The sequence below is a fragment of the Lonchura striata genome, chromosome 4 (assembly GCF_046129695.1).
Source record: "Lonchura striata isolate bLonStr1 chromosome 4, bLonStr1.mat, whole genome shotgun sequence".
Taxonomy (NCBI): domain Eukaryota; kingdom Metazoa; phylum Chordata; class Aves; order Passeriformes; family Estrildidae; genus Lonchura; species Lonchura striata.
Genome location: NC_134606.1, coordinates 7,435,315 through 7,564,412, shown reverse-complemented (window position 1 = coordinate 7,564,412; position 129,098 = coordinate 7,435,315). Strand labels below are relative to the sequence as shown.

General features: G+C 42.5%; 2 long non-coding RNA genes across 5 annotated transcripts; both read left to right on the top strand.

The window, feature by feature from the left end:
- The first annotated feature begins 24,632 nt into the window (after positions 1 to 24,632).
- On the top strand, positions 24,633 to 71,432 carry LOC110473294 (uncharacterized). 4 transcript variants are annotated; one of them, XR_013339794.1, is made up of 6 exons: positions 24,633 to 24,772; positions 25,538 to 25,603; positions 31,149 to 31,209; positions 37,671 to 37,797; positions 69,304 to 69,406; positions 71,295 to 71,432. It is a non-coding gene; the product is annotated as an uncharacterized LOC110473294 (long non-coding RNA). The 4 variants fall into 4 exon arrangements; XR_002465860.2 differs by having other exon boundaries at positions 69,301 to 69,406; XR_002465859.2 differs by having other exon boundaries at positions 69,259 to 69,406.
- Positions 71,433 to 85,249: 13,817 nt separating this feature from the next.
- Positions 85,250 to 98,001, top strand: LOC144246114 (uncharacterized). Its single transcript, XR_013339795.1, has 3 exons — positions 85,250 to 85,543; positions 97,101 to 97,218; positions 97,965 to 98,001. It is a non-coding gene; the product is annotated as an uncharacterized LOC144246114 (long non-coding RNA).
- Positions 98,002 to 129,098: the final 31,097 nt, after the last annotated feature.

The following is a 129,098-nucleotide window of genomic DNA, read 5'->3' as shown; positions in this document are numbered from 1 at the left end:
TCTCCTGCTAAGCCAGCTGTTAAAACTCTAAATAGCCCTTTCATGGAAGCAAGCAGAAAGGAGTGGATTTGGATACTGAAGAATGAATTTCATGACAGTAGGAAGTAGTAATTATCTAGTTTAGGCTTGTGTTAGTCGGTGACAGGAAAATAAGCAGTTGAACAGCTGTGCAGTGACACTGGCAAATGAAGAAATCTGTTGGAAGGAATCTGTGCACTTTGTCTGCACATTCCAGTGTAATCCCCCATGAGAACCAACAGCAAAAGGAATTGTTGGTTGAAACTTCCTTCAGATGGGGCAGGCTTGGACTTTCACCCACCCCATGAGATCAGAAGTCCTGCTCTAAAACAAAATCACAGGTGATGAACATGGCACCTTTGCACTTGTTTATAGGATGGTGTAGGGGCTGTTGGGCAAACAGAGGATGGTTTGCAAGAAGGAAAAGTGGTTTCAGAGACTGAATTGTGCTTGGAAGCAGCTGAGTGGGCTGTAAGCAGCTCTGCTCTGGGAGTGGTTTCCTTCCATCTTGCACCCAGTGTCAGAACGGAAGGCCGTGTTGCGTGGGGCTGAGGGAGTTGCTCTAGGTCACTTATCTTACATTTTTATTACAACCTGGATAACAAAGTAATATGCACGTTAAATCTGCAGTCAACAGGAAACTGGACAGATGTGAAAGATAAGATAGCATTAGAATTCAAAATAATCTTGTAGAAATGGTTGCAGCAGGGAGGAGATGGTGGGGAAAGACAAGATCCTTTTTAGCAAGGCACTAAATTTAGGTAGGGTAAAACAACTGCACAAATTCAGAGTTGTGACAGCTTGTATGCACTGTTTCAGATAAAGCTGGTCCTACTGGTGGTAGAAAAGCTTCAGGGTGGAGTTCACAAATGGTAGTGCATTTGGTGAGATTCAAGATAATCCTGTACTTTAGAGGTGCAACTTGAGACACTGCACGTAGGGCAGGAAATGGCAGTGGAGAGTGGTGTGACTGATACCTTGGAAATGTGGGAAAAGGCACTTGTGAGGATGCAGTGGGAGGATTGAACTTGGAATCATATGGTAGATGGGCTTAAATTGTAGCTAGGATGAGTGATAGTTTTTTCTAAGGCTAAATAAAAAAAAAAAAAGGGTAGGGAGTCACTGAACAGATGTGTGGGGAGCCAGTAGAAGCTGTTCCATAAATGGAGATCTGTTAAGAGCAAGCATCTGTCAGCAGCAATAGCTGTGTTACAGCTTGCTTTGGGGCAGGGGACATGGCTGGCTGACTTTCCACAGTGCTTTTCCTCTGGATCCTGTCCTGTTTTCCTCTGGATCTGTGCAGCATGCATCTCCAAGCAAGCCTTTATATTTCAAGGTAAATAAGTGCTGGAGGAAGAGCAGCTGAAACTAAGGTGGCAAGGAGAGCACTCTGGAGCAGAAAGGAAGGAGCTCCCATGCGGATCCTGCTCAGTGATGGCATTGTTAGAATATAAGCCCCTGTGGTGTAATGTTGGGCTAAATCATCTCTCAGAAAACCATAAATATGTATTTTTGTGTATGCAGGTCCATTCTGAGGGGTGGTACCTAGTGAATTTACCTTTGCTTTCAAATCATGGGTGAAGTTGCTGCTTACCTGTTGGTGTAAAGATGGCCTCTGCCATTCCTCTGGAAACCCACAGGTTTGTTGGAAAGCCCTCAATGGAGGTTGCCACATGCCAGAATATTTTTTCTCAATCTGTTCACTTGTGTTTATTTTGCAAACGACACATTGTTTGTTTTCAAAAGTACCTGACTCTAGATCTGTGTGCTTGCAGTTGGGCTCTCACAGCAGGGCTCACCCTTTCATTGGGAGTCACCCAATGCTGCTCAGCAGATCACCTGGGATGTTTCCTTCAAGGTCTTGTCATTAGAAGAGGTGACACAGCTGCACTGGTGGCATGTGTACACATGCTCACCCTACCTGGACCTGGTCCAGGAGCTGCAGGCTGACACTTCCAAAACATCTCTGGACCTTTTCATCACCATTATAAAGGAACAAGCATCAAATAGTTGGGATCTGGGGCCCTGCTTGCTGTGGCTGCTCATCCTTGGGCCCCTTGGTGGAGCTTGTTAGTGGTTTAAAGGACACAAAATGCAGTTTCAGTGAAGCATTGCTGCCATATGCTGAGGAGCCAAATCAGGTGTGTTTTCAAAATGAGTTTGGACATCAGTTGTTTTGGAGTTTGTGCGTAGTTAACGTCATCCAACTTACGGCTCCTACCACCATCTGGTCATCACAATAGTCACTGGCATCCTGAAATGCTGGGTATTTACTAGGAGAAAATGAGGCTGCTTTCACTATCTGCAGCTTCTTGGACCCATCAGCAGTACTGCTTCTACAGATTTTTGCTGTTGTAAAATGCCTTTGAGATCTACACTTGGAGTGCTTTGAGCCAGGGAAGCATGGCATAAACACCATGGAAACAAATCTAAAACTTCCTTTAGAGTAGCATTTCATTTCTTAAACTCTTTAAAACCCAAACCACAAGTTTAAATGTTTCATGATGGCTCAGCTTGGATGACAAGCTGTGATCTCCTCATTCAGGTAATCTTGTGTGATGTGAGCGGTGATGTGAATTGGAAGTGAGGACTATTCTGTAGAGTACTCAAAACTTGTGTCCCACTTTCCCAAATAGACTTGGCTGAACTCAGTGTGGAGTGAGGATGTACTCCCAGAGCACTCAGGTATGGGCTGGGATGGTATCCACTTTATTTGTTTTTTTTTTTTTTTTTTTAAACTCTCTTCATCTCACAGCTACTCTGCATCAGGTGAGGGTTTGGGATACTGTCTGAACAGGTTTCTGGAAGTGTCAGAGCTCATGATGAGGTGGCTACAGCAAGGGAAAGGTCACTGCTGTAGCCCTTGCTTGTGATTTTGCTGCATGACTCTGCTTCATTCTCCCAAAGCTCTTTCCATGCACTGAGATGTGTTCCCATGGAAAATGGACCGTGTTGTTACATGAATGGACAATCTTGCATAATGCAGAAAGGTGCACAAGAGCAAACTGTGAGTCTGTAGGCAGCCTTGACTCTGCTGTTTTCTAATTCTGAGGGACCATTCAGTGTTTACCTGTCTCTAGCACAGTTTTGAAAACATTATGTGATACAAATCTTCCACTGAAACAAGATACGAAAACATGCTAATTGTGCAGATTTGGCCATCAGTATTGTCATGACCTTTATAAGTCCTGTGAGGAGCAGCTGAGGGAGCTGGAGAGAAAAAGCCTGGAGAAAAAGAGGCTGAAGACAGACCTTGTCACTCCACAACTCATGTAAGGAGGTCAGAGCCAGGTGGGGACCACACTTTCTCCCAGACAGCCAGTGAGAGGATGGGAGGACAGAGCCTCAAGCTGCTCCAGGGGAGGTTCAGTTTAGACATCAGGAAAAATTTCTTCATAAAAAGAGTTGTTAAGCCTTGGAACAGACTGCCCAGGGAGGTGGTGGAGTCACTGTCCCTGGAGGTGTCCAAGAAGTGACTGACCACAGCAGTCAGTGCTGTGGTCCATTTGACAAGGGGGAGGTTGGTCAGAAGGTTGGACTCAGTGACATTGGAGGTTTTCTCCAACCCAAATGTCTCTGTGTCATTCTGTGTGGCCACATCAGAGTCGGTCTCTATGCAAGCATACAGCCTAAGATTACTGCATTTATTGTCTGATAGAATGGATCCACCAGAGAGGAAATAAGATACATGTTTTGCAGATGTCTTCATAGCTTTTTACTTGCCAAGAAAGCAATGTCCATGCCTAGGGAGCAAAGGATTTACTCTGGAATTTAGTCTGGCTATTACAAGATGATCTAGTTCTGGTTTTCCCCTCTGACTCATAAGAGTCCCTAATGTCTCCCCATCCCCATCATTCTGTTCTGTCCTCTGTACTGCTCAGTTACATCCATTATCCTCTCTCCATTCGGAAAATTATGTCCAGAGCTGGTTTGTTGGATGGATGTGGGTGGTGTGTGGGCTACCTGGGCAGTGAGAGAGAGCTGGGACAGCAGGTGTGTGCCCATCCCATGTGAAAGGTTTAGAGAGCTGAGATGCTGAAATTTCCAATCTCAAATAAGAGTTTACAAATTGCTGTGTTTCTACACCTTGAAGGAAAGGTCAAAATTGGATGAAACTTTATAGGAATCAAAAATGCTGATTTTTGACATGAGTGTTGTGAGTTCCTATAGATTCTAAGGCTTCTTACCTAGATGGTTGGTGGTTTGTTTTGGTTTTGGTGTTGAACCAGTTTAGCTTTTTTTCAACAAATGGAGGGAATTAATCCAAAGCAAATATCTACCACGGAAGAACTTCAGCCTGAACACCTTTAGGTCATTGGAAACAACTCTAAAATCAGGATCTTGTAAAAAAATGTTGTTGGTCTGGGACCTCCTCTCCATAATGTAGGGCAGGATGAGTGTCTGACTTGCCTGTCTGATGTGGATGTTCTGCTTCAAATGTCATACTATTGGAATCTGTATAGGCAGATGGGAAAATGGTGACAGAAACAAAGAGGGAAAACACACAAAATTCAACAGAAATAGCAAAATTTGAATAGGAAAAAAAGTCCAATATATGCAATCATAATTTAAACCAAAAGGGTTGTGGCACAATGTTTGAACTGTAGCAAATGCAAGTTGTTCTACCCAGCATATTTTTGGTCTAAAACACACATTCATTCTAAAGGAAGGAATTTCTTTAAGTCAGCCTTACTCAGGGCTAGTGGGAATGGCTGGGATAGTCTTTAGGCACCAATTTCTTTGAGTTCTTGCCAAGAGAAATTTCCTAAACCTATTGCCCTTGAAAAAAAAGAATGTGAATTTAGCCCACAGGCAGGAAAGCACTGGGACTGTTCATTTTATTTGTGCATACACAAAGCTGTTGAGACCTTGAACCCCTGAAGACACCTGTATCTTGCACAGCAAGAGCTGTTCAGAACGGTAGCGGTGACTCTCAGACAGGAAAAGAGCAACTTCAAGATGTGCCTTTTTATGCTAATTTGTGTAGTGCTGCGTTTTCACAGATTCCAATATTCAGAGTTACACCTGTTCCTAAATCTACCTGCAAAGGGCAGCACCCAGCCTCATTCCCCTGGCAGCGAGGGCTGTGTCCCAGTGGATGTGTTTCACTGGGATATTTGTATACCCAAACAAACCCAACGGCTGGCGAGGGGCACTTCCAGCTCCCGGCACAGGAGATGCTTGGGTGGGGGAAAAAGCTTGAATATGCAAACGGGGTGAGCCAGACATGGGGACAAAAGGGTGATATAATCCATTTTGCCAATGGCCAGCTGTTCAGCTGCCCCACTCTTCCCGTGGATAGTCATGCAAATTGAGGGGGCACAGGGAGGCAGCTGGACCACGGCTGGGGCTGGGAGATGAGAGCTGAGCCTGCTCCTCAGCCAGGCCTTCTGTGTGCCCCCAGTGCCTTGGGATGAGCTTTGCTATTTGCCTGCTGAGAGTTTGCCTTCAGCATGCCCCAAAAATCCATTTGTTAGGGGAGGAATGCTGGATTCCCTGCTTTGGTAAAGCAGGCTGGGTGACTGCCCTGCCTGTGGCCCTGCTCCTCCCTCCCACCCTCATCTCTTCCATGAAAAAAGTTTTTTCATGAGAAAAGTTTTGTTTGAAGCTAGGCACAGGGGTGTGAGAAATTGTGATGCAAACATCCAGGCTCTGCTACAGCGAGTTGGCTTGTCCCATGTTGTTCTTATCCCTGTTTTAATCCCTCTGACCATGTGCTGAGGCTCCTGGGGTGGAGTTCCCACCTCTCCTCATTGCCCTGGTGTCAGATTTGCTCTGCAGTGAGGTGGAAAGCTCCAGGTCTGGGAGACATCTGGGTGGGTCATGCCACCTGAGCTCAGCTCCCACGGGGTGTGTGGGGTTCCAGCATGGGGGCAGCTGTATCCCCCTGCCAGGCTGTGAAATGGGGTCTCAGGCTTGGATATCAATGCTGGGGAGCAAGGGCTGGCTGACCCCAGCCAGGGAGGAGGGCAGTCCAGGCATGGGACAGGACATCAGCCTGCATGACTGTCCTGGCTCCAGTGTCCCTGGTGAGGAGCTGTGGTCTGGCACCCTACAGCATCATTGGGACAGGGACTGGTGGCCTTGGGCTGGGCTGAAACAGGGTCAGAATGCCTCATAGGCCTTTTACAAAGGGCTGAGCCCCTTCCCTCCTCCCTACCTTGTGGATCCCTGTCAGTCATTGTGTTTCTCATCCCTTGGCAAACACACAGCAGTGCCTGGGATCTCTCCCCACTGAAGCCATAGCACAAAATCTCTCCAGAGCTGCCCACTGGGAGTGGATGAGCTGCAGCAGCACCTCTCCCTTTGTCATTGCACGTGAGTGGTTGCACAACTCCTGTAGAATTGTTCCTGGAAAGCCCTTCATGTGTCCAACACTGACACCAAAACCCCATCACGATTCAATGGATGACAAGGGCAGGGATGCTCTGCCCTCAGTGCAGCCAGGGCACTGAGCTCATGGATGCAGGGAATCCAGCACCCTCCTTTTGGGCAGAGGTGGGAGAAAGGCTGGGAAAATAGCATCAACAATTCATCTGGCTGAAGGCCAAGCACAGTTTCAGGTATTGAAATCCACTCCTGCAAACTTTGAACTGCAATTTGGCATGTAAATTGTTGGGCTCTTGAATGAGAAATTGCATTGCTTGGAGAGGGGGAATCAGGAGGGACAGACAGGCAGGGGGGGCTCATGGGGGTCTGGGGCAAAGCTGCTCATCGTGGTGAGATGTCTGTGGGGAAAGAAGGTTGTCTTGGATGGGCAGGTCAGTATATGGGTTTCCAAAGCCAAAGGAAAAGACTGAATCATAGACAGAAAGACATTGAGCCAAGTTTGAGCACTGCAAGCCACAGAGAAATTTACTGGACTTGGCAGAAATATCAGCTGCATGTATCAACACTTCCAGATGTGTAGTGAACCTTGTTCTCCCACAGTCTTCCTATCCTAAATATTAACTGGATGCAACTTTCAGATCCTGCTATGCCCTGCTAGGGAGAAATCCAATGAGGTGGTGGTAAAGAATGAAGAAAAATCTTACCATCATCTGTAAAGAGTAGGTGCTTTACCCAGAAACACCCTTTTTGACTTATCAAGACCTTGTTTGAAACCTGACTCATTCTCCATGTCTCACTCTCTCACCTGAACGTTGGTACTTCTACCAATGATAATCATTGAAAATAGCTTTTACAGTCTAATTTTAATGCATTTTATGAGTAGTCCATCTGAAAACACAACACATTACTATGGAGATAGTCCAGACTACTGGGAAAATTATGTCTCTTTACTGCCTGGTAGATTGTTGAAAGTTTTCAGTAAAAGGTCTTTCAGAATCACAATTAGTTCCCTTTTTTAGTCTTTCCTTTGTAAGCGAAATGTAAGGTCTGATTAGTGGAGAAATCTGTCATTTCCCTAATGAGGTTAAGTGATTAGATGAAGGAAATTCATGACCACAGTATGTACTGGCCTACAAGCTCCATGCAGCAGTCTGTGCTTTCCAGACAGGGAGCAATTCAGCCTCCTGGCCATCATTTGGTTTTTTTGCATCAGGGATAGAAATATGCTTGTTTTACTGACCACAGGACTGTCAGGATGATTCTTGGCTGTGGACACCAAGGGAAGATCTCCTCCAAGAGGCTGTGCTTTCCTGGTTGCACCTGCTTAGACACTGCAATCCCAGTGCACACTTTTCCAATATTTTCTTGTGCACTTTGGGGACTGCACACTGCTGACAGAGCCTGCAGCAGAGCTGGGGGCAGACTCAAGGGTGCTTTGGTCTCCCCTGTGCTGCTGAATGGTGCTGGAGAACTGGTCCTCAGGACTTTTCACATTTAACATTTTCTCTCCCCTGGTTCTCCCAGCAGGACCCATGTGCCACAGCACCCTTGGCATCCTGGCTGCAGCTACTTTCTCTAACACAAGGCTTCCCTAGTGGATTTTATGCATAGTTTTGTAGCCTGACTGTTTTATTTTTTAATTTTCCCGCTCTGGCTGGAGGCTGACAAGGTCTGTCTCCTTTCTGCCTGCTGAGCCTCTGCGGGTTTCAGTTGGAGCAGTTTAACGAACGTCAGCCGTGGCCTCATTGTGCTGCCTTGTTTTTGTGGGTGTCTGCACCTTTCAAACCAGCCCCAATTAGAAGAGCGGGGGAGAGAAGAGGGGGGGAAAGAAAGGAAGTAAATAGAGGCAAAATGATTCAGTTTTCAGCAAATGTGCAGCCTGTTTGTCAGACAGATGGAGCCACGTAGCGGATGGCTGTGCTGCAGCCTGGCCCCCGAGCAGGTGGGTATTTTGGAAACGAGGAGCGGTTTGTCCCGCTAATTCGCGGCCGCGTGGCTCACACAGGACATATGTTGATTACAACTTGCCTCAGCTCCTGCTGTTGCAGGCATCAGAACGTGTCCACCCCTCCCCACCGAGTTTAAAGAGGAATTGCTGGAATAAAAACAAAGAGGAAAAAGTTACAGACACTTGTTGCATTGGAGTGGGAAGGACAAATGAGGGTTCGGAGCCACCCAGGCACGATTTCACTGAAGTACTAATTGCCAAGTGCTTTTCATTAAGAGACCATCGTGGTTGTCCCAGCAGCATTTTGAGCATATATGCAGATGGGCAGATGGCCTTTTGCTGTAGTAGAGGCAGACGCATCTAGTGTTACAGATGGATTATTATGTTGATTCACCACAAAAAAGAAAAACTTATCTCACAACAGGGCACTAGTTGGAGCACAGTTCCTTCTTGAGCTTATGTTTCTTCTCAGTATTGCCAGCTTTGAGCTGCTTGAAACACAGTTTTCAATCAGCAAGGCTAGTGTTTTCCTTTCTGTGCAGCATAAAAGAACAAGAAAAAAGTTTAAGGGCTTGTCTAAGAGTAAAATGGTCCTTTGGTGTTGTATAACTTTAACTGCTGCTGGGCAGGGAAGGCAGCTTTCCTAAGTGGTACTAACTCTTCATATTTCTAACTTGTTCTGAACTCTGGTCATTTCTAGGTCATTGTCATCAGGAACAGAAACATCGTGTTGCCCTTATGGGAGAAAAATCAATTAAAGCTGAAGTTAACTTGCCCAGAAGATGATGGTTTAGCCCCAAGCACTGTTACAGCAATTGGGTTGGTAGATATGAATCCAAATGTGCGATCAACCACTATGGTGGGATGAAAATGGAGCTGTATGGTGTCTTGCCTGGTTATTTTGAAGGATTACATTTTGTGCAGTGCAGGGGCAGAGGAAATGTGAGGTCTGCTTGTCCAAGGGGAGCAAGAGGTGGATGGGTGAATTATGTCAGACCATGGCTTTCCTTGATAAATCAGTCTTCTTCCTGCTCCCATAGTGATCATCCTGGGCTGCATATTTTGTCATAGTCTTCTCCAAGGTAGTTCTTTTCCTGTGGACATCCTCCATGGGACACTGGAGAGTCATGTACAGCCTCTAATGTCTCTTGTCACCAGCTACATTGCAGTTGTGACAAGAATATCACTCTTGTTTCACTCTGTTTAAAAAAAAATGGAGGGGGAAAATCTCATTTTCTGCTTGACCTTGATATCTGAATGCTCAATTTTGCATCCATTAGAGAAACTCATTTCCTGCTCCTTATCTGTCCAGATTTTGTAACTAGGTGCTGTCACCCTGAGCAGAGCTCTACCAGAAGTTTGGCCAACAAGAGAAAAGCAAACAAAAAGATGAACTTGGAGATATGAAATCTGGAGCTGCACCTGTTGCAAACAAGGCTATTCTGAAGCTGTCTGTCATTTCATACTTCAATAATTAAGCAGCAGCAGAAGGTCCCACTAATACGAGCAGAAATTGCCCCACAACTGAGATGTGCATCCCTATGCTTGTGTCACTCTGCAGTAGCTGTCTGTCCTAAGATCACAACTTTTACCTTTATGAGATGTGGTTTAACACACCCACCACCCTAGGGAGGTCTGGGGAGTTGAAAATCCTCTGATCACACTGGCATTTCTCCAAATAAAGGGGGAATTTGTGTGTCAAAACCTGAAAATTAGCCCCCAGAGGCAGCTTAAATTTGCCATTGTTACTTGGGCATATGTGCCTCCCACCCAGGCTTGATGCAGGATTTCAGATTTCCAGATGTGTCTAGACAGTCATTAGATAGATGAGCATCTGTTTCACAGGCTGCCTCAATGATATGTGTCAAGCTTTGGGTCCAAACAGTCCCCCTGAGTACCTGCACATGGGGCTTGGTGATGCTCAGTGGGGCTGGGAGCTGCTGGGGACTCCAACATGTGATGAAAGCCTGCAGATAAGGGATATCTTCAATAAATAGGCAGGACATTTATCTATGGTTACAGAACAGACAATCATGGAAGGCAGCAGAACTTAGAATAGACACAGATGTAAAATACCAGGAAAAAGGGGTTATATAACATGAAGAAATATTGCACAATGCAGGGAAAGGGATATAGTCCTTAAACCAGAAAATGACCTTTTGGTTTTAGTTTCTGAATTACATCAGCTGAGATTATGCAATGGTCAACCTGACTGTAAAACAAGGCAGCTGAAATTTACCTGCACCCCCACCACATGAGTCGACAATTAATGTTTGCAAGGCAGTTGGAGGACTTTGGATGAGTGATTCTGCACTACAGAGACACCTTTGGAGCCTCCTTGCTGAGGAGCAGCAGCCAGTGCCTTCACGTATCTGTGCACAACCACACATGCCCATAACAGCTTTCCCAAAGGAATGTTGTGGTTTCCAGCATGCACAAGACATAGTCCACTGTTAATTAATTAACTTCACCCTCCAATGCCTAGTGCCTGGAGACTCTGTGGCCACCCTACAGATGTGTTGTCATAATCAAAAAAGGAAATGTTTTTTGTACTGGGAATACAAATCCAGGCCAGACACCTGCTGTGGGTCTTCCTGCCCTTGATTTCATCCTATCAGAGCATGGAAATATATCTGCTTAAATGTGCCACCTGTACCTAACAGCATTAACTTCAGCAGTCCCTACCCCCTACAGCTGTCTGATGCTGCCAGCGTGACATTACTTCCCAAGGTCCATGGGAGGCACAAAAGTGAAGTGACTGCCAGCACAGGAAGCTGTTTAGGGCAAGGTTTGGTAGAAGGTCTCTGCCTTCAGCTGCTCCCACTCTCATTTTTATGACCTGATTTTTCAAAGAGCCTCTTGGATCTAGGGAAAAATCCAGACTGTTTATTTGCCGTGCCTACCTGGGATTTGAAATACATTGTGAAAATCTGGCCCAAGTATTTCTTCTAGAACTAAAAAGAGGAAAATTGTATTTCTTAGAGCTATAATTGTCAAGAAAATGCTGGTGTCTTTGTTATTTGAGGCAGAGCCTTGAGACTTCTCACGTCTATATTTTGCTGGGAGGCACTATCCTCCCATATGGCTCTGGAAAACAAGGCAGTCAAAGCAAAGACTGAGGGAATCATAGGATAGCAGTGTTAACATCTTCTGTGGAGATTACAGTGACCTCATTGCTTTGCACTGTGATTTGGTTGTCTGTTTTGGAAAAGAAAGTGAATAAACCAGGGGGAAACAAGCAGCCCATCATTTTGAGGAAAAAGACAAGAAAACAAACTCTTGCTAGGAGCTTGTTTCTACAGGAAAGAGAACTCTTTAGCTGTCTGCAAAAGATGGGCTTGAGTTGGCAACAAGCTTTGAAGGTGGAAGACAGCATGAGCGTTGGGGTTCTGCTGCCTTTGAAGCCATCTTTGTGCCAGCAAGGACTAGAGCTTCTCTGAAAAAAAAAAAAAAAAAAAAGAAAAAAAAAAAAAAAGCAAGCTGGTGTTTCACAGAGAGAGCTGATAAGAGCAAGTGGTTTGCAGCTAAACCAGGAGATAAACAGGTGTCTTAAAACGCCTTCTATGTATCCAGGCCAGGATGAGAAAAGGGCAGCTCTTTTCTCTGCTGACTGTAAAATCAGGAAGCAACATCTGCAAAGTAGAAGTTGTGTTAATGTTTGGTAGGGTCCCATCCACTCTGGCTGAGGTCTCCTGTTTTCTAGGTGATTCACATCATCCACAGTCTCCATCCTCTCCTCCTTGCAGAATTCCAGTTTCCAAGCTGTCAGACCCACTGGATAAAGGAAGACGCTGGCTCAGTTTGTAAAGACCATGCCGAACATTTATAGTATAGAATGAAAAAGTAAAGGTGAAATGTGCAGCCCAGGGCTCCCAGTTCTTTCTTGTGTGCTCCTGGGAATGGAATTTTTGTCCATTGGACTTGAGCTGCTCTAAAAAGCACAGAACAAAAGCTGATCTTAAAAGTGATCCGCAAAGGAATAAATGGCAGGCTCACTCTTTGTTATTCATGTATGGTGCTCAAAGAGCACTTGAAATGGTTGGGATTTTCTGTTGAACATTTTCTTTTTTAAAATTCTGCTTGGGTTTTGTGGGGTTTGGGTATTTGTTTTAGCAGTGGCTCAAGCATATGTCCCTTCTGAAAAACATTATGGCTGGCTGGGAAACCCATACATTAATAACATGAGGGGACACATGAGAGTGAAATGGGCAGAAATGGGAAAAGCTGGGTGGTTGGAGGGGTGATATTCTCCAAGAGGCAGCCTGGCTTTTGTCTCTTACTTAATTTTATTCCTGCCTGCCCTGCGCTCTGTGCCACACGATTTACTCACTGAATCATGCTCAGCAGCTGTATTCACAAGCTGGCATAAATTTATTTTCGTCTGCTGGCCAATTACACCAACTGCCTCAACTGTTGTTTTATTTTCTTCTGTTGCATCCTCTTGAGTTACTGTTAACAGTGTCCCTTTTGAGTAGAGATGGGCTTTTTGGCATGGGGGTCTGTCGGCCTGCCAAACTAATGGACCATATCTGTTATTTAACTAGTTGTAAAGGCTCCAGTTTCAGGACAGCTTGCAGTTGCTGTGGCCACCTGTAGCACATTGGCAGGGCCAGAGGCCACTACCCATGTGGGACGTATCACCCCACTCAAGAGCGTCCCTGGGCACTGACCTGCCCTCAGGGGACACCTTTGTGGGGAACAACTGTCCTTCTGTGGCTGAGTGTCACCTCCTGAGGATGGGTGGCACAAGTTGGGCCTCACTGCCCACGAGGTCCCAGCTCACAGATGCTCTGGAGGCTGCTCAGCCACGGAGAGGCTGTGGGAGGGAAGAGCCCCACAAGGAAACAGCCCCTGAATGCCCAGGGGAAGAGGTTCAATGAAAGGAGGATTTAGTCAGCCTGAAAAGCTGCTTAGGGTGAGGACATCTTTCATGCAGTGCAGCTGTAACTCTGTCCTTTTTTGAGAGGCATCTCTGTGTACCGGAGAGACCAGCAAGGATGAGCTCCTACCTTGGCAGGATGCTTTGGGCACAGAGCATGGGCACCCTGCAGGGTCTCCTCTGATTCCTTCTCTTATCTTTGTAGCATTTGCACTAGGATAAGCTAGGCCCCACAACTGCATTTGCCTATTTCAAGGGAAAAGTGTCTCTTGTGTTTGCAAACTGAGGTTTGGCTGCTATTTTTAAAAAATCATCTTAAACCAGAGCCCTACAAGCATCACTGCAGGAACAAGGGCTCTGCAAGTGCCACAGCAAATGCTGCCTCCTTGCCAATGCAATCTGGACAGGGCAATGTCTTTCCATAACTCTTTGGCCACATGCCTGAGGTGTGTAGGCTAAAAGTGTTCACAGATGAGCGTGACAAGCAAACTCAGCAGCCTCGAGGGGTGAGATCTTCATTCCCTTTGAGCCACTTTCATGAGAAACCCTGTGTGATCCCGTGGCAGAAGGGCCTCATTTCTAGATGTGCTGTTGGCTCCTTGTCAGCTGCAACTCTGCTGTGTGGTAAGCACATTGCTCTCTTTTTCAGGATTTTTCATAGAGGTACACAGAGAGTAAGAAAGAGAAAACAATTTCTATTTCTGCTCCTTGTTTTTCCTATGTGGAATGCGTTTAAAGAATTGTTTACCTGGGGTAATTACTTGATTGAATTCTAGTGAGAATTGTTTGAGCCTGATGGCCAATCCAATCCACCTGTGTCTAGTCTCTTGAGAGAAAGTCACAAGTTGTGAGTTAGATATGGTAAGTAGAAAAAGCAAGTATGTAGTTTTAGTATCTCCTTTAAATAGTATATTAATGTAATGTAGTATAATTATAATAAATAAATCATTCAACCTTCTAAACCAGAGTCAAACATCATTATTTCTTCCCACCAAGTTCACCTACATTTATAATACTGCTGGACACAGGAGTTGCCTGCATGCTTTTAAGAGCCACAGTTTCAGTGGGTGTTTGCCTTTGTTTGGAGGCAAAAAGCTGTGCTCTGAAAGCAACCTCTGAGGCGTGTGGCTTTCTGTGCCCCAGAGAGTGGCAGGACACTCCAGCAAAGTTGGACCTCGCACTGCCAAGTTTGGAGTGGTTTTCTTCTCCCAAGTGCTCGGGGCTCTCTGGAGCAGAGGTTGCCCTGGAGGCTCACCCATAGCCCTCAGAAAACTTTCCAATAAACAGCAAAGACCCACGGGGAGGCTGACAAGATGGAAATCAGTCCCGCTCTGACCTTTTGTTCTTCCCCTCCTCTTTTGTCTCAAAACTAACAAGGTGTCGCTTGATTTGTTGCTCCAAGAGCTGCCAGATGGAAGTGGAACTCCTTCCTTTGGAGCTCGTGGTGGGGCTCAGCAAGGCCTGAGAGGAGCAGGGAGGCTTGAGGGGCTCAGCTCCCTGCATGGCTGTGGCTGGACCCCATTTCCAGCTGGGGACACGCCACCTGCAATGCACACTTAGAAGAGGACATCAGTACCCCCACAGCCACTGTCTGCAGTGGGATTTTGGGGTACAAGGGTCCAGGGCATTATCTCAGCCCGCTGTCACTTTTTGTTTGTTTCCTTCCATAATGTTGGTGATGTGAATGGGGAGGAAGCCTTTTGTTTATGAAATGTTCTCTCCAGCCTTTCACTGCAATCTCCCAGAGCACCAGAAGGTGGTCAGGAAATCTCTTTGTTAATGAGGCTTGTCCTGCTCTGAGGGGACAAAAAGCCATGGCAAGAAGCAGCTCTCTCAAAGAAGATCTCTTCAAAATTGAGCAAAAAGGTCTGGTCCTCTTCTGTGTTATCTATTCCATCGCTTTCAGATTTAACTGGCCTCTGAAAATATGAATGGATGAGAAAATTCTGTGATACAGAATTTGTCCTGGAGACTGGAAGCATGGTGTAGTGATAAGGATACACAGCTCAAGTTGTGTATCCTTAGGTTGTGAACAAGAAGTGGGAGTGAGGGCTCTGCTGCATGCCTGAGTTACCAGGTCCCATTTCTCTTCACCTGGCCCCCCTCTATCGTCATGACTGATCCTGTGTCTGAGACATCTTCCAAGAACCACTGGGCTTTGAGTCTTTTCCAGGTGGAAGAAGAGCTGTTTTCTCATGCCCTAGGTAAGCTCCTGCCAGCAAGCAGTGTCACACAATGCAGCTTCCAGCAGCTGTTCTCAGGTTCTGCAATGCTTCAGAAGCTCTCACCTCCAGCACTTGGCTCTGCACCCACAGCGACTCCTGACTCCTCTTTGGCAGCTGGAGCCCCAGTGAAACCATGAAGGGAGCTTCCTTCCAAGACCCCTTCTTTTCCTCCTGCCCAAGACTCCAAAAGAGTGTGTGAGGATTTGGATCCATTACACATCTGCAAAACACAAGGCTGTTATACTTGTGTGGCTCAGTGGGGCTGAGGTGGTTAATGACTAACATGTAGATCTGCTCGCTTCATGGGTGAACCTGAGTAGGTGTTTTCAGAAACAGCTGAGCCAGTTTCCCCTGTCAGGATGGGCTTGGGTGCCAGCCAGCTTTCCTGTCACACTCTCTGCTTGCAAAACTTTGTGGGGTTGAGTTTTGTTTTCTGAAACCTGTCAGGCACAACTAAAACGCAGAAGTGGCATTGCTTGGTTTTGCAGGGCTCCATAACAACATTCTGTAAGAAGCAGAACAACATTCTGTAAGAAGTAGAAGTCAAAATATAACTGCCAAAAATACTATTGCATCCATGACTTACACATTGGTTATACTAGGAGCAGAAGCCCTAATCCAACTGGATGATGGTTATCATACCAAGAGCTCAAGGGTCTGTACATAAGTGTCTGGAAATCTGGGTCTGAGAATGGGTGGGAGCTCTATTCCTGACCATTTTAACATCCTAGCTCTTGATAACACACAGTGTAAATATTCCAGTGTATTTTAGCACTTTGTATGAAAATCTTTCTAGAAAGGATTGTCCATCAGACACAAATTTGTTCAGCTGTCAGAAAAACACTTGGCAGTTCAGGTCTCTGCCTCTTATGGCAACATGTGGCCCAGAGGTGGAGAAAGTTCTTCATGATCCAAGAGGCAGACAGCTTTTTTTTCACTGGACTCATTACTTGGGAACAGTTACAGGCAAGTCAAATTTTGTGCACCAGGCCTGATTTGGCCCATGGTATGTAGTGTGCCCAGGCCTTGTGCTCCAGGCTGTTGAACCTGCCACAGCCCCTGACACTAATTTTTGTGCAGAGAGCAGAGATTTCTAGAGCAATTACTTCTCTTACAAAACTGGAAATAGGAGTTTCCACCCACTAATAAGTAAATAAGTGAACAGCAGTGGCCTTGAACTGGAATCCCTGCTGTTCCTGATGTCACTTGAAGACTACACGGTTGCTACAATCCCATCATGGAGCCTGTGGGTGTGAAAGATGCATCTTATGTTGAACCATTTCTCTTTTTTTCTTATCACACTTGAGCACTTGTGAGTCAGAGATCTCTCTCTTGCTTTCTTCCCTTCTCTCACTCTCCCTCTGCAGGCTGTAATGGGGGGTTTCTGGTAGACCTTGTCACATATGAAATTTGGCCACGCAGAATGAAATATTTAAGTGGTGTCAGGCTGCTAATTGTCCTGTCTTCTGCACACGTTATGGGTGGCACCTGGGTGTGAATTGTGCATAGTTATGCTTTTTGCAAGGAGCCTATGCCAGGGTCAGAGGAAAGCCAGTCTGCAGATGGAGCAGCCAGTTTCTGGTGTCACTGCATGTGGGGACACACCCCACCATCAGCTCTTTGCAAACTGCAGAGCTCACACAGGCACTTGGCAAACAAATGCTACTCCAGGTCTCTGATCAGCATTTCCCTCCCCAAAATTTGAGGGTGTGCAATGGACTTTTAATTTTGTACTCTGCCCTCTTCTGATAAACGTTACCACTATCTTTTTCAAAACCTCTGGCCTGGAATTTTCAGACAATTATTCTCAATGATATCAGCTCTTTTTCTGTGCATGGCTAGGATGATTTCTCCCACATAAATTAATCTGTATTTATTGATACTGAATTTTAACTGTGGCTTCATTGCTTGGCTACTCATTGTCATCTTTCCACCATAACTCACACTCAGGCTTAGTTCAGAAAATCTTGAAGAACTTTTAATGCTTGATCATTGGTCATTTCACCACTCATTCTCTTTCCAGATGACTATGATTTCAATAATCACCTGAAATTCCAGCACAAGTTACAAGGTGTGGATGACTTTCCAGAAACTCTTCTTCTGTTACATATGTCAGAATGGACAAATATATGCAAAAATATGGACCCATATGTTTATGTGTGCATTCATACCATCCTCTATTTTTCTTTTAACTTCCTATGTTTTTATCTGGTATGAGTTTATAAATTATTTGGTGACTTTACAATTTATCAGTGTTTTTCAAAACCCAAGTGCAGTGAATCAACTCAGCTGCTCTGTCCCTCATGGTTGGCAATCCTTCCAAAATGTCTGACAGAATTTTGAGGTACAACTTTGCAAAAAACATGTTTACTTCCATTGATTGATTGATCCATTGAACAATCTGTTGACAGAATCACAGAGACACTGGTTGGGAGGGACCTCTGGTGATCTCTAACCCAACCTCTAGTCAAAGCAGGCCATAAGAGGTGAGGCCTTTGTGTCACCTGCTCTGGAAAACCTCCCAGCGTGGAGTTTACACCCCATCTCCAGTTACAGGTCCCAAAGTTGCCAGTCTGAGCCTTCTGAGCTGCAGCTGGGAACCTCCTCTGCTCCCCTCTATTACTGCCTCCTGCTCTACCCTCTACCACTGGCAGCAATAGTTTGTTCCAGTTACTTCTGGCTCTTCTTTCAGTTGTTTCAGTTTTGGGATTCTCCATCCTTGAAGATGGAGAAAAGTGGAGCACACAGCTCTGAAGGTGACCCTATTTCAAGCAAGGGTTGGTGTAGGGGTCTCCAGAGGTGCTTTGCATCCTAAATTATTTCATGATTTTGCAATTAGACTGAACTCTAATAGGTTCCTCCACAAGAGACATCAGTCCAAGGTGACACAGTAGGAGATGTCATCTACTAAAGCACAATTCTGGCATCCCAGGTACTGTTGGAAATTTTCCTGGCATGTAGACTTGAGAATCCTTGGCATGTTGGAGCAATGTGAACAAGTAGTTCGTCCATGTGTTCTGTTAGTGTTTCTGGGATGTGCCTGTCTTGAGCAAGAGGCTGTAAATTGATATATTGCCACTCCCTTATCTTGGATTGTCAGTCCATTTCTGGATCTGGTACTTTTTATACTAACATGGTGTCTGGAAGATGAAGCTCATGTCAGCCCTTACCAGCAGGGCATTCTCCTGAAGATAAAGAGCTGGAAAGCATCATGTAGGAGCACAGAACCCTATCAGAGCCAGCAGCAAAACACTTAAATGCTAAAATAATTCAACATCTGCTTGGAGCAAAAATATCCACATGAAAGACACTGATCTGTAATAGACTTTCAGGCTGGAAGGGACTGTGATGTCCTTTCAGTCTGGCCTTCCCCATGGTACAACCATACAACATCATTTTTTATCAAGCTCAGAGTTCCCAAATGAGCTTTTGTTAAAACTCTTAAATGAAGGACTTGAAGGACCCAATTTTTGGGAGATCATGGTAAGGTATCCTCACAGCTGGGAAAGATACTCTCTATTTCAGTGCTTTAATTTGGCATCCACCTTCTGGGATTTGTGTTGGTGGTTTCTTTTTGTTTGCTGATTTTTGTTTTGTTTTATTTTTTTCTGGATTAAGCATTCTTCTACTGCCAGGGTAAGTTTGGTTTCCAAGAAATATTTTGACCAACTTTCTTACCTTTTTAATACCCTCCATAGAACCCAGAAGAACTGATTGTGGCTGAGCTGTACACATTGCAGATAACCTTGACCTTTGCTTGTTTCTGCTAATAGTGATCCTCTGTAAAACAGAGATAATATCACTTCCCTCCCTCTCACAGGTGTTGGCTGTTCAAAAGAAGAGGCCATTAACATTTCTCAAATGCTACAGTGGAAAGCCAATATTAAAGCAGTCAAAGATCAGAGGCTGGATATTTCATTCCCAAACATGGTTTAGTGCAGCAATCTTATCTACTAGAAACTAAATTTTCTGATAGCACTAGAAGATCTGAGTTGTATTTGCATATATGGATATTGTTGTTCTGAATGAAAAGGTATAATCTAAAAATGGTTGTGTGAATCAATAACTGGATACACTTGAAAAAGAGAAGGTATTTGGGGGGAGTAGGGGTTAATTGTTTCACTTGTAAGGGACCTTGAGATAAGGCATTGCAGACCTTGTTAAGAGTACTTCTCATAGGAAAAGGCTTTTAAAAATGTAAAAACAGAAGTTGGTAAACTTGAGTCAGTTCATCTGTTTACTCTAAATGGGTCTTTTACGTGTAATGGAGCCAGTCATCTCAGCTATCAGCCACACCATTTACAGTCAAAGGCTAGACCAAAAATAGCTCCTAGGTCCTTCTGATTTTCTATTTTTGTCCATGATCTACTTAAATGCTGACTATATCCCACTTAGGACTCTCAGATCAATCTAATTGGCTAAGCATCACTGAGTTGCATGGTGGCAAGGGCGTGGATCACCTCTATATTTAAAATAAATGTACATGAGGTGTCCTTGTGGGCAGGCCTGGCACTGCAGGGCCATGGCTGGGCACTGGGGGAGATGCTCCACTTCAGAACAGGGCTGGTGTCTCCCACGATGTTGCTCTGTGATGCAAAGTGCTACGCAGGGATGAGTCAAGGAAGTGGATGCTCTCCCTCTGCTGCCTCCCATGCTGGAGTCACCTCCTCCTGACAAGTCACCAGGGATGGATTCTGCTTTCCTGATGATGGGGAATGACCCAGTGGTGTGGGAGTGCTCTCAGCCACGTGTCAGGGAGCAGCCTCTGCTCTCGGCTCAGCTATGGCCATTTCCTGAAGGCCTGAGGAGGTGCTCCCTGTTGTCCACCATTTTTGGTTATTCATAAGTGATGTAGGTGGCTTTATTTATCTGGTGCTCCAAACACAGTGCAGAGCTGGTATTTGGACTTGAGCAGCAGCCCAGAAATCCATCCACATTTCCATACACAGGGACTGAAAGGCTAATGCCTTTGCCTTTCTGCTACCCTGTTGACAAGTTATCATCAGCAGAGCTGTCTCCAAGTCTGTATTGCAGAAATAATTTATCCTCTGTGGCAATACCAGATATTGAATCAGAAATATGAGCCTTCTTCCAGATTATTTCAAGGGTGAAGGCTTTGGTCATGTGTCTTGTGTAGCTTCTGTAGATCATTTGTAGGTTGACACAGACTGGTTCAGCATTAACCAGCATTAATCAGTAATTATTTAGCTGATTAGTTTCAGCTAAGCAGAAATGCAGAAGAAGTTTGGTCCACATTTGCCTGTGTAGTGCCAAAGAGTCTCACTTCTGACTTTCAAAGAAGGAAGAGATTTCTTAAAATCCTTCCAGAGCCCACCATTGTTGTTTATGACACTACGTAGACTCCAAAGGAAAGTTATGGAAAAGCAAATATCCTCTTTATTTTTAAATGTAACCAGCTAAAACAGATGAGTCCTTATGTTGTCTTTGGGGAAGGGATTGGGCCAAGTCTGTGTTTGGGAGCTGTTGGGCACGTCCAGGGGATTGTGCTCAGCAGCACTGAGTGCTCACAGCCTTGGTTTTGTTTGGAGAGCATGTGCAGGCTGTGCATAGTTACTTAATAAAAAAACAAATCCCAGCACCATGGAACCAGACACAAGAAAGTCCTGGCAGTTTGGCCACAGGTCCCATGTAAGGTCATAACTGACCGTGGCAAAACAAACAAGTTCTTTGATGTTCTTCTGTATTACTTTAATTAATTACACACTGAGAAACCCAACTCATAACCTAGGTCTCTCCTGGGTTAGTAATTACAAAAACTGCTTTGGCAGGATCATAAGTAGCAAGGATTTTTTGTTGTTCCCTTTCCTTTCCTTTCCTTTCCTTTCCTTTCCTTTCCTTTCCTTTCCTTTCCTTTCCTTTCCTTTCCTTTCCTTTCCTTTCCTTTCCTTTCCTTTCCTTTCCTTTCCTTTCCTTTCCTTTCCTTTCCTTTCCTTTCCTTTCCTTTCCTTTCCTTTCCTTTCCTTTCCTTTCCTTCTTTCCTTTCCTTTCCTTTTTTTTGAAGAAAAAATAGAAGTGTCTGGCATTTTCCCACCCACCCATCTTGGATTTAATTCAAAAGTGCTCTGTTCAGGATAATATTTTGTCTTTGCCAAATGGGAAAATTTTGGATACCATTGTGGAATATGGGTGTGTTTTGTCTCTTCCTTCTGCTGAGGACATGTCCAGTGTTTTTGTTAATGGTGTTCTTCCTGTTTTGGGCTTTTCTAGTATCCTATTAACAATATACCACACAATATATTACTTAACAGTGTTAGTTATAGGCAGTATGTAAACAGATTTTTTCTCATAACTTCTGCCTCTACTACATGACAAAAGAAATTTATTAAATGGGTCATAACCCCAAACCTATACAGTGTGCAAACTAAACACTTATTTACTTTGCAGCAGCAACTTTCTTGCTGTTATCCTACACGGCATTCCAGTGGCATTAGTGCAAGATGGAAAAGGAATGGAAATTTCAGTTTTATTTGATTATATGATACAGGGAACACTTGTGTGGCATTGCTGGTTTGAATTTAATAGCATGAGCTCAGCTGATGGGCTGTTTCATTGCTCTTCACTGACCTGTCCTGCAGCTGAGGACACAGGAGGTCTGAGCAGACATTTCCTCTGTCTCTCTCAGAAAAAGGAAAAGCATTTGCCAAGGACATCTGGACTCAGGAAAAAAATAACATTTGTGAAGTTATCCTCTCTTTGGGAACAGCTTAGGTTTAAGTTGTTTGGATTTTGCAAGCCTTACTTTTAGTGAGAAGGTACCCCATGGTTGGCCAAGGTACCTGAGAGCTGGACAACCTGCAGGTCCTTAACAATTTCTGGAGACTGTGAGTGTGCCTCATCAGCAAATTGTTTGCATTTTTCTGTCCTTTCCCATGCAGTGGTGGTTGGGTGCTCCTGGAATACTGTCTGCTCCAAAGGTCATGGGGGTGTTCTGGAGGGATGGGTGGTCACCAGGTGAACAGGTTGAAAATAAATAAATAAGTGCCTGGGGGGTGTATCAAATTCAGGTCACTGTGTGTGTGACAGGGAAGAGCACGGCAGGCAGAATGGACAGGAACAGATTTTGTTTAAATTTAGCTGCAGTGTTGTGGTTGGAAAAGGCTGATGAGAACTTGGCACTTAACTCCTCACCTCATACTGCTCCCCCCAGTAGAGTTGTCAGCCTCCAAACACAGCATTGCTGGTGCAGAGCCTGGGCAAACACCCTTTAAATAACCTCTTCCCTCCTACAGACTGTTTTGCTGAGCTGTTCTGTTTCTTAGCATCCACAATAGTGGCCAACATTTAGCATGTGGAGGGGTGCAAGTCCCGCACCAGAAGCAGGTGGATGATGAACTGCTGTGAACCTCCCTGTCATGCAACCACCATCCACAATTTTGGGTATGTTCCATGATTCCCCTCCCACCCTGTGGTCCAGGTAGGAGATCCACCAGGTAAGACAGACTCATCTCCCATCTCTTGAAGCCAACTGCATCATGAGGCCACTCTGGAATGCATGGGAGCTGATCCCAGCTTCCTGTTCTCCTTGCTCTCTCCCAGCCCTCTCACTGCACAGGGCAGGTGGGATCTGGGCTCGTTGTTGACAGCTGTTTATCTCCTCAGCTCCACTTCCCATGCCAAGCCCTTCTGTTTGTCCTCTGGGAAATGATGCCTCCAAGCATCCCCAGTGCAACCTTAGGTCAGGAAAAGCTGGCATGAGATTTTGGCATCTGATGACTCCAGGTCCCCCATGACCACCCCCTCTGTGCAGGTCTGTGAACTTTCTTAGCTCAGAGCAAGTAAGGGGGGGAATTTGAAACTATGCTGCCATCAGCTTCCTGTCTGCAGGGAAATTGTGGATTCCCCCAAACTGGTATTTTGTCAGAAAGTTACAGGGGAAACATTACCTTCCCAAAAACTAGGAGAATGCCATGTTCATCTGCATCCCAGGTAGAAGGGAAGCAAGCAAAGAGAAAAACCTTATTCCCTATCCATCCTTCCCATCCCAAAGGAAATAGTCCTCTGACTTTTCCTGTGCTGACACATCCTAAGCACCAGTAAGGTAATTTTTTTTTCTAGCTACATCCTGAGTCTCTGACTTTCCACAACAAAAATGCCAGTGCTGTCCCTGTCACCATCTGCAAACCTTCTAAACATGGCTGTTGTCCCCACTCATGGGATGGGGACAGGGATATCCATTTTGTGTAGTCCTACAGAAAGCACATCAGCTCCAGTGGAAACGAGCAATGGATTTCACTGGAGAGGAGAGTGACAGACTGTCATCTCATCATGGCTGTTTTCCATGCTGCTATATTTGTTTTATTTTTGGTGACAGAATTAATGCCCCTCAAATGAGTATTTAAAGCTTCCTTTCTTTTTCAGTTTAATTGGAAAAATAAAGGTATTTTCAGAAAGATGTGTGCCCCTGTTTTCTGAAGTAACAACCTGGTTTTCATCCTTTGTCCTTCCAGGCTACATCCACCATGCCCAGTGTTTGTTTTCTGCCCCCAGTGTTCAATTGCAGAGTGTGTTAAGCACCCTGAAGAAAGAATCCTCACTTGTGTCTGTGCTGCTCAGTTCAGGTCAGCAGGGCTTGCAATAGAGATGGACCTTGAAATGGACCTTGGATGTGTTGCTGGTATCTTTAGACCTTCTTCCAGGAAAGGAAGGAGAACACTTGGTCTCGCCTTTCTGTGCCAAGATGAAGTCAAAACGTGTGTGGGGGGGAGAAAATGAATAATTGATTCTGGTCTGAAGTTTTTGGAAGTCTAATGCTGAAAATATGAAGATTTAGGATAGTGTTTTTGTTCACACTGTAATGGCCAGGAATTGTGTCCTCACTGAGGCTGCAGAACTGAATGCCAATGAACTGTGCACTGTAGGAGCTGGGGGAGCTGGGGCTGTTACTGCACTCCCAGTTTTTAAGTCCCTTTTCCTCTCTTCCTCCCTGCACAAGAGACGAGCCCAGCTGCCTGCCTGGGGAGAAGACCTCTGTCAAAGCACGTTCCCTGACAAATGAAAGCCCCCTGTGCTGAGATTATGAGGAGCTCTCTGGTCGTGGGAACCTTTAGACAAGGATATATGAGCCTCCCCCTCCTGCCCTGGCAGTGACCCCGGCTCCAATCCCAGTCCTGCAGCGTGACCACAACTGGGGCAGCTCGTGACTGCTCTTGGCCACGGACCCCAGGGCCCCAAAAGGTGAAAAGTGAGGACAGAGCTCTAGACATGACCACACCTGATGGACATAAGGTGGGAAAAGCTGCTGGAGCATCCTCGTACAGTGACTTTTGAGGAGCAGCATCACAGAGAAATGCCATGGCATGGTGGGGAATGGCACTGAGAGCTGCTGGCCATCAGGAAGGAGTCTAAGGAAAGGTGAGCACCTTTCCAAAACAGAGCATGTTGCAGCTGCCTGTGGCACTGCCTTGAAAAAGTGATAGGTTATATGTGTGGGGAGAAAAAAAACATTGAAAATAATAGCATAATTGGCTGTCTGGCAGGCTCAAACTTCAGCAGAAGCTGTTATTATACTTGTCACTATCTGTTAACCTTCAAAACAGGTGCTGTGCATCTGAGGTGCCAAGTCGGTGCTCAGGCTGCAATCTGTGTGTGTGACAGGAGCATGGGCTGGAGGAAGGGCTGGGGGCCCTGCCAGATGGGCACAGGGGCAGAAAGGGGATGGTCCTGGGCAGGCAGAGGGTGTGACACAAATGGATTTGGCTGGCTTTGAAAGGGGAGCACATCCCAGCAGTGCTGGGACCCAGCAGGACGTGTCCATAGCCGATGGCAGACGTGCTTTAGTGGGGACCCTGGCAAAGGACTTCTCTTTTCCATTTTGATTTAGTAGCTGAAGGGCTTGGGCTAGGGTCATTAAAGTTCCCAGATTACTGAAATCTGTAATAGTCAGCTGGAGGAACCTTGACTCCTGCCACAGTTTTGAATTTTTACATGGTTTTAGGAATTAGAACTATAATGCTTTGTTGCACTCTTGGTCCTGCTCAGTGTCTCACTTTAATGTTTATTCTTGTAAAAGCCATAAAAACTGTTAATATTTTGTGCTTAATATTTTTAGTAAACAAATTGTTTCAATGAAACAAAAGAAAAAAAAAAGAAAGATAAGCAGGTTTCTTTTTCTTCCAGGGAATATTTTCATTATAAACCTCGTTATGACAAGTGTGTTGGGGTCTTGCAAGGCTGCATTGCTAAGTAAGTCAACAAGCATTGTAATGCTTGGCATGTGTGGAAGGTGAGTGAACAACATTATATGGGAAGATTAGGTAGGGCTCTGTAGAATACCTAAAGAATTTGAAATACAAGACTTTGAAGAAAAATGTTGGGAATGAAGATCAGGGGATTGTAAGGTGCTAGTCACTGGCATTTGGCATGGCTTGCAAAGCAAGAAGACTGTCAGCACACTTAAAAATCACCTAATCTTGTCTAACTTAATGTAATTAGGTCTAAAATTCAAACTCAATCAGATGAAAATATGCTGATACAACATGTATGAGCAAGATAACTTTGTGTCTCAGTTCCACTATGAGAGTCTTTTCAAAGCAATCCATGTCAGGTTATCTGAGTGCTTTAAAAATTACACCTGTATCATGCCCTTGTCCCAAATAAGAACAACTCAGAAATATTCTCATGTGAATGTGTGTGACAGTCATCAAGCAGAAATAGCTGATTGTTGATATAACAACAAGTTTACTCTAATTGTTGATGAAACTCCAGAGCTGGTATTTTTTATTCCTGCTACTGTTTATTAAACAGCTGTCGGTTTGGGTGTGAAGTCAGCAGGTGTGGAAAATCTGTTTTTACCATCAGAGCTGGTGCTGTGGGGCATTGTCTCAGTTTGGGGTTTTCTTTTATTCTGTATTTTGGAATATTGCAAATCATAATGCAATAACCGAGTACCCATAAACAGTCTACTGGCAGCTTATCTTGATGATCAGAGATGTGGTGCAAATGTGCCTCCTTCCCTCAGGTGTTCTCATGCACCTCCCACCCTACTCCTGAAAGTGGGAGAATTCACAGTGAAGGTTATGAGAGCTCAGGTTATGGCCTGAGCAAAAGCTGCTGTCATTTCCAAGCTCTCTGCTGCAGGACAGGGGTGGCTGTGCTTCATTTCTCCCAGGAGCACAGTCTTGGTGCAAGGGATTTGCAACCCCTGCAAGCCTGGCTCCCATGCTGTTATTTCCCAGCTGGAGGTGGAATGGCACACGCAGCATTTGGGAGAAGGATGTACTTTTCCTTCCTTCAAGAGAGTCAACAGGCACATCTAGAATTAAGGAGGAATGAATTCTCATAGAGAGCCAAAAGCAGACTAGTATCAATGCAAAATTTTGTTTTTACTAATTCTTGTGCTTGCGAAAATCTTGGTGTAGCTGCACCTCTGAGACATCAAGATTTGAGAGGACAGAGCTGTGAAGCAGAGGAGTTTATAAAAGCTGAGGAACTATGGGGTCCTTAAAAGAAAGTGGAGATCAATGCCTTCTCTATGACCCTAGGGAGAAATTTTATTAAAGAGAAACATAGATTGAAGTGTTGCCTTGGAAAAGAGAGCTCTGTTGTCCTGCTGCAAAACATTGGATCAATTTCTCTGAAAAAAAATTAGATGTTAAAGGGACTAGTGTGGAATTTAACCTGCTGATGAGAGTGAGCACTTTCTACAGGAAAATAGCTCCCAGACTGCGTTGATTCCATTTCCACTGACCACAATGGAAATTTGGGCACTTTGCTGCGGTCCCGTGTCCTAATCTTGGATCTCAATCCCACCCCTCAAGTCACAGACAGTTTTAAAGCAGGTGTGATGTTTCAGCGCTTGAAAGTGAATTTCATCTCCACATGGCAAAGGGGCTGTTGGGAGAGGCAGAGACCGCGGCACGAAGTGATCAGAACTCCCTGAACTCCGTGAGCTGCCATTGCCCGCTCCATCTGCGACTGGGCATTATTTCAGAAAGTTCAGGACAAAAAGGGAGTTTATCTCTTCACCTCCAGGAATTGATATGCCTTATTTCAGCAAAGAAATGACAGATTTGAAAGAAGAAAAAAAAAAAAAACAAAACAGAGGAAGCATTTTAGTTATTTTTGGAGACCATGCTTCATGCTTATTTCTGACTTGGGTGGAAATTAAATGGAATTGACTGTTTCTCTTCCACTTCTTTCACAATTTTTTTATTTCTTTATATCAGAAGTTAATTACTGAAGCCTATGTAACAATAGAGAGAAGAGTATTTGTATCAGCTATGGATGTCTACAGGTGTTTTGGATTGCACTGCCTTAAACTATTCTTAAAACAGGATACTGACAAAAAACTATTACTTCATCACTACAACTAAATAAAAATTTTACAGATTACAGCTGGTAATTTTAAATTTAAAATTAGGTCAAATTGTACAAGCACTAATTAGGACCTCCTTCATCCTTCTGAGATTGATAACAAATATTTTTCAAAGAAAGTAAGTCTGTATTTTGTGTCACATTTTTTTAAACCCCAAATATTTCTGATGTGGTGAATACGTGGAATATTTCCCATCTTTTCTGGAGATGAGAACAAGTGAAATCAACAGGTCTTATCTGTCTGTGTCTTTGGCAGTGATTATAACAGCAACTTTTAGAAGCTCTGTTTTCCATAAATTGCAAAATATTTAGAATACCTCCTTGAAATCTTTAGTAGTTAAGTCTTGTAAAAATGTTCTGTTATTGCAACCCCTGGTGAGTGCCAGGATGACAGATTTATACTTATTTGATCATTTCCTTCACCCTGTCCAAACATTGCAATAGTATTTGCTTTCTCTCATGTTTCTGCCACTGCTGGGCCTAAGTTACTAAAAGCAGCATCCAGAGGAACTTGCTAACCTGCACTTTTAGTAGTCCTGGTGCCATGTATCTGGTTATTAAGAAGTTACTTTAGTAGTGACTCTTTTCCTTCCATTTTGGTTATGGCCTGAGTAGGAAATATTTATTCTTTTCTTATGATATGAACATGTCCTAATTTATTCCTGGGAAGAGAAACAATACATTTCTTAAACACTTCTGATTTTCTGCATTATTACTGACTACTCTGGTGCTCTTACTACTCATGGGCTTTCAGTATTAGTAGGGTTACTCTTGGACCCAATGGATTCAAACATCTGCTCCTTACTGTCTTTTTTTGGTTTTTTGTCCATATATTTCCTTGCATCGCTTTTCTTCCTTATTAATTTTGTATAACTCCAGGATGTATTTTCAGTGTTTACAACATCTCTCTTATAAACATCCATCCATTATTATTGCTTATTTTGCATACTTTTCTATTCTAGATTTTTGGAAATATGCTTGCTTCCTTACCTGCAGTTTTAGTCTCATTTTGTTGTTGTTATTTTGTTATTTTTACATCTAGCTAAATAATTTTAAACCATTCATTGCATGCATCACATTTAGTCTCCAGTTCTTCCTTACAACTGGCTTGTACTTATTTGAGCTTTGTGAACCTGGTTGTGTTGAATACCATGTGTTTTTAACTGACTCAGACAGGGATCCAACGTAATCATTTCCACCTTAGTTACTGTTAGCTTTTATTTCTTGGTTAGAAAATTGTCATCCATGATTTGTAGAAATTCCAGAGGAGTTACTACTGCCAGCAGGAGATTTTGATATATACCATCCTGAGTCAATTTTCCCATGACAGTCCTGCACCCATGGTAGATAAATGACTTTGGAGTTGCCCCACCTAATTTTGAGGGTGGTTTAGCACTGAGGCAGGCAGCCATTATAACCTCATTTTGTGCTTTACCCATCTGGACGTGATCAACAAGCAGTCAAAATCATTTGCTCCTGAGCTATCACTGCTACAGAAGAAATTAATGCCAGCCTTGGTCTCTTTTGCACACCTCATGCTGCTCTGGAAGGTTACAGTCACTGCCTCTACCTCACTCAAAAAAGTAGATAATTTCACTGGGTGTCATTAGCAGGAATTAAAAATAACAGTTTGACAAAGAATTTTGAGAAATAATTCACAAATGTTGATGAGCATTTTAAATTGTTCTTCCAAGGTTATACTTTTGCATATGAAACCTGTGTTTCCCCACCTTCTCACTAACTTTAGTTATAACACCTATAAAATGCTTTATCTTTTAATGAATGTTTTGTTTGAAAAGTTGTGAATGAAGGAGATATAAGTCAACTGCTTTCACAAGGCTTCTTTCTGAACCGGGTTCTTAAAGCATGGATAGGACGGAAGCAGTGATAACTTCAGAGGTGAGTTCTAGGTGCTGTCATGATTGTTCTCATCAGCAAAGGCAAGAAGAAACTCTGAAATCAGAAAAAACGGAAGAAATTAAAGTGATCCAGAATAGGATCCTTTTGCATTCTGCTTTTGCTTATTGGTAAGCCCAGGCTCTCACCACCTCTTTGGGTTCAGCAGACCACACATGGAAGAATTCACATTAATGTCATTTTTCACATCTGAAATGCTGGTCCAGAGGGGGGACACAGGAGAGGGGTGACATCTCTGGGAGCAGGAGGCCCCATGGAGACACTGCTGTCCTCGAGGTGGTAACTTTTAAGCCCCATGCTCAGGGGCTAAATGTTACTGAAAAATAAATATTGACTACTGACAGAGTTTGGAGAAATTCATGTGGGTATTTCCAAGAGTTTATGAATTAACCAGAAATGGAGATAAGTCCTATGCTATCTATTTCATCAGCTAAGAAACTGTTGACTGAAGTCTAGTGTGAGCCAAGTATCTACACGAACTGTGTTTCAAAGAATTAATCATATCTTCAGATATGGAGCTTGCTAGTTAGTTTAATTACTGTCCTTTTTTTTTTTTTTTCTTTCAGTAGTTAAATGGACCCGATGACAATTTATTTTTTTTAAATAGATGAAAGAGAAGCAAGCTTCAAAACAGATAATGAATTTCTTCTAACTCGTCTGGAGACTGAAGAGCCATAATTCTGATTGATCAGATATGGTCTGCTTCAGAGAGGCACCAGATGTGGTCCAGATTTTAAATAGATGCTGCTACTGTCAAAATGCATTCGCTCCCTCCTGGTGTAACAAAGTGAAGTCCATCTGTCTGGAGTTGTGCACTTATTTTAGTGGTAATAACAGTTAACATCAACAATAAGCTTTGTCTCATTAGTATCACATAATCGCTACTACCAAGTCCTCAGATTCTGGTCTCCATATTATCTGCCATGGAAAAAATAAAGACCACAGCAGGAGCTAAGAAGGTCAGTGCATTCTCAGGGTAATCAGCTGTAGTAAATTCAATTCTGACAAGACAAGGCTTGCAAATGTCTGGGGAATTAAGGGATCATCTATAATTTCATATGTTGAGTGGGAAAGTGTCCTTCCAAGCATTTATTAATTACAGATGAGGATGTGTATGGTGAGCATCCTTGGAGAAATTTCTGCTGAAGCAAAGCAAGAAAAACAGATTTAACTTTTTGCTGATATATCTAAAGAAAAACTACTGATCTTCTCACTTGGCCTTGCAATGGTTTCAGTCAGTATTATTTCTCTCCCAGGGTTTATATCTCTGTCTTAGCAACAGATGTCTGTCACCCCTTATGAAAGCTTTTGCATAAAGGGCTCCTACTGCAACCAAAGGAGGAACTTGCCTTGGCTTTAGTCTGGCTCAGTGCCCTCACTCCGGGGTTTGCACTGCTTAAGAAGTAACAAGTAAAGAACAGCAGACTAAAGAGCTTCTGCAGTTTGGAAAACTTAATTACTCCCCTTTGAGGTCTGTGTTGTTCTTTCTGTTTTGCAGATGAGGAAATTAAAGCACAGGGAGGTCAGAAGCTAACATTTTCCAACTTGGGCAACTGAAGGTAAGTGCTTACATCCACACCTTCCTTCCTCAAGAGGAAGTCCTCAACACTTTTACACTCTTTCTGCATCTGTTTTTTGAAAGTGTTGGCTATATCTTAGCCAAGAGCTCTCCAAATGTCACCAGAATTGCTGAAAAGGCCATTAAACTGTATTAAAAATAAGAAATGTAAAGTGTGTAGCTCATTTCCCTTAGTGCAATCAAGACTGAGGAGGAGCAATGTAAACAAAATGCATCAAGGACTAAATATCCAGGGAGGAAAAGAACTTTTTAAGTAAAGAAATAAACTTGCCATGAGAACAGATTGATCTTGGTTAAACACAAAACATGTGTTTAAGCATGGATTGAAAATGAGAAGATTTGTAATAATCAGAGGAGTGAAGACAAATGGGGAGGATAATGTCACTCGGGTTGAGATGAAGTTGAATCAGAATCTAAGAGAGAAGAAGGGATTCTGCACCAGCATTTCAAAGGGACTGGACTTGATAGTTCAGCATGTGTTTCCATGTTGTGCTCACAGTATTGCAAACCAGGTTCTTAACCCACACATAAACTCCAGGACAAAACAGTCTTCCTCCTTGCAGGGGCCCCTGGGTGCTTCTACTTTAGGATTTAGGTCATTTGGGTAGGAAAATGCTATTGGTGCCACAGGAAAAAAATGAGTACCTGGTGACATCAGATACCCCTCTCCCTTCAGACCTGCAGAGCCTCGTATGCCAGATTGCAGCTATTGTATGAAGAATTTTCAGTTCCTTTTTGTGCCTGGAGGCTGATTGAAAGTTCATATTATTTATGGCAGAAAACAGCAGTGTACTTTTGAGCCTGAGGAAGCTGGGAAAGTGCAGTGGGTGTCAATCAATTAAGCTATTCAACTTATTTATGAAACAGGACAAAACAATGTCTAGGATATGAATTCCCATCTCAATGGGATCCCCCCTGATATAAAATGTCAGAGCTGAAAAAGGGTCAGCTCGTGACCCTTGAATATTCTTTTAAACTATTTGCAAATCAATACCTCTTCTCTGGGTTTGTGCAGGGACCATCATTCCCTTTTATTATAAGTCACAGGGCATAGACTGCTTATCAGGGAGTGTGGAGACAGATCACTGCACTAAAGCAGCAGCTGGCTTTGGAGACTGGGCCTGACTCATTTCTGGGGGGGGCTCACTTCACTCTACTCTGGAAGAGCAAAAGACTTTAAAGTGAGCATAATTATGGGTTTTGCTGACTCTCAGGCTCCTTAATATCTGCTGGAAAAGCAAAGAAGTCCTTTGCCATGCATGCAATTGGGCTTGTCTCCCTCTTACTAGTGCCTATATCAGCCAGGAACATCATCTGCCATTTCCTCTTCCAATTTTTTTGTGTCAGGAGTCTGCTGTGTCCCTGGGTTTTGGAGCTGCAGTCCCAAATTGTCACCCTTTCTTAGCAATAACCTGCTGTACAGGTAGGGCTTGAATGGACAGATGGCCTGATCCTCAGCTGAGCATCTGGCCTATTAAGCTCTCTAAAAAGGCATCATCTTTACAAATCCCAGTCTTAATCTCATTGCCCACTGTGTGACCCATGGGGTTTCAGATCAGTGCCAAAGATGGGAAGAGGAGGAGAAGGAGGGCAGCTGGAGGATCCACAGAGTCAGGGGAAGGGAGGTGCCTGCAGGGCAGGTCTCTGACCATTTCTCACCATGAGGAGCTGGAGAAAGTCAACAGACCTGGCTACCTTGAACTCTCCTGCAAGGAGGATGTGCACAAAATGAATCCTTGAAATAGTGGTCCTGGCTTTTGGATAGGTTTGTCTAAGGGACCTCCCACTGAATCTTCTCATGGCATCTTCTTTATCCATGCAAAACCACGGCATCATCCCAGTGCCTTTCAGCAGCACTTGGGCCAGCTCAAGCTGAGACAGGTGAACTGAGGATAGAACAACAGAGGGAATGCCCACTTGCCTGCTGAGGTTTATCAATGAGAGATGAAGAAGAGAGCAATTTGCAAGGAAGGGGGTTGTTCATGCCAATGCTCCCATCTCCTAACAGCGTGCCATTCCTCATGGGTTGTCAGTGTACTCAGCTTTTGTCTAGAAGGCCAGCAGTGGGGTATATCCTGTGAAAAAGGGGCTCTTCCCTTCACTTTCCCTGTTAAAGAGCAAACCTTGAGGTAAAAATTTGATAGTGTTAATAGCATGTGAAAAAGGGAAAAATTTCCAAGTTGAACTTGCATAGCACTGAGTGACCTGAAAATGGTCAGCTATGGACTGGTTTTGAGGTAGATCAGGTCCAAATAGAAAATAATTTAGAGCAGATTTGAATCTCATTCTATTAAAGACATTACATTTACCATTTGAGTTCACTGAGATTTTCTCCTCAAAAAATTCAGAATGAATTCCTTAAAAAAGGAGTAGCCACAGATACATTCAGTGCTTTATGGTAACCAAGCATAGAGGTGGTACCCTTCTGTTTTTCAAATCTAAAATATTTTAATGTATTTTTGAAAGATCAACATAGCAATCTCTTTTTAAAATTCAACCCATTTTAACACCTGAAAAAGTGAGTAATTTTGATATTTTGAGTTTGTGCTGCTGGAAAAAATATATCAGTGAAAGTCTCCCCTACATCTGTAAAAGAAAATTTGGACATTACTTCATGTGCAGCTTTGCAGTAATTCTTGTGCAGGCTTGTAATGATGGATGGTAGGAAATGTGAAACAAAAGCCCCCAAAGAATCTGAATCTCTTGTTGTTTGGATTTTTTTAAACAGGATTTTCCTTTACTTAGTGAATCTTGGAGAAATCCATATTCACTTGGGTCTAAAACATGCAGTAAAATCAACCCAAAAGGGCCAAAAGGAAAATGAACCTCTAAACATGAGCAGGCATGTAATACAAGTTTTTTCCCATTTATTACAGACAGCCACTCTTCAAATTTAAGTCAATCATTCTAAATCTTTGTTTCAGACTGTCATCTAGACACATTTTTTTTAACATTCTTAACTTTAAATGCATACAGAGTTCTCTAAAATATTATTCAAAAGGGCAATTCACAGATACAGCTTAACTCTGATATGCCTAGGAAGGTGATACAAGCATATTTTCCCCAAATAATCAATGAAAATTGTTCATGATCAAAATAAGAAACAAGCAGTTCATTAGCTATCAATTCACAATTAAGATAAAGAAAGCAAGTCCAAGAATAAGAAAGAAATATCTATGTTCTATTTATAGGCATGTAAGCAATATCTTCAATATTACATTCACTGGAAAATTTTCTGGAGAGTTCTTTCATTGAAAAGTGAAACAAGATTGGGTGAAAGCATCTCAAAAGCTGGAATATGAATACAGAAAAGGAAATTTCCAGTCAGCCCAAGGTTTGTTATTAATAGACTCTTGCCACACAATACTTCTTAGAAATAGATTAGGAGTTGAAAGTTCACCATGATGTAGCTATAATAAAAAAAAAAAAAAAAAAGAAAAAGAAAAAGCTGATGAATCGCAGTTGTTTCCATCTAAATAAAGAGTAACTAACCAAGGAACCATCTGTCGGTGTATGATTACCAACTTTCTTTTTGTCTTTCAAAGCAGCCTGAGAAATCAAGGGCACTGGGAGTAGAAGGGAGAGCACACACACGCTGCAGGCTTGCCAGCAGCCAGCCCAGAGGGTCTGATGTGATCCTGCCCTTTTTCTCTGGGTGCACTGATTTCACACTGCTGGTTTTCATCTGGCGTGCCTCTGTATTTCAAATACATGCTACACACTGACAGCACTTTTCTGCAGTAAATGTGGGTAATTTTGGTGTAGTTGAGAGCTGAAAAGTAAAACTTTTCTAAGAGAGGAAAACCTCAAAGTCCCCTCTCTCAGTTGTTAAACTAACAGAATAATATTAATTCATTTCCCCCCTGTTATTGAACAGCAAAAATCCTCGGTTACCCTGAAAAAGCATATCCTTAATGGTTTTCTTAAGCCTGAATGCCCTACTAGCAGTAAGAAAGACAAAGCAATAAGATCTAAGGCCTTTTAGTCTCTAAAAACTATGTAGGTTTTCATGCTGGAAAAATGAGGGATTTATTCCTTTTTTTTCCGGTCACATGAATTCAGGGTCAATGTACAATTTCTCATTTTGTTTCTATTCCAATGACCACCTCTTTCGGGGTGCTTTATTCCCCCACACCCCATCTGACTCTGATCAAACTCGCCGCATCTGGCTCTTTGTTGCTTTGCAGACATTGCAACCACAGACCCACAGCCCACACAAAACCCAGCACCCACAAGACACCCTTCCTTTGTGAAGGAAGAGAGATGGACACCAAGAGATTTGCCAGTGAAAACCTGCTTCCATCCCACCCCAAATAAATTTTTTATGTTATATTTTTACAAATCCCCTGCCCATGACTCCATGCCTTGCCCTCCCTCAACTCCTCCAGCCGTTCTCACGCCCCAGGTACCCTTGCCTCAGGCTCAGCCCACTCAGCTTCTCTCCCTGCTGCATTTCCCCTTGTCCCCAGCCCTTAATCCATGCCTCCCACCTCTGACCCAGTGGCTGGGAGCAGGTGGAAAGGCAGGTGATAATACAAATATTTATGTCAGGAAGTCTGCGCTTGGACATGTTTCCTGGTGGAGTTGTTGCACTTAGAATAAAATGATAACAAAAATAAATCCAATCCCAAAATACCTGTACAAATGCACAGAGAGGCATATTTCCTTTGCATGGCCACCAAAATAAAGAGTGCCTCTGAGTAATCATTAATAAACCTCAGGAGCATGAAATTCAACAGACCTAAAATTGCCAGGATCAGCTACTCAGTGAATTTCTAGAATAGGAAGTCAGACAGCAATGACTATCCTACAACTACAGAAGCAAAACAACCATTTAAATGTACATCTTGTTGGTTCAATATGTTGGTTTCTGATTGTTGTCAAGTGTAAATGGGAACCGTCCTACCAAATTTTCTATTTGTTTACATAATATACTGAGTTACATGTTAGTATTGCACCAACCAGTCCAGCATCTAGGTGCCAGTGAATAGCCTATGGCCACAGATTTAAGCAAGTAAAACAATTTGCAAGTAGCTCTAAGAAGCACCATCCCACTGCCTGCCTGCAAAATCTTTCAGACTCATTAAGCAGTCAGCAAATAAGACACATTTGTCTCCCATTAAAGAGTAAATTGGAAATACTGAAAGGAAACCTATGCATGGCTGTGATTTGTTAGAGAGTATATTAGCAGGAGCAGCCACAGTGTGTTTAGCAGTTGGGTATGAGTTAAAGCAGGAATTGGAGTGAGAGGAACTATTTTAAATTGTCTCTATTAATAATCTGAAAGTACATTTAAAGCCATCAGCAGTCACAGCCATCTTTGACTCTTCCAAGAGGAAGTTGCCATTTGTTGCAGAGCCGCTGTTGCTTTTATTTGACACTCAATATGTGTTTTCCCCACAGTATTAGATATCTTGGGCTCTATCCAGGATACATTTGGAAAGGAACTGATCCCTGTAGTTCCTACGCAACGATGAGATTTACTACTGAGGTCGATATGTATCTTTAGTGAGTCAAATAAACATAAGGAACATTAATTAGGGCTGCTTGCTGAATTTAGATTGCATTCACACAGCCTGATAGGGCAGCTGGTGGGGCCAGGCTGGTTCAGCCAAGGTCTCACTGGGTGAGACAGGCAGCAACCAGGACCTGGATCAGCTGTGGGCTGAAAAATAACCAGCCCTGCTGATCTCCCCCCAGGCTGAAGGCTGACTTTGAGAAACTCCTCGGAGTTTATCTGAATTTAAGGAATTAAGGCATAAAACCCCAACCTTTTCTGGATAAAGAGAGGTTTGAGATCATTTAGGGACATATCAGCAGTAGTGTGGTGTTGTGATGTTAAAACTGGTGCTTCAACACACCACGGTACTCAGCCATATATGTGATGAGTGAGTGTTATAAAAACTCACCTTTAAAATATTTTTGAATTAGATTTTCATCTAGGAAGGCTGGAAGAGGGGTCCATAAGTGTTGTTGATTTCTGTTCTCAGCCCTGCATTAACTGTGGTCTCTAATGACAGACACAGGGCTCTCTGGAGTTATTTGCCTCCAGGTGCCCTGAAATAGAACACCCTGTTTCAGAAATCACAACAGCTTTCCCTTCCCTCAGCTTCTGAGTCCTGAGTCCTTGCAATCTCAGAGAGGAAAAGTTTTGAGAAGGCACTTCCCAAAGAACATGCGTGGCCAGTACAGCCAGCATGCAACAAGGCAATCACAAGCACTTTTTAAATTATTGGGCACCTTGTATTGGGGAGGAAAGCTACCTAGAGAGTCTTAGCAGAGTCACTGTAGTTTACACCAAATTCAGCCTGGACAGAGGAATTCTTTGGTGTCCTTCCTAGAGGGCTGTAATCAGGTTTTTTTAGTGTCTTGCTTGTACTAGGGCTGTTATAAGTTCTGTATCTGCTTGTTTTTAATTTTTTTTAATTATTCCCTTTCCAGTGTTTCCAAGGGCCACCCCCACTGAGGTTGCATGAAAGGGCCCTAAGGCATTTCAGCTGCTGCTGGGTAACACAGAACACTGCAGGGACTTCAGCGTGGGAGCTGCTGAACACTGAGGAGGGAACAGGTAAGGCTACAACCCCCTCATGTCTTCAGCAAGTCAAATATGGGTGAGACTCTCTTGCTCCAACATCCCCCTTCTCCAGCACACACTGACTGAACACATACAAAGCTCCCAGTACTGTTTATCTGTACCATGGGGCTTTCTATGTCAGATTATTTTGCCAGAGGAGATATCTATTTTAACGTTTTAAACATTATTTTTTACAGCCTCACTTCTGCCAGTGCTGTGTTAACTCCCTGCAGACTTTACAGAGGTGGCTCTGGGAAGTGTTGGTTCCTGTGTGAGTGGGGAGGAGGAGTGGAGCAAGGCAGATCTGCATCCTTTTAACTTTGCTGCAGAGGATCTGCACAAGCAAATGCTCATCTCTGCTGCAGAAGAGAGCCAAGTATCTTGCTGACATTAAGGCATCCATCAGACATGAAAACTGGAGGGCAAATGTGGCTTTTCATCTCTGAATGGGGGCAGAGACTTTTTTGTAATACCTTGATCACCTCTCTCTGGATGCTCCCTTGTCCTTTGCTGGTGGGATTGAGGTCCACCCTTTCCCACCCTTGGCTGTCATAACATGTCAGCAACATACAGAGGATCTCCTTTGGCATATCCCTGATACATGGAATCATAGAAACATGAAGGTTGGAAAAGACCATAAGTTCATCAAGTCCAGCTGTTAACCCAACACCACCATGTTCACACTAAACCATGTCCTCAGCTGCCACATCCCCACATTTGAGCACTTCCAGGGATGGTGATTTCACAGCTGCCCAAGGCAGCCTATTCCAGGACCTGACCACCCTTGCAGTGAAGAATTTTTTCCTAATATTCAATCTAATTTTTCCCTGGTGTAACCTGAGGATATTTGCTTTTGTCCTGTCACTTGTTATGTGGGAGAAGAGCCTGAGCCCCACCTCACTACAGCCTCCTTTCAGGGAGTTGTAGAGAGTGATAAGTTCCTGAGCCTCCTTTTCTCCAGGCTAAACACCTCCAGTCCACTCAGCCCCTCCTTGTAAAATTTTGCTTCAGACCATTCCCCAGCTCCACTTCCCTTCTCTGGACTTACTCCAACACCTCAATAACTCTTTGTTGTTAGGGGCTTAAACTGAGTCCAGGATTCAAGGTGTGATTCACCAGCACTGAGTGTAGGGGACAATCACTGCCCTCATCCTCTATATGGGGCACATCCCCTTCCTGTGGGTGCTGGAAGGATTTGGAACAACTTAAGTGCTGTGTGCTGGATGAAGCCTTGCTGTTTGAGTGAGATCCCACATCTTGACAAGGTTTTCTCAGCAGGGCCAGGGGCGAGGAGCTGCCCTTATGGGCAGCAGGCATCTGAGCCAGGGGACATTGCTCACAAATCCACCTCTACCCACTGTGGATAGCCGGAGGGTAGGGTAAGGATAGGACAGTACAAGAAGAATAATTTTAAAAAGAAGAATGAGGTCACATTACTGAGGATGAGATCAAGGAATAAAATAAGCATGTAGGGCACAAAGGTTTCCGTGCTAAATGAATTACAACCAGTGTGGAGTGTTAGGATACAAGGAGAAAGGTGCTATAAATACAGTAAAGTAAGAGAAAGACAGCAGCAGGCATAAGCCCATTACCTAATGAGGAACAGGAGTGGTACAGATGACCTAGAGAAAGCAGACATATTTAATGCGGTTTGCCTCACTTTTCTCCAGCAAAAAACCCCCAAATGCTTCACAGTGATATAAAGCTGGCAAGACACAAGACAGAAGAGAAAAAGAGCAGACAAGGGACATTGGGATTAAACGGAATATATTCACCAGAGGGTACAAAGGAAAAATACCAGATCAGGGAGGGAATTCTGCTCCTCTTCTGAAACCCCAGCTGGAGAGCTGCACCCAGCTCTGGGATCCCCAGCATAAGAAGGACATGGACCTGCTGGAGTCCAGAAGAAGCCATGAGAATGCTCAGGGGGCTGTAGCACCTCTCCAGTGAAAACAGGCTGAAGGAGTTGGAGAAGAGAAGAGAGAAAGAAGAGAGAAGAGGAGGCTTCAGGGAGACCTTAGAGCAGCCTGCCAGTACCTAAAGGGCTACAGAGAACTGAAGAGGGACTTCACGAGGGTTTGTGTTGATATGACAAGGGGGAATGGCTTTCAATTGAAAAATGGTAGACACAGATCTAGTTTAGCTGCTAGGAAGAAATTCTTTACTGTGAATATGGTGAGGCACAGGCTGCCCTGAGATGTTGTGGATGCTTCATCCCTGGAGATGTTCAGGGCCAGGCTGGGTGGGGCTTTTAAAAACCTGGTGCAGTGAAAGGTGCTCCTGCCCATGTCAGGGAGGCTGGAATAATATTTAATGTCCCTTCCATCCCCAAAAATGTAGAGTAATTTGCATCCCGTATTATATGGGCAAACAATGAGATTTTTGTCTTCTCTGGCCATAAACTGTTTGGATTTGCAAACAGGATCACCACTGGATATTTAAATGCCCCCAAGTGCAATTAATAGGGATGGGAGTCCCACACAGGAGCTGCTGGATGCACTCATGTGGAGGATATTATGGGATGCCTCCAGTCTTCCATGTGAGCTGTACAAGGAAGGAGAGGAGGATAAACCAATTAGATTTACCTTGCTTTTATGTGTGGTAGGTGTTTCAAAATACCAAAAAAGTAAACGAAGGCTGGAAGTCATTGATGACTTAGTGGGAAGGATTTTGCTAGTGGGTTTCGGTGAGATAAAAGCAGGGAGAGGTTGAGGGTGAGATAAAAGCAGGTTTATCAAGGTTGTTGAAGACAAAGGAAAAGGAGATGAGTTTCAGAATTCCAAATTTCTAGTACTTCTTCCTACTTAGTACCTACTAATCCTACCAGAAGCCCTCAATTTGCAGGTTAAAAAAGTTCAAAACCTTCTCAGATAACTTCCAAGGGCAGAGTGATTTTTGGGGATTATGCAATGGGAGATACACACCACAGAAAGACAAGAACCTGCCCATTCAATCCTGTGTAGCATTAACGTGTACATGACACTTTGTGCATGTGACAGCAAATATGAGTTTCATGTGTTGCAGAAGCTTTGGTGTATGATCAGAACCTCATGTATTCACATCATGGACTGATGTTTCTCTTCTATTTATGTGGTCTAAGAAAGGGAAAAGAGAGAAGCATGCCTTCAGGGGCAGTGACCCTTTCTTTATTCAAACCTGAACAGAAGGAGGGTTTTTACTTCCAAGAACTCATTTTTTCTTTCTTCTTGCCACACAATGAGGACACTGAAAGAATAGGTCCTTCAAGCTAACAAGGTTGATCATCAAAGAAACTTCTGTGCTTTCTGACTCCTATGGCTGTGGAAAAGATTTAGTGCTTTCCTGAGCCAGCCTTTGGAAGCAGAAGTTATGAAAGCTCAATTTAAATTTTAAAACTGTCTATGCACAGACATTTTCTGCTCTTCCCCTAAACAACACAACATGGACCTCTGTATGCCTCCATCTCCTGAAGAGCCAAATAATGCCCAGTTTTCCCATATGATTGCAGCAGATGCCTTCTGCAGTCAATAGTGGGCCCAAGGTTAATGTTTTACATTGAGATGGGGATAGAAATACAATGGCAGTAAATTATAGTCATTATGATGGTAGGTTAAAAGCAGTGTTGCTGCAGGAGGCCCTGCTGGGAATGCTCTGCTGGGGGGGTGTTAAGTAGAACAGTCTGCTGGAAAGGACAGGATGAAGAAATATAAATAACTGCACACAGGAGGATGGGATCTGCTCCAGAGGAAAGAGCAGTGTGAGGGTAGAGCTGGGCTTTGAATGACGTTAATGTGAAGGTTTTATGCCCACTTGTATTTTACACGTGTAACATGGTGGTGAGAGCAAGGAGAAAAGCTGTTTGGAGATCTCCTGGTCCATACTCTCCCATTGCTGTGTGAGGTCTGGGTAAGGTGGCTCTTCTGTGGCACTGATGTACTTTGTCCTGTCTTGAAAATGTAGAGAATAGTCCTAAGAACCAGGTAAAAATACTTGTGTGACATTGTGTTGCATTCCAAAAACAGCTCTTCCTAAATTCCTTTGTGGATTAGCTGCCTTCACAGAAGAGGTGAATCCCGAATGCCAGATTCATCTGCTTGGACACCAGTGGAAAAACTACCAGGAGTCAAAATTAACAAATTTAGGAAGAGTATAGTCGAGAACAGCTTTAAATAAGTTTTATTTCTGTGCCCAGCCTAATTTCTTGCTGTCCAGGAGTACCACTGCTGTGTGAATCACATAGCTGTGCTCTTGGTGCTTCTGCAAACAGCAGCCTGGTCATCGACCACCTTTTGCTCAGCTATATAAAGTGCAAATCAGCAGCCTCTTGTCTGGAGCAACAGTGCTATCAAATGATGAAACAGTGAGTGCAAAATGCGTGATGCAGTTGCAGTTGCTGTTGCAGATCCAGGAGATATGTTACTGATGTCCCCAGAGGGTCAGCAGCATACAACTGGTGTGAGAAGAAAACAAGTTCTGTCAGCCTTGCTGGTTGTATTTATTTGCCAGTTTTAATGTTTAAAGTGTGGTCTGTGCTAAGATCCTGACTTTTGGTGATGCCACTGGAAGAAACAAGGGGAAGTGGGTTGACATCAGGCTGTTGCAGTGTCCACCCTGACTGCAGCACCCAATACCCCACCACCCCTACACTGCCAAGTGCAGTGTGGAGCTGTGCCTAGGCAAGGAAGCACATTGGCACCCCAGGGACGTGCCCAAGACACCAGGCAGTGTCTGGTGTGAGCCACGCTTTGTAGTGACCCCCTGCCCCAGGGCTGGTGTACCCCAGCTATTCTCTTCCTCTTCTCCTGGGCCATATTTCACAGGTTCATCTTCCCCCTTACATGCAGTGTCTCTGACCCACGGAGAGAAAGGATGGAGCTGACCTCAGATAGGAGCCATCTCCCCACTGATGACCTGTGACCACTGACCCCAGCTGAGTTTCCCATAGTTTTGGGCCTTCTGAAGAGCCCAGCTCCTCCCACAGCTGCTGACATAGCAACGGAGCGAAGCAGAGGGTCTGCAGGGGCCGTCAGCGCTGTGTGGAGATAGAACGAATGACTTTGGATGGGCACTGAGCAGCAGATCTGGGGGGGCTGCAGTGACACACGCACCTCCTGCAAAAGGTCAGTGCTGCACAGGGCTTGACCCCACATTCCTGGTGCATCCCTGAGTCCCGCTGCAGTCACCCAGACCTATTCTGTGGCACCATTCACTTACAAGATTTATGTGCTTCGGGCAGTGGGAGGAGAGCTTGATTTCATTTCCAGCATGGTTTTTTGCTTTCCACATTCACATTAATGATAAGAGACGTGGATTCTGCTCGAGTAGCCAGGGAAACAGCTCAAGCCTGACTCTGCTCCCAAGCAGATGTGAACCACTGGCTTATTCTTTAACGAAGTTGTTGACAACAAGTGGTCTAATGAGGGGGAGCTAGGCAATTGATTTTGGATAACATTTTAAAACTGCAGACTCAGCTCAACAATTTATGACCCCAGTGGTGGCTTATTGCTTTGGCAGAGTTAAGTGGATTGAGTGGCCATAAACTTCCACCAGTTCCTTGTTACCATGATCCATGCTTAATGCTGTTATTGATCATGATCTATCATTTTCTGAAAACAAAAGTTCTCTTAAGAAAAGAAAGAAAAAAAAACCCTGCAGCAGTGGATGTGATAAAGAAAGGTGTTCCATCGCATGAACATGCAGTTTAGCTTCAGGGAATTCTGGTTCTCTTCACACCTGGCCTATTTTTGGGTAATGCTGAGTTGTTACTCAGCTTATTGAGCTCAGTATGTTATGCAGTTTATTGTGCTTCATTTCTCCTGCAGAAGAAACAGGAGGTGCTGGGCACTGGATGAGCATGAGCCTGCATTTTTAATCCAGGAATTATTTGGAGACAGTTGAATATGCCTGAAAGACATGAAACAAGGGTGTGAGCGTGAGAACACAAGGGTCATGTGAGAGGTGCAGCGAGAGTCACAGGTTCCAGGGCAACCTGTGGCTCAAATCCTTATTTTCTGAACCTGTATTGATCCAAAATCAACCCTTCTTTCAGCTGACTTCCAGTTAAGTCCTTTATTCTAGAAAAGGTGGGATCTTTAGCATCACTAAGAGGAACGAAAGGAGAAAATCTCGTGGCAAAAGACTAGTCACCTCACTTTCCTGCCTGAGCTCTTCTGTCTGTAAAATAAGGATGATAAAACCCAGCTGCTTCAACATGTTGTGAAGATTAATGGATTAAACAGGTCTGATCCTGCATGAATTGAAGGTTGCCTTTTGCCAAGTGTGTTGGACATGGCAACTCTACTTGCTGGTGGTAAAGATCCAGTCATTAATTCTTAATTCTTATTCTTTTTAGTGAGGTTCTTCTAAGTATCTCCCAGGATTCGCTTCATGGTCCCTAGGACTGGGCAGAACAAAGTAGTCCATCCTTTCTGCCACGTGAAAACTGCTGGTACTTCAAACCTTTTGTTGTGTGAATTGTTTTCACCACTCTACACCAGCTGTAAGGTCTTTGGCAAAGGACATTGCTGTGTCCACACTTTCAGAACATCTCCTGGGGAGGCTGGTCCTTCCTCAGTGCCTCCCAAAACAACAAATTAGTTTGCCCAGAGCAACCCATGCAACCCAGCAGGATGCAGGCAGGGAGGAAGGGCAGGTGGATCAGCACAGGGGTAGCAAGGTCATGGGTCACATGCAGAGTGCGACACCTCACACCCTGAAGCCAAAATAAACAGCACAAGGAGAAACAGGGTGGGCTGTGAATGAACTGAATCAGTAAAAGTGATCTTCAGTTGTGGTGAATGAAGAAATGTTGTGAAATCTGTGCCTCTGTGCAATAACTTTCCTGGCTAACCCTGCCCCAGCAATGACTCCAGAAATCTGGTTTCCTGGGAGCTTGTGTTGCAGTCAGCTCTGCTGCCTGCTGCAGAGCCCAAGATGAGAGTGTTCACACCTCCCAGAGCAAGAGATTATCCAGAGACACACCAGGAACTGACTGCAACACTAAATCGTATCTGCTGGAAAATGGCAGCATGGCTATTTTTGGGGTGACTCGTACAACTTTCCAAGTTTTGGTGTATTTTGATTTTAAAGTGCTTGGCATCACTGAGGCAGGATGTTTTGGATTAACAATTATGCAATTCAAGTGCTGAAGCAAAGGGCCTGCTAAAGTAAGCGAGAACTTCGCTTTGAAGTTTATTGGAAAAAGAGCCAAGTCTATAGGATCTAAGGAAATAGTCCTGCAAAACTGGTTTACTTTGAGAAGAAACAATAAAATCAATGAGGCTTTTCAGAGATCTTGGCAAATCTTGTATTATCTTCTGTTAAAATGCACTTTTCTGTGAGAAAATAAATACACACAAATGGGTCCTTTTCTATTTTGGATATAAAGTGTAATCCTAGTCATCCTCATGTTCAGAAAGATGTAGGAGAACTAGCACAAAGAAAAGCAAAAAGGACAGAGAAGAAGGGAACAACTTTCATGTGTAGGCTGTGAGCCTTCAGCTTGGAAGCGAGGTGGCTGAAGGCAATGAAGACACATAAAATCCTCAGCAGTGTGGAGAAGGTGAATACAACCCAAAAAGTCAAGGGCACCCAATCAAATTATCAGGTTTAAAAATAAGTTCTACGAAAGCTCTAATTTTTCACCCGGTGGAATTGTGAAAATCATTGCTAGGGATGATGTGGAGGCCAAAATTATAAATGAGTTCAAAAAGGCATTTTCAAGGAGGAAGAGTCCAAGAACAGTTATTAAATAAAGTGTTCTTCCAGCTTGGTAAATCCCTGGCTGACTGCACTTTTTGGGGGTATATCATGGAAATATTTGACCTACATATGTTATGTTTGCTTTCTCTCAGGCACTGATAGGACTAGGTAGGGCATTGCCCTCACTTGAGGTGATCTCTTGTAGTGTTATTCTGCCCAGAAATATCTGTGTAGAATGAGAAATGCATGATTATATATATTTTAATCTAAAGTTAATGCCCTGATTTTCACTACCTTAGACCAGCTTCTTCTTTACACAGATATTCAGGGCGCATTTCACAACTTCAGCAGAAGCAGGGCTCCCATATCTCATTAGCAGTGCCCTTCTCTGCCTCCCAAAAAGATATGCAAAATTAAGATCCCTTTTCCAGTACACCCTCTAGAAATGTGAACAATTTCTTCTTTGAAAGAACCAGGTATGATTGTCAGTGCCCCTCTGAGCTATGACCTACAGTTATCCAGGGGATTTTCAGATGTGCTGCTCCATTCTGCTACTTTCTCCTTGGGTTTTTAGGTCAGGGAGCTCAACTCTGAACATATGCCTACCTCATTCCTTGAAGATCTGAAACCTTTAATGAGTAGGCCAGATCTTCATCTTGTGAACTGGCAGAGTTCCACTGCCTGCAGGAAAGCTGCAGTGCTTTATAAAGTATTTCCAAGTACCTTTGCATCCACCTCAACCATTTCCTGGAGTTACTATTTGCAAACGTAGCCAACATCTGTTGAAAAAATGATATTAAACAGCTTCAGGTTAGCATATTTACCAGTGAAACCTAATTTTGCATGGGGGAAGCAGGTATCCTTCAATATTGTTTTCTTCTGCCAGTTATCTTAAACCTGGAGTGAGAGATGGTTTTTCTTCAGCTGTTTCAGATGTTTGCTCTCTGACCTTTTGAAGTTGTGCTTCTTTATCTTCTTCAGTGTTATATTCTCTTGGAGCTGTTTCTGATACCTAAGGCACTTGCAATATTTTTTTCTTTCTCCTTACGTTTTTGACAAAGTCTAGGTAGACTGTTGAAACTGAGCCTCTTTGAAGCTAAGGATTTAGCAAGGTTCAACTAGGAATTGGACATTTTATATTGAGAGCAAGTGCAGAGTGAACTATAACTCCAAAGCTAACAAAACTAGAGGCTTGGAAATTTTATCAGACCTCATTCTTCAGGGTTTAAGTGTTTCAGTATAAAGACTTAGGATGAAGTTGTCCTGGCAGGCAGATTATCCCACAGCTGCATGAATTTTCTCTGAAGCATCTGATGCTGGCTTACATGTTAAAAATGTCCTGCATGGATGTGCATTAGGTCTGATCCAGGGTGTCCCTGTTGACTACTGCCCAATCCACTATTTTAAGACTTTCTGTAGCAGTTTGTGGAAAGCCACAGTGGGACTTTCTTATAATCTGAGACAGGCATCTCTTAAAGAAATTGCTTCAAGATTTTGTAGTTGGGATTTTATATTTTTTCTTCCCTCCACCCATCTTTTAAGTTTACTAAAACTCTGCTAGAACAGACACCAGGAAATTTATTATGGTATGATCTCAGTTAAAAAACCCTTCCCTACCTGGAACTATAATAAAGTTTGCTCATCTTTTGTAAAAGCCAGTACAGACTGGCCTGAGGTAGTTAAAACTGGGACCCAAACACCTGACACTGTTGGTCTGAAATGTAAAGGATACCTGGGAAGATCAAACAATATTTTTTCAAGATAGAAAGCCTCCATTGTATCCATCCAGTTCTGCTTTTAAGACACTAACCCTTATTTTCTCACTTTTCAGATGGAACGAAGATTAACAGAAAGTATTGTAGAGTCTCTATGACTGCAAATTTGGCAGCAAGACTCAGACAGACAGCACTGGGAATGGTCTAGGCAAATGGATTACCTGATTTCTACTCACAGGACTACTAGTCCTTGGAAAAAAATGGTGCCATTACTTCCAAGGAAAAACAATGACAAATAGAGGCACACTCCTTAAATAGATAAATTTGTACATATTATAAAATATTTAATAAACAAAGAAGTATGGCAAGGACAATGGATGTGAATGAGTTGTATTTTTGATATTCTCATTAATTGGATCTGTAATCCTCAGGGAAATCAGCCCAAACCTCTGTGCCACACCTCCTGGTCATCATGTGAGTGACTCCATTGGAGTCTCAGTCTTTGTGGTCCTGTGTGGAGATATTTGCTGTGTAGAGGACTGACTACCAGGACATCTAGCACATGCTGAAATGGACATTTGGGACTTTTATCTTAGTAATAAATTCTCTGCTTCTTTGTTAAAGCACTGAAATTGTCATCAGTAGTTCAGAGACTCTTCCAGTATAGGGAGAATTTACTGGGCAGGGAAGGAAGGTGAGGAAGATAGAGGCAAACAGACATCTAAGAGTTCATGAAATGAGCCATATTTAAAGGATTTCCCTTCAAAATCCTGAATTTGGAGACATCTCTTTTGATGCTCTTCTGCTTCCAAAAATGTCTTCCTTTGCCAGGAATGACCATTTTCTAATTAAAAGGATTCCACTAAGATATTTCTACAAAGGAACATTTCCCCCCCCTACTTTCTTTAAAAACTTAAGGAGATTTTTTTTTTTAAGTCTAGGTAAGAATTCATATTTATATGTCCATCATCACCAGGTCATTTGCATTTCAGGCTATGTAAAGGCCTCATTCATCTTTGACTTGAAAAATTCTGCTGCTTTCACTCACTGAATTTAGCTCAAAGAAATATTTTTGGTCCTGTAAGATGTGGCTTGAAATTATCCAGTGTTGTGCCTATTTTCTACCAGATTATACATTACTCCTTGCTAGTCTTTACCTTTATAACAATTATATATTTTTGCTGCATGGGCTTTGCACTGAGTTCTTGCCAGGCCTCTCTCCCCAGCATTAACAGCAGACTGTTAAAAAGTGTCCTGCTCAGGACTGAGGTAAAACAAAGCCACTCCAGCAGTCCCCAAGGCCACTGCTCTGACACCTGCATCACCTTTCAGCTCCCATTTATTAGGAAAAACAAGTGTCTAGCTCTTATGTTTGCAAAGAAAGGCTTGAAATTCACTCTTAATTTATTTCCTATTGTTAAATCCTGTCCTGTTCTTCCATTGCTGGGGTAGGTAGGTCCCAGGGTGGTGGGTTTAGCATCTCCTCTGGGACACTGCAGGGTGCAAGAGCCAAAGCTGTCCCCTGCCTCCCCTCTCCTGTGCCACTCCTCCTTTCAGGGACAATCCCCTCTTTCCTGAGCTGTAGTTCACAGTCTCGACTCACTTGCTTTTATCTGAAACACGGACACTTCTGAAGCTTCTCAGGACAATTTCCATGGGAAATGTTTGTCTCATAATGGAGTAGTTTCCCATACTTTTGGGAGCAGAGGGGCAATTTTTTTCTCATAAACGGGACTGTGCACCATTGTGCATACTGTAAACCTCTGTCAGAGGCCTGAAGAAGGTCTGGTTGCCTCCAGCTAACAATACCACTGGGCTAATTGGTAGAAATAATTATCCCAAAGGCTGGAAAAACTCAATTAGAAGAAAAACACATTAAAATATTGTTCCCAGATACTCTATCTTCATTATAAGAGACCACCCATGTGGGTCCTGTCCTCCCACTGTTATACAGAGGTGTTATTTTTAAAAAGTAGATTTCAGACAGGGTAGGGAAGTAGGCAAGGGCAGTCTTTGGGAGAGAGACAAATCACACTGTCACTCTTCACTGAAGTGACAGTGTTAGAAGAGTAACAAGCCATTAGTGAAAGCCAAGTGCTGAGACTTCACGTTGTTTTTTTTTTAAATAATGTGTGGTCCAAAGCCATTGTATTAAATGTAAATGGAGAGGGAAATTATATTCCATATCCTCCACACTGTATTGTAGTCACACAGACAGCTGGGTGCAGCACACACAGCCTGAGCCACCTCTCTGGCTGTACGTGCCATCCTCACTGAGGTCAGTATTATTTCTTGTCCTGACAAGGATTCTCTGCTCAAAAGACTTTAATTTTTTTGTCTGCTTCAAGCAACAGTGGGGGGTATGAGCAGGGCATTTTTCTCAAGCGATGAAGTCTGTTCCCACGGCCGTGGGAAGGGAGATGGAGGGAGAGGGAGCAGGAGGCAGGAGCGGGCAGAGGAGTGGGATATTCAGAGAGATGAACTTTGGCAGGAACATTTGGATGAAGGCACTGAAAGTAGGTTTAAACCAGATATGTTGTTTGAGAGCTGCGAGGCAACAGGTCTGCAGTCAGCAGAGAGTTTGCTCTGGCTTGTGCCTCAGATGCAGCTGAGGAATTATTTATCCAGTATTTGTAGACTTGCATGCTCCTATGGATGAAAAGAGTGTGATGAAAACTTGTTTCACCCACCTTTTGTGGGGTCAGCAGCACTGGTGGCTGTGGCACCCTGCAGATATCACTGACAGGGAGCTTGGAGCCCTGATGTGCAGGGGCTGGGCTGGAGAAGGGGCAGGACAGGCAGCAGCCCTGCTCATCAGCCTCCAGTGCTGTGCCTGGAGCCCTGCCTGGGACCAGGGCTCCCACTGTGCACTCTCACCTGCACAGCTGCAGCCAGATGAGATTCCTGCCCAAAGGGCTGACTAGCCCACAGGGGTGGGAGAAAGGAATTATTGCCACTTCATAGAGAGAGCATTTCTGGCACTGAGGTTTTCCTGATGTCAAGAGAATGCTGTGGCACAGCAAGGAGGGGCACCCAGGTCACTGCATGTTCAGTTCTGGTTAGCAGGACACCCTTGTGTCATGTGCTGGGCTGGGCCCAGTGAGATGGCTGCATCCCTTCACCCCACATAGTTACACTGGACAGAACAAACACCTAAAGATGTTACTGGTTCTAACATTGCAGGGACTGGGGGGACATTCTGCTCCCAGGAGTCTCCTTGCTGCTAAAATCAAGATTCTGGCCTCCAGGAGAAGTGGCCTGGAGGTGCTAGGGTGGTTGTGTCCCCTGCTCCTACGGGAATAAGCCAGGAATGAGCAAAAGGATGTTTCTGATCAATGCCTCCTCCCTGATCTCAGACTCCAGGTAACTTTAAACATTGTCATATTGGAGTGCAGCTTCCCCATTAGATAAATCTGACTACAAAGCTGCAAACAGAATCACAGAATCACAAAGTGGTTTGAGTTAAAAGGGACCTTAAAGATCATCTAATTCCACCCCTCCACTGCCTTGGGCAGGGACACTTCCCACTAGATCAGGTTGCCCAAAGCCCCATCCAGCCTGGCCCTGGACACTGTCCTTCAGTAAGTGGGTGGCATCTGACCACTCCTTCTTGTGCTCAAGGTTCAGCAAAGTTCCTTGTCCATGAAATGCTTTTCTTCCCCTTCCTGTTATGTAACCTGCAGCCTCAAAGTGCATCATGTCTGTGGGAGCACATATGAAGCCCTTGCTCAAAAGGCTGTGTTTCTATATTCAAGAATTTGTGCATAGCTGGAAATTAAATAGGGAGCAAGAAGAGTTGGGTTGCTTTGGGGGGTTTTTGAGATGCAAGTTGGAATTTAATTAAAAAACCCTTTAATCCCCCTGCTTAACCATCAGCTGGACCCACATTTTGGGTGGCTGTGTTTGCAGATGGAGTGGCTGCAGTCGTGTAATCGCCTCTCCCTGTGGCCAGTAATGACAAATTGCTATTGCAGGAAAGGGGAGAGGTGTTGAAAGACATTTTACAGCTTAGAAATGGGGAAATTCTTCCCTTCTTCCTCCACACATACATGCCATAATGTGAGCAAATATGGCAAAGTGCAACTATGTGGCACATGTTGAAGCTGAAATCTGCCTGGTCCTCTCCTCTGGGAGTGAATTTGACAAGGTCTTACTATTTCAGGAGTGCTAAAACGAAGCAGCAATATACTGCTGAGTTTCATCCAAACCCAGTTTTATTATATGAACTACTTTCATCTACTGCCTATGCCTCTTCCCATCCAAATATGGACAGAATAAACACAGCAAGCCCACAAAACTCTGCTGCTCTGCTCAGAGCACACAGCAGCTACCCAGTACACTCATGAAAAAATTCAGATATCTCACCTCTGTATAGGAATTTTTATCTATAGTTCCCAGCTTGCTGTATAAAGGAGGGAAGAGCAGTGTGTCTGTTTTTCTAATGAGGAAGTAGGATGAATAAAATGTAAACCCAAATTCTTTAGAAGTTTGAATCTTGACTCCAAGATGGGGAGATGCAAGTGTCTGGATGGAAAATGTAATGATATATTCAAACATGTCTGGTGCTGGTAATCCTTAATAGACACAGCCCAGCCTCTCACTGTGTGGAGATGCTGCTCTGGGCAGAAAAGTGCCAGTTCATCCAGAAACTGGGAATTGTGTTTTAGCAAGGTTGGTTGAAATGCTGAGTAAACTTAGCAAGATTCCCAAACCTGCTGAATTCATGGGTGTCCCTCTACCAGGATACATCTCAAGTGGTCAAACAGGTGCTAGAATATTTTGAAGAGAATCGTCAAAAAGCTTCCATCCTAGGGATTTCTAGATCTTCTTCTTTCATGACCCTTCTATAGGACAGCTCTCCTGAGATCCAGGTGGGAGCAGCCAGCTGAGCTGGTGGCTTTACAGCAGAAGAACCAACATGTTCACAAATAAGTTCTAATAGTGTCTGACCAGTAGGATAAATAAATAGAATTCAACCAACAGCAATATTATGCAGACATGCATTGTAGTCATTTTATCTGGATGAGCTCATTCAGTATCATGGAACAAAGTTTTATAATTGTCTGGGAGACAGAGTGGGTGCCTTTAAGGGCCAAAGGATATTAATGATGTTATTCAGAAAGATTAATGCTATTATATCACAGAGTCCCCCATGACTCCAAAGAGTACATCTATTAATGAACTTACTTATGATTAAAACATGCTGAGCAAAACAATAGTTAATTGAGCAATGGAAAAAATACAAGGGAAGATTTTATCTTTTGTGAAAATAGATTTATAGAATTTAGCCTGTGACTGCAATTGTCTGTGAGGTGCGTAGGATCATGTTTTCAATCAGGGAATGTCATCACCTTTTGGACAGGACACAGGAACTGGCCACTGTGGGCTTTTTGCCATCCCAAATTAACTGCTGCGTATGTGATACAGAAGAGTTTCACCACTTGCCTCCATTTTAGAGTTGCAGTATCTGCACCATCCCATCTGCTTGCACAGACCAGCTGAGGGCCCAAAAAGGCCTGAGACAAAGTGTGCAGAGATCAAATGTCTGGGGCTTTGGATAATCCAGCAGAGAGAAGTCCAGGGAGTGGCTGAGCGATGGCACGTCAGGGTGTTGCAGGGCTTTGTGAGCGTGATAAGTGCTCCTGTGCCTGTCCCTGCTCCCTGGGGACACAGGGAGTGTGGCAGGCCAGACTGGGGCTCTGCAGACCCCAGCTGGAGGGACTGACTCCTCAAAGGGCTCAGGGCCGTGCATGTTGGACTTGTTTCAGGGCTGGTAGGAGACACCTGAGGAAAGGGATCTTGGTGGCCCTGGCTGGTTTCCCCGTGCCTGCAGAGGCAGGAGGAGCCTGCCTGTGGAGGCCCATGGGAAGGGATGCACCTTTCCATCTACACTTGCACTCCTGGACCAAAGGGCTGGAAGAGTCCCAGGGTCTATTTCAGTCAGGGTCCATGATGAGGTTTTCTTGCTCACAAGTCGAGTTGTGTGTGTAAAGGACACAGCTGCAAGTCAGGCATGGACTACCCCCACCAGGCAGCTGAAGGTAGGAAGATGTTGGATGACCTGAGTTCATGCAACCTGCCTTCCTAGGCAAGACTTTTTTGGGGGGATCTTTCAACTCTTTTTATGAGTAAAAGCCTGGCAAGATCTCCACTTCAACAAGCTACATCAAGAAGGAGTTGAAGGTTTCTTTGAAAACTTCTGACCAGGCCTGTCCTAGCCTGCAACTTCTAAAGTGGTTTTTATTATTCCAAGAGCCATGTGGCTGCGCTGCAAATTTTCTTTCACTTCCTCAGCCTTAATTCCCAAAAGCTGACAGAGACACATTGATCAAAGCATGGCTCTGCCCCTCTGATCTCTGGGAACCTGCTGCCAGAGGATGTTGCCCTCTGCCTTGCCCAGCCCCAAGGCTGGAGGTGGGATATCCACATCTCAGGGCGCCCTTCCCCATAAGGGGAGTGATGCTTCTTGGAGTGGAGCAGGGATGCTGCTCCCTGAGCCTCTTGCCAACTCTGTCCCTGGCCGCCTGCCATGGTCTCAGCTGCAGGTCACCTCTTCTCCATGTCCTCAGATGGACGAAACCTCTACTCACATCTCACCTGCTTTGGTGCAAACCCCTCCACCTTTCCTGCAGCACTCAGGGCTTTGGGGCAGGCACAACGCTTTGTGAGCAAATAGCTGCAAATTTAATTTTCTACTTCATGTCTTCCCTCACAAGCCACACTGTACAAGGCTTTTCCTTTAAAAAAGACCCTCCCTTCCCCTCCCCTGCATGCACATATCCCTTCCTCCATGCTCAGTAAGTGCCAAACCCACATGGTTTGGTGTCCTTGCCGAGCCCTGCCTTGGCACCACTGTGGGGCTTCTTGTTCTGGGGCAGCTGGTGTGATCTATCCCTGGACACAAGCACTTTCCTCCTGCTGCAAAAAGAACATTTGGGCTATTAGCAGAGAGGAAGCTCACAGTGTCATGGAAGTTTATATCAAACAATTGTTGTACCACAGGAGCTGGAAAAACAATTTTTTTAAACAGCACTGTATCATTTCCCATTTTTTTTTTAACAAAAGCTCAAACATTTCAGCTGCTAAAAAGTGGACAGTGTATTAACTCTTCATGTTGCTTACATAAAGCTAAAATAAATAACTGTAGGTTTCAGCCCAGAACATTGTATCTCTAATCCTTCATGCTGGATTCTTATCTGAAAGTTGTGTTTCAAAATAAGCTCTAATAAAAATTATTCACCAGCCAAGGCAGGAAATACAATCCTTGCCCTACCCTTTCTATCTTGTTCCCCATGATTGCAGACCTATTGAGTGTGCCATAAGGAAGCACACAATAGAATGAGATCAAATAATAAATGGAAGCAATACATCAGCCGTATACTCCTTTAGCCCAAAACAACTTTCACCTCCAATTCCAGTCCATGAGACCATGAACTGAACAGCACGTATCACCCTTTGTGGGTAAAATGTGTGTTAAGGGTAGAGGAAAAAAAGAGAGTTGATTTTGTGGGTGAACACATAACAGATTTTTCCAAAGAAAGCCTAAAGCTGAAAAAACATGTAGATTCAAGTTATGTATGACAATGTTGATTTTTGTTTAGCAATTTATTTCAGAAGATATATATTTTATTGATCTGTGTAATCTTCTTTCTTAGGTGGCGTGAAAATTGTGGTACCCTGAACCAAGTGTGTTTTCTTGGGTCTGGGTATACTTAAGTCTCTACCAAGTACTTGCCCAGAATTGTCTCAGAATCAGAGAGAAGAAAAACATCCTCCCATGTTTTTCATCCTGACTAAGCTTTGATAGACTCAGCTTGCAGAAATCTGTGTATAAGTCTATAGTGGTCCCCAGACTACAAGAATTGCCATACCTTGATGCAAAAACTCTGGGTTAATCCAGAATTATGAAATAAAAGACGAGTGATTTTATCATTGGTTTATTTCCTGTAAGATGCTGACCTGTTTTTTCCTAAGACGTAATAGGGAACTAAAATACATGCCATAAACAAAGTTACCCTACATACTGGCATTAAACAAGTTATGTCTTACAATCAATTTTTGATGATAAAAAAGTTGAAAAGGCCATTTCTATGAAATAATTGATCTATTTGTAAAGCTGCAGTATTGTAATGCAACTTTAGTATTCACAATGTAGTTTTACTGCTAATACTCTATTCGATTTTGCAATCTAAATGTTGTTATAATAGACAGGGTGAAACACCATTTTGTCTGTAAAAGGTTGAGCAAAGGATAAATATCCTTAAATTACACTCATGGCAGTATAAATGTTTTGAGTTCTTTTGCAATCACAGTTTTGTTAAGCAGAAGCATTACTTTTGTTGAACTTGTAAACTTTCCAGTACAAACTTGCTTTTGTTGATAGCATGGGGTTTTTTTTTTGCAGCATTTTAAAGATAAAAAACTATTTTGATGATCAGAAGAACACTGGCATAAGAAAAATAGGAACAAATGTTGTCATGATTTTTTTTGTCCTATTGTGGTAGGCACTTGCAGAGGATAAAGTCCATTAATACATGGGAGCTGATGAGACATAATAAGAATGATGTAAATACATTAAGTAGATAATTGTCTGGACAGTTGCATGGAGTTAAGAGTTTTAAGTTATTATCTGTGTTTATTGACTGGTCCATCAGCAGCATTCTGGGTCTGCTGCTTCATGACCAATATGAGCTGGGAGTGGAGAAAAGCTGTGAGAGAAGGAAAGCAGGGAGCTGGGGTCTCAGCCCTGGCTCATCACAGGGTGTTTCAGTGATATTAGGCCTTAAATTATGGCTGGGGTTGCAAAAGGAGGACCTGGTTGATTTGATTTCCAAGACTTCTGCCCTTAGTCTGCAACCTAATAACTCAAAACTATTGCTATCACCTTCCTTTAGCAAAAACCCTCTCAGTCCCTTTGCTCCTTGTTTGCAAAGGGGAATTGGATGCAGCTGCTGGAGCACGTAACAGTTGGTAGCCCTTTACTGTGTAAGTCAGAGAGAATGAACTAAATGCTCACAGCCTGTGTGCAGGAGGAGAAAATGACACTAATGCCTGTGGAAAAACAAAAGGAGTCAAGCAGGAAATAAATGAAAAGAATCCCTGAGAAAATGGATTTTGTGGTGTATTTAACCATGGCTCAGAGGAGGTGCCTATGAAATGAGAAAGTTTGCTTGCTTACTTGCTTGCCTGTAGGGTTTATTTATTTTTTAAAGTTTGCTTTAAAAAGAACAGGGAAGAAAAAAAATCAAGCAAAAAGTCAAGTTTCTCATCAGCTGGTGACTCAGACAGCTCAAGCTGTGAGCAGCTCTGTGATTTCTCACTAAGCAGCATGTGGTTCTCTCAGCCTTGGTGCAGAGACCCCCCTTGCAAGATCCATTTGGACAAGCCAAAATTTATGCTGGTGTCTAAAGCAAGGCAAGCAGATGGACTTTTATTGGAAGAGGAATGCTCTGAATGAAAGCAGGATTAGTTTTGTGGAAAATCACCTGTGTTAAATACTAGTTTGGGCCAGTGACTGATTTAGTGGTGGTGGATGGAGAAACATCTGTTTCCCTCGATCATTTTTAAACATTTCCCTCATCCCTTCATAGCACCTACAACTATTTCCAGATCAAAGTTCTAAGCTTTCTGAACATTTTGTATATTTAGTGAACACCTTAATGAAGCAATGACCTTTCTCCATAAGACAAGAGTTGGATGAACTGGGATTCCTACATGTTTGCACAGCTTTCTTCCTCATACCCAGCATGGTTGTGAGTGCCACAATTACACATTGCTGTAGTGCCAGGCTTATCTGGAATAAGGTTTCACATCCATCAGTCAAGCATCAGGATCTCCTGTACTAAAGATACAATTGATCCAGGATGTAAGATTACAGGAGGGTAAGAAATGGGTTTCCAGGCCATGTAAATTGACAAAACGTTGACAATTTTTGTCAGAATTTTTCTTTTAGCATTTAATACAGACCACCTGAAATATTTTTGATAATTTTTAAGCCATATACTTTTGAGTCAAGCAACTATTTATTTCCTATCTATTTTATACATACATATTGTAGAATTGTCAGCATGTGGTGCTTTTTTTTTTCTTTCATTGAAAAAATTAAAATGGGGCATTCTGAGAATTCTGAACCTGAAATACTTTCCAAACCATTTTTTTCCAGTTTCTCCAGAGAATTTCCCTGCAGTCCTATAATGACTTGAATGAAGCCATTTAAAATAGACTAAACAGGCAAAGTATTTAAATTACAATATTCCAAATGGCAGACACTTCAGAGAGAGGCATTGGGACATGCTGTGTGTTTTTCAGCACATCTCAGTCCTTTGGTACATATGTATTAAAAAACATCTTTCTTTTTGCCATGATACTCCTCATTCGAGGAGGGTGTGCTTCTTGGAACAAACTTGCAGTCCAAATGGTCTCAGGATGAAATCTATTAAGGTTGAACAAGTTGTATAACTAGCCTTTTGCTAATTAATGGCAATATACCACACAGTTGTTAATAGTTATGTCATGGGTTGTGGATTTTTTCCCAAACTTTATTTTCTATTGCTGAGGCTTTTGATTATTTTTTGAAAGAACAACAATGTTGTACCAATGTGCAGCTTCTGGAAGAGCTTAGGTAGATTGAAAAAGCATTTCTGAGAGCTGACTGAATTGGATAATCTTTGTTTTCCAGATATTTTTTCCTCTCTGTTTCATCCATACTGATATGACTGGCATTTTAATTACATAATATTGCACTTTTTGAAATTGCATTTCCCTGTGATGGTGGAATAGCAGTTCTCCCATCAAGATACATGAAAGTGTATATGGTTGTGGGTGGGGGAAGGAATTCAATATATTTTATGCAAAACTCATCTATACTCCAAAAATGAGCCAATTTCCATGTGGAAACAGATTTGGCCTCGTTTAAAAGCTGGCTGACTTCCCTGGAAAATGTATCCATTTCGGCCAACAGCTCTCTAAACTAACAGAACTTTCTTTGCAAACATTTTAAACCCAAAACGCAATACAGAAAACTTTTCAGGACGAGTTTGTTTGCTGTTCTTTACTTCTTCAGTGGTCACCCAGTTATGAAATTGGCTTGGTGTCATGGTGAGCAGCTTCAGCTTTTCCAGAAGTTCAAGACAGCAACTACAGTCCCAAGCAATCGAAAACCTGGGTTTATCCTCTCATCTAGAGCCTGGGATCAACCTCAACACAGAGCTCCTTGGTGCCATTCTTTATTCATGGAGAGGAATGCCCAGCACAAGCTAATCCCAAAACTAAACCCCAGGCCCTATCATGCCTCTGGGTCTGAAATATCACGATAAACCATGCAGGCACACTTAAAATGGAGAAAAATGTATCCATTTGCTGATGTTGGGAAGTTGTGTGAGGAAATTCCTGGGCACCATGCTAAGGTTTTCCTGTAGAGTTTGGCTTGTGCCAAGGATGATTTTGTTATGTGGACCTGCCAGGTGCCCTGCCTTTGTCTTTAGACACCCCCAAACTTCTGGGGAGACAATATACGTTTGCACAGGCTCCTCAGGGTTCAGACAATTCCAGCAGGAAGAGAGCAAGAAAAAGGGCATTTTGTCGCTCTGAGAAAGGCTGTTCTGTTAGTGAAGCGTGGGGGAATATGCAGCCTAATACCTGATGTTTGACCTGTTTTTGAAATCAGAATATCTTTCCTTCTATCTTCTTTATCATCCCAGTCCTGCTAAATCTCACTCTCTGAGGAAGTGGCATTTGGTGGCTGACATCCATTTGAGCCATCCTGACCAGCTCCTGCTTGGCTCTGCTGTCAGAGCATGGTGAGGTCCCTACAAGATTCTGAGCTGCAGGACATAGTTTTAGGAGCCCCACATTTTGGCTCCATCCTGTTTCATTCAGCTGGCCCACTGCAGCTGTCCCCTCCTGTGACCTGCTGCTCCAGGTGTGCCACCTGTCACCAAAGGGACACAATGAAGACTTCTGTGTCCCAGACCAAGTTAAAAGTCTGCAGCTCTTGAGCAGGTCTTGGACTATTGGTGACAGCAATGGTGCTTTGAGTGACCTGGTTTAGTGGAAGGTGTCCCTGTTGATGGCAGGGGGTTGGAACTGGCTGATCTTTAAGGTCCCTTCCAACCCAAACCATTCTGTGACTCTGTGACAAAGTGGTTTTTCTCTTGGTCACACAGGTGAATGGGAGACCTTGTTTTGCAACAGGTTCCTCTCTGGCTTAAAGCACACAGTTCAAAACCCACTCACTAGCTGCTTAAACATCTAAAGAAAATTCTCTTTCAGGATTCTATTTTCATGGTCGGTTTTAATGTGTGATCATCTTTCACTTTTGAAAACTTACATTAAAAACTCCAACATAATTTCTTTCTTTGCCAATGTCAATGAAAGAGGAGGAAGAATATTGTCATTTGGATTGCTAATATGCTTTTCTGGGTTGTCATAGCAATAAAATATTATTATTATGTTTGATTTTTATTTAGGAATTTCCTTTAAGCTTGAGATTTAAACTGAACTAACAGATCTTCTCAAACAATTGGTGTCATACTTTGGACAAGAGGATGCTTAAATGGAAAAGAACAGACAGTTCAGGTGCTCTTTCGTCTTTCTGTTAATTTTACTTATCCCCTTGATGCTACTGTCCTTAATAGAGACATCCTGAAGCTGGTTCAGCTGATCAATACATTTATGCAACAGTCAGGAGCTGCCATATGGCGACATTCTCTTCTGAGCATGTTCCCGACTCCCGGCTGGGTCTATTTCTGGATTTACTGAGAATCCTCTGAGAATAACAGCTGGGTGTAAAATGATAGCCTGAGGGTGCTGTCCAACACACACTTCAGATTTTGGATTATTTATATATTTCGGCAGATAGTGACAAAGTGGAACTCTCTGCCTTATGGTTTCTGATTCTAGAAAGCAGGGTTTGGGGGTTGATTTTAAATTTTTTTTTTATTTTTTTTTTATTTTTATTTTTTTTTTTTTTTGCCTACTAAATGCTTTGAGTGAAGCAGTGGGGTAGCTTCCTGGAGGAACTTGTTCTTGGTATAGGCACATCAACAAAATTAACCTGCTGAAACATGGAACTGTGGGCTTTGGGTGCTTGTCTTTGGTGCTGGGCATATTTTAAATACTGAGACTGCTGGAGGTTGAGCTTTTATGATTAATCCAAGGGGAATTCCTGGAAAAGATGGTGGAAGTGTCTCCCTGACCTCAATGACCCCTGCTTGGGCTCCTCAGGTGTATTGTTGCTCTATTGTATTGGCTCCCTTGGTGATTTCTGCACATGCACAGAGCAGCAAAGTACAAACTAATTCTCTCTGTGTTTGGATGCAGCTGAAAACCACTTATTTCTCTGACCTTCTTAGAGCTGCTTTTATCATTTCCCTTCAGCACACGCTGTTCAAGACTGTGGCCAAAGGAAGTTGATTGCAGATTTTGCCCCTCATTCTGTGTTATGCCAACATTCCATGGAAAGTGAACTGGTTTGCAGGTCAGCCCAGGTGCCACTCAGCCCGTGTGCATTTCTCCAATCTCAGTGTTGAAGATCCACAGCATATATGAACCAATAGTCCCAAATGTTTGTCTTTGGCCTGGGAAAATATCGTGAGAGTGGGAGGAATTGCTTGCAATTTACTCTGCAAAAGGCTTCAAATAATCCCAAATTATTCTCATTTTGAAATCTTTTAAAAGTCACACTAACTGAGGCCAGGTTCTCTCAACTGGATGGGCAGTATGGCGTGAAGTAATGAGAAAGAGGAGGAAGCAGATTTTGCAAATAGCAGAGCAGATCAGTCCAGATGAGGATCCCCACAAGTTACTTGGTGCTCAGTGGCTGAACTCCTCACAGCCCTTCTGTGAAGATGCAAACTGCTCCAGGGCACTTGGGGTGATGCTGGTGTCTCTGTGTTTCTGCCCCCTGAGGAATGTGTGCCTGGCACAGTGACCATCACTTGATGTGCTTCATTTCAGTCAGCACAAGCCCCATTTCAGCCCAGGACCTTCTCACGTTTCTCACTGCTTTCAAGACTGAAGCTGTAGGCACCACCCATGAATGATTCACATTTCTAGAGGCAATTGTTCCCATTAAAGAATGAGTTGTATTTTGTACATAGAAGTGAATGACCCTACGGAGAGTAAAATATTTTCCTAGCCTAGCTTATTTTTGTGCCAGAAAACACTACCCTAAGACTAACTTATCCAATGATTTCCAGATACAATTTCCAACTGATTTTAAGAGTAAGATGAATTTTCCAGGCAGACAGAGTTGAAAGGACATTTTTGTCTAACTGTTCACTGGTAATAGAGAGATCTGCATGGACTGACTAGAAAACAGCCTGTGGTATGTCTTGATAGGGCCTCATAGTCAGTTTTGTGGCCTACCATTAGTGGAAGTACAGAATCACAGAATCACAGAGTAATGAGGTTGGAAGAGACCTCTACGATCATCAAGTCCAACCTATGCCCTAACACCACAACTAGACTATAGTACCAAGTGCCAAGCCCAGTCTTTTTTTAAACATATCCAGAGATGGTGATTCCACCACCTCCCTAGGAAGACAATTCCAGTATTTTATTATTCTTTCAGTGATTTTTTTTTCCTAATATCCAACCTAAACCTTCCCTGACGTAGCTTGAGACTGTGTCCTCTTGTTCTGCCAGTTGCTGCCTGGTGGTAAATACCTGAAGTTCATAACATCTACTGCCACTTCCCTTTCTTAGTGCAGAAGGTAAAAAGTAAAAGGAGCTGTTAAACAGTTTCTTGAAGAGTTTTGAAGATTTATGCTGGAAAGTATTTTGATGTTTGTAAGGCGCATTCAGTGACCACAGGTGGTGTAGGGGTGATGAGTATTTTAGTGCTAGGAATTATTTCAGGATGAGAAATTGCAGGAATTATTTCAGTGTGGTCATGGCATAATGGGAGGTGTTGGTATCTCTAGAGGCTAAGCAGTGCAGTTAGGAGATATAGACATATTCCTGATATTATTCACGGAACAGAGGCATGGGGTTTGAGATGGGTGTTTTATTTTCCACCACCTTCTGGAATCCAAGTCCTGCTTTGACTTTGATGTTGTCTCCTGTCCCTGCAAATAATGTGGCCTTTTGGGAGTGCAGTTCAGGTCTAGACTGAGCACCTGGATAATACTGTGCCCACCATTCCCAGGGGATATTACAATCTCTAACTTATTCATCTGCATGACCCTGAAATTAAGCTTTTGACACATGTAATTAATCAAACAAAATAAAAACAATGCAGTTGATTCAGATCCTATGAATGGGATCAGTCATAAAGTCATCCCCATTCCTAACTTTTAGGGAAGGATGGAGCCCATCTCCTGTATGTCTTCCTTCAAAGAAGACAGAATTATTCCACAGAATTATCCATCTTCAAGGTGAATTCTGAATTTGCTGCTCTGCTTTTTCTTCTGGTTGCTTCCAATACTGTGGCAAGAGGACAAAATCAATGAAAAATGTAATTTTTTTTTTTTTAAGGTTATAGGTAACCTCATGTTAACCCAGAAAACACCCAACATCTTTAATGACCAATCCTGCCAACACTTGGGATCAAATAGGCACCTTCTCCAAATGGAGAGAGGTGGTCCTGGGGATCAAAGCCCAGGGTCCACTCAAAGGTCCAGGCAGGAGCAAATGGAGATGAGGCTGCAGACAAGACTGTCACCAGCTGAGGATGGTGTTGATGTCCCTGGGTTGAGCTGGAATGGGGTCCTGGGACACAGGTAGGAGTGTGTGTGGGGCTTTCAGGGAAAGCTGGGCAGGGACATTAACACCTATTTATGCCCTTGGGACCTTGGCACTGTCTGATATTTTCTTTACATTTCATAAATTAACTTCACAAGACCAAATGATAGGGAGCAGCACCTTGGGAAGGTAAGCAGGAATGTGCATTCAGAGGTGTCAGCTTGTTAAAAACTCAGAGCTTAGCAGCCTTGAGGGAAGGGGAAACCAAGGAAGAGAAATCATTGAACCAAGCCAGTGTTCAAGGAGCTTTCTGCCATGCATAGCAGTTTATGGGCCTCAAGTAGCCTTGAAAAAAGTCACCTATAAGTTTTGTAATTGATTTCAGAGAGCATAAGTTTAAGGCTGTGTGTTTAGAAACCCTGTTAGGAAACAGATTTTGCAATTCCCTTTGAAAACAGCACTTTGGTGTGATGAGGACTTTCATCGTTGCTGGATGTTTATTCAGAATAAGAACAACAGTTACATACTAGATGAGTATGACTGACCACATAAGAGGGCCTGTCCCTGACTGTTTCCTGGCTAATATCCAAATATAGCTTCATCCCATAGATTTGCCCATATAAACACAGACACCTTGCTAGCATGTGTAAGTTAGGAATGAATTTGCCATGGGCTCTTTTCATAATAAATGGAGGTAGAGACAAATCTGTGACTCAGATCTTGGTGAACTGAACAAATATCTGGAGGGAGAAGAAAGCTTTGCTTTGCTCAGACTACTGCTTTATATGGGCACAGGCCCGCTGACATCCATGTATTTCCTACACCTAAACCAAGGTCAGATAAATCCAGGCTGGAGAGCTGGTTCTTCTTGCCTTCTTCCCTCACCTATTAAATTGTACATATTATAATCCTCTCCATGCAGCCAGCACCTATCCAGGGAAGGGAGGTTTGATTATGCCCAAATACCAGTTCTGCCCTCCTGTTCTGCCCATGGGACCAGCATGTGGCACTCATGGTCCAAAGTTAATTTTCTCCCTTTGAATGGAATCCCAAGTCCAGATTTCTCTGGCATGGATGGTGAGGAAAGTGCATCTAAGATGTGTGCAAAATGGCTCAGACACTCACTGGAGCCTCCGCTTGCAAAGAGACACGTGCCTTGGAAATATTCACTGGGTATATTAAAAGACATCATGTGACGAAGACTTTTTAAAGCTGGTTCAACTTCCCATTTATCCCTATTAGTGCATATTAATTCTTAGTAAACCAAGCAAAAGGTGATCTTAGATCCAGGAGGATCAACAAAGCACTAATTTCTTTTCTGTTTGCTCATTCAGAGCACATTTCCAAGAAAATCCTTAGGGCCCAACTATTTTATTGCCTAGAGGGCTTTAATATGGGGATGGAAGGGCCTTCCAGGCCACAAAGCAACTGGATCTCCTGATGTGACTGCATTAATAGCACTGATGGGAGAACACTAATCCAAGAGAAATGTGAGCTGTGGGTGGGAGACACAAGCCAGAGCTCTATAGTTGGTACAAGTGTAGGTGTTCAGCCTAGACAAAAATGCAGAAGTGTTCCTGTGCTGCCTTTGGATATAGGGCCCTCGTGGGGAGCCATAAGTGAAACACCACAAAGCTGTGCTCAGAGTCTAACTCTGCACTTTGATAATAATGATATCCTTCCCCAGAAAAAGTGTGTTCTGTTTTCTGACAGTTAATGCAGTGAAACAAGTTTCCCAACTGGCAGCAAAATGAGATACTGTAATTTCCAAAGTGTTTGGGCAGTTTGAAGGGCTTGGCAGACAGTGGAATCTTTTTCAAGAGCTGGAGGCCAGAATGCTGTTTGGCTGTGTAAAAGTTTTCCCCTTCATCCCCACGTGCCCCCCAAACTGACCTTGTGCCCAGGGAGGCCGGTGGAGGTCTGGCCCATGTCGTCCTGGGGAAAAATAGCAGCCAGAAGTGGAAAAACACCTGCATTGAGCCCAGCCAGACAGAGCTGCCAGTCTGAACGAGTCCAGTTAGGAATTAAAAGCCCCAGCTGACATCCTGTGATGCCAGCAATATTTCTTTAAGTCAGATTCATCATATGAATTGCATTAGCTCTACTAATTTTCATCAACATGCTGTGTGGGTACATGCTTTGCTATGCATTTCCGTGAATGAAAAAACTGCATTGGGCCCACCAATTTCCATCAGTGCACTGTCTGGTACTCACTTTGATGCACACTGCTGTGAATGAAATCTCAGCAGAACAATTCCAGCATTCCTGAGTACTGGCACTGCTTATAACTTGTATCTGAATTTAGTCCCACCCCAGACCTGGCATGTCACCTTTGCCTTGAACAATAATACAGATTGAAGCACTTTCTGTTCTTGCAGTGTTGGATTTCTTGACCCAGGTTTCTCAGTTCAAGGGTTTATTTTTATTTCACTTTTCTTGCCTTCTTTTTTTCTTTTCTTTCTGAGTTACATGGGGTTTATTTCTCATTTATCAAGTTACAGATGAGAACCAAAGGCAGTCCCTGCTGCTAAGTTACATGCTCTCCTTATTATGTGCTTTCAATCTTTTTAGTCCAACTTTGCCATAGGTGCCATGATACTATTCAGAAGAGTAAATCAATCAAGTCAGATAGCCAAAAACTTCCAAAAACATTTGCTAGCAAACATTTTCATCCTCATTATACATATGTGCAGTTGTTTTAGTTATGACTGGTGTTTTAGTTATGAATGGTGATATCACTGTTTGTTATTGCTTGTTAGAAATCAGCACTGATTTCACAGAGGGTTACTGTGAACCTGGTAGTCTTTGAAATTCAAAGCAACCTGTCTGATCTTCAGCCCTGATGGGTGGTTTAGGTTATCTCTGAGCTGGAAAGTGAGTAATTATGTAATCATAGCCAGCCCATTTTTGGTCAGAGCTGCATCTTGCACTACAGATGAAGCCCTGATTGAAAGTGCAGGATGTGACCAAGTAGCCACTGAAGAGCACTGAGAACAAGAAGGGACTTTTAAACTAAAAGAAGGTGAATTTAGATTACATTTAAGGAAGAAGTTTTTTGCAATCAGGGCAATGGAACCCAGGGAACAGTTTTGTCAGAGAGGTGGTAGATAACCCCTGCCTGAGAACATTCAAGGACGATGGTTGCTCTGAGAAACCTGATCTAGCTGGAGATGTCCCTGCTCATTGCAGGTTGGACTAGATGACCTTTAAATGTTCCTTGCAACTCCAATTACTCTATGATCCAATGAAAATCTAGAGACAAAAATGTGTCTCAGTAGCCTGTGTTTCTCTAGTAAAGAGTTTGCTGGGAGCCTCCTGCCACTTCTCTCTTCCAAGTGCCACTGGGAGTTTTGGTGTGCTTTGCCACTGCACAGTTTCTGGGAAGGGTTTGGGTGATGTGGCACGCAGATGTGTGACCGTTTTTATTTGTCACTGTGAGGGATCACATCACCTGGTTGCTGGGAAGGGTTTGGGTGGTGTGGCACAAAGATGTGTGACCATTTTTATTTGTCATTGTGAGGGATCACATCACCTGCATCAGCAGAAGCTAATCGATCAGAAGCCAGTGCAGCTGCACAGATTTCTGCCAGCTGAAGATATGGCAAGTAGTTTCTTATGCCAACTGGAAGAAAATGCAAATTATCTTATGCTCATCCCGGGCTTCCCAGCGTGGATGCTCTTGCAAACCTCACTGCTCCCTTCAGTTCAGCTGGTATTTCTGTTCCCTGGTGCACAGTGCACTCCAGGAGTATCTGCTGCCTGAGCCAATGTAAGTAATCCAGTGCTCGTGTAGGACCTTTGGGGAGACTCAGAGTAGATTGCAACTAGAAAATGTGAAGATACTGAATTACTAAGTAGCACAGCCTTTATTTAGTTATTAATTAGCAAAGTGCCTCAAAGAAAGAAAGCAGCCTATGTATGAACATGTATATGCACCTCTTTCTATCTCATTATACATATGTGCAGTTGTTTTAGTCACATAAGCCATGTGTACAGCTGAATTTATCCTCCTATGAGTCTGTTTTGCTCCCTGAGCAGACAGAAAGTCTCAGATTGTGAAGGACTGTGGAACATCTGCAACCTCATTTCCTCAGTGCTTTGCCAGGTGGCCTGGGTTAAAGAGACACAGTCCAGCTGCTTTTGGTACCTGAGGAAAAGTCAGTCCCAGGCACTCTAAAAGCTGTGTAGAAGCAGGACATTTCCAGAACCACTTCCTTGGTGAGACTTTTTTGGGACCTCGTAGGGATCTGACAGCGTGGGTGCTCATGTTGTCAGCTCACCCAGAGGAGAGCCCTCACCCAGGGAGAGAAACACCAACCATGGCCTGTCTAAAGGAGCACAGTGGTACAGCTATTTTAATGTAGCCCAGTGACTGGAATCTTTACAGAAAGCAAAAGCTATGCAGAGCATATTTGTTGGCATACTGGTTCCCCTGTTATGACATGCACTATGACATTTTGCAAGGAGTATAAAAATATTTGAAATGGGTATTGATAAATAAAACTAAAATTACGAGGAAAAATATGTTAAAAATCCTGAAAGCTTTAGTTTTGTTCATGCTTAGCCAATCAGTCTTTACAATCACACCACAGAGTGGGGAAATGTGTTTTTAATATCCAACAGAATTGTTAATATATTTCTTTGACATTGCCTTGAGGACCAGGCTGAGGATTCCAGTTTCCACTGGGATCTCTGAGAGTTATGGGAACACAGTAGTCAGTGCACTTTAAAGAGCATAAGAACCATCTCATGCTGACAGCTCCCCAAAAGCCTCTGGATGTTTCTGGAAGCAAGACATAGCAATAGGAACCATCTGAATATTTGTCAGAAATTTTATGAATGAAATTGGGAAAAAAAATTCACCGAGAGAATCTGGGGAAAAGTCTGAAGTTGGTAGTACAGCCAGGGATAAGAACTGCATGGTCAGCCAGATAACTGTGATAAAATATATTGTAATGCAGTACATACATGGGGGAAAAGAGAAAAAATTTGTTCAGAATTATCCAGAGGCCAGAGGTTTGTGGTAAAACTCATCAGACTGAGTTCTGCTGTCATGGTTTATCCAAGGGGTTAGTAGGGACCAGAAACACTTTAAGTATGGAGTTAATTCTACCCAAACAGTGTAAAAACACACACAGCTTTGGTGCCTATAATTGACAGAAATACCATTACAATGATTTAAGGATTAAAGAAAATACCTCCACAGGCAAAACACCTGGGACATACAAAGTACTCTGTTCAGCAAGCCCAAAGGAAATGAAGTGGTTGAATTGGTTACAACATCTACACATCCACTCATGAAGAAACTACCAGATTCTAAAGGGTTCTCTCAGTTTATGGAGACCATTTTAGTGAATGTCTAAGTGCTGAAGTGCTGAAGCCAGACAATTTCAAGCTGATGATGAAGTCTGAGTTTTAACAATGAAGGTAACTAACCCTTGAAGAAAAAGGTGGCAAGAGAAGCAGCCATTTCTCCATCCCATAGTGACTTCATATCAAGATTGGTGGCCTTTCTAGAGACAGAAAAGTACTCTACTATTGTACAAATGAAAATCCTCTTCCCAATATCACATAACTGGGAGAAATGCAGTGTCCTATGAGAAAAGTTATGTTAATTGATTCAAAAGCCCTTTTCATTCCTTAAAACCCTGTGAGCAAAATTGCACATTGGACTATTTCAGGTTGAGCTATTTAAACTCTCTGAATATTTTGTGCTAACAAGTTTTCCTGAACAGCATCAACTAGACATGCAACAAAGGCTGTGAAGGTATCCAAGGACACATCTACATCTTCAGGCACAAACAGATGTCTGTGAAATGTTGATTTGGTGTCTGGCTTTCCAGCACACACCAATTGTGATGGAACTGGAAACTGCATTTACCCACTGGATGGGTTGTAGATATCCCAGTACCTTAAATCCCCAGAGTAATTGCTCACAATATCCAGTGTGAACTAAACAAGCCACTGCTAAAATCAAATGTAATTGGAGTAGCCCACTAATCAAGTGGATTTCACAGAGATAGTGGCCTTCATGAGGGCTGCAAGGAGAATGCAATGGGAGAATTACTGTATATATGTTCCCTTTGCTAAGTGATTCTGCAATTCTATGGTTGGACTTGATTGGACTTGACAATCCTAAAGATCTTTTCCAACTCAAATGATTCTCTCATTCTGTGATTTTCTGTGATTCTCTGATTTCCTGTGTTTGCTTCCTGAATGGACTCTTTCAGTCTAGTTTTTCATTTCAGTTTCAGAATAATTTGCATGTGGAATCTTAAGCACTGCGTTTTGCCAGCTTAAAAGAAGACAATTTCCCTATTGCAAAGAACTTCTTCTGTGCCATCAGTGGAGAGTTTGGACAACTTATTTATTTCAGATGCCTGGCTGGAGCCAAAGGTGACCTGTCATTGCTTTCAAGCAGGATCCATCTTCTGGCCGAGTGGCTGGGCTGGGGTGGCCAGCAGAGCAGCACGTGCTCCTCCTGGCTCAGCAGCAAGTAAGACAATCCTGGGACACTGCAGAAGGTGAGGGGACACAGAAGATCAGGGATGGGTGGTGGAGCCTGAGGAATCCTGAAGGGAGAGACAGTGAGCACGCAGTCTGCAGGGAGAGGGGCTGGGAGTGAGGTCAGGAGCAAGGTGCAGCTGCTGGTTTTGGGGTGGCACAGGCACGTGGGACAGCCTCAATAACCCCTGTGCACCTCTGAGCTCAGTGAGGCTGCAAGGCGATGCTTCAAATGAAGGCAGAGAGTATTTAGCACCTTCCCATGCCAAGAACCTCACTGTTGATCCTCCAATGTCTTTTCTACCCAGCCAAGTCAGCTTGTGCTTGGGAGAGATTTAATATCAAACATAGTGTGAAATTCAATCTCTCCTGTTAGACGAGCTCTGACAATGGAGCTGCCATGTGCTTCGTGGGTCATGTCAACCTTAATTTACTGCCCCGGGTACTGTGGAAATGTCTCAAGATTGTCACACTCCCACACTGCTGAGCTCTTGGCTTGTACACAGTGACCAGGCAGAAGGTAATCACAGGAATGGGGCCTTTTAGAGGGAGGAAAATAGCATTCAAAAGCAGCCATGGGCACCCTCCACTATTACTGGACCTGTTGAAATTTATGTGGACTGGTACATTACTGACAACACAGCAAGCCACCAAATGACAAAAAAAAATCAGAGATAGTAAAAGATAAATTCTTGGAACATTGAAGGAAAAGACGAGAGAGAGAGAAGAAGCATATTTAATTCATGATGTGGGGAGAATAAAAAAAATGAGTCCAAAAAATGTCAGATGACCCCTCCTCAAGTGTCAAATCCACTTAGACTGCAAGAAAGGAGGCTAACTTCTTTAACCATATATAAAGCATACACAAAACTTCAGTATTCTTTTTATTTTCAATAATAATAAAAAAAGGAAATAGCCAATAGCATCTTTCATCTGAGTCAGCTTCAATATCTTTCTCCTACCCTAACCCAGGCAGTATTGCTGCTGTTTGGTTCAGGCTGTTCTTCCTACAGCTTACAGAGCTACAGCACATATGAGGTTAATGCTGCAATTTTAGTTCCATTTCCCACTGACCATTTTTTTCATGTATTTCAAACAGTGGGAGCAAAGAGACATTGTTTTGCTTGTAGGAACCAAGCATTAAGAAATCAGAACTGAAATGGCAGGACTCCCTCATTAAAGATGAAATGCAGATGCTGTGTGGTGCAGTTTGTAGGCAGACTGTGCAAGTAAAACTCCCTGAGCCTGTGTAAGCTCCAGGGCCCAAGAGGATTTGCCTGTCCCCACACTGCCCCTCTCTGCAGTTCAGAGATACCTTGTTTTGTTCTCAGTTCTTTGGCATTGGATGAAAGTCCATGTACTGTTCTATATCAGATTAGTGGTCTGAATGGGAAGACAGATTTAAATAGTTTTAAGACAGAGGAAATCTTTCTTTCTAAATAAATATCACAAAAGGCAAATAGTCATCAGAATACTGTTTGTGTAGGAAAGAGGCCAGTAAAATCATGCATAAAGGTCCTGAGCCATGCTGCAAGTTTATTGATTTTCCTAACACAGACCCCTCTGGTGTAGCTTTTGGAGGCTTCCCCAGCAGCAGCCAGCAGGACCTTCTCAAGCACTATCAGCTTGGGGAATGAAACTATGATTTTTGTGATGGATGTTCCAGATGGGTATGCCAGAAATCCAGCTTTCATTCCCTTCTGTTAATTAAGATAGTGAGGTTTAGCTCCCAGAGGATCTTACAGAGTCTGATACACTGCAATGAACCTTCTCACCCCTGCTCCCAGAATTTAAATGCAAAATACCTACCTGGCTCCTCGCCACATGTCCTTTGTCTTCCCCAGTAATACCCTAACCCCTCTGCTACAGGACATGTCCTACCAGGTGGATTTTGTGGTCTCTTTCTAGATATAAGGACAAGATCAGTGAAAGACCCACTGTGGGTCTGAAAAGCAGCTGTGCCTACGGCTCTCCAGTGGTGGGATATCTGAACTGCCTCAAGCTGAGCAGGGAATTGAACCAAGGACTCCCACAATTTGTTTTCCCCACTGCTTCTCAAGTGAAAACACAATATTACTCCCTAGAAATGGCAGAGACAGGTCCTGGAAAAAATAGGAGGATCAGTACTGTGCCAGCAGCGGGACTCTTCAGCTCATTGACAGCAACTCTACTCTGCAAGGTGGATGAATGATGATCTGATTGTGAGCCTCTCTGATGTCTTCCTAAAAATCACAGAAAAGTGACTTTCCCAAGGTGTTGAAGAAAACCTGTGGCATGAAGGCATTAAGGGCTCCATTTTGGGGTGAAATTTTGCATCAACCTCTAGTTTGCTTGAAAACGCATCAAAAATCATGCAGTGCTCTGGTACAGCACTTCATGGAGTTATACTGGCACAACTGCAGGCTGAAAATTCTCTCATGGGCTTTATTCATCTTAACATTTGCCTTTCAACCCAACCTAGTCATGTATGATCCTGCCATGACCAGTAGAGATGGACACCTCCAGATGGAAAATCATCCTCTCCCAAGGGAAACATCTAAGCCTCTACCTGCCTTTCCCCATGGGCTACAGACAGACTGTGTGACAGGTTCTGGCTACATGGTTAAGGATGAATGAATTGAATCAGACCATAAGCCACAGAGCTTTAGTTTCCATAGACAAGATGCTTTGGGTGGATGAAAACAGCATTTTCTCTAATGCACGCACTCACCATGCACTCACAGCTTCTCTCTGAGTAGCTTTGGGCCACACTTTGGGCTTCTTTGAGCAGGAGCAAACTTCAGATTGAAGGTTTATGTTCAAAGCTGCTTCCCAGCCTTCCATCTGAGCCAGAAACAGTGCTGTACAGGGGAGAAAGGCTCTACTTCTTGTTACAGGATGGCATTATTCCTGTTTCCTTGTCTCTGTTACTGGGCAAAGGTTAATGGCAGAGGTGTGCCTGCTGCTCATTTGGCACACGGTTCTGTCAGGCCTGGCAATGGCCTGATTTTATTATCAAAGTGTTCCTTCACAAATTGCCAGGTAAAATTCTATAGCTCATGAAGAAAGCCATACAAGACCATCATAATTGTCCCTTCTAGCATCTCCAGAACATTTTCCCCCCCCGCCCTTACATTAACTTCATATCTGTTTGATCCCTCTAACTTAATGTAATTTCAAAGGAGAATTGGAATTTCTGAAATAATGCTTTTAAAGCTCACTCTGAAATGGATGTGCAAAAAGTAGAAGTCAGTTTGATCAATGAGGGTTTACTCAAAGAATCAAGGTACAATGTGTATGACTTCTTCCTTAGAAGAGCAAGAAATTAACAGAGAAATGAATGGAAATCCTGAATCTATCAAGGATCATCATGCCCTGTGCTGTTAATAAAATCACTTCCTCGTGCAAGTGCCACAGCCCTCTGGTTTTTCACTAATCTTATGCAGGCAGGATTTTCCCCCTAATTTTGCTTTTGCTGCTGTTCAAATTCCACCACCCTTATGTATCACTTTCGAAGTGTGCAATTCACAGTTGAATGGGAGGTGAAGCTGCAACCGAGGCCATGGAGAGTGGACTCACAAACATCCCTGTGTCTCTCCAAGCACCTTCTCCTGCTTCCCCTCCTGTCCTGGCTAGCAGCACATGGAAAGTTTTTGTCATGGAGGACATTCTTGGGCAGGAAGGAAGGAAGGACTGTGGCCAGGAGCCATTGTGGCCACCTGCTTGGATATTCACTTCAAAGGACAACAAACTGGCAACCCAAACATGCAATCAACCCAGAGCTGAACAGAGCTGCGTGGAGAATTCACCCAGTATTTGGGGCTGGGGTACAAAAGGCCTTTGGCCAGGCTGTGTCTGACCTCAAACAAGAACAGCAGTTGGATATGGTGCCAGCAGAGCTGAGCCAGCATTGTGCTGGATGTGCTCTGTGCTGCAGTGCATCTGAGGCATGCCATTCTTCCCACATACACTGCTGTACCCACCCAGTTATGAAAGAGCCCTTGGCTGCCTGCCCTGCTGCTCCAGCACTGCATCTTTAGCCTGAATTAAACTCCACTCCAAACCCTGCTAATACTCCTTGCCTGTTTGGAAGGAGAAGGCTCTTGTGGTTTAACATCCTGGGAAGACTGTGAGGCAAGTGCCAGCACACACAGCAAGAGGCAGGTGGATTTGTTCCTGGTTCAGAGTAGCTTGTGCAGGTCAGGACCAGTAATGGAAATGCTACTACAGAGGCATTAACTGATGACAACAACCACAGTATTAAACCAGGCTCTGGAAGATTTGATTTCTGGTTCCATCCATGTGCTGATATCCAGGCTAACCCTTTCATGGTGCAAAATTCTATTTCATGAAGAGAAGAGTCACTCACAGAGACAACTGAGGAAATGCTTCTTATAGGAAAAGGGTTCAAGGATTCTGGGAGGCTCCCAGAGAAATAGATTTAACTGGATCTGTAATCCAGTATTTAATTATTTAACTACAATGCAGCATCCCTCCAAATTTGTGTATCCTGTTCTTGATTAGAGTTTTTTTTGGGTGAGAGGTCTAGTATTTTTTGCATTGAGCAGCTGTACCACCAAGCAAAAGGTTTTATGGTCTTGTCTGTGATGTGTGAAACTTGGACTTGAGAGGTCATTCTGGAAAAGTGAATCATGCTAAACAAGCTGGGTAGTACATGGATGTGGGGAGTTAATCACTGAGCTACTTTCTTAGCTTGGAGAGAACAGTGCCCAGAAGTTGGAGCAAAAACGTCTCTTGTATAAAAATTAGTCAAGAAAACTAGCGATTAAGGAATGTTTTTAGATATATGCAGTATCTTTATGTTCTAAAGATAGCCACTAACCTTTGGGATTCTAGATCAGGAGGCAGTGGAAATTGTGTTGAGTAAGGCAGAGTCTTGTGGTTTTGGAAGCACAGTTTTGGAACTGAGTGGAATGGTTGAACAACCTAGTTACTGTTAAAATGTGTATGTAGATATGTAGCCCTAGTTCTTCTTTCAAGGTTGTTCTTTGTGAGGTAAAGGTGAATTGTACTGTTCAAACTGTCCATGTGTACTATTGTAGAGACTTGGTATTCCCAGAGTGATCTAAATCAAAGTAGGTTCATTTTACTGACATGCAGGGTTGACAATTCTGTGACTAGCCTAGCAAAAGGGTTTCTGTCTCTTGTAGGGAAAGGCAGGATGACCTGGTCTCCTGAGGTAGCAAGCAGCCAGGTTCTTGTGTGTACTGGTCACAACTTCCTTTTATTTATTATATTTTTCCTTCACAGCTAATCTCTGTATTTGCCCTTATTGTCTTTGGATGTAGAGTGGAACCTAACTCCGGGACTTTTCTGTCCACAGGCCACTTAGGTAGAGCCTAGCAATTTACTGCATCAGAATACCAGAAAATGGCCAGTGTGAATGGGCCATTGTACCCAGTGCCTTTATGGATGTGACTTCAGATTAATCTGCATTGGATCTGTGTTATTAAATGGAAGTGGTAAGGAAACAAGAAATGGGAAACAAAAGATTCTCTGTAGATGGTAACTCCTGAAATGTTAAAAAAAAAAAAAAAAAAAAAAAGAGAGAGAAATGAGGCTGCTCTCAGCTATTTGTATGGATTTATTCCAAATAGGGCCAAACATCACAGACAATGTTGTTTCTCTATGTTTCTAACCAGAGGGGCTTATTCTATCACCATTTTATGGTATATTTCTGGGACACCCTCTGCTAGGATGTGATGAATAGCATCACCTATTACAGTAACTGCTGCTCACCATGGCCCAAGAGCCAGAAGCAGGTGACAGAGAGACGTAAAACAGAGTGAGCTTTTCTCAATATATCTGGAACAAAATTTATGCAAAACTGAAGATGTTGAGGACAACTCAAAAATTACCTCAGGAACTGGTGAATGCCACATGAGCAGAGAGTGAAGGGTCCTGCATGCCAAATGAGAGCCCTGAATTTGTAAGAGATTGCTTGTATTACCTGTGGGTTTGAGTTATGAGATGCAGCATTTGGCTCTGCATTTGAAGGTAATTGTTTACAGTGTATTTTATGACTGTTTACAAATGTGGTTTGAAGAAAACAATGGAATATGTAACATGTTGTTTTTCCCCAGGTCTTCAGTCGATTAAGTTTGTATTATTTTAAGTGGCTAGACTAGAAATTTAAGTCATTGTTATTCATATTAATGATAAAGCTAAGGATTCAGTTGAGCTCCAGGCTGCATTGTGAGAGCTGCTGTGTCAGGGTTTGGGAATGGTCTTGATCTGAAATACAAAAGGATCAAGACAGGCTGGTTAATCCTATTATTAGATATTCCCATAAGAACAGGCTTTCACTCATGGTCCTATTGCAAGCACCTTGTGTGGCCACAGTCAGCCATTTAGGGTTATTTTTTAGGGTATTTATGGAAAAAAAAACAAAACAACAAACCAAAATATACCACATTTAAGGCATTGGCATTTAGGGAGACCAAGATCCCCTGGTAGATTTAAGTGCCATAATGCCAAGATTAAATTTAAAGGTATTTTCTGCCAGGTATGGGGTAAACCAGCAGTTCCCACCTGCTGAGACCTGCAGCCTTCACTTCGCTCACCATGAGAGATTTAGCCCAGAAATGGCTGAGGGTTGTTTCATTGATGTTCAGTGGCTTATTTGATAACCATTGCTACTGAAATATCATTCTGATTAGCAAAAGCAGAGAGGAGAGATGCTTGTGCCTAAGGAACAAGAAAAGGGTGCAGAAATTATGGACAATGCCCCCAGCTGTCATGCAGACTTGCTGGGTGATTGGGAGGGAGTCTGCTAATCTCTCAATAGTCAGTTCACAACTTAATAACAATAATAATCCTTCCTTTTTCCTACTCTTTGTGTTTGCTATTTAGCTTTTCAAGTCTCAAAGGCAGGAAACATCAGTGTGAGATGGGCCCTGGCTGGTATCCCAAGGCCACTGTCAGGTGAGGAACTTCTGGGGGCAAGAGTGTTGGAAGAGCTCACGTCCACAATAACCAGAAACAGAACCTTTATTGAGCAGACAGAAGAGGCTCTAGAGCTGAAATGTGCAGGAAGATTTAAACTCATCATGCTGAGAAGTGCTGCCCCAAGGCAGACGGGGGAGTTGCAGAGGAGCTTGCCCTGCCAGTGAACACTCTACCTGTTCACAGAAGATTATACACCTTGCTCTAGGGCTGGCAAGCCAGGGCTTATCTGCTTCAGAACAAATTCTGACAGAGACTGGGTGCCATTTCTGCGCCTCAGGCTGCTGTAAGCTATTCTCCTTCAGCAGCAATTCTCATAGGATCTCAATCCAAGGTAGGTTTCTTAGCTACCCTGAAATGTAAGATCCATTGCAAAATCTGCAGGCAATGGTGCTGGCAGCTTAGGAGTTTCCTCTGGGCCTGGCATGTGCTTAAACTACTCATGAGCTATCTGGGCTCCTCAGCTTGATTTCCATCCTTGGTTGACTCATACTTTATTTCAAGGATTGTTTGCATTTTTATGCCTCTGAGACTGGGTCCCGTGGGAATCCTTCCCAAACTCACTACATTGACGTCCTGTTTTTCCAGCACATAACCCCTTCTCAGAAGAGGTCATTTGATTCTCCACCATAAATACATGAATCAACACTTTATACTTTTATGGGATTTTGCCTGAGTTTTCCAGGTTCACAGCACCTCTGAAGGTGGGTTCAGGGTTTGATGGCACCCAAAAAACTTGGTCTAGTGGGTAGCATCCCTGCCCATGGCAGGAGGTTGGAACTAAGTGGGTTTTAAGGTCCCTTCCAACCCTAACCTTTCTATGATTCTGTGGTACTATGGTTCTGTGGTTCTATGATTCAGGCCATTGTGCTAGAGTGAGGTTCAAGGGAAGAAATCAGAGGAGCATTTTGAGAAAGCTTCACCAATTCTCCAGGTAAATCAGTCAGTCACAGGTGTTACCTTGGCCCCAGCCTGTTAACAAGCTTGAAACTCATTACCTAAAAGACCTAACCAAATAGTTTACTGAGATAGACAACTCAGAGACAGGTACAGGATGGGGGAACAGATCTGCTATAAGTCTCTTCTGTCCCTATGGGAAGGCCAAACACCTCTGTCAAGTCTTTATTTGTACATAACTGAAATAAATTCAGTCCCACCCTAATGATGGAGGGCAGTATGTGAAAGCTGAGCTTATATATTCATAGAAGAGTGCCCATGAGTAAAAAAATATAATTATATATGCATAGGAATTCACAGCTAGTACAAACCAAAGCTCATTTCAGTTATCTGCAGTTTCAAAATAAACAGTGTATCTTTGTGTGTGCGCTTGCACTAGCAACCAGATCTGGTTTTTCAAAAGAAACCCATAATGTCATGGGGGGGTCAATGGAAAGGCCAGTGCAAGTTACTGACAGTCTTAATCCATTGCACTTGCAGGGCAGATGTTACTTCCTGTGACCATGCACCAGGGCAGAGTAAGCAATACCCACAGATGCACAGCTAATATACAGATATCAAAGGCCTTTTTTGCTTGTATGTGGTCCACTAGCTGTCTGGGCATGTATTTGGTATTAGCTGGTTAATCATCAAAGAAAGCATGTCCCCCCTGAAAATAACCCAAAGAAATTATGCTTCCACTAAAATGAGATGGATGTTCCTGCCAGAGTCAGAGTACTCTTCCTATGCCTCTGATATGTGAGACAAGAACCTTCAACCATGAAATATGTACAAGAATATACATTTTACATGCATAAAATAATGGGCAAGTAATTTAACAAAAAGTTTGCAAAGATATAGAAAGTCTTCTGGGTGGTGAAAGAGGAGTTGCTGGGAAGGTCTGGAGCCAAATGTTTGTGCTGGCCCTTGCTGCTCCCTCCCTGCTCCGTGGGCACATACATCTGCCTCACACCAGGACAAAGGAGGCTCCTGAAGGGCTGTTGGGTACCAGCCCCAGCCTTTCACACATCTCAGTGCTCTTCAGGAGTGAAGTGGCTCTGGTGGGAAAGGATGGCTGCTCTGGGCTGCCTGCTGGCAAATGAATGGATGGGCCAACACCTCCCAGCTCCTTGGTTAAACCCAAGGTGTCTCATGCTCCCCTCTGATGTGGTTTGCACTTTACCAGTACTGCTGCAGCTGCTGGACCCAAAGAACAGAGAGCTCTAGTTGTTACAGCAAGAAAACATCACTGAGTCTTGCTGATTTGCAATAATGCTGCTCCGTCATGGGTGTTATCCTGAGAAACTTAAATTCTTTAGTCCCCTAGGGCTTGTGGTGAAGTGAATGGCAAAGCCTCAATCAGTTCAAGAGCAAAAAAACTGGGATTTTATTCAGGTAGGTGTTTCTTTCCCCTCCCAGAAATGTGATGAGACCACATCCTGTGCTGTAATCAAACAGCATTTGTGCTTGTCAGTCACAGTCCCCCTGACCCTGCTCTGTACACAAACCAACACACACACATAGAAGCACAGAGTCCTATTGAAAAAGGAAATAAAACCCTAACAAAAAACCCAACCAACCTTCTCTGAAATCATTCTGGCCAGACTCCTTTTATTTAATAAAAAGTTGTGATACAGTGCAACAATACATCCTGCATGCCAGAACAGGAAGAATGCTACTTTTGTGTAGGTAGGGAAATAGTTGTGATGTACAAAAGAGATACTGTTTTTCCAACACTTTGGCCAAATTTTACACTTAGCTTCTCAAGTCGGGAGAGGGTGTGACAGTGGATAGGATTTAGCCTTTGAAACTCCATCTCCACAGAGAAAAGACAGATGGAATCCAGCTGGCGGATATCACACACGTTTTCTGTTCTCCTCCGTATCACAGATCTGATAAACACAGAAGAATAACAAGCCTTTATAGAATGCAGATGAACAGAGGAGCCTATCTGTATGTAAAAGAGAAGGGCCTCAGTTGACTGAATGCTTATTTCTCCTAAATAAAAGTTAACTCCCACGATCTCACAAAGCAAGAATCTACCTGTTCAAGGCACACATCTGATTATACACCAACAAATGTCTTGACCTCCCATGGCTGTTGTTATCCTGATCTCATCTAACATCATGTCATGTCAGACATGGATATCAAGGAAAGGCCATGCAGGTGGAGCATGTCCAGTGGAGTTTGCTGGGTTGTGTGAATCTCTGTATTGGAGAACACGATTGCTGGGCTGTGATCATCCAAAGCCTGCACTCTGGCTTTTAAAATAAAATCTTAGAAACCTGGGAATAATGTGCTAAGACAAGTGTTGTCTGGTGATGGGAACCAGGAAATGGTAGCTGCGAATACCTGAGTGTGAATGACTCATCCAGTGACCTGCTTTGGCTCTGCTGTGTCCTCCTGTAACCTCCTCATCTTCCCTGCTTCTGACAGAGCTGCAAGGCTTTGTTACCCAGAGGACTCTGTGATATGATTCTGTGCTCTCCAGCAAACCTGCCACAATAAATAATAGAAGATGCCTAGATTAGGATCTGATGTTGCTCAGGCTATTACTGTGCGTTTCACCTGTGCAGATATTGGGTCACATTCTAAAATGTTTTTGATTAATAGAGGATAAATTTTTTTTTCTCCTTTTGCCCAGTAAGGCAGCACTGTCTTAATGGAAAGTGAAGCCATGACAGAAGGTGGCATTATGTTAGTTTTGATTTCCTCCGAATACAAAGGAGCTGATGCTGACATGAATTCCCCAAAGAGGTAAATTTTGAGTGTATATTCATTTAATTCACCACTGTACTGGAATGGTACTCAAACATCTTTTTTCTGTTTTCTCCTGTATAAATTAAAGCAAAGCATTTCCTTCCTTTTGTGCTATTCTTTTATGGATGAAGGAATTGGTGTCACACAAAGGAAATTCCAGAATGTGGACTCTCTATCAGTATCAGCAAAAGGCTCAATTGTCTCTTAGATGTCAGCTCCTGAGCTTGGCCCACTGCTACCATTTAAATCTATTTATAATTTATGAGGTCATGGCCATAAGTTTTTCTTTTAGTTCTCCCCAAAGGAAGCAGTGAAACTAATTTACAAAAGACTTCTGGTCTCTGGAAAGACACAGTGAAATACAAATAAGATCACAGGTTGTTACAGAAATGTAGATTATTGGACTTTAAATTCCTGTCTCCAGCAGCGGCCACATCTGCAGCTCCAGAGCATGTAGCAATCTCCCCTTAACCCCTAAATACTTTGAAGCCCCTCTGGTTTTGCCTGCTGAATTTCAAACCAAGAAAATAAACCATAGCAATGAGATACCTAAAACCAGGGGTAATTTTAAGAAGATTTACCCAAAGCCAATTGCACTGAGTAGGAAAAACCTACTCTTAACTTTCACTGAATGACTTTGCCCACTCCTCATGTATTTTTTACCTCAGTCTTTCAAACTGAAATTCTGAGTTTGTACAGCCCCAGCTCCTGTGCCTGCAGAGAGGTACTTCTATCTATGTCCATTTTTAAGGCATTCTGTCAATTCTAAGCTAAACTACCCAGTGCCTTTCCTCCTGTTCACTCTGCTGCACACTGGAAACACTGCCTCAGCTCCAGCTCTGATTTTCCCATTCAGGACAGTGAGCACATGTCATGTTTTCCACCTGATGGCTGAAAACCACTTATCAGGAGAGAATTTGAATTTTATTTTGTGTTTCCTGAAGTCACTATAGCAACTTTACTATCATTATTTCCCTGTTTTCAGCCAATAAAAATCAGGTTGATTATAACATTAGAAGAGAATATAATATACTAAGGGCTTTGGGATCATTCTGGAACTGTGGATGCTTTCATTGTTTCCTATTAATTTTTCAAGGGTCCTTAGTTTACCTGCCCTTTAACCCATTTGGTTTAGATTATTGAAAAATGAAGGAAAAAAAAACCCCATTAATAATGTCTCTTAATGAATGGGATGTTTTTCCAGCAACACATGTTCTATGTTTTGTTACTTTAAATAGATGCAGTTTCCTTTTAGGAAGATTCCCTCTAGGAAGATTTCTTTTAGGATGCTTGAATTCTAAATGTCCTTTCTATATGAATTTGGCATTTAAGAACATTGGTTGGTGGTGACAAGTATTGTAGTAGTAATATACAACAGAGAAGGTCTTCTTGTGCAGAGGAGTAGAAGCTTATCACTTTCTAGCTGATTTGGGAATTCTATTAGATCATGTTCTATAAAATACTTCCAATTTGAAGTCACAAAGGTATGAAAAGCTACACAGCTACAGCCAATAGTTACACTGCTCCCCTGAGGCAACAAAGGGTTGAAGTTTTGCTTTCCTAACTAATTACTCTGGAGTTCACTTTTTTGCACTGTCTTCTGTCACACAGACCAGGAATCTTATGAAAAACCTGTCCTGCAGTCTGAATTTCATCCCAGACTCAAAACTGCTGTGAATATTCCCCTGAGAGCTCATGGGCAGCTGACAGTCACTTGTTCTTTTGCTTCTTGAGACAAGTTAAACATTAATCTTGATCAGCTTCTGCCTCTTCCATCATTCTGCTCTTTGTCTTAAGGTTCTACATCTTCTGTTGTTTCTGGCTTTTCCTCTGGAGCTTTGATGACATCTTTGTTCTTCACTCTGCTTAATTGGCATTGACTCATTTATTCCTGTTGTGTTTTGTTTTCACACTTTGTGTTTGTGGTCTATATGCTCACACTCAGAATAATGGGCTCTGAGTCATTGATTATGCAGAGAATTTTCTTGAAATCTTTATATCTGAGCTATTTTTTGGACAGAATAAGAGATCTTAGACTCTACAGACACAAACCACAGACTACCAGCTCAACCTAGACAACATCCATGTAGGAAAATGGGTCCTTTTAATACCCCAGACAATTACACATGTGTTTTATACAGAACAATATGACTTACAATTCAATGCCTGCATCTTTTCACCTCCATGGATCTTTCCAAGTTTTTTTCCAACTAAGTGTTTCATATCATTCCAATGCTCACATGCAATATCATGCAATATCAGTGGTATATTGTCTGCAGCAAATGCTAAAAGGACAAGACCTGTAGGTCTGAGATGTTCTCCATATCAGAAATAGTCCACAGCATTTTCTGTGTGCCTGAAGAAAAGCTTCAACACAACAGTGGCTTCTCAAACCAGGACTGAGTCCCACACAATCAGTATCTGGTGGTAGGTGCTCATCAGGTTGTTCCACTTAATAAAAGGTAACCCTTACCTAATAGACCCAAGTTTGAAATTATCACTCAAAATACAAATAAGAGTGGAATTTGGCATCATCATTGCTAATCTTCTTCCTTTGGTTACATGTTCCTCACTGCACCTGGAAGTAAAAAAAAATTGCTTGCTGACTTCTTTCATACTTCCCTCTAATTTTTTTAAAGTTTTCTAATTATTGTACTATGAAAGAGAAGGGAAAATACCAAAGACAGGTATGAGGTGGAAGAAACACATCCTCAGGATTCAGCATCAAGTAACGTGTCAACCTGACTGCTTTCCAGACATGAAAAAGTTGTCTGAGAAAAGGAGAGGAAGAAAACACAGATAGAGAAGGCCCCTTTAAACTAGGAAAAAAGGAGAACCACAGGAACCAAATTGAAGCCAGACTCATTAATATGAAAAATAAGTCAGTAACAAAGATGATTAGCCACTGAAATAGTACAGAGGGAAGTTGTACAATTATTTCCTATGTCCTTATGTCTTCAAATCAGGACTCTATTCTGTTCTGGAAAATACGCTTTGATAAAATAAATTCTTGGACTTGACACAGAGAAGGTCAGCCTAGATAAGGTGATCATTCTTCTGACCTTAAAACTCTACAAATATGTACCTTCAGAGGGAAAGGCCAGACTGTGGTTGCAGTCTGGCACAGGGACACCAGAAATTTTGGTCCAAGGCCTGGCTCTGTTACAGATTTCCAGAATAATCACAAGGAAGTTGTGTAATTTATCTGTGCCTCTGTTCACCATCTGTAAAGTCTGGAGAATAATCCTTCTCCTGTTCCATTTTTTAGCTATTTGGTGTATGGAAAGCAACTTATTAGGTGTGGGTACAGACCTTGCCTAAGGTCTGCAAAGGCAAGTCTGTAAGCATCATTGCAAAGCACAGATATCCATAAAGAAAACTTGATGGTACAGAAGGAAAATATATTAGTAGGAAGATAAAGGAATGCCTTTCTTTCAGCAGTAACCTCCTGAGTGCAGTTAAAAAGCAACATGTCAGAGTGGGGATGGTCACTCAGCCAGAGAATTATGATTTCATCTCAGGATGCTTCTGGATACAAATAGCATCCAAGGCCTCTTCATGAGGGAGCTCTCACTTCCTCCAGTGGCATTTGCAACATTGCAGTCATTTATATTCTCAACAACAATAATCAAATGACCAGTGTCTGTCTCTATCCATGCACAATGAAGACTTGTGCTCTCTTTGCTTAGCTAAGAAACTTTGTGAGCTTCTGCCAAGAAGTGAAAGATCATTTTGAATGGCTGGAACAAATTCAAACCATGTCCCAGGGAGCTGGAAGGCTCACAGGCCTTGTCCACTGCCCAGCTGCTCCTCCCCTCCCTACATCTTCATTGTGTCTGCTGGTCTCTAGCACTGCTGGAGCTAAATTAGCTGCTGCTCCACCTGGTAGCTGGACACTCTTCCAGCTCTGCCCTTCTCCTGTCACTGGAGCTGAAATATGAATAGCCTTTCATGGCATGTAGGAAGTGGGTTTTAGGAAATGAGCTGAGCATGAGCAGGGCTTCTACTCAGCCAGGGAGAAAAGGGCTGAATCCCAGCTGGAACCTCTGATCAACATGTCAGTGAGTCCTTATGTGAGCTGCTCCGAGTTGTGTCTGCTCCAGAGAGAATGGGGACTTATACAGCAGTCTGTGCTAAGATTCCAAGTACACAAGACATACTCTTTGCTCCTGAAACTCCTGGATTCAGTCCCTGATGGTGATCAACATGGATCTGCATATGTGTGTGTGCATATATATGCATATATACATATATATATACATACACTCCCTCATATTGTAACATACATAACAACTGTTCACATATAACAACCCTTCACATTTCCTAATAAGACATCTTCTTTAAATAGAGAAAACAGAGCTAGTAAAAGAAAGCAGTGGCCACTGGCACCCAGATTTTCTTAGGCTGTGCTAAGGCATCATTGTTTCCAGTTCCCCACTACTCCTAAAAAGCCTCATCAAGCTACAAGCATGACCAGTGTCAGAATAAGGCACTGAAAGAGTGCCTTATGAGGGGCTGGAGAAGGAAAGGAAGAGAACCTGTTGGGATGAGTGGAGAATCATATCAGAAATACAGTGAGACACAGCTCCACAGAGCTAAAAGATGCACTTGTGTTATCCTGCCAAGTCCTGCTTGGCACGATGTCTCTGTATGTGATCCTCTTAGTCTATCGCTGGTTCCCTGCGATATGTGTCTATCTGCTTTCTCACGGCTGCAATAAGCCCTTCCACTGCACTAATCTCATTTAACAGTTCCACTGACTTGAAAAGAACCCAAGTAAAATTGCTGTGCAATTTCTGCTGGCGCTATTATGGCTGTATCACTTGTCAGCTTCCATAAACACGATAAATATAGTTAAAGCATCAGATATGAAGAAATTTGGCATGTTACAGCAACTCATCAGAAATATTTTTTGAAAGGTACCTTATAAAAAGAGAAAAAAGAGGATGCCAGAGAGGATAAAAACTTCAAATTTCTCTTTTTGCAAAATTCTTTTGCCCAAGGAGGCTGCAAGAGCTCAGTGGACACTGCCTTTCCAGCACCACGTGCTGTCACACACAGCAGCTGGACCCACGCTGACTGCAGAAGCAGTGAGTTTTGATATCAGTCTCTGTATCTCAAAGAGTCTCTCTCTCAGATTGCATCACTGGGATCCAGCTACCTGGAGGATAAAAGGCAGAACATCAGGAGGCATGCAAAGCTGGAAGGAGGGGGGAAATGTTCCTGTTCCTCTTAGCAGGGGAAACCCCTTCTTACAAATGATTTGTGACGTGTTTTCACAGCAAGAGGACACCCATCTGAAGGGCCTGTGTGAAAGATCATCCCCCACTCTTCCCCACACAAGTGGTTGGTTTGTGCCTGCAGCTACTCCGTGCTCCAAAGAAGACAAGAATCTCCCCTCTAGCACCTGCATGAAAAAACCAAACCAACAGATCTCCCCACGCCCAGGAAGTGCCCACGCTCTGCTCCCTTATCACCCCCAGCAGCAAGGTGATGGAGAGGTGAGATGGGGAAAGGTAAGAGCACAGCCCCACAGGTGCTGACCACGCTGTGCAAGAGCCATGGGAATGCCTTGCTCAGGGGCAGTCCACGGGGTGGGTCTGAGCTGCCCCTTGCTGCTGAGCCCTGAGCCCTCTCAGAGCATGTGGAGGTCAAAACAGCATCAGCAAACACGAGTCAGCTGTGCTGAGAGCCAAGCCCACTGCTCCAGGGAAAGTGGCTGCTTCTTAACATAAGATCAGGACTCTTCTGGAAGAGATTTGGGGATCACAGGAGAAACTGTATTAGCTCCTAGCCAGAGAGGAAAATACCAGCCCTAAAAATAACTGAGTTATAAAGGCCAGTGACAGAGGTCAAGATGCTGATGCTCAGAAGATGAAGTAGCTGGTTTCTGCTGTTATCTGAGTGCTAGCCAGTCAATAAAGTACTCCAATAATTATACACCTTTTGTCACTCATGCAGCTGTAAAATAGAATGGGACAGATTTTCAGCATTAGGAAAGTCTAGGATATTTATGATGTCACTTTTTTCCCTTTTCCTTTTTTTTTTTTCTTTTCAGAAATATTGAACGCCAAAATCTTGACAGAGATACTTGTGGGGAGGGGTGTTGAAATTTTATGGTAGCAGACTGGGCAGACAGGTCAGGATGTTATTATCAAATAAAGACCTCTTTGTCTTGTGACATCTTGCTTTTGAGGAAATAAAATTCCTATCTCTCCACACCTGTGCCTTTCCTATTGCAGCAAAGAGCAAAAAACATGCAGTATTTCTCTGGAAGGTGATGGGAAAATATTTTCCTTCATTAAATTGGGGTAAAGCAGTTATCTTCAACCATTTCTATTTCTCCCAAAGAAATAAAGATTCCCACTAGAGCTGTGTCTAAATTGTGTGACACAGATTAATTAGAGCCCTTTTTTGTAGTCATGTTGAAGTTGATTCATGTGTAAACAGACATCTTCTCCTCAAAGATAGGAAGATACAGGCAGTCCAGGGTGATGCCATGCTCTTCTGGGCTGCAGGCTATAGAGACCATGTGCCTCTAGCACTGCAGATCTTACCACATTGACTCCAGACAAATATCTGAAATCTCAAATGAGTCAGAACATATACAGTTCTGGCACCCCAAATTGTCTAATGCCAATGAGCAATCAGGGAAAGTAAGTGAGAAAGAAACTTCTAGTTGAAATGAGCTCACTACTCTTCTCACCACCTTGGCCCTAGGAGGCTCCCTACTGCTTTCCTACTAGAACTTTTGACTGTGCTTTTAATTAGTGACATATTTTATATAATAGAGAAAGTATTTTTCCACTGATTAGTTATGCTAATTTCTGGAAAGAGCAATAAATAGTCTAGGAAAAAATACATTCTAGTGCATTTGTCTGTGAGGACAGTTATGACCTGTCATATATCAACAGTGTGTTATTGACCAGAATATTATTTTTATAAGTTTATGTACTTTCTGAACATTTACAACCTTCTTTCAGCTAATTAAAAGTCAGTCTTCATAATAGACAATAATTTACTTCATAAGAATATATAGTCCCAGGAACACTGGTGAGTAAATGGCCTCAATCTGTCCTTGTTTATATAAAGAGTTTTCCAGATCTTTAAGGCCTATAAAAATTAAACAAGCTGAGTGTGTGTCTTGGAAGGGTAAGAAAACTCTCTGTCATTCATCTTTGGCCATTGTAGTAAGTCATATGCCAGACAATTTGTCATTGAAGGAGAAAGGGAAGGAGAACACTCTCCCAGGAGAGAAACTTTCACTGTTTCCTCATACACCACTTCAGGTCTTAGCAATGATCTTATTAGCGTGACTGCTACCGTTGTTCAGAGCTGTCCTGGGGCCATTGAACTGGAGCCACAGCAGGCAAACTGGATTTAAACCAGGTCTGATTTTTCTCAGAGGCTTTCCTCAGCCTCTGTCCTGCCATGTGGATCACAGCTGGGCTGGACCTGAGCTGGCTCCGGTGGGACACTTTCAGCTGCTGCTGAAATGCAATGCCCGTGACAAACCAATTGTGTGTGTGTGAGAGAGCATGAGAGCTGGGAAATCTTGCCTCAAAAATATGTTTAAAAGTACCAGTCCCCAGTGGCAACCATAAGCTTTTTCTCTCTCTGTTTCTCCTCCCTGGCTTAGGAGCCCTGGTAGTTGTTTTGACCACAGTTATGAACAGCTCCTGAGATGTGGAGGATCCTGCTTGTTCTGGTTTTCACCACCTGCAGCAAGCGGACGTGAACCCGCAACATCCTTAACTACATTCCAATCCAACCAAAACACAAGCACTAATCATATGGTTACAAAGTCCTTCGGCTTCTTCAGATGGAAAGATTTATGTCCTCAAAGACTTGGCCAGCCCATTATTGCTCATTCATTGTGTTTGCCTACAAGTTATGACTGCTCTTTCCATTTAATTTTTAATGTGGCTCTAGCCTTGCCTCACTAAGCTCCAGGAACATTGTAAAGGCACTGGCTGTTACTATGAACCTATAATCTCTTGGCAAAAGCAGTGTGGGCAAGCAGAGTCTCTCCCCATTGCACAACAGTTCACAGCACCACACTCTGCCCCTTATGCAAGAACCACGTTTTTCTTCAAAGCAAGTGTGCAGTGCTCCAGTCGGATGCTTGAGCCAGAGAAAAGAGTAAAATTTCCCAGATGAGGCATATGGATTCAGTGAACATCTGAATCAGGCATTGTGGGTCTACATGTGGCTTATTGCTATTCATAAAGCTCACTGCTATGCTTACCTACTGTTTCTCTTCCGTTTCATTTTTACTGAGTGCTCATCGTCTCACTATCAGTAATCTAGGTCCCCAGGGGAACTTTAATAATTCTGGCCATTAGATTTTAACACAAAGCAGATTATATTACTGTGATATTGGAATTTAGTGACTCAAGATGTTTTCCATTCCAGCTGTTTTTATTTAGGCAGCATATCTCAAATTGTCTCTTCATTCTAGCTTTCCAACACTTAGACCTCCTTTGCAGGCATATCCAAACTGTGAAGCCTGATGCCAACTATCAGCAAACCACCTACACAGTGACCACCATCCAAACCTGGGCAATTTTTCATATATAGGCAGTAGATGGTTTGCCTGCTGCCAACAGTACAGTGTACTGGCATATGCATGTAGATGCCTCTGCCCTGGAGCCCAGGTTATTCACTCAAAATGCAGGAGGTTCCTGAATGTCTCTGAACCACCTAGAATTTTCAGAAAGAACTGGAGGTGCTCAAAATGCCTAAGAAAAGGGAAGAATGGAGAGATGCTATTGCAAATCTGCATGGTCTGGGTTAAATTTCTTTCTTTCCCAAGCAACTGCTTTAGGCCCAGCAGCTGCAGCGTTTCTGGTAAAGTGCAAACCACATCAGAGGGGAGCAGCAGACACCCGGTTTCAGCCAAGGAGGTAGTGCCCAAGCATCCATTCATCCCTCAGCAACCAGAGCCAGCATCTGTCCTTTCCCACTGGGGCCACAGTCTGGTGGCCCCCTCAAACCAAATGCCAAACACAAAATTCTGCTGACTACACCACGAGCAAGCTGAACAGCAAAGGGCCCTTTGCTGAGGCACCAAGGTCTCATCCCATGTAATATTTCACAGGGACCACAACTTGCTTCTGCTGCAGTGGATGCTGCTCCCTGGCATCCATCCCTCACTGGCTGCAGGGCAATGTGGGTTTCCCCAAAGCCATCCCAGACGCTGAGGGCTGTGTCCTGCCCTAGTGCACGCCTGAATCACAGGAAAACCCAAGCAGACCCTGGCTGGGGCTGGAGTCCCCTTGCTAAGTCTCTGTTCCTCTGTGAGAGAGCTGGAGTGTCCCAGCACGGGTCAGGCAGTGCAGGGAGCAGCTGCAGCAGCTCCAGCCCACGTCACCCTTGGCACAGGGGCCATGGCAGTGGGAGAGAAAGCCAAGGTGCTGCAGCTGATCAATCATTCACAGTGGCTGGGGAACCCCACGAGTGTGGGAGTGAAAGGTGCCCTGAGCTCCTCGTTTCTCCTCCATCGCCTGCCAGCGCTGTGCCAAGAGCACGGCCACAGGCACCATTCCCTGCTTTGTGCCTTTGTGGGCTCAGCCTTTGAGGCCAGGAAAGGCTCTTTCCCTCGTCTGCCCTTAGCTCATGTTTCATGCAGCACCACACCTCACATGACCCATAGGACCCACAGCCATAGCCCTGGCTATTGTAGACATACAAAGTTCAGTTGGACCCAACAGGAGCCAGCATTTCCCTTCTTACTCTCTGTTTGCAGTTTCTCACCATGGGCAGCAAACTGGCTGATTAATAATTACAACAATTAACTTTCACCAGATAATAGGAAAAAAAGCATTGGATTAGGTTTGTGGTTGGTAATCTGGGGGTCATCGAAAAAATCAATGTAGCCAATAAAAAATGAAAGCACCGTTCCATTGTTTATCAAAGGAGTTGTTAAGTGTTTTATGCATCAAAGACTATACACTGTGATATAAAATAGAAAACTAAGGGAATTTAAATAGCTTGGCTCTTGTCTTCCATTCTTTGCTAACTCTTAGAAATTACTATCATGTGAGAAAATTTTCGAGTCAAATTATTTTCAGAGATAGAAAGATTTTTTCGTGGGGTTCCACATTATTACATTATTTCCTCATGACACTTGTGTACTTTTTGGAGTTAAAAAATCAACCTTGTGTCAAAAATCCACCCATTGGAGATACAGGTTATGGATAAGGATAATATTTTCAAACCCGATTGTCCAAAACTAGACTTCTAGAAGGAAAAACTAAAAAGAACTTAAATCAAGGGCCTAACAATTTATCAGAAATATATGTATTTGTTTATTAAAAGGAGCTTGTACATTAAGTCTGTGGATGAGAAGGCATAAGCCAAGGTGTCAGAGAAAGCCACCAAGAGCAGCAAATCAGGATTCTCTAGTAAAAATGTGCACTCCACCTTCCATCTAAGAACAATCACATGGATAAATGGTGGGAAGGAGGAGAGCCTGTCATGCTTGCAGCTGGTAAAGAGGCACACTGATAAACATAAACTTAAAAATGTTGCTGTCCAAAGAACCTAAAAATTTTTAGTATTTCTGAACACTATACCTCAATATATTCTTTGTCTGTGGCACCGTTACGTTTTCTCGGTGAGAAATTATTATGGAACAATTAAATTTGAAGCATCTTGCCCCTGGGTTGGCTATATCCTGGGCATTAATCCTCTAAAAGTGCTGTGAATATACTAATTGGCAATGCCTCATGAAAAATAAAGGTCACTCTAAATTTATATATTTATTTCCATCTTTTAGATTTTAACATTTTGATAAAAGCTTTGGGAGAGGATGTTTCCTAAGTGACAGACAGAGGTTAATGACTTTGTCATTGGCCATACAAGCTCCTCCTAACTGGTCATCAATTCCCAAGAAATATGGGAATTGTCTGAGTGTTTTTGGCTTAACCATACTTTTAATTCCATGCCAGCCATTAGGAGTGGTGCCTCTTGCATTACAGAGACATCTCTTGAGTAACAGCTTTACTCCCTCCCACTTTATTTGGTACTTATATCTTGTCCCAGAAGTCAGGGAAGGGATTTACTCTGACAATAATTTCATAATAAATATGGCTGTAAGGGCAACAGAAGAAAGCTGGGAACCCAAAGCTGCTACACCATGAGAAAGGTACACCCAGGAGCTGAAAGGGGGGTGGAGATTGCAAGTGCATGAAGGAGCACTAACTCCTCATGCTGGTCCCCAGCCCCTCCTGGAGCTCCTTGCACAGAGCTGGCTTGTCTGCACAGCACCAGGCAGTGCTGCTGAGCCACCCAAGGTGTGGGCATGCCTGTTCCTGGCTCAGGGATTAGGCAGAGAGAAGGTTTCTGCTGTTGGCAGCTAGCTCATTTGAGGTGGATTGCGTCCACCTCAACTTGCTCCAATTTACAGCCAAATACAAAATCTAAGTCAGGCTAAGGCAGAGTAAATTCCATAATAATGGTGGGTTTGAGTTAGATGGGCTGATCCAATGGCAGAAAGGCACAGAAGTCACTGTTCAGGCTATGCATTAGAGCAGGAGTGAGGAATGGTGCTTTCATGTAGCTGTGGGACACAGCACTGTGAGAAGAACTGGAGCATTTATTTTTATTGATTTGTCTTTATTTCCTAACCCACAGACTTTGTTGTTGTTGACAATGATTACATATCAAATGGAATTTGTATCCTCATCCAGTTTCCCATTTTAAACAATTTTATATGGGGGATTTTTTAATCCATCCATTCCCAAAGGCAGTAATTATCATTTTGTATAAACATGTGGGATTTACAGGTGCTTACCTCACTGTGTAATGCTGATGCACAGCTGCTCAGTAATTGAACAGTGTAGTGATGGCCAGGACAAGGTGACCTGTAAATGATGTACACTTTGTACCTAAATGTGTCATCAAAACATAATGGAGCACTTTGCACCTCTTTCTGTGTCCTGATCACTGCCCTCAGAGCTACTTTGTCAGCTCTGATGACCAGACAGGAAAGGATGTTCATGTTTTATAGTGAACTAATCCGGCAAGGAAATGCCTGATGGAATGAAGGACTGCTTTGCCGGGTAAATTAAAAACAGTTACAACTGATACTGTACTAGAAGCCTTTGTTGGATGCAAAGTTCATGCTGACTGCACTTTGAATTTTTAAGTTCAGGTAAACTGCTGAATCTGGACTTTCTGAAAATTAAGTTATAAAATCCCCAAACCATCTCTCAACCCAAACTGGGAACAGCAGAAATATCAATGTATTACAGAACTGAAGCCAAGTTGTAGCATGAATTTTAGGATGCAGAATCACTCTGCACAAAGCTTAATAATTTTAATCATGGGCCCAGATACATATCTTGGCTACTATAAGGGTGAAAAAAAGAAAGCTTGTTTTAATTATATTTATAAACAAGTACCTATTTGTCACTTTGCTTTAAGGAATAGGTTGTCTAGAGAAAAATTTCTTGACAAAAGTTTCCAGGGATACTCACTGAAGAGCTGATTTCCCTGCTTCCAGCACGAACACACAGGCCCAGCATAAACCAGTTAATGCACATTGTTATCACTTGTTCTACAGCAGTAACCAAAGCTCTCAGTCATGATCAAAGACTTGTCAAGATCATGTAAAAACCTGCTACAAGACAGGATTCTCTGCCAGCTCCCCCTGAGCATTTTTTCTTCTGTTTTTCCTCTTTCCATAAGAGTATTTCTAGCTTTAAGGTTAGAAACAAACCATAATGCTTTTGAGCAGACAAATGGCTCCTCCAAAGGAGAGGAGGGTGGGGTGGGGAAGACAAGGGCAGAGGAGGAGGAGGAGCTCCTAACAAGCACTGCTAACCTGCAGGAGAGCTGTAGCAGCCAATTAACCTCTGCAACACGGGGTTTTAATGAATTGCTAGAAATGGGAATGATGAGATCACTGCCAGAGATGGACCTAGACACTGACATGAGGCTCTGTGAAGGAAGGACAGCTCCAGACATGGAGAAAATAGCTTCAGGGTCTTCTGGCCTTAAAGAGGGAGAGGGAGAAAGGGCAAAAAGCATCTGATTTAAATGTTTCTATGAAAATTAACTGCCAGATAATTCATTACAAACTCAGAGTATCAGCTTTGCCATGAGTTTTGCTCACCAGAAATGTAGATGTGTAGGAATCAGGAGAAGGTTAGAAAATTCTCTTATGTGGTGTATATATATGTATAGTCCATATTTTAATGTTTTGTCTTTATCAATACAGGTATAGCCATTATGTGAACAAGTGGGAAGGTTCAGCTTAGAGGAAGAGGATTTAAATACTGAGCCATTAAGACTTTTCTGGAGTGGCTGGAGTAGCTACCAAGACCCTGTAGCAAATACATCTTTTGGACCTAAAGTCTGAGAATGCAGAACTGAGAGGTCTCCTTCAAGCCCTGAATCAGACCTGCATCTCCTAGTTTAACCCACCCATACCAGCCAAAAATTGAATTATGTCTGTTGACTCCATGCCAAAGATATTGCCTTATTTCTGCTAACCTACAAGATTATTTACACATTGCTCCATCAGAAATTCCTCTGGAACAAATGGAGCTTTTCACACCCAGTGGAGTTGGCCCATCATGATGCTCTAACACAAATGCAGTATTTCTAAAGAACATGAGTGATAGACATGAAGTTTGCTGTAATCTTCTGGCTGCACTTCTATCGCTGCTAACCACAACCCATCATTACTTTTTCTCATGTCTGTTACTGTGAATCAGCACCAACCCTCCCTCCCTCCACCCAATCTCCCCACCTTGGCTCTGGCCTAGGCAGAGCTCACACACATTATGTAGGAAAACATCAGTCCTCTCACTTTGAAAATAGCTAGATACATTTCTATGGTTTCTTCATAACACAAGATAATCATCACCTTCCTATCTGACCCCAAAGATTTCTAAATCCACTTGAATTCAATGACTGTACTGCATTTCTATGCAAGCCTGTAAGAGAAAAATAATTTACCCATTATGAATCTAATGGGTAGCAGTAAAATATGAGTGCACTGCTGGCAGCAACACTGCCATGCAGAGAGACAGAGCAGGGAGTATTTCTTCACTTAGTAACTTTACCTCTTTAATATTTTCTTATTGATACGTAACCATTTAATTAAGTTTTTGCTCAGTAGAAATGTCCCTTTTGGTATAATTACACCAAATGACATGTCTACATCACTTGACATATTTACAAATTTTAATATGCTTATTATTAATTTGTTTTGCAACATTGTTTCCAGCTGTCTTTAGAGTGATTACCTTGACATGAGCAGTATTAATTAATATTTGTCATTTCAGGCAGTAGAAATTTCATGGAAAAGTTGTGTTGAATAGATTCATGGTAAAAATCTGTTGCAAGTACGTGGCTAATTTTTCTCTTTTTTTCCCATTAAACCTGTTAGAAGGTTTCTGTAGTAAATTTGGTCATTTCCATAAGACTTTAACTCAGTGGTCCATGTCTTAATGGAATTAGAGAACTACTCTCACCTACATTTTTTGTTTGTTACGTGTCGCCTTCTGCCACCCCTAGAAAGGACAAACTCTACATATCACAGGAGTTATGGACCAACACAACAAAGACCTCTGTCTCTGAAGATTTTGAACTTTACCCAGCAATGCTTGGTGTGGGGGAAGTTCCTGTGCCCTGTGTATAAGCCACATATTTTTGGTATTTGCAGATATCTTTCAGAAGAAACTGTAACTGCTTTATCTTGTGAAACACTCAGAAAGAGAAAAAGTTGCCAAGATTCAGGGTAACAACATTTAGACTTTTTACAGAAGGCCAAGAAAGTTTTTATTCCATAGAAGATCATCATAGACCAAACATACAAATTCTAAGAGCCTTTCCCTTTAGCATTTTGTTATGGTCTTTTCCAAACACAGATGAAATCAACAACTAGAAAACATGCAGTTATACAAAGTTTTGCTTTGACTTTCTGGGAGAAAGAAGTCCCAGAAGAGGTTTCCAGAACTGAGGAACTGAGTAATAAGATTGAGTTGAGTCTTCTGCTCGTGCTGTGTCACTTTATGCCTGAGGACCTTCCCCCCTATCCAGACATACAAAGAACTTTCTCCAGGGCCACCAAGGTCACTGTGGAAGAGCAGCCACAGCCTGACTGTGGTGCTGGAAGGTGGCAGCATCTCCTGGATGTTGACAGAAAGGCTTTCCCCACAGCAGGACTGACCTGAGGGCCCCAGCTCAGATTCTGCAGTAGGTTTTACCAGCTTGCTCCACCCGTGAATACCTATGGAAATATCTGCACTGCTTCTGCTGGATTTCCATGCAATGCCTGACAGTCATGGCTTTGTCAGATGTGTAGATCACAGGAGGTATCTCCATGGCATCTGATAATGTAGGCATTGATTTATTGAGGGAATGATGCCAGTTTAAATCACTTAAGATTCCTGTGCTTATGGATGTGAAATTAGAAGTGTATACTTGAACCAATTTCATCAACAATCATTGTTTTGCCTGCTGTAGGCTATGAAAACAGAATTTAAAACAAATTCTATCTTGTGCCTTACCCCAGCTATCTGCACACTGAAGTCCTAACAATGTCCTGGCTCCTGCTGGGAAAATATTAAAAATGTTTAATACCCATTTGTATATAAATAGTAATATCAACAACATAAAATCTACTTATGGACCAATTCAGCAGCCAGAGCTCTTGTTCCTTATGGTTGTCACTTTGATAATGCAAAACAATCACAAGGGCTTGCAGTCCTGTCTGCTTGGTGTGCCATCACTCCTAACACGTTATCAGAGTGACAGCTGGCAGTAACAAGAGGCCAAGTGCCAGATATGCACGACACATCTTTCTGAAAAATATTTCCCCTTTAAAACCTAGATAGGTTGATTAAGAAGTGAGGGAATTCCTCCCCCTTCCCCCAGATGGCTGCACTGATTCATTTGAAGCCAACCCAGACACAGCTTGTCAGTGCATTGGCAAAACTCCATGCTCCACCTTCCCTCCTCTATTCAGGTTATATCCCATGGGGTTCATCAGGAGAATTTTCCCTGACAAGGATTGAAAGCAGTGATCTATAAGCAATGAGCAACATCGCCATTTGCTTTAATTAGGCAGGACAAAAAGCTTGCTGGGAGATGCAGTGCAAGGGAACACCCTCAAGAGGGTCCTGTTTGCACTGCTCTTGCTTTGTGTTTGTGCTTTCTCTGCAGCCCCTTGACTTCAGGCCCAGACAATGAGCTCAGAGCTCACCATAAATCCCTGCCTCCTTCTCAGGCACCATCTCAAGGCATCCTAACCACCCTTCCCTGACCCAGCCTGTCCTGTTAATCAGTATTATTGAAGAGTTACCCCTTTGAACTTCAGGAAGCAATCTGGTGTATTAAGTCCTTTTTGTTTCACTAAATAGTCCTGTGACTTCACTAAAAACCCCTCAAAAGACAAGAAAGGAGTTGTGTCCTCACACACAGAGTGCTAATTTGGAATCTCCAATGAGTTAAACGAAGAGCAGCATTAGAGAAGATGGCTTTATGAAGTGATAGAGTTAACTGGCTACTATTTCATTGTAATGCCAGCTGACTGTACAGGACTCCACAATGCTCTCAGGGATGTGGGGAGTGGTGTGTGTTCCCTGGAAGAGACCCAAGATCTAGATTAAAATCTCTCAGAGCTAATTTAGGAAAACAATAATATTTAAAGTTGGAAGGTTGGGGGGTTTTTTTAGGTTGCATCCCACCATGAAATATGTGATCTCTGGGCCTATTTCTTGTCTACATAGATATTTCCTTGTGGATTCTGTGAATAGCTGGCCCCACATCCTTAAGTGGGAGGACCTAACAGGAAGTTAATAAATTAATATTTTAATATTCAAATAAATATGAGTTTTCAAGAAATGTTGAAGTGTTTCCCTGATTAAATTACTGTCACAACCCCAAGTGCTTAGTGAACTGATCATCACTAGTTAGTTGGTACAAAGTCCAGCACTGACATCGGTCTAGGCTGAACTTCTGCAGCCCTTTTAATTCCTTATAACTGCTCACCTGAAGTAGTGTAATTTGTCCACACTTCAAGTAGAAGTGTGAGCAAATTTATTCCTTTATTCCTAGAGCAGAGGACAACTTGCAAAATGCTATGGGATCTGGACATTTGCTCAGATCTCAGAAGCATCCAGCTGTCATTGTCTTCTAAGCCACCATGTCAGGGTGGTGTCTACCACACTCCCAGGTGAGTATTTGTGTTGTAGGGCCAGTGTTGGCCTATGCAAGGGCTGGGTGGTGTGCTGGGGAAAACATCCCTGCTGGTCCAGCTCTGCCCTGGAGAATGCTGTCCAGGTGCCACACAGTCACAGAGAAATAAGAAAAAGAAATTATTTTCCCCAGATGTTTGTGTTCATGCCTGTATCAGAGGCAGAGTTGTAGGGTTTCATCATACACCATAACTTCTATTTTCACCCCTGCTTCTCCATGTGTTGTTGCATAAATGCATAAAGTTTTTCTCTTTCTCTTCACTTGCCATTTGGACTCCTTTTTGCACCCCTTTGCATGTTGCTGTATGCTATGAAAGTTTAAGTTTATTTGATCAAGGGTTACTTGCAGTTTTGTTTCCAGTGTCCTTCACAGATCTGATCTTTTCTGTAAGGAGATGGAACAGGTGAGGGGATGAACCAGTTAGGGAGGCCAGAGATGAGGACTAGCAGGAACCTCAATTTCAATGTGTGCACCTCCTTGTCTGAAGCAGGAATGCAGTATGTGAAAGATAAGCCACCCTTCCTCAACCATTACCGTGCAGCTTTGTTCGGGTATTGCTGCTGCAGGCAGCTGGCTGCTTTTCTCACCTCGCCTCCCACACATGCCCCATGGCTAGCTGAGAGCACGATAGGTACATTTCAGGGGGAAAATCATCATCTTTATCAATGGTGACAGAGGGAGATGTTCAAACTTCCTTTTTCTTCATGAGCACTTTTCATTTAGGGAGTCACCAGTGGATCCATGGTAAAGCACCTCTGAGTATCCTGTGTGTAGATGGGATCATTAGCACCGGAAACCTGCCCCTGAGCAACATTTCCAGTGGGGCAGATGTCTTCTCTATGCAAAGGTTTGTTGCAGTGATATCAATTCTGGGAAACATTAATTTTGTTTTCTAGTCAGCAGAGTCCATGCTACAGAACAAGCAAATTTATACTAATCCAAAAATACCAATTGCAACTAGCTCCCCTTCCTAAAGTAAAACTGAGCTGGCAGCAGTGTAACTGCATGCAAGATTGTATTTACACAGGTTTATCTATTTACACAATGTTAATGTGTAGATAAGGCCTTAACAGATACTTTAGTGTCCCTATCATCTCTGAAAGCAAGACTTCAGGGGTACTTCAAGAAATTAACTTTAAAATGTTAATCTGCACAAAAATGAAAATAGAAGAAAAAAAAATTGTTACTACTGGAAGCTTTACTTCCACAAGTAGATTTTTACAAGCTGACATGTCAATACACCTGGGGCTGCCAAACTGACATGTCAGAAAAAGAGGAATTTTTTGATGTAATCACCGTTAAACCGTCCCCATTACCAGCCAGTATCTAGTTAGTAACTATTAGCAAGTCCACATTTGTGTTTTATCTTTGCAATTAAAGTAAGGAAGTATTTAAAAACTCTTCTCCTTCTGTGTCTAACTAAACCAGCACAATTAAAATTATAGTCATTGCTCAGGGAAGACATTCATGAATACCTGGACTGTTGAGGCCAATAGATTTTGATCAGAAACCATGATGACACATATTATCTGCAGAATGCAAAACCTGCCCTAGTTTTGAACTTTTTAACAAGATTATGTAGTTTCAGCTTAGTAAACTGCGCAAAGATATTAGAAGAATAATACAGTGTTTAAATATGTTCTTCCATTGTATCCTTAATTTAAAACCATGTTGTTTTGGAAGTCCACTGTTTTACCTGAATTTTAGTCTCATATTGTTAATCCTGTAGTGGATTAAAATATGCATTTTTTAAAAACTTAATAAATCCTTATCTCCTGGCATTAATAACAACTAGTCAAATTTTGTGGGTTTTGTTGGGTTGCTTCCAAGGCAAATTCACCAGATCTTTCTGTTGAAGATGGTTATGTAAATCAGGAATACCTCCAATGAAGCCCATTAAACATACATCAATGGAATATTGGTGTGAAAAAAAGATTCAAGCTTATTGATTTCCTCTGGAATTTGTATGAATAAAGAAAGAATAAAGAAATTGAAAATTTTATTTTTTGCCTTGGATTTTCTTTCAGAAACCTTAACTCCCAAGAAATGTGGCTGAAATAATTTCCAGTGAATAATTAAAAAGGTTATTGAACTGATTAAAATTAAAATGAGAATAACTAGAGAGAAAATCTGGGGGAAAACACTGGGAATATTTGCAACAAAAATTAGTCTCTGCCATACATTTATGCCTGTATGTAAGAACATACTTTTAACTGGTAAAAATGGTGCATTATCAGAGTCTGGAAGCAGAGATGTGCTCTGACAGAGTGTGGTCCCTGCCACATAACCAAGGCAGGGAACTAATGGCAGAAGAGAAGAGAAGAGAAGAGAAGAGAAGAGAAGAGAAGAGAAGAGAAGAGAAGAGAAGAGAAGAGAAGAGAAGAGAAGAGAAGAGAAGAGAAGAGAAGAGAAGAGAAGAGAAGAGGAAGAGAAGAGAAGAGAAGAGAAGAGAAGAGAAGAGAAGAGAAGAGAAGAGAAGAGAAGAGAAGAGAAGAGAAGAGAAGAGAAGAGAAGAGAAGAGGAAGAGGAAGAGGAAGAGAAGAGAAGAGAAGAGAAGAGAAGAGAAGAGAAGAGAAGAGAAGAGAAGAGAAGAGAAGAGAGAGAAGAGAAGAAGAGAAATAGCAAAGATTATCAGTCAGAGAAAGAACTGTTAGACACTATCCATAATAACATGAAAAACCGCATTTAGGAGAAATTAAAGCAAAGCAAATGTAGGGTGAATACTTGAAAGAAGAGCCAGAACAGCCGTGTGGCAGAGAAACTATGACATTTTCTGTCCCAAGGCTCTTTCATAATATTCTGCTTCTCCTTGTTGGAATGGGTTGTGATTGGAGAATGGTTGCAAACAATGGCAGTCAGTGAATCAGACCTAGAGCCATGAAGGTAGTTTTGTGTCTAATTCTTAGAGAAATCAGTGAAAGTTAAATTCTAGAAGTAACTTTAAATTCAGGGCCTTGGTCCCTGTCCAGGTTGGTTTAGCTCAGTGTGGGTCTGTTAGCTTCCAAAATGTGCCCATTTCGAACAATTGCTATTGTTGCATATTTTTTCCTTACTTGTGTCAATATTTATTCTCATTTATGGCCCTTTAAAACCACACTCCAGTAGACACAGGCCTTTTTTAATGACTTCTCTAGTCCTAACATGCTTTTCTTTCCAGTCTTTGAATGGGAACTGCAAGGATGGGTTCTCTAAGTATTATATCTCTTGAAGAAAAATGTGACGTAGTCCGTTTGCCATAGAAGTGCTGAGCAGAAATGTTATAAAGACCCTTTAATAATACCATTTTTTGCATGGCTATCTGTATTCTGTGGATTTTTCAGCTGTTCATGTGTTTGGTGTTAAATTATACTGTTTTTATAAGGTTTTTTTTTAAGTTTTTTTTTTCAGTTGTTTCATCTTTGGAAACAAATATTAACAATATTTAAACTTGCAGTAGGTACTATTTAAAAGTATTTGGAAGTAACTGCCTGCCAATTGTTCGCTGAAAAAGGAAAAAGTGACCCTAGAAGAAGAATTTATTAAGTGGGTGAATAAATAATTTCTCCCTCTCATTGTCATGTCATTTTCTTTACCATTTGGCATTCATTGCACTTGGAAATTCCTCCAAGTCTTTGTGTTCCTGAGTTTTGAGATTTCAGAAAACTGTCCTGTGGCCCCCAGTCCCTGCCAAGATTGCTACTTTCATACTCCTTTTCCTGTGGATTACAAAACAGGATATAATTATAAAAACAAACAGAAATTGCTGTTCACTGCTGCTAATCTTGAAGAGAACCATAGGGGAATGAAAGCTCTGCAGTTCTTCCTTTTTTAAGTGGCTCAGGCCAGAGATGACTCCTGTTCTGCTGCTGTCAGGTAAAGATCAAACACTTTTCATTGCCAATTACCAAAGGTCACAGTAGATAACTCTGCAGTTTCCTGTGCTTCCTTTGAAATTTTAGTCATTGAGAGATGAATTTAGGTTTTTTTAAAGTTTTTTTCAGTTTTTACATTTCCCAGTATGTTTCATGGTGAAGATGGGATCACTAATAAACCAAAGGCAGTTTATAATAGAAAGCTAACTGAAGATATTTCTCTGCTCTGTACATTGCTGAAGGCTGTTTCAGCACTGGGCAGAAGGCTTGCTGTATGTTGTTGTCTTGCCTTTTTTCTGTGGGTGATGTAGAAGGTGTTGAAAGACATGTACTTGGCCCTTCTGCAGCTGTGAACCAGGAATATCCTATCTTCTTAATTTAAAATAAAGAAAACATAATGCCACAAAGCAGAAGTCATGTATTGGTTGTGTAGCTCAGGGATGGGAGTCCAAGGTGGTAGCTGGGGAAGAGACAGATCTCAGAATAAGTAACCTATCTTTTTTCCCTCAATTTATTTACACTCTTCCCCACAGTATCTGATCCCGTTAGGAAAGGATATTTTCTCCATAACCCTCTTGCAGGATTTAGAAGTGTGAGCCATAGTTTTGACAGAGGGAAAATGGAATAGATGCAGTTTTGGTGCAGATCTTGCAGGAAGAGTTGGGCCGAACTGGGAATAGAGGTTGGGACTTTTGCTTTATTAGCTCTAGCATGTAGCTCCAAATTAAACTCTTCTTTTGACCGTCCTGTCCTGGGGCATGAGGATGATGTGCCAAAGTATTAATAGAGTACAAAGACCTCAGTCATGCTCCTTAGGCTTCCACCATATGCCAAAGCAAATTTTTAGCTTTGGTGAGGCCACATTCACCATGTGGCCATGCCATGAAGTCAGTGAGGGTGCTGTTGAGGAAAACATCAGGTCAGACCCCAAACAGCATCATGGACTATGTTTGAGGTGTCTTGACTACTGGCTGCTTGTTTCCAAACCTGAATTAGCCCCATTTTCCATTTCTTTCCAGTAACAAACAGCCAGCTCGCCCTGGTTTCAGTTCCAAGATGAGCATGAGCTCTGCAGAGCTTCATTGACCTGCCCTAGGCAATCCCCTGGAGCCATGTGAGACATCCTGAGGTGTCCCCAGAGGGCACAAGTCTACTACCAGCCCTGTTCCAGGCAGGAGGAGCTCAAGGGATCTTGGATTGTCTTTGGGCTGAAAGCAGCAAAGCCTACACCTGCATTCCTCCATGGAGGCACTCCCTTCATTGAAAGGCTGGAGAGCAAACTGGGCTTGGAAAAAACAAACAAACCAAGGACGGAGCACAGGGAGCTCTGGGGTGTGTGTTCTTGGGAGAGTCACTCAGGGTGTGGGTAATGAGCAAGTGGGTGCTTGAGGGCTTTCAGGAATGGGATCAGCTCTCTGATAACACTGTCCTGGTTCCCAGGCTCAGGCAAGAGATGCATTCTGGTGGATGTATAAATGGCAGATGTGCTTAAAGGCTGGATCATTCAATGGGGTTAGTAATGGTCTGGACTGCTTTGATCTCAAAATATGTGATATATGGTGGCTCGTATGGTGGCTCTGCAGACCAGTTTTCCTTGCTTTGAAGAGGTACATGCTTTATTTATTAACCTCTGAGCTCCTTTGGACACCGGGTAAGAAGAGTAATAGAAAATGAGGAAACTTTCCTGATGTTCTTTTGTCATCTCCAAAAGAGATGATACAACCCTAATGAAAGTGAGACTCAAAGATAGGTTTCTAACTAATGCAGAATGCCTTGGACAAATCAATATCCCACCTTCTAATATTTTTTTCTTCTTGTGAGCAAACAGGAGTTTCAGATTGTCTCTTCATCATCTTTAGTATGCATTGAAATGGCCAAACTCTGATAAAACCAGAAAAATTATGGAAATTAAGCCTTGGAAAACAGATGAAAATCAAGTGTTACTTGGTAACAAAACTTACCTGGGAAAAATAGGGAGCTCAAATGAGACACATAAATATAAGTCTAGAACCAGGTCAAATTAAGACTCCTATTACATGTGTCATGTCACTAAAACCACATCTGAGAATTGAAGTTACTAGGAGAAAAAAGCAGTTTGTATTGGTAGAATATTTTGCATTATTGACAAACACCTAGCAATTTGGCATGACACATTTTACAATGCTTTAATATCACAGTAGTATTTTAGCCAAAATTGCTTGAAACTGCTGCTAGAATTTTTCATCAGCTAAACATACCATAGACACTGTTAATATGTCATTCTAAGCCCATTTTCTGACTTTTCCCTATAAGAGGATTAACTTGTCTTTAGAATGTTAAAAATGCTTAAATTACTTGATATTAGATAAGAAGGTTTAGCTCAGGCTCAGGAAAAGTTGGAGTATTTCTTAGGAAAATATGTATACGTTGTCTTTCTCTCAGTGGGTGTAAGTCGGGCTCTGCACAAAAAGGATCCTGCTGATGCAGGGTAGTTGGGTACCTGACATTACAACCAGGTGAAAACTGACTCAAATCCCAGAGCAGAGAGCCCTAGCACAAATGCAAGTTCCAGTATCTGTTTTGATTGGAGTCCAGGTGAAGGGGACGTGTGACACTCATGCATGTGAATGAAAGGAAATTTCCATTTACTGTCTGTGTCTCCATGACTGATTCTGCATGTTAGTTGATACATGGCCCAAACTGATGGGTAGGACAATCTGCATTTCATTTTTGGGAGCCAGTGGTAAATCCCAAGGATCTGGGTGTGATCCCCAGAGCACTCTATACACGTAATACCTTGTTCCTTTTTCCACCAAGTCATGTTGTTTCACAGCTCTCCTTCTTCCCTGAATGCCATTGTCTTCCTAAAAATAAATTGGATTTGATTTTTTTTTTCCTTTGAGACACAGCTGAGGAAGCCTTTAATCATCCATTGCTTGTCTCCTGGCAGAAAGCTGCCCCTGGAAGTAGTCCAGTGAGCAATGGCAGCCTGATTTTGCCTTTCCTGACTTAACTGGGTCATTGGTTGGACCATCTTGTGGGATGAAAAGCACAGCATGACCACAGCTGATCTCCTATCTCTGATGCCTCTTCAGGTGTGTTGATTTCCCAGCTCTGTTCAGGTTTAACAGGGAGCCAAGGAAGCAAGCAGCCATGCAATTACTGCATCCAATTTCAGACCTCCATTTGCTATCATCCCAACAGGGCAGGGCCATCTGTGTCTGTCTGCTGCAGAAAAGGCTCTGGACTATCTGTCTGCAACAGGCAAAAAAGGACAAACTGAGTGAAACTCACCCTGCATTACCCAGATACATCCAAGGGAGATGAGCTGCAGACTTCTCACCATGAGTACAATGGGCAGACACAGTTTGTTTGATTCTATTTGAATTCTGGCCTTTTTATTTTTTTTTCTTAGTGGCATTAGCAGTCAACAGGTTTGCAAATGTGGCATTTGGCTCACCCCTGCTGGGTTGCTCAGCATACCCACCACCCCTAAGTGTAAGGAGCATTTTTGTACCCTTGGTCTAACCAGCTGCCAGGTTGGCACAAATTATTTATGGGGCTCAGCCTGCATCCCATCTTGTGATAGAGAAGGAATGTCAACTCTCCTGCTTCTTTCCCCTTGCTCTCCCCGGCTCATGTGAAGCAGATGAGCTCTGTGCTAGTGCTAAGACCAAAGATCACTAAAGTGACTAAACATGGGGTCTTGCACACTTTACAGCTCCTTCAAGAAACCAGGACTAAATGGCTTTTACCAAGGAAATTCTTGCTGTCAAAGGCAAGAACAGCCTCTTAGCTGTAGCCTGCAGTTTGCACATTGCACACCAGCAAGGCTTTAGGTGTGACCAGGTAATTACTCCTTAAACCCAAGGCCTTAGCTGTGCCCAGAAGCAATCAGTCCTGTGTGTTATTTACCACTTCCTCCTTGACTGCCCTTTCATTTCAAGCTTGCCTTGCAACAGCCTGATTGATTTATCCAGTTCATGCCATTCTCTCAACGTAGGCCTTGGATTAAAAATAAACCCTGTAAATTGCTGCTACATATTTACTGACCATTGTGCTGCAAGGCACCTCCTGCTTGCTCAGAAAAAAATGCTTCCTCCTCCTCTCAGTGTTTTTAGCTGGAAAAGACAGATAACTTTCTGCACTGAAATATAAGTGGAGTTGCTTATTAAGCTGGACCTTGGTTGGCAACACCAACCTGGCAAGAATGAATCAGTAGGTGAATGCAGCACTGCAAAACCCTGAGGATTCTCCCACCCTGAAAGAGTCATTAAAAACATTACAGAAAAAGGAAGGGTATGCCAAGTTTAAGATTAACTGCAGTTATGACTGTGAAAATCGTACTGGGAACACTCCTACGGGCAGGCTTCAGTCTGAAAAGAGGGCATTATCTCCACTTGGCACCAATGTGCATGTCCAAGCCATAATTCTCTGCAGGGCTCACGTCAACACAGAGAGCACAGTGCCTTGCTGCAAAAGGGCAAATAACCCTCAAAAAGGATCTCTCAGAAGTGAGCAGCATGAATCAAAAAAGTCAATGGTACCTATGGAAAGGACGTGACAAAAGATCCTCTTAAGGCAAGTGAAGGGGACAGGGTTTAAGGAAGGAAACAAACTCTGAGAAATGAAAAAATAAGGGTTAATGTGGCAGTTCCACCAGGGCTTGTTCTGTGAAAAACAGGATCTTGTGTGTGACTCATCTTGCCCGTCCTATGGCATTTCTCACACACCCATATAGATAACCAGACTCTCAAAAGAGCTTGGAGACAACTTTCAAGTGCAAAACATGCAAAGATCTCAAAAGACCTCACTTTCTGACATTCTTTAGAGGCCAGATACCTCCTACAAGGCTGGGGCAGGGCTGAAACTTTCCATCTTTTTGGTGAGACTTGAGCTAGTGGTTGATGCCAGGAGGAGGGGTAGCAGGGATGGCAGAAGGCCCAGCTCGAAGAGAGATAACAATCAGCTGGAAGTACATGCTAAAAGATAGCATCAACCTTTTTCTTAGAAACATCTTGTTGGCTTATTTTTACTCGGGAGAATACAGAGCCAAGGAAACAAAGTCTTCTGGTTTCAGTTGTTTAAATAATCAGGGCCCATGACTGAATGAAATAGCAGAACAAGGATGACGATAGCAAAATGCACCCGTGCAGCAGCTCTCAGCCATGGGAGGTGAGCTGAGGGCAGCAGCCACCCTCCAAGAGCCTGGTTGGCTCCTCTGGGAAAAGCCCTGCAGCCTTCTTCTCTTGCACCTTTCTTCTCTTCCAGCTTTCTTCTTTTCAGATTTTTCCCTGATAGACAGGTGTGACCCCACTCTGGGGGCAAGCAAAAGGAAGGAGCTCAGCGCCCAAAATTTCCCCTGCTTTAACTCAGAAGGAGCCCACTGAGTCAATTTAGTACCTAAACCCAAGCTCTTTTTCTGGTGGCTCCACCTTAAAGTACCACCCAGCACAGCCAAGAATGGGAGAGATTCAGCTAGTGTCAGAAAATTTTCAGATAGTATAACATTAATCTTCTCTTTTATCAACACATGCCCACATTTCTGGTCTCCAACACAGCTCAGCCTGGGAAAAGGGGTTGTGCACATGTCCCAGGGATTTTTGGCGGCTGTAGAAGCTCCTTAGAGACCAGAAGTACCATTTAGCCTAGAAATAGTTTTGCTGGACTCTGAGCATTGCTGGACTAAATGTCCCTCAGCAAATTTTCACCATAACTTTCAAGAGACAACAAAGCATATCCTAAACTTGGAAGAGGGTTGTTTTATGCATTCTCAGAACAAGACAATTTGACAAAACTCAAAGGAAGTTTTCCACAGCTAATGCAAAACATAAGTAAATGTATGCCTGTTAACAAAGAATGAAAAAGCCACACAGGCAGGCACATTTTTTATACCCAGTAAAATTCTATAAACAATTTATATCTGTATTGATACCTGATTTTTGTTTTTCTGTTTCAGGGAGTCACATATCAAAGCTAGGTAAATGAGAAATGGCAACAGAATAACTGCTCTGTTAATATGAAAGCAAAGTGGTTAACTATGTTACTGGATATTTTTAAGAACCCAGATTTCATTAAAGAAACATTCAAAGGCAAAATAAAGCATCAGTCATCAAATGTTTGTGGATAAATGTACCAGCTTATTGCACTGAGCAATGAAATGGGGTTTTGGGGAGAAAAATTTGCAAGTGAGTAATGGCTTCTTTAACACTAATGTGGCTTAATTCTGAATTAAATCCTTGTCCTGCAAACAGAGGCTGTCATAGAGATCAGTATTACTTCATCTCCTTTTTTTCCCTTCATTTAATGTCATTATAGAAAGCCCAGTACTCCAGAAACATTTGCTGCTACCCAGTATGTATGTATTAACAATAACCACTTTATTCTCCTTTGAAAGAATGGCCAGTATGCCTAGAAAGTACATTTCAAATATAAATTAGAGAAATTTCAAAATAATCCATTGGAACTAACAACAGGGCAGTACAGTTAAAACAGCTTAGAACTGAAGACTTGGTTTTGGAAATGGCTGAAACCTCCTCAGAGAGAAAATGTTTCAGATTTTAATGATGATTTGGATATATATAAAAATTACATTTTTTTTCTGTGGACTCAAAAAGAAAGAAACCCCCCCACATACGTTTAAAAGTAGACTGCATTAATTGTATAACAATTGTACCTTGTGGGACATGACAAAGTGATTTGAATATAAACAGGACAGCTGAAGTTGTGATGGTTCAGTTTCCTCCACAGTATGTCTCTGTATCATGATTTTATGTATTTTGTTGTAATTCCAGGGAAAAGGTAGCACTTGCTGAGCTAGGTGCTGAACAGACCTACATGGACAGTCATCTTCCACTTCAGGCACTTAGAAAAAGCCAAACTTGGCTGAGATTTCACCCAAAACCTGTGGCACAGAGCAGTAGTGGAACTGCAAACCCTTGGTTCCCTCACTGGGTTCCTGTGCCCAGTGTCACTGGCACCAACGGTGGCTTTGGGACAGCACAAATGACAAACAACAATGAGCAACATTTTCTAAACTATGCAGGGTTTAGGCCACTGAAATACCTGTCCCAAAGCAAACTGCTTTTTAACATTGCTCAATGGCTTGTTATAAACAGCTGAGAGTGTATCCTGGCTCTTTTGCCTGTGAATTTCCTGGTTTTGTTGTAGGAAAAGTGCTGGTGATAGATAACTTTCTATGCATCTGACAGCGAGTATTTTTAATTTTTCCTCTGTCACTGGTTTAAAGATTTCTTGTCAACAAGAATCTTTCTGGAGACTATTAGAGAGTATTCTCTGAGAAATGCTGAAAGAGAAAGAACATGGACTGTAAAACAGGATGAGAAAACTGCTGCATATATCCCTCACTGGTAGGAATCAGCAATTATTTGTGGCCAAGAAATCTGCAGGATTCAGTAAAGAAAAAATAAACTTCCAGAGAGCTTGGATTTGCAGGAGGAGCTAAAGGACCACTTTAAAATAATCCAGAACAAGTTGCTTGGACTGATTGGACCGTGAAAAGGGCTCTTGGACAAGACAATCTCCAGAGGTCCCTTCCAAACTCAGCTATGCTGGTCTGCACATATCAATGCAACCACCATTAACCTCAATTTCACAGTAGTACCACAGGGAAGTAGAAATATTTTCAAAATAAATCAGCCAGCCCATTTTCATCTTTTTACCTGAAAACTATAAATATTCCTTTTTTCAGTCTTATACTAGCCTTTTCTCTTCTCCTTACAATTTACTATTGAAAAGAAAATGGGGAAAAATAAAGAGGAGGAGAGAAAGAGGAAGCCATAAGAATATCAAGGTTTTCAGATTTTCTTAGGAAACTTTGGTGATTAAAATCTTTCACAATTTTAAATATCCATGTTTTAGATAAAATTTTGAGGTTTTCCTCCAATGAAAAAATGGCTTAAATTATCAGAACCTTCTCTGGGAAGCAGATGATATTTTGCTATATTATCAGCAACGAGAGAACACTGTGTTCCCTGACTCAAGGATTTCTTTGAATACTCAGTCTTAAAATCATTAAGCTCAGAAAAGGTTTTCTAGTCAAGGGCTTCATGAGCAGAGCCCATGTGGACTTCATCTCTAGGGAAGTGTTGATAATCTCCACCCACTCAAACACCTCTTCCCCACTTTTTTCCCCCCAGGTACAATGCTCACAACTCCACATTATTGATAATAACTTAGCAGACCCTCAGCACAACACTTTGGCCTTTCAGCAGAACACTCAAATGAATTGTTTCCTGCTTGCTGTTGCAAATGCCAAAAGAATCCACCTTACTTTCTCCATGAGGAATCAGAAATTACCTCATGAGGGAGGTTATAATCCCCTGCCAAGTGAGAGAGTCAAGATTAACCAGAGTAACCTGATTGATCTCTGTGTGAGGTTTTCTTAATGAAGCTCTGGTTGTTTTCCACTGCAACAAGATGCAAAGCGAGGTAACGTGTGGGGTGCTCTAAGGGAAAAGTTAGTGTACGGACCACTCTGCTCAGGACTGCATCTCCCAAATTAGAGACACACTGGCATGCTGAAGGAAGGACAATTGATCAGTCAAACAAACAGCAAGGACACGCAGACATGATTTCCAGTCTTTGGCCTCAGCTGAAACTCAAGATCTAGAGCAATGCACTCCTGCTTGTGTGAGTCAGTCACAACCCAGTGCTGTTAGAAATACTGCCTATTTGGTCTACCTGAAAAAGATCATTTATTGCTCCCCAAAATCCTGTGACATCAGCCAGAGTAGCCATGGGGACCTGTGAGCATCAGGAGATGTGTTCATGTTCTGGACACAAAAATTTCCTTCCTTTCCCAGAATTAGATATCTGCTCTCAGTTCTGGTTGTAAACTATTGTGTATTGTGTCTGTGTTTTGATTATCATGAAAATTATACCCTGGAGCTATCTGCACTGTGGTTCTCTGTGTGTCTCATTAAAGAGGTGAATGAAATCATCTCTGGCAGTCCAGTTTGTACAGCGGCTGTCTAGGCAGTGCATAAACAGGATCCTTTTTATTTACGTCAGTTGCATAAAACCAAAAATTCTTTCCAAAGATTTGCATGTTCACAGGCCTAATCATGTTAGCACAGTGCACATTTGCAAATTTACTCTCTGTCAATTGCTGGAATCTGGAAATCTCTCTGATTGCTGTTGGAGGCATCACCAGTGCCAGAGGCAGTGGAGGGAGCAGGTAGGGGTGCAGCAGCTGAGGGTGTGAGCAGAGGATGCACCCATCCATGCCAGCAATGGAAAAGCCAGCTGAATAGCAAATGATCTATTGTTCCTGGTTAAGTAAATAACACCAGATTACTTTTCCTCTGGAAGCCATACCTGTAAACAGCAGCTTCATTCACCCCAGCTCCTACTCCTTAATAATTGTATGTCCATGTTCAGACTTGCACAAAATGTGTAAATCAAGGAACAGTAAAGAGGGACATATTTCCAGAAAGACTGAGCTTTCATTGAAGCATAGACTAAGACTCAAAATTCTTCATGGATTCAGATGTCTCTTGTTTCAAAATTACAGGCAGAGTTTCCAAACAAAGCCATATTTACTGAAGTCTACTGAAGCTTAACCACACTTTCACCGCACACAAGCTGAGGTTCTCATCTGGTGTTTTCCTAAATGTCCTCCCAGACACATTCTTCTCCCCTGAATCAAGCAGAACTTCTCTTCTGTGCCTTCTGATTTGCATAAAGGTAACTTCCTTGGCTGCTAACCTTACACAACCTGCCGAAGTAATGTAATATTTGAATGCTGACGACCCACCTAAAATTCCTTTTGCAACCCAGGGAAACCGTGCACATCCCCCCACAATTCATTAAGGAGCAATCACAGAGCTGCTCTCGTTATTGGAGCGAGGCAGGGACGGAGGGAGGAACAGCACCAGTGTGAGATCTCACACTGTGCCTGATCACACCTGAGCCAAGCCAGGTCTCCAGCCAGGGAGCAGCCCCAGAGCCAGCTCTGCAGCAAACATGCACCTCCACAGGCATTGCTGAAGGAAAGGCTCAGCCCATTGGGATTTCAGTCTTTGAGTGCCAAATAAAAACTAATATAAACCAATAAATTAAACAAACCCCAGCATTTCAATAAACACCTTTGCTGTAGGTTTTTATATTCACTCTCCTTTCTGTGCTTTTGTATGGATTTTAGGTTGCACTGGGGACAATGTCTGAAATGTATTTCATCTTTTAAGGAGAGATTGTGCTGGATAAGAGAGGGACAGACTACTCAGTTTTATGTGAGTGTAGTTTTTTCACCCTCTATCACAGTTAATTCATTGTTTAACATGAGGCTTTAATTCAGTTGTCTTCATCAACGAGCTACTTTGTGTCCATATGGCTAATAAGTGTTATTCTGCATTCCAATTAATGGGAAAATAGAAAGTATTTTAACAGTGCAGCTGATCTAACAAAAAACACATCTGAGGAGGATTAACATTTCAAAGGAACTATTTGCTCAAGTGAGCTGTCTTTATTATGATCTAAAGAGGGGGGAATTGAAGAAGAAACCTTGAGTAACACTTTCATTATGGCAGCTTAGATATTGGAAATTAAATAGACCTGACTGAATTATAAAAAATCCTTGTACTTGAGCCTGGAGATAATTAAAACTGTTTTACCATGTGTCAATAGTAACAAATGAAAACTGGTAGAGATGAAGGATAATACAGTACTGTAAATACTTTCTGGCAAACAAAAATATTGCTCCCTTTAACTACGGCCTCTAAAAGAATATGATTTACCAGAAAGCATAAAGAACAGGCTGAACTGTATTAGTATGTTTTTATGGAAGACATATGTCTCATTCTCACTTCTCAAAAATGTGTGGCCCTGGTAGTAGGCAATTGTTTTACTGCATAATACTAGCACAACTTTAATTTAGATTAAAAACATAACAGGTTTCCGATGAAGACAGGCAAGTTTGTGCTTGGGGTTTTTTTAAATCTCTATTTCTCCAATTTTCAAAACCTTGTTCTATTTACAGCTGTTCTTCCACTCTCCCCATCTGATGGGGAGGGGAAGCAGGCACCTGCTTGCACAGTCAAAGCCAGCATTGCTTCCAAGCCAGCTGGCCACAGTGCCATGCTGGGTATGTGCTCCTTCCTCTCCAGAGATCAAATGCAGCAAGCAGTGTGAGGATGGTCTCTGCCAGCCCAGGATCCACTGCCTGGCTTTCTGCAATTCCACAGCTGTGGAAGCTGGCTACAAAATGCCCTCTCTGCTTAAGAATTCATCAACTTTTCTCAAAGGAGTGGGAAGAGTAAATCACAGTGTTAAGGCCCAGGGTATCCAGCATTAAGTCAGTTTATTCAGACTAAACTTTCTAAGCTGGAATCTTATAATGAAGAAGGCTCTCAGGGTTGAAATGTCTCTGATAATTTCAGTTGCTGAAGTTCTTATGGCCTTTCACTGTGTGCTTGAAAAGTCTATGTAATGTTAGGATGCTTATGGTGACCGTGTCCCTTCCAGCTTCCAGCAAGATACACAGTAAGGGGTGTCCCTGTAATAAAGGGGCACACTCCTTTGTCAGATCTTGCACATTCCCTTTATGCTCCCTCCAGTCTATGAAGCCCCTGATGCTGGTGTGTGGATGGTCTTTGGGGAACACCACACCTCAAGGTGAACAACGGCCCACGGTCACACAGCTGATGCAACCTCATGAGTGGCACCAATTGGCCGTGAGCTGCTCAATGGGCCATTTGACAAGCATCTGTCAGGACTGAACACATTTCTCAACTCCCCATGAGTGACACTATTGGATGGCAAGGCCCATGTGCACTACAGGAGCAGAGGAACAAAGTGGAGCCACTGCTGATGTGGGTGGTTACGTTCATAGCACAGACTCGGATGTCCCAGCGTAGGAAGGGCTCTGCCCTTGGCTGAAGGGCACCAGCAGCTCTCTGAGGCTGCTGCACACCAGAGAGCTCCTGGTACAAAAGAAGGTGCACAGTCCCTGCAGTTACATTAATTGTGGATCTCTGCTAATAGATTCTAAAAAACCACATGCCTTGTCTCTGTCCCTGGAGGGACACTTCTGCAGGGACATGTCTGAAAAGAGGTCTGTGATGGCTGCCAACCAGCATATGGACTAGGGCCCTTCCAACCCCAGTGACAACCCCAAGATATGTTTTCTTTGGAGGTGATGGATATCAGAGGGTAATATGCATTACTAGATCTGTTTGTGAGTCCTCCCCAAGCTAGTGGCTCACTTCAGGTGGTAATTCTGATGCATGCCCAGAGTTGTCATAACGTGGGGGCCTTGATTTAGAGGGCAGTCCTCCAGCTGTTCTGTTTTTCCATTTTTGTAGACGAGCTGAGATACCTGTGCCAGTACATGCAGTTGCAGCCTCAGAAAAATGAAAGTCCCAGGGTCCAGCCCTGTGAAACCTGTGTCTGACTGCAGAGGGTGGATCTCTGCTAACAGATCAAGCCCATTGTAGTTACTGACACATGTTGCCCTATTTTCACAAAAACTTTAGAAATGTAAAAGTTTTGACTGATTGCAGTAACACTTAAAGAGTTTTGTCAAATGTGTTTGTCAAAAGCGCATGGTTTCTCTAAGTTCTGAGAAATGTGGTTGCTGGAGTGAATGAAACTTGCAGGCACAGAAATTAAATTCCATCTGATTCCAAGCACAAAATTCAACAGTTGGGTTGCAGACTCAGTTTCAAGTCCTCTGGTTTTCTATATATGTAGATGTCTCTTGAATATGAACCATCATTCTCCAGACACCTAAATGCACATAGATACTTAAATACATTTTTAAATGGTAACACACATTGAACATTTGACAATAACTCCTGGAGGAGCTCTAAACTCAGGTCACTTTCTGCCTGACCACTGACAGAAGGGTGTCTCCCTGTCACCTCCTGGCTCAGTCCCCTTCTTCCATGCCACCAGAAGCTCTTGTGAGTGGATGTGCCTTTGTATTCCATGGTGTACTGAGATCCTTGTCTGTAAGCATGTTCCCATATCTTGTAACAATAATTGTAGCCATGAGAACCCCAACCACAAATAGGAATTGTAATGTTTATTAATTTCTTTTCCTCCATAAGGTTGAACTGCTTTCAAAATGTTGTTTATCACTGTTATTTATTATGTGAGCTCCCTCTTGTGTCTTATTTAGCACCTGTGTAATCCAGCTGGCCACAGGCCTTTTCTTTCAGGTGAAAAACCTCATTTTGAAGTTTTTACTAATCAATTAATTTTTGTAATTTCTTTTTTCCCAAGACACTTTTATTGCAATTCATTCAAATTATCAAAAACAAAATTAAAGAAAAGACCCAAACAACTAAAATCTGCAACATTAAACAAGAAAAAGTAGGTTTCCGGCATGCAGTGCTGATTTTCATGAAGGTGCACCTGAGGGCAATGACAGAGATTGAATTCCATTCAGAGAAGGCTCGATATGGGAGTTTCACCTCTGATCCAGAAAACCCACAGAGGGTATTTACGTAGCTGAGCTACACAGAGCAAAGTTACCCCATTAACGTTTTCAGTGTCAGGCATGTGAGCACAAGTGCCCATCCACAGGGAAACACTGGCAGGGCCAGGCCCTTCCAGATCGTGTTGCTCACCCAGACTCCCAAGGGTGAATTTTTAAATGGTGGGAAAAAAGAGAAACCTTGGCAGCGTCTAAAATTTACATATACCTATTGCTCTTTAGAATGACTAACTTTACCCCAAAAATGACTCATACAGGCAGTGTCTTTGATCTGATTGCATTCATTATTATTATTATTATTATTATTATTATTATTATTATTATTATTAATGATAATAACAGCACTGCAGCTGTGCCCCAAGGCCCCAGCTGAGATCAAGGCTCTAGTTTGATAGGCATTGAATGCACTGAGAAGACAAACCTTGCCCTTAGGAGCTCACACCTGATCTGAAGGAGACACACAAAATGCAAGGAGAAGGAAGTGGTGTTATCTTTATTTTGCCTCAAGACAGAGAGGTTAAGTGGCTTGCCTGAGGTCAGGCAGGTATTTGGAGGCAGAGGCAGCACAGAGCTGTGCTCAAAACTCCCAGGATATGGGGACCAAGAGGGACACACTTATCCTCCATTCAAAAACGCCTTGGCTCATTCCCAGCAATGGGGGCTGCAAGCTGGCAGCAGGGCAGTGCAGGATTGCAGGGGAAAGGCTCCAAGTGGGGAGTGGCCAGCACTTGCTGGAGGTGGGGGTAAGCACCTGGCCACATGCCTGCCATGTCCATGTGCCTGCCACGTCCATGTGCCTGCCACGTCCATGTGCCTGCCACGTCCATGTGCCTGCCATGTCCATGTGCCTGCCACGTCCATGTGCCTGCCATGTCCATGTGCCTGCCATGCCCATGTGCCTGCCATGTCCATGTGCCTGCCATGTCCATGTGCCTGCCATGCCCATGTGCCTGCCATGCCCATGTGCCTGCCGTGTCCATGTGCCTGCCACTTCCATGTCCCTGCCGTGTCCATGTACCTGCCATGTCCATGTGCCTGCCATGCCCATGTGCCTGCCGTGTCCATGTCCCTGCCATGTCCATGTTCCTGCCATGTCCATGTGCCTGCCATGTCCATGAAACTTCCTGCAGCAACACAACAAACCAAACTTCCCCCGTGTCCATGGGTTTGAGCCATAGCCTGCTTCCAGCCCAGGGAAATGAGCCTACAGCAAACCCTGCACTTCTTTGGCTGTTTGCCCCAAAATCAGTTTGTGGGATATCTCAGTGTTAGCTCAAAGGCTAACACAGGGTGGAACTGGGAATAACTGCTAACACCTCATGCTTCACCTCCCCAGACATCTCTTTTGCAAGACCATAGCAAGTCTTGTGACTCCAATCAATTGGAGAAACTGGAGAGTGGCAGCAGAGGTGAAACTGCTCTCAATTATCACCAGTGCTCTTGACCAGATCTTAAAAAAAAAAAAAAAAAAAAAAAAAAAAAAAAAAAAAAAAAGCCCTGAAATTAGATCCCTCTTTCTACATTTTGGCACCTAAATACATGACCTGCTTTTGCAAGAGTGCTGACAGTCGTTGGTATGGCAACTGTGATTACTGGAAATTTCCAGGGGCTTGGCTTTTTGGAAAGCTGGCCAGTTATTTGGGTGCCAACATTCAGGTTTAGAAGACTACATTTAGAACTTAGACACCTTTCCTTTTTCTTAGTTTCCAATCACAACTACCTATGTATGAGAAACAGATCATGAGTTTAGACATATGTAGGACATGAGATGTAAATATGGGACATTACAGCACCCAACAGCTGTGAGGGGCCAGGGGTAAAACAGGCTACAAAGAACCATTTGATTTAGCAATGAATGAAAAAATATGCAAATGCAAAAGCTATCTGGAATACACTCAGAAAGGGCTATATTTCTAAAAGCACCTGAACTCTGAATGTCCACCAACATCCTGCTAGGACAGCAATTTTCTCTCAGTTACAGCTGAGGGCACCTCTGCTGGGGACTATGCAGTCCATTGAGTTTACATGGCTGTATAATCCTGGTTTTGAGATTTTTTGTTTCTTGCTATACCCTGTGGCTATGAGTGCCACAGTTCCATATGTACTGTGTGCACAAGAGGTAGTTTGAATACTGAGCACAGAAAGAAAGCTTCAAAATTTACCAAAGCACTCAGACTATGAGTACCCATTAGGTGATACACTATTGTATCTAATTTTTGCTTCTAATATATTTATTATCTATGTCCTTTGTAAGTGAAATGCTGACAAATGTCTATATATTCTGCTATATTAAACTTTTTTTTTTTTACTGATGTTGAAATTAAATTAATTTTAAAGAAGTAATTTCTTGGCTATTGTCTTAGATTAGTTTTCCTTCTGCTTCTCTTTAGAAATATGGGAACTAATTTAGCACTCACACCCATATAACTACAGTCTGGATTTACACTCTGGTCAGAATTGTCTTGTTTGATTTTATCCTTCTAATTCGTTCACTTGCATTCATTTAATTTTGGTATATATGGCTCATCTCTGTTGCCATCTTTGTAATGGATTTTATTTAGGAAAAAAGCCAAACTGAAGATGTTCACATGCACATGGGTATAATGTCTATAAACTAATGCACATGTATGTGCAAACGTAGGTGAACACACATATGAAATAAACATGTAAAATTGAATATGTACCTGTGGGCATAAATGGGGGAGAAGGAAGCACTTAAAAAAATTACTAATAAAATTGCTCTTACTCACCCCAATAAATCTATATCCAAACTTTTTTTGCTATTTTGGGAAGAGGGGCATATCAACAGACTCTAATAACTTGGGGGCTTTATCCTCCCTAAGGACCTTTCTTCGCTGCTGGAAATTTTTCTCTCCTGAGGAACCCTGAGGTAAAGGGCTTTGGTATTTTATAATGACTTTTTGACAGTTGCTCACTGGCAGCAAATTTGAGGCTGACTCTGAGGGTGTATTTGCCAGTTCCTTTTCCATGCTCTGATTTGTCATTCTTGGTCTGTCACAAGAGTCTGGGGGTTGTGAACAGTGGGGATTTGTTTTCATTTCCTAGACATGTCAGTAGAACAAACAAACCCAGAATCATCCTCAGCAGGCTATGAAATACCTGGTGCCAAACGAGTTCACCTACTTGCTTGGCTGTCCCATTGGACATCAAATCAAAGACGTGGTTTTCTCCAGCTCCCAAATTCTGACACTTTCTAAATTTAAAAAGAAAGTTAAATGGCAATTCCAGCCTGGAACTGGCTGACAGGAGTCTACCCGGCTCCAGGAATTAATCCAGAGGAAATGGATACTTCTGCGATTGCCTTTATTTTCTTCCAAGATACCCAGAAACTAATATATATTCTGGTCAGCTCCATTCCAACAGGCTGGAAAATACTGCCCAAAAATGAAGAAACTGAGAGCAGGGATTAGCCCACATATACTTGTTCTGCACAAAGTGTCCTTTCATCCTGGTTGAGAATCCTTTTCCAAATTATTTCTCTTATGACAGTCATGTGGCTCTTGTGGCAAAAGGCACGGCTCTGTGAGTTAAATTGATATTACAAGGAGTAATTAAGTTACTCTGTGGTGCAGCAAAGAAGTGTGCAGTTCTGCATTCCCTGATCACAGAATCTCAGAATGGTTTGGGTTGAAAGGGACCTTAAAGATTGTCTCATTCCAATGCCTTGCCATGGACAGGACATTGAATACATCCAAGGAGGGGCACCCACAGCTTCTCTGGGAAACCCGGTCCAGTGCCTCAGCACCCCCATTCTTGCTCTCAGAGCTGCCACCCTGAATCTGCCACCAGAGCCCTGGGAGAATTTCATCTCTATAGAACTGATTTTTGCACTCATAATGACTAAACCCATCAGAGTTGGTACACAGAATATGCTTTGCTTTTAGTGTTCCTTTTTATAAAGATAGTTTCATTCAGGCCTGTCCACATACCACCTGACCAAACACCCTACATGTCCTACCCTCAAATTAAATTAAATCAAAATGTATTTAAAAAAGTTTAAAAGGAAGTAAAGTTAACCAGATGGTATCTGCAAATGTAGTAAACATCAAGCCAGTAGAGTTCATTTCCTAGTAAAAATTCACCAAGAAACAAATCCTGAAATAATTGTATGTGGAAATGAAAAATGGCAAAATACAGAATGTTGCCTTTACTCTATAACTTTTCCCTGCTTACTGTTTACTCTGTTTACTCCCTTACTTTCTTTTTTTTTACCTCTGCTTTTATTCTAAAAGATGAAAATTGGCAGACCTGATTTCTTCTTTAAACTGACTATTTGCAGCCAAATCTCTGGTGCTTTTGAAGAATGACTATGTGAAGAGGCCACCTTGTATTCACACTGCTCAGGAGCTGCTCCAGCTCTCGGACCTCAGGGAATTCTGGTGTCACATTTGCTTCACACAGTGTCCAAGGAGAGGGAAAGTCACAGCACCTGAGTTGTGGGAATGCAGCTGGAGAGCTGCAGCTCTTTTCCCTCATCTCTGTGGCTCGTGAGTGGCCCATGCAAGGGCACAAGTTTGTGTCTGTGCAAGGTCACAAAGAGATGAGCCAGGAGCCTCTTTTGCTGAGAGGCCACCTCGCTAAACTTCCCTGAATAAAAGTTCATCAATGCAAGTAACAGCTTTGGCAATGAGCAAGCCTAAATTCTCACATCGACAGTGTCTCTTTAGTCTGCCTCTATTTAAGACCATTGTAGTTTTGAGTATCACCTCAGTATCTTTTCTTCCTGCCTTTTGAAGTTGTATAGTTTAAATTCTCCCCTGAATGACAAGGCTTAATGTTAAGGAAGTTAAAGGATGTGGATACAGAAAGTAAAAACTTTTTTTTGGTGTAGGACTGTTTTATCTTGGTAGTGGATAGGTATCATAGGCTAAAGTTGAGATTAGAACAATCCAAAACAGGAATGAGTTTCATGGGTTTGGGGTGTTTTTTTTTAATTAAAAGCATAGTTAAAGATGTGAAGATTTTCCCATTTCCAATGAGGACTGACTCTCTTTTGTAAAAGACATAAGATATATCACCTGAAAGCTATGGAGCTTCCATCACATAGTCAGCATTTTTTTTTTCCAATGTGCAAGGCCAGAGCAGGTAGCTGAAATGAGCCTGGCTCACAACTCAGGCTATGGAAAGTGCCTAATACACAATGGAAATATGTACTCTTAACTACTGTCATTATGAAAAAAACCTCACAATGTAATTTGTGTCTATGTCCAATATCTACCTGTGTCTGTTCTTCCTATTTCTGGGTCTGCTATAAGGTAAGGTGTCAAATATTTTATTTCTTTGCTCTATTCATCTTCCATATTAAAAGAAACAAAAACATGTGTCTAACTATTTAGTCTTTTAAAAGCTTAACTCTTTCCTCTTAGAAGTTCCCTTCTTTTTCTGTCCCCCTGTCTTCTCTGTGTCTGCTGACAGTGCATAATTAAGGCTATATATTATAATGTGTGTGAATATAATATATATGTGTGGAACAGCACAAATACAATGGAGAAGTATAAGTGTGGTACAACTTCTCATTTGAAACATCCCTGCTAATTCTCTGTGGCTTGAAACCAGCAATGAAAGCAGACTCCCATGCAGAGGAAGGTCTGCCTACAGCTTACAGGACAGAGGTCCAAAAAGCTAAATCCCTCCAGGCATGTAAAAACACTCTTATCAAAGGGGCTGTTCATAGGCACTCACACAGTGCAAGGACAACTTGGGTTTTTCCATGATTAATGATAAGTTTGGAGGAATGCAAGCCACACTATACTCAGGGATTAGCTGTTTATCAAGCAAAATATATTGGGAACTGGGCCAGCTGGGACTGCTGAGCTACACAACCTTCATTTGTTAGGTGCTCCTTTCCTCTCCTATTTCATGAGCAAAGAGTGTGTGTATGTGAACCATAGCAAAGCCCTTTAAAGAATAACTGTGCACAGAGAGTCTGCTTTGCTTTGAGTGTAGTCTCTTATGTCTTCTGATGCACTGAGGTCAAGCTTTTATGAAGACGTAATGTCTCCTCTTAATTTTGCCGCCAGCATAAACTGGGCTTCATGGAGTGAACTGGTGCATTGTAACTGATATGCTTTCACTTACAGCCATTTACACTGCTATTATTGCTTATTTCCTATGCTATCCAGCTTTCTAGAGGTTATGCAAATCAGAAATGTGGGACTATTTGTGTCAACAGTGGCTGTTTTATTAGAAAGCCTGTCTTTGAAAAGGTGGTTTATGTGCAGATCGCGTGTAAAGTCCTGGGCATTTCAGGCTCCCTTGCTGGATTCCTACCAGGAATATAAAAAATTCTGGGGTCACACCTGTGGCCACACTAGGGATGCTGACTTCAACAGGACTGTGCTGACCTGCACACCAATTGAAGCAGGATCATGTAAAAAAAGATAAATATGTGATAATAAATGTTTTACCATTAACCAAAATTTTCAGTTGAGTTATGGGTAAATGGCATTTAACTCCCAAAACCCAGGCAAATACATAGAAGTTACCATGGGGAACTGTTAATCTCAGACTGTATCACCCTACTGGCTAACATCAGGTTCTGGGGTCATTAGTAACTTTGTCTTTCTAGCAGTCCATAGTGAGGATTATATTTTGAAACCTGATGCCTCGGTCTCTAGTTCTGTGTTTTCATTCTAGGACATTCACACCAAAGATTCTGTGAAATTCATTTATCAAATGAAGATGTAGCTAGACAGGTTTAATGCCAAGAAAAACCCATAAATCTTCAGACCACAGCAAATGGTAGTAAAACTAGCCAAGAGGATTTCTTGGTAGAAAAATTAAGCCCCATGACCTTTTTGATTGCTAACAAATAACTTAGTGGTCTCTCTGCTGAACTTACACAAAACAGGGACACCTGTGATGGTGGTTTCTGTGGTTGGGACACCTGTCTGCTAGAATTGGGTCAGGGTGTGATGACTCAGTTCTCAAAAGCTGCCAAGCAGCTGTCAGGTGGTGGGAGTTTTCACTGTCTCTCAGCCTTGCTGTGTGTGCTGACTTGGAGATACAGAGTCATGAGTCCCTACCAGCTTCTCCAGCCTCTCCCTGTACCCTGGGTCCTCCTTTACTTTGACCACTAGAATGGCAAATGTGGCTATTTGTATATTCAGTGTCCATTTTTAGTATGGCAGCGGGGGAGAGTGTGGCACGTGAAAAATTCTTGACTTGAAAACTAAGCACACTTTCTGCTCTGAAGCAAATCAATGGGAGCTCTGAATGATTTTTTTGGGAGAAGGATTTAATGTTATTTCATCCAAACAAAAAATTCAGAGATCCCTGATCATAGACTAGCATTCTCAAGAAAGCATCATATTCTGCTCAGTGCTTGGAGACTTTAGGAAAACTCCAAAACAGGATCTCAGAGTGGGAACTCGTGTTTGGCCATCTAGAATATGAATCTGTTCCAATGGAGATGTGCAGATGCAGTTCACCCAGAGGTGTTTAAAACTGGCAGTAGTCTGCAGTGGTCTCACTCTTTTGATTAAAGAGAGACTGTACATAGGGTTCATTTTTAGCTTGCTAAAGATTAAGTGAAGAGAATCCAGCCTCAGTGTGACCAGCTTATGATCCTACATAAAAACAAGCAGCATTGAGAAGAAAGGGTGACAGAAACACTTCCCACACAAGAAAGTTAACTGACTCTAGAAGAATTTTTTTTTTTTTCATTATTTCCCTTTTCCCAAGACACTATGACCTGCTGTCTTCCAGCTGGCAAGAAAATGCAACTCCATCATTGCAGCACTGAATATGCAATATTTGTAATACAGAGTAGAAAATTAAGGTGTTGAAGGTAAATAATTTGCCTGCAGCTGCAAAATACATCAGTATTAGACCAAGCTAATTTTTTAGGGGTTGCTGGTACCCATTGCTCTTTCAGAGAAAGATAATACCTTATTAATGGTTATTACTGCTGTATTTGTTGAAATAAATCTTCATGTAAAAAGCTGCAACTCCTATAGTTTTAATTCCTTCACTGCACAGCTTTAAGATGTGAGTGGGATTGAAGGAAGAAAAAGGAGGTGACTTCATTTAGATTTAATTAATTTTCTCTGAGGCTTGTTTGGTAAAATGCTTCTTTTCTAAGGTAAGGCAACTGTGATAATATAGAAACAATGAGATGATGCCCAAGAGTTGGAAACCATCTATGCTGGAGCCAAACTTCCACTCGTGTTGTGTAACATGTTTCACATGTTATAACAATAACCATTTCAGGGTCAAAAGCTGCTCAGTACACCAGGGTTCCTTGTTCTCCTGTTTCAACTAACTCTTCTGGAGAGGAAGAGACACTTGTTTGCATAAGTGAGCAGGTCAGGATCTGCTTTTTCTCTGTCCTGTACACTGAGTACCTTTTGTAAGTGAAGCTGAATGAGTGACAAGGCTCGGCATGCCATGGTTTTCAAGAACTTCAGCTCTCTGAGTCACCTGATTGTAAGATACTCAGCTATTATTTTAAAAAGAAAATGTTTTTAGATGTCTTCATTGAAGGGAAGAATTTTAAAGTGTTGTCATAAATGGCCCAGAAACAGCAAGTAATCACAGAAACCCAAAATTGATTTATTTTCTTGTTTAGGAGAACATGACTACCAATAATTTCAAGGTTTTGGAAGCTGATTTATGACTTCTGAATGCTTGGTATTTACCAGTAAATTGTATGATGAGGCAGTCCTGTTTCAGACCAATTTTATGTATCTGCGGGTTCTGTTTCAAGCCAGAAGTTTCCAAGTTCACATTTATTTTTGCAGGAAAAGCCAAGAGAGGTAAGCGCTTGCAGGTTTTATAAACTCTACAGGCTCATGTTGGAGCCAATTCTCCAGCCTTCCAATGTACAAAGAAAACTTTGTGTAACAAAATCCATGAGCTGATACAAAGGCCTCTATGTCTGTAAAATAGCTGTAAAACCACTGATCAAAATCTACCCCCAAATCAAAAGCTGAACAAGAAAGTAAAGAAGATGCATTTATCTAAAATGTCCAGTGAGATTATTTTCACAAATGTCAAGTCTCCTGGGAACTTGCCTTTGATTCAGGACTGATCAGGTATACTTCTTGGCTGCAGCTCTCTTGTACCATGGAAATGAACAAGCTTTACTCATACCTGTAAGTGTCAGACCCAAACAAATGCTGCAGACTTCATCTTCTCTTTCATGATTGTAAACCCCCACATACACTTTTTCTCTTTCCAAAAAGAAAAACCTTTCTATTCATTCCTCTGCAGAATGATGTTGTCTTTTAGATGGGCTCTAAGTCATCCATAGGAGCCATGGCTTGTTTGCTGGTTTTGTGAATTTTGGCTGTCCCATGATGTAAATTTGTTCTTCTCCCAGTGCTGCACAGAGGCAAAACCATTGGCTTCTCTTTCCCAGTCCATGTAACCACTTCTGTGGCCAACCTGAACTCTGATTGTCTACAAAACGTTTGGAACCAGCCACAAAAGCCTTTAAATACACTGGCCTGGTTCTCACTGCACAGATCCTATTTTTGGATAGTGTTGATTGTGGTTGATGCTGACAGCACATCTCCCCAGTTGAGGCTGGACGTTTGAACCCAAAGAGAGCTGAGCACTCCCTGTGTGATCTCAGTGCAGTTTGATGTCCTCAGCCAAGTTTGTTTCTTCTTGTGCAGCACTCATGACACTCGGGATCTGCCAGGGAGAACTGAGGGTGATTCAAAAGCAGAAAGAAGGGGCCAGAACATCACACAGCTCTGTTAATAAATGCAAAGTCTGGCAAGTACAGTCAACAGAGCCCATAAAGCAAATAGTAACTGAAACACTGTGCAAACATTTTCCCTCAGGCCTTCAATGATTCAATCACTTTAGCCCATTAATAGTAATTACTGCTGTAGGCATGGGAGAAAACTTTGGCTTATATGAATGTTTTGGTAGGCAGCAAGGAATAAAAGTTGGTAACTGTCTTGGTGACATTCAGACAAGCAAGTGACCTTTGAAAGGAATATTTGCTAGAAAGAGGCAAAAAGGGGTTGGCAATAAACTGATTTTTCATGTCTCCATGACAGGTGGAGAAGCTGACAGCTTGAAATTACATTCCCAATAAAGATCATCTCCCACCTGTGGCTGGTTCAAGGATTACACGAAAGAATATTCATAAAATAAATGCACTCTGTGTAGTCTTGTAGACACAAGAAGCTCAGATTAATTCAGAGTAAGTTTAGGGTTACTTGTCTCCCAGACAACAAAACTCACCCCCCCTCACCTGCCAGCTGAGCTCATCTCCACCTTCCTCCTGGCTTTTATTAACACTGCTTGCATGGAGGCATTCACTTGATATTTAAATTGACAGCTCAATTATCTTTTCAAATTTAGTGATATGACAAGCCAGGGGTTTTATCCCATTACAATATTTCTAAGTGACAAAATTATTTTATCTCCCCTTGACAGTATTATTGACCTGTAATCAGCAGACGAATGGGAGAAACAGAGGTCATCTCAAAAGTAAAAAGCCAGTTAGAAAACTGTTTGGCCAATTATGTCAGTCATCTTGACTTAATCTTGCAGCAGAACAAGGAAAGATTTGTTGCTATGAACCTTGGCCCAACAAACCCTACATGGAAATCTTTCCACTCATTTGAAGGAGGGTGTCTCATGCCTATGACTTCTTGCAGTGAGGTCAGTGGGCCCCAGGGGTTGATGGAGGATGAAAAATAGTGAGGGGTCAAGGTCTGTAAAGCAAATCAATTTTCTTAAAGAGAAGATTCTTCTCAGAATCAAGAACCCTGTGGCTATGTTATAGGTCAATTTTCACAAGGTTACAGCTGCTACCAAGCATCTGGCCTAGACAGCTTTTTTGACTGTTAAATCTCTTCATCAAGTTGGTCAATATTTTTCTTTGAAAATATGTTTGCTTTAAAAAATACTCGGCATTTTTAAATTAAACATAAATGGTTATCACACATGCTTCATTTATAAAGCTGTCTCATTGACACAGGAACATATAAGCCATCTGTGGGCTGCTTAATCATTTTAGCAACATTTGTTTTTCAGTGTGTCTGTTTAGTTGGGCTTTTAAGCTTCATAAGGAATAAAACATGCAGTAAATCAGAAAACAAAAATATGTTTAATATCAATAATGGAAAGTTTTTGCCAACTTTGAAGTGGCTTTAAATCAGAATCTTCTAGATAATAGGTCTTCAAGTATACTATCAAAACCTCAGCAGAATAGATTGTTACCTATTACTTGGCATTAAGCATGAGCTTTCACTGAGCTGGACAGCCCATGCTACAGATGAGATAAGCTTTGCTTTCCCTTAGATTGGCCAAATATTTTTGAGTTATTCACCAGTCTGTACTCAAAGCTGGATAATCCTTCTAGTTTTCAGCTGGATGAGGATAGTCATGGACTGATTTTTTTCTAGGACTTTCTAGGATTGAACATCATTCATACAACATCCATCACAAGGTCAGGGTGTCAGAGATGTCTCCTTTGATGGCCAGGCAAGGCCACCAGTGAAGCAAGCCCACATGAGTCCTTCAGGATGCTGCTGCTGCTTCAGGACCCTGCCAGATGAGCTGAACCAGACACAGAAGGAGCTGGGAGGAGCTGGAGGCAGAAATTCATGTCAGACAACAAAACTAAAGCTTTGGCTTATAACAATATTAATTACAGAATCACAGAACCGTTTGTTTGGAAGGAACCTCTGGAGATGATCTGGTCCAACTCCCTGCTGAAACAGGTTCACTCACAGCAGGTTGCACAGAATTGTATCCATGTGGGTTTTGAATATTTCCAGAGATGAAGACTCCTCAATCTGTCTGAGCAGCAAGTGCTCTGTCGCTCTCACAGTAAGAAGTTTTTCCTCAAATTCAGGTAGAACTTCCTGGGTTTTATTTGTGCCCCTTCTTTGTCTTGTCACTGGGATTCACTCAGAAGGGTCTAGCCCTGACCTCTTGACATCTTTCCTCAAGATATTTGTATACATTGATAAGGTCCCTCTTATAGAAATGGCGGAGAGAAATTCTCTGTTTGGAATAAATGGAAGATGAAGACCCATGTTGTTTTCCGAGCCAAACGATTCACTTCTAAGTATAAGCCAAGGTTTTTTCTACGGAGACTGGTGATGCTTTATATAACAGAATCATTTACAATGATTATTGTTATTTTGCATGCTACCAAGAATTTGTATAAAAAGGTACTGAAAAAAAACCCCAAGGATGCCCCAAAGAGACAGTCATACAAAATTAAGGAAATGGAAATAAAAGCAGAAACAAAACCACTAGAAGTCTGAGACATCTTTACTCTTATATATAAATTTCACAAATAGCTTTGACCTAGAAAATACTTAAATTTTAGAAAAAGAAATCATTATTCTCTCTGGATTTGGAACCATTTCTATACTTTTGAAACTGATCTTTTTCCTTATGTTGAATATAGTACGAAGGACATATTACCAGAAATCCTGCTAAAACCAAGGAAAAAATCCACATAACTTCTGTAGAAATGCCTGAGAATTAAACATTTCTTGGACAGGCACAGAAAACTGTAATGTACAATATAAACCTGATGTCATAACAAGAAACATAGTTTCAAAGTAATTCCTCTAGAAAGAAGAATAATACTAAGCAATGTATTTTGGTAATCTTTTTACCCTTTTTTTTTTTCTTTATAGAATTTAACTTGGAATAGCAATACTGGACACACAGAAATATAAACACTTCATTTAGACGTACTGCAAACATGTGTTCAAACATGTCTGCTTGCTACAGCCTATTAAACTTTATTATGCACCTTATTAAAAATTCTTTGGGCACCACCACTTGTTCAAACATGGTGCACCAAGGCTATGGATATGCACTGGGGCTGAGCGACATTGCAATAAATGGAGCTGAAATACTTTTGTAATTTCTGTTCTGAGTAAATTGCCCAGGCCAACCTTCAGCTTGATGGACAGCTAGAGCATGGGGCACTTCCAAAGGGCATCTGGGACACTCCTGACATTTTTCCCTATATACATCTGAGTGCTTTGTGTTTGGTGGAGTTAAATAATAAATTGTTTGAATGTGTGAATGTGCAGTTAAATTAAAGATGGTTTTGAGCCTTGAGTTCCACCTCAGAAATAACTGCTCCATGTTGTCCAGGATGACACAAAACCTCAAATTTCCCATTTCACTGATCATAATCTCAAGAAAACCCCCAACAAACTTGTTTAATTTGCCAGTAATTCAGGGGCATGTAGTGATAGGACAAGGGGGAATGGCTTTAAACTGAAAGAGAGTAGATTTGGATGGAATATTAGGAAGAAATTTTGTTCTATGAGAAGGTGGTGAGGTTCTGGCACAGATTTCCCAGAAAGGCTGACCCATGGTTGACCCATCCCTGGAAGTGTTCAAGGCCAGGCTGGAGCAACCTGGTCTAATGGAAGATGTCCTTGCCCATTGCAAGAGGTTGGACTGGACGAGTTTTAAGGTCCCTTCCAACCCAACCAATTCTATGATTTTTTGATTCAGAAAGACTAATTGAATTAGTCAGGATTACCTGAAACAAAGCAAGTTTGCCAGTGCAAATCTCCCTGCTCCCACCTAACTGTGGGACAGGGAATGCTCAGCTTTGGGCAAGGCTTCTTGTCAATCAGTCTGATCAGTCTGAAGAAATTAATCTTGCAAAAGTCATAATAATATGCACAGCATTTTCCTCACCAGTGGGGACTTCAAACGAATTGTTCAGAAGAAATTAAGTCAGTAAAAAAACCAAAAAAATCTTTTTTGAGAGAAGGGTGTTTTCTTTCTCTCAAGGCTACTTTTGCCAAAAAAGCCATGGATATGGAATTATGCCTTACATGTAGTGAAATTAGTAAAAGAATAACTCAGGAAACAGGTGACCAGCTCCAGTCTAATGCATGCCCTCCAGAAACTTGAGTTCAGATCAAAGGTAGTAAGTTGAAATGTTTTGCTTTTCTATTACATATTACTCAACCACCACATAATCTGGCATAATTAACAGATTAGGATCAACTGAGGTCTGAACCTCATATAGGTGTAAAGATAGAGAGTGTAAGAAAATTGCCTAGTCTGGGAGGTTCAGAAAAACATCTGAGCTGAATCTTCTGCTCCTTTGAATTTTATTTGCTGCTGGGTATTAAGATAATGGAGCAATCAGACATTAGATCAGGAGCTAGAGTTTACCAATTTATGGTGACACATGGCAATTCTTCTTTGGTCTCACAAAGCTTTATTCATGTAGGGGTTTTAAAATTATTATTACCACACTGACAAACCGCATTTTTTCCACACAAAAAAACGTAGATCGCTCCTCCAGTAAAAAAATTAGCAACAGCTGAAAATGGAATAGCCAAGCCCAAATACATATTAAACAAGGGCAGTTAATGAATAAGTGGCATGAAGAATTTCCTGCTACGTGACATTAGGTTTTAGGGATCAGGACTTCTAGAAATAAGAAGAAAAAAAAAAGAAAGAAAAGTTAACTTGGGCAGAAGGGAACACCACATGTCTTTGTATCACACAGTGGAAAAACTGGGAAAACTGAGCAGCATGAACAAGTTTGAGAACAGCTGTCAGTGGTGTTCCCATCCCACTGCG